The sequence below is a fragment of the Equus quagga genome, chromosome 12 (assembly GCF_021613505.1).
Source record: "Equus quagga isolate Etosha38 chromosome 12, UCLA_HA_Equagga_1.0, whole genome shotgun sequence".
In the NCBI taxonomy this organism is placed as follows: domain Eukaryota; kingdom Metazoa; phylum Chordata; class Mammalia; order Perissodactyla; family Equidae; genus Equus; species Equus quagga.
The window spans coordinates 25,059,361-25,203,539 of record NC_060278.1 but is presented as its reverse complement, the minus strand read 5'-3'; the positions used below and the strand labels follow the sequence as shown (position 1 = coordinate 25,203,539).

At 43.8% G+C, this 144,179-nt stretch overlaps 1 protein-coding gene across 1 annotated transcript; it reads right to left on the bottom strand.

Moving 5' to 3' along the window:
- Positions 1-51,443: 51,443 nt before the first annotated feature.
- Positions 51,444-138,781, bottom strand: ITIH5 (inter-alpha-trypsin inhibitor heavy chain 5). The gene is made up of 14 exons (XM_046678727.1): positions 138,625-138,781; positions 128,298-128,342; positions 115,300-115,463; positions 114,305-114,406; positions 111,302-111,552; positions 95,134-95,303; positions 94,050-94,166; positions 72,617-72,785; positions 68,950-69,259; positions 65,713-66,272; positions 63,380-63,433; positions 61,257-61,373; positions 58,917-59,294; positions 51,444-57,569 (listed from the first exon to the last, which is right to left on the bottom strand). Exons 1-14 carry the CDS (start codon positions 138,712-138,714, stop codon positions 57,268-57,270), a joined length of 2,829 nt encoding a protein of 942 aa, XP_046534683.1. The 5' UTR covers positions 138,715-138,781; the 3' UTR covers positions 51,444-57,267.
- Positions 138,782-144,179: the final 5,398 nt, after the last annotated feature.

The window sequence follows — 144,179 nt, the reverse complement described above, 5'->3', positions numbered from 1 at the left end:
TTTACAGAACTTGTAGCAATTTTTATAAAAATTGTAGAACATTCAGAACAGAACAGAAAAAAATCGCTTATAATTGCTACAAACTGCAGGCTATGGAATATCGGGAAATTTGTGCACATTTCCTTCCGGCCTCCTTTCGAAGTCCATCACTGGCATCACACTTTGTATGTTGCTACTTTGTTCACTTAATATCATATTGGATTTTTTTCCCCACGTCACTAAGAATTATGTGGGGACATTTTTATACCTTTCAATATGGCATGACTTGCCGTAATTTATTGAACTCTCCTCCCTGTAGTTGAACATTTAGGTTCTTTTCTTTTTTTTCTTTAAAGATTTTATTTTTTTCCTTTTTCTCCCCAAAGCTCCCCAGTACATAGTTGTATATTCTTCGTTGTGGGTCCTTCTAGTTGTGGCACGTGGGACGCTGCCTCAGCGTGGTTTGATGAGCAATGCCATGCCCGCGCCCAGGATTCGAACCAAGGAAACACTGGGCCGCCTGCAGCGGAGCACGCGAACTTAACGGCTCGGCCACGGGGTCAGCCCCCACATCGTCAAACTTTTGCAATGTGGTATGATGCCAGCAAATTGTTTGCACAAAGGCTGGCTCAATCTGCACTCAGTGAGGGGGACACTCTCATTGCGGGGTCCCAGGTCTCCCCAACACTTTGGGATTCACCCCTGGATTTCCACCTCTAGGATCATCAGGTCCCTTCCCCTCAGAGAACCTGTGCCTGTCTGAATAGGTGACAGAGCTGGAGAAGGATGCCCCAAATGCCTTTCAGAAATCCGTCAAGATACCCTCTAAGCACAGGTGTGGGTGCCCTTGTGGCCCAGGGGCCACTCCCCATACATCCCCTGGTCCCCACTGTCCTGTCTTCTCCGTGTGTCTGTGCTCTGGGACCCATGGGCCACCCCATCCCCCACACCTGTCTCCCATGCAGGTGGACGGGCAGGGGACATTTCCTGAAACAGCCAACCCTGAGGAACCTCCCCCTGGCTGTGTCCCTCTCCCCATGTGCCTCGGCTATGTCCCCACCCCACGAATGCAACAATAGGGTGCTGTTGGACCCATCTGGGATGACTTTACAAGCCCTTCTGGCTGTGGGTTCCTCCAACACCTTGATGTGTAAATAGGGAGTTTTGGTTTGTCTTCCCCCAATACCTGTCAAACCCCTAAACACCAAAGAAGTGGTCTGTGAGTTTATTAAGAGTTCCGCCTAGACTTGGGCTGTCTGCAAACACGTTCTCAAGCTGTAGGGAGCTCCCTCTCACGTTTGTATTAGGATTGGGGGACGGTGGAGGTGGCATTGGTATAGGCAGTGTTGAGGGTGCTACTAGCAAGTTTCCATTTGATAAATGATGCAGATCGGAGGGCAGAACCGTCTGGGCCTTGGGCCTCTTAGGATTCCAGCAAAGGAACGTGTCAATCTGGAAGCAGGCTCCTTGTCAAGGGTCTTGAATCCACCAGCTGGTCTGTGATGTGAATGGAGAAACTAATGCTCTCGGAAAGTTTACTATCAAGGACCACAGCTTCCCTGTCTCTGGGTCAGTGCTAAAATGAGGAGAATGATTTCCTCCTTGGAGACAAGAGTCTTCCAGTTAGACCGGGATGAATAGATCTGATTACACTTGTTGTGAGCATTCACATCTCTTGTTCTCAGTTGTGTGATTTTCTAGGTCAATAACATTATTTCCCCAATTGTGAATAAAAGCCAACTGTAAAAAAAAAATGAGATTGAATGCCTCCGGCTTAATATACACTGTTCTACTGAATTATGATGATGGAGTTCATCTGAGAGGGTCTCAGAATGAGAAGAGAAAAGTCCAGAAGTAATTGTTGTTCTACAGAGGCTGAATATGGGGCAAATTATTGATCAGATATAACTGAAATCTTTTTATGATTAACTTTGTCATAACGTTTGAAATGGAAAGAAATGGGACAATGACTCAAAGTTAACTCTGTCCTGTTGCTTCTTCAGCGAGAGAGCAAGACCACGCCGGATTCCACGGCACTGAAAGCAGGGCCTGGTGAGGAGCAGAAAGCAGAGGCTATAAATACTTGGGCTGACAGAGCAGCAGATGGTTGAGTTGGGAGAGGATGTCTGGGAGGGAAATGTGCTAAGTGGTACTGGCATATGTTTCCTTAAGTCTTTGACCTGCTTGTTTCTCAAAAGACTTAATTAAATGCATGGAAAAATAGATTGGGAAGTTGTGACAGCAAAAGAAAGTTAGAAAAGAAAAGGGAAAAAAAAAGAAAGAAAGATTCACGGAAGCATGTGCCTCTCTCTCCCTATGGGATCAATTTGTATTATAAGTAATCATTTTATTCATCCTGAAAAATAGCAAAACACCACCTCAAATTTCCCATCCTCCTCCCTCTGACCATCTCTCCCATTGGTACTAGATTGCAAAGCAGAAAACCAAGAGAGCAGTTGGGTGGGAGGTCTGTGGGCAGGCGCAGAGTTGATGTGACCCCATAGAAACTTCCTGTTAGTTCTCCTCTTAGGAACATCTGCATAGGTATTCATTGTGCAGCCCTGTTGGTAAGAACGGCACTATCATTCCGAACTGTTTATCCAATAAAGTAATAGATTTCCAAAGTGTGATACCAGTCTTGCTCATGTTAAACCAAGACTTAGGTTTCTGTTTGGCTCGAATGGATATTTTCTTTGACTGAGAAGTTACCCATTGACCCTATGTATGATTTATCCTTGGTTCACTATATCATAAACTCCCTAAGGGAAAACAGTTGTCTTCCTTCACCCAGCGTGGGGCTTCAAGCTTGAGCAAGAAGATGCTCATTCATTATCCAATAGCATTGTTTGTAAGTGTCTCGCTAGATTATAAATTCTCTGATGGCACCAGTCATGTCTTCTCTTTTAATGTTTTAATGCTCTGGAGCAGCTGACACAGTGTCTTGCACTCGGATTCTCACTAAACGTGGAATCTGATAGTCTGTGGTGGGCGGGATACACTCTCTTCTCTCCTCAATGGAAGAAAGCCTCAAGAATGGAAAATGGGCTGCTGTGGGCCCACCTGTACCTACCGGCTGTACCAGTGAATTGGGGGCACGCGGAGGCTCAGGCTGTGAAGCCAATGTTCCACCTGTCTGGAAGGTGGAGCAGGAGGAACTCTAAGACTTGCATTCATGAAACTGATGTAGGATGGAAATAAGAATTCCACAACTCACAATCAGAATCCTTTGACCTGTCAGGCAAGTCAGGGCCACTAGAGTCCACAGGGGATCAAATTCTGGTCTGAGGAGCTGATCGCAGTGGTAGAGTGGCCCAGTGCGGTGTCAGGATCCCCATCTCTTTCTCAAGGCCCTGCTACCTGCAGCCAGTGGGGACTCCTCACCTGCTCCATGGAAGGGCATCCTACGGAGAGCTGTGCTTGGGACTGGCCAGTGGTGTACTGCTTTCTAAAGCGGAAATGGAAAAAACAATTCTAGAATTCATATGGAACACAAAATATCCTGCGTAGCCAAAACAATCTTGGAAAAGAACAAAGTTGGAGGCATCATACTTCCTGATTTCAAACTATATAACAAAGCTAAAGTATTCGAGACAGTATGGTGCTGGCATAAAAACAGACGCCAATATCAATGGGACAGAATAGAGAATCCAGAAATAAACCCAAGTGTATATGGCCAATTAATTTACGATAAAAGAGCCGAGAATATACAATGGGGAAAGGACGGGCTCTTCAATAAATGGTGTTGGGAGAACCGGTCCAGTCAAAAGAATGAAACTGGGCCACTCCCTTACACCATATGCAGAAATCAACTCAAAATGGATGAAAAACTTGAACCTAAGACCTGAAACCATAAAACCCCTAGAAGAAAACATAGGGGCTAAGTTCTCTGGCATCAGTCTTGACAATAATATTTTTGGATTTGACACCAAAAACCAAGACAACAAAAGCAAAATAAGTAAGCGGAATGAAATCAAACTAAAAGCTTCTGCACAGCAGAGGAAACCTCCACAAAACGAAAAGGCAACCTACAAAATAGGAGAAAATATTTGCAAATCATGTATTTGATGAGAGGTTAATGTCAAGATATATAAATAACCCAAGAGCACAAAAACAATTTGCTTAAAAGTTTGGAAGAGAAACTGAATACACATTTTTACAAGACGACATACAGATGGCCAACAGGTAACTGAAAAGGTGCTCGCCATCAGATCATCAGAGAAATGCAAATCAAAACCACAATGAGATATCACCTCACACTTGTTAGAATGGCTGTCATCAAAATGACAAGAGAGAAGAAGTGTCGGCGAGGATGTGGAGAAAAGAGAACCTTGTGCACTGTTGGTGGGAATGTAAATTGGTGCAGCCACTATGGAAAACAGGACGGAGCTTCCTCAAAAAATTAAAAATAGAACTATCATGTGATCCAGCAATTCTACTTCTGCGTATGTGTCCAAAGGTAATGAAAACTTACTCTTGAAGAGATGTCTGCACCCCCATGTTCATTGCAGCATTATTCACAGTAACCAAAATACGGAAACAACCTTAGTGTTTGTCAATGGATGAATGGATAAAGAAGATGTGGTAAATATGGATACACACACAAGAGTTATATTATATCAGCCGTGAGAAAGAAGGACATCCTGCCATTTGCAACAACATGGATGGACCTTGAGGACATTATGCCAAGTGTAATAGGTCAGACATAAAAAGACAAATAATGTATCCTATCATGTATTTATGAGATCTAAAAATGCCAAACTCACAGAAACAGAGACTCAAATGGTAGTTACCAAAGGCTGGGGGATGGGGGAATGGGGAGATACTGGTCAGAGAGTACAAACTTCTAGCTCGAAGATGAATAAGTTCTGGGGCTCTACTGTACAGCATGGAGATTATAGTTAATAGCACTGCATTAGATACTTGAAAGTTGCTAAAAGAGTAGATCTTAAATATTCTCATCACATTAAAAAATTGTTAATTATATGACGTGATGCAGATATTAGTTAAGCTATGGTGGTAATCAGTTCGTAATATGTAAGTGTATCAAGTCAACAGATTGTCCTTCTGAAACTTATACAGTGTTATGTCAATTATATCTCAATAAAGCTGGAAAAAAAAGAAAGACGGGCGCATTGTATATATAGAGAGAGTGTATATACACGTATACACATGATGTGGACATAGGTGCACATGGAGGCCAGAGGCTCATTTTCAATCACTGTGGGCTCTCAGTGTGTGTGCCAGATTTTTCCCCCCAACTCTGATCCTTACCTATGATAAGTCAAGTGGTATTTATATTGCATTGGAGGAGTGGTTTCAGGAAGAAAAATTTTCCAGGAAGTCATGGATACATAGTTTCTTCCTTCTTCTTTTTTCTTAATGCACTGCCCTGAGAATAGGTTACTCTGCGAAAATGTGTCTAACCTCCCTGGGGCGGACAGGACACTTGGATAGTTGTCTCGTCTTGCGTGGAGAATTGGCTCTCCAATCATTGCTTGGCAGTTGCCGCCTTCTCTTCCTTCCGTGTCTTCCTCCACGTTCCCCTCTCCTGCCTCCCCTCCTTCCTCTCGCCTGCACCAGATGTCCAGCTGACATCACCACGAGACTGTGTTGGTTTGCGAGAAGGGGCATCTCTCCTCTGAATCTTACAAATAAGCTCATCCTTTCCTTGCATTGTTCCTCAAATAACAAAGACCAGTTTAACCCCCAGGAAGGCGAGCCAGTCTGGAGTTTTATCCTTCCGGAACGTGACAGATGGGATATGAAGCATGTGCTTCTGTAAGTGCCCTTATAATGAAACTTCTATTCGGTACCCATTCTATGGTTTCTTGCAATGCATCCTGGAAGAGGAAGTCTTTGCTCGGGAATATCCTGCACCACTAACAAAGGTCTCCATACACACTCTCTACAGAGAGGCGTCTTGGTGTACAATATCTCCATGAGAAAAAAGTACAAGGATCATGAGTGTAAACTCCAAATTTGTTTGGATTTTTTTTGTTGGTTCATTCTATTCTTTTTGTTATGAAATATAACACAGATGCATAAAAGTGCGTAAAACATAAAGGTACAGTTTAATGAAATATTATAAAGCAAATTCCAAGTTAGCCAACGTCTAACACTAGAAATTGCCAACATTCCAGAAGCCCCACCTTCCTGCACACCCCTGCCCTGTTGTGATGCTCTTTGTCTCCTCTAGAGGGAGCTGCTATCCTGACTTCCTTTCCCCATAGTCTCTGGCTTCTATGTGTGCATGGTTTCTGTATCTTTTACAAAGTTTTAGCACTTAAGCATCTCTAAAAAATACAGTTTAGTTTTGCAAATTTTTGACCTTGTATAAACAGAATTGTATAAAATGTATTATTTTGTCTGACTTACCTTGCTCAACATAATGTTTTAAAGATTTAGCCAAGTTCTTCTGTGGACCTATAGCTCGTTCATTTTCTTTGCTCTGTAATATTCCACTGTATGAATATACTACCATTTAGCTGTTGATTTTACTATTGATGGACACTGGAGTGTTTTCAGTTTAGAGCTATTACCAAACATGCTACTAAAAACATTCTTGCCCCTTTCTAAGGGAATGCACAGGCACGTATTTCTCTAAGGCAGTGGTTCTCAAAGCGTGGTTCCAAAAAGCAGCAGCGGCAGCATCTGGGAACTTGTTAGAAAGGCACATTCTTGGGCCCCACCTCAATGTACTGAATCGGAAACTCTGGGGTGGGGCCCAGCCATCTGTGTTTTAACAAGCTCTCCAGGGGATCGTTGAGCACACCAAAACCTGGGAACCACGGCGCTAGGGAACATCCAGCCTAATCCAGGGGTGGAGTTGATAACATAGGAGGATTATAGGATATGCACACATTTCTTCAAGTTTATTGCATGATGCTATTATCCAAAAGACCAGAGATAACAAGTGTTGGTGAGGATGTGGAGAGAAGGGAACATTTGTGCACTGTTGGTGGGAATGTAAATCGGTCAGCTGCTATGGAAAACAGTGTGGAGGTTCCTCAAAAAATTAAAAGCAGGACTGCCATATGATACAGCAATCCCATTTCTGGGTATTTACCAGAAGGAAACAAAAACATTAACTCAATAAGACATCTGCACTCCCAAGTTCATGGCAGCCTTATTCACATCAGCCAAGACATGGAAACAACCTAAGTGCCCATCGACGGACGAATGGATAAAGAAATTGTGGTGTATATAGACAACAGAATATCATTCAGCCATATAAATGAATGAAATCTTGCCATTTGCCACAGTGTGGACCTTGAGGGCATTATTCTAAGTGAAATAAGTCAGACAGAGAAAGACAAATACTATATGATCGATCTTATATGTAGAATCTAAAAAACACCAAAAAACCAAGCTTGTAGATACAGAGAACAGATTAGGGGTTGCCAGAGTGGGGCTGGGGTAGGCAAAATGGGTCAAGGGTGTCAAAAGGTACAAACTTCCAACGATAAAATAAGTCATGAGGATGTAACATACAGCATGGTGGCTGTAGTTAATAATAACGTATTGCATATTTGAAAGTTGCTGAGAGTTAATCTTGCGTCTTCATCACAAGCACCAAAAATTCTCTATATGCGGTGACAGATGTTCACCAGACTTATGGTGGTGATCAATTTGCAATATATGCAAATATCAAATCATTATGTGGTACACCTGAAACTAATACAACATTGTATGTCAGTTGCACCTCAATTAAAAAAAGAGCATTTTAAGCGTATCTTTACCTATTCAGACAGCATAGCCAACTATAAAAAAAAAAAAAAAACACGGTTCCCATCCCAGCGAGGCTGTTCTCCCTTCTTGCCCAGCCTGGCATTGTTGGTTGGTGTTAAGCCGATTGCAGACTGCTCGATACAATGTCTTGTTTCTAGCGTGCAGACAAATGCAGCGCTTTCCAACAACGTGTTGTCGTAGCCTTAGAGATTTCCAGCTTCAACAATGTAAGTTGTTTTTTCCCCCCATGTAACCCGGACCTGGATCAATAAAGTAAAGGCGTAATGACTTTCCCTGCTTTATTTTAGCAGGTCATCTGATGCTATCTGTTTTTCAGTCTTAGTCAATATGGGGTCTCCTGGGAGGCAGAGATTATATCTCTTCCCTAAACCCATTTCTCCACAACCACAAAGAAAAAGCCGGCCGGGACAAGGATACCGACCAGTGCTGGTAATTTTTTAAGTGATTCTCAAATGATAACTCGCCAGTTTCTCTCGTGATAATTTCCTTTGCCTCCGCTGTAAGCAGTGGTGGCCGCATCTTTCACTTAGAGTTCACAGCTGTGTTAACATCAGGGCTGTGTTTTGGAACTGGGCAAGGTGGCCACGTGGCTCGGCTGAGGCCCTGCCACACATCACTGGCAGCTCAGGGATAAGTTTTAACGATCAGGCACAATAAATCGTGCTGCATCATCAAACAGGAGGGAAAAAGGAAATTCTTCCGCTCACACCTGGTTTTCTCAGGCTGTGATAAATTTATGACATGGTGGGGGTGCCATTCCCCATTTCTTTTTTTTTTTCTTTTCTTTTCTTTTTTATTGCAGTAACATTGGATTATAACATTATATAACTTTCAGGTGTACATCGTAATATATTTTGAATACTGTGTAGATTACATCATGTTCACCACCCAAAGACTAATTAACATCCATCCCCACACACGTCTGCCTAATCACCCCTTTCACTCTCTTCCCTACCCCCTTCCCTCTGGTAGCCACCAATCCAATCTCTGTTGCTATGTGATTGTTTCTCATTGTTTTTATCTCGTACCTATGAGTGAGATCATACAGCATTTGACTTTCTCCCTCTGACTTATTTCACTCAGCATTATACCCTCAAGGTCCATCCAGGTTGTCACAAATGGCTGGATTTCATCGTTTCTTATGGCTGAGTAGTATTCCACTGTGTATATGCACCCCATCTTCTTTATCCATTCATCCCTTGATGGGCACCTAGGCTGCTTCCAAGTCTTGGCTATTGTGAATAATGCTGTGATGAACATGGAGGTGCAGGTATCTTTATGCATTTGTGTTTTCACGTTCTTTGGATGAATACCCAGCAGTGAAATAGCTGGATCATATGGTCGATCTATTTTTAATTTTCTGAAGAAACTCCATACTGCTTTCCATAGTGGCTGCACCAGTTTGCACTCCCACCAGCAGTGTACCAGGGTTCCCTTCTCTCCACATCCTCCCCAACACTTGTTTCCTGTCTTGTTAATTATAGCCATTCTGACTGGAGTGAGGTGATGTCTCATTGTAGTTTTGATTTGCATTTCCCTGATAGCTAATGATGTCTCACATGTTTTCATATGCCTGTTGGCCATCCGTATATCTCCTTTGGGGAAATCTCTGTTCAGATCTTTTGCCCATTTTTTAATTGGGTCGTTGGCTTTTTTGTTGTTGAGACGTCTGAGTTCTTTGTATATTTTGGATATTAACCCCTTATCTGATATATGGTTTGCAAATATCTTCTCCCAATTATTAGGTCATTCATCTTTTCATTTTGTCGATGGTTTCCTTTGCTGTGCAGAAGCTTTTTAGTTTGATGTAGTCCCATTTGTTCATTTTTTCTTTTGTTTCCCTTTCCCGGTCAGACATGGTACTTGAAAATATGCTGCTCAGGCCGATGTCAAAGAGCGTACTGCCTATGTTTTCTTCTAGAAGTTTCATGGTTTCAGGTCTTACAGTCAAGTCTTTAATCCATTTTGAGCTAATTTTTGTGGACGGTGTAAGATAATGGTCTACTTTCATTCTTTTGCATGTGGCTGTCCAGTTTTCCCAACACCATTTATTGAAGAAACTCTCCTTTCTCCATTGTATGTTCTTGGCTCCCTTGTCAAAAATTAGCTGTCCATAAATGTGTGGTTATTTCTGGGCTCTCAATTCTGTTCCATTGATCTGTGTGTCTGTTTTTGTGCCAGTACCATGCTGTTTTGGTTACTATGGCTTTGTAGTATATTTTGAAATCAGGGAGTGTGATACCTCCAGCTTTGTTTTTTCCTCAGGATTCCTTTGGCTATCTGGAGTTTTTTGTTGTTCCGTATAAATTTTAGGATTCTTTGTTCTATTCTGTGAAGAATGTTGTTGGAACTTTGATAGGGATTGCGTTGAATCTATAGATTGCTTTAGGGAGTATGGACTTTTTTTAACTATGTTAATTCTTCCAATCCAAGAGCACAGAATATCTTTCCACTTCGCTGTGTCTTCTTCAATTTCTTTCAACAATGTTTTATAGTTTTTGGTGTCCAGATCATTCCTCATTTCTTAAACCTGCCCCTTCCTTCTTTCCCTCCCTCCTCATTTCTTCAACAGCTTATGTCAAGCGATTAAGACCCTTAAGGAAACATTTTGGAGCTGCCCAGTAAGACTGAGAAGATGAGATTCCACATGGCATAATTTCCCACAGATCCTGTTTCCTGGGGCTTTGAAGCTTAATCTGGTTTCAGAAAGTCAGCATTTGTGGGGGCATTTCTTCTTCCTAATTGGACTTTCACATCAACCGTGACAATGGTACCCACGAAAGCTTGTCAAGTGACTTCTCATCAACCCTTAAAAAATTGTTTCTCAGGAAGCATCAGTAGTATTTTCATATGAATTAACCTCATGTGTGACCATGATCATTGTCTGGGTTCTCATTTTGTATATGGGTAGACTGAGGCACAAAGAAATGGACTTTTTGAAAGCCATAAACTTAATATCTGGAATGCATTGCTCCTGGGCTGGGTCCAGCATGGCTGTGAAAACAGTATAGAAAGGGGGGGCTGCTCTGGATTTGCATTCCAGCTCTGACATTAAGTGGCTGTGTGACCTTGAATAGGTCATTTTACCTCAGTTTCCTCATCTATAAAAAGGAAGAGGCTGGATTAGATGCACAGGGCTTTGAGGTGCTAACACTCCCTGATTTCCGGTTTCATTTCCCACAGGGCAAAGGGCGTAAATTTAAACATACTTACAATTTGCAACCTACACGTACGATGGAATAAAATACTTTATTCATAGTGTTAGAATTTGCAACAGGGGAAAAATATATAGGTTGAGTAGATTTATAAGGAAAACTGTGTAGGAGTCATGAATAAAATATAGCTCTTGAAAGCTTTATTGACCAGATCCGCATCTTTCACGGGCTTCCCGTTTGGGAAACGTTGCGCTCCCTTACTTATCTCCTGGAAGTGAAATAAGGGAGAGGAGGGCTGTCTCAGAAGCTCCATTTTTAGCACAGTGCTTCCAGTCTTGCTGCTATTTCCAAAACACTAAGCATAAAGCGTTAAAATTGGAGCAGCCTTCTCTTCTCTTCAGTGTTTATGAGATAGACATGCCACTCATTTGTTCTGCCTCAAAAGTCAGATGACTTTATCCGCCAAAGATGATAATTCAGCACGCAGGTCCTAGAATAAATACATTTGATTCAATTCATTTTGTTTTGAATAAAATCTTACCTCTCCTTATTTGTACTCAACTCCTGGTAAATTTGAAGGAACAGAATAAAATATGGATTCCTTTACTACCTTCTTTCTGGATCTTTCTAGATTAGCATTTCTTAACCTGCGGTTAATGGACCCCGCTTAGGGAGCTCACTATGCATTCTCTCCTGAATGATAGAAAATGGTTTTGAATGCTCTGAATAGAATCAAAAAGACTTCAGGTGTATGTCTGTACCTGTAACTTTTTCTTTTTAACCTGGGAAGAAATTTCAGAGTTTTCATTCTATTTTTAAAGGAGACCATGACCCTCCAAATGATAAGAATCACTGCTCTAGGTACGAACTTACAACTTGACTTGTTGACAATAGAGGAGTTCTTTTTTTCCACTTTCTGAGCCAATGGTAACTAGATGACTTGAATAGAACTAAGGTCGTCATTTGAACTAGTGATTGTCGAGCTTTGAAAAATACCCAATTTCTGAACTGTCAGCTTTGTAGATCAGAGCATCTATCAGTCTGGGGAGATGGGGAACTCCACGCCCTCCAGACTAAGCATCTCTTTGTGCCCCATTTAGTGCAATGTTAACAGGCTACGTTTATTGGTCTTAAGAAAATCCTGTTGTAAAATGAATTTATACAAGATGTGAATATCCTGAGACCTGCAATCTTTTTTAAATTGCCTGTCTTTTGGGAGGATGATTATGTTTCTTCTTTCTCTCTTTACCAAGCAAACAAACAAAAACGCTACAAACTCTCTTTTTCGCTCCACAGCTGAGCTCCCAGCTCAGATCACTTTAGTGCAATATTTATACCTCTGACTTACTTCCCATTTCCTCCTTCCTGTTCACCAGATTTGAATTCTGACTGAGGTCAAGCATATAAAATGTTGTCTCTAGAAAGAAGGTTGGCAGAAATTGAGTAAATACAAAGAATTTTAGTGAAATAATCTGACCTGTATAAAGTAATGCAATTTAGAATCTAGGCCAGGAAGTTTCCTTTTTCTTTTTCCCATATCCACAAAATTAATCATGTTAATAATCTTTTAAATGGGCTGCAAGTGCTTACTGGGATCTAAAGTAAGGAATTCACAAGAAAAAAGTCTATAGAAACTATATTGGTGGAAACTTGAATTCCACTTGGTTCATGCATTTACTGAGGACCTCCTGAATGACAGCACCGTGGGAAATACTGAGGAAGCAATGTTAGAGCTTCCGATCCCGTGATGGGTTCAGTCTCATCGGGTAGATGAAGTTTGCACCAATGAAACAGCAAGCGAACAATATGTGGAACATACAGTTGAGTTTAAAACACACTCTCATTTAATTCCATAGGAAGTTAGAAGAGGTCTGAATTGGAGGCATTGAAACAGTTGAAAGCAGAATTTTAAAAATATACTTGGGTGTGGCCCAAGAGGTGGAGGGAGCGCTCGAAGCTGGGATGACAGCATAGCAGAGGCTCTCCTGGGAGCCGTGAGAGAAGAGGAGGAGTGGAATCGACTTGGAGGAACGTGGGAAAATGTAGGATGAAAGGATAAACCTGGGGTTGATGGTGGCGAGGGCTGAGTATCGCCCTGACTGGTACTACGGCTGCTAAAGAAAGAGGGGATAAAAGGGATGGACTCCAGCGAGAGTGAGGAATCCTCTCAACTTCTGGTACCATTAGGGTCAAGCAGTTATGGCACCAATGACCCACTGAAGGTTTGGACAGGTACAATGTAGAGTGACAAAAAAGAGGAGAGGATTAGGTGATGAGAAAGGGACAAGGAGGAGGAGAAGAAGGAAGAGAGAGAGAGAGAAAGGTGGGAAGAGCCTTATTTAATAGATACCTACTTGTGACCAGGCCTTCATAGGGCCAGCCCAATTTGGTGGTGTTTCTGCTTTATGAAACACTCTGGTGGGTAGGGTAGCTTCTCATGTAACAAGTGCAACTCCTCAGAGGTGTTGCGATGCTCCTAGCCAGTTTCTTTCCTGGAACTGAGAGCTCCTGTCTTAGATGAACACCTTCACTCACCCATAATTATTCAGGAGGTTTCCGATAAATACACGAATTAAGCAGAATTGAAATTTCCATCAATTTCATTTATGAAGGATGACCTTGATTTCTTCCATTCAGATTTCTTAACTTAGATCCCAGTATATGCTTGGAGTCCACTTAAAAGCGTCTGGTCCAACCACCTCACACTCGTTAGGATGGCTACTATCAATAGAACAGAAAACAGCAAGCGTTGGTGAGGATGTGGAGAAGTTGGAACCCTTGTGCACTGTGGGTGGGAATGCAAAATGGTGCAGCCACTATGGAAAACAGTGTGGCAGTTCCTCAAAAAATTAAAAATAGGACTACCACATGGTCCTGCAATTGTATTTCCTGATATAAACTCAAAGGAACTGAAAGCAGGGTCTCAAAGAGATATTTGTGTACCCATGTTCATAGCAGCATTACTCACAATAGGCCAAAGTGGAAGCAACCCAGATGTCCACCAAGAGATGAATGGATGAGCAAAATGTGGTCCATACATACAACGGAAGATTATTCAGCCTTAGAAAGGAAGGAAATTCTGACACGTTACAATATGGATGAACCTTGAGGACATCATGCTAGGTGAAATAAGCCAGTCACACGCACACACACACACACAAAATACTGCATGATTCCACTTATATGAGGTCTCTAAAGTAGTCAAAGTCATAGACACGGAAAGTAGAACTGAGGTTGGCAGGGCTGGGGGGAGGGGGAAATGGGGTCTTATCCTTTAAAGAGGACAGTTGAAGTTTTGCAAGATGAAAAAGTTCTGGAGATGGATGGTGGTGATGGTCGTACAATTACGTGAATGTACTTAATGCCCCTGAACTGAAGACTTAAAAATGGTTCAGATGGTAAATTTTATGTTGTGTGTATTTTACCACAATAAAAAAATTGAAACTAAAAAAATTAACGGTGTGGTCCAAATGACTAACGTTGCCCGAGGCCCCACCCAGTCGAGGGCCCTCTGCAGCCTCTCAGAGTCTGATCCTCGGACCCAGCAGCTCAGCAGTTGCCCTATTAAGCAGTTAATTATTTCCCTTTGATACTGGCTTTTTAATCTTTTAATACAACAGTTTTACTGTCTCTGATAATTACTGTGTCTCGATAACTCTTTTAAATCTAACGAGGCGTGGCAAGCTCTGCTTAACAAGGCAACACTCCATTAGCTTCTTGCCTCTCTGTCATCGTATCGCCCTCGTTTACTGTGTCACCAGCCAGACACTAACCTGCCACTTGCCAATGGCGAAACAGTGTGAAGTGACCTGCTGTCAGGACAGCTGTAGTGGTACTTAATAAACTGCCGGGGCCACTCCCAGTGCCGCCTTTTGTCCTGCCCACAGTCCAGGCTGAGAGGACTTCAGGTGTAAATCAGTTTTCCACTCACCTAAGAATAAGATCTGGAGGCAGGCTCCTCTGCTTTCTCCTCCTCTGCTCCCAGGAATTCTAATGTTTGGTCTCAAGGGTCCCTGATGGAGAAGCAACGAGAATAATGCAATGAGCCCTGGGTTTAGTCCAAAGACGCTGGGTCAGGCTTGCTGAGCTGTTCGCCAGCTGTGTGACTTTGGGAAAACCATTTAACCTCTCTGAGCTTATTTCTTTATCCCAAATACCGTATTTCTGAGCATCATTTTGAAGTTAACTGAGTTCATGGCTATCTAGGTTACCAAGCCACATTAAGCTGGAGGAAAAAGTACGATAGCCCCTTTAGTCTACTTTTGAATGAGTTAGGGTAGAGAGTCAGGATGCCATCAACAATCTGTCTCTTTAGGTCTTCCCTCTCCCCCATACTCTGTATAACCGCCACCAATCTTCTAATATATCCTTCCCAAATCATTTGGGATGTGCTGGGGGTTTATTTACTCATTCAGCATCCAGCTGTGGTCTAGGCAATGTGCACAACGGTCAATGAGACAGCGACAGCCTCTGCCCTGGGGACACTCATCTTCTCCATTAGCGAGAGCTCGATGGAACGATTACAACGGCCGTGACTTCACGCCGAGGATGAGAAGAGCAGAAGGTCAGCCACTTTTCACTTCTCTCTTCCTGCTGCCCAGAGGCCGGCACATCTACAGCAGGTCAAGTTCAAAGTTCTACCTCCGTACACATGGTGGCCTTTGTAGTGAGTGAGTGTCATGAGAAGGTGAGGAGGGTCAGCAGGCAGAGGTTGCGCGTGTGGCGTGGTGGAAAGTGCAGAAGCTCCAGTGCCAAAAAGGATCAAATTCAAGTTCTGCCTCCCTCACCTGTGAGCACGGTGTCCCCCGGGCGAGGCCCGGAACTCTTGACTCATCATTAAACGGAGAGGGTAGTGTCTCCTTACGGGAAGCATAAACGGACTGAAGCATCTGAAAACTGCAGACTGTAAATTACTCTTGGAAATACTATCATTGATTTTGATCATTTCCTTGGGCTGTGGGTCACCAAAACACTTATGATAGAAAGGGGTGTTATTAATTTAAATTTGCTCTAACTGAATCATTAAAATGGCTGCAATTTCGTGCCAAGAACAGTCTGTCCCTCCGCCATTTTTTTATACTCATACTCTTGCTTTGCTTCCAGGTTCATTCTGTTCCCAAAAATGAACTCCAGAGGCAAGATCACAAGGAAGTCTTTCCATCGGATCAGGGTTACTGCCACGATTTTGAAATGCATCTCGAACATGCATCTTTAATAGAAGGTCGGCTCTCAACTGAGCGCACAGATTTCTTTCATTTTGGGAAGGGACAAGGTTAAGTCATTTGTCACCGGTCATTTCCAGGTTATCATCTTGTGAATTTGGTCAGCTTACAATAAACATAACAAACTACATTTCTGTGCTTCCAGATCAGGAGAGACCACTGGACGGTGACCCTCAAAAACCCCTTCCTTCGCCCAAAGCAGAAGACCACGTGGAGTGCGCCTTGTAAATGTTGACAACAGCGGGTGTTCTCCACGTTGCCGTGGGGTCTGCTGGCTCTTGGGAGGCTCAGGAGCCCCCAGGAAAACCACGAGTCTCTGTTTCCCTACTGCCACGTACAGTACCCCAACATTGCCACCAAGATGCTTCCTTCCAGTCTGTTCCAATGACCTAGAAGTTTCTTTTGCCCACAAAGGAGTTAAAGAGGTGGGAGGTTCAGACCCCCATGAGTTAGCATGCCCTGTTCCAGGGTAACAAACTCCCTCTGCTCCGTACTCACAACTTCACTATAATTCTGCAAATTGGTATTTGATTTCCTCTTTATTCCACCCCTCTGTCCCCAGGAGACTCATCCAAAGGAGAGCGGGACAGGCTAAAGCCAAACGGAGGGGTGCTGGCTCAGGATACACCTTCGACTCCTGTCTGCCTTGGACTGTGAGCTCCCGGAGGATGGGGATCACAGCTGCCCAGTTCTCCTGATGTCCACAGCCCTCAGTGCACGACCTTGCACAAAGTAACACCCAGCAAGGATTTCTTGAGTGGATGAACGAATAACGAATGAATGCCGACTCACCTTGACCTTGAGGACCACCCGCACGCAAAGCTGTAGACTCAGACCTGCTCCTATAACCATAAGGTCCTCCCTTAGGGACGCTCTTCAGCACACTGAGTAATGCGTGACTCTCATCCCCCCAGGCTGAGGGAGCTGTTAGTTCCTCTCGTAGCGGGCTACCATGGCGGCCTCAACATGTCTAGTCACTTGTCTTTCTCATCAAAGTCATATGTTCATTCACTAATCCCTGCTTTCTTTCAACACAATTAGCTGAGCATCTGCCATGTGCCAGGCACCATTCTTTTTTCAATACATAATACGTTTACACAGCTCAAAGTTCAAAATTAGATAAAAAGATATAAACTAAGAAGACTCCCCCACTGGTAGCTATTGTTCCTTATTTTTTATTTATAAGCAAATATAAATATATAAATCTCACTTTGTGTGTTAGAAAGCACTCTATGTATATTCTTTGTCCCTGGATCTGTCCATGTCTGCACATAGATATCTTCTGCAATATTTTTAACATCTGTATAGCATTCCATTTCCATATGTACCATAGTTTATTCAACTTATTTTCTCCTGATGGGCGTGGGTTGTTTATAACCTTTTGTTATTATAATACAAACAAAGTCACAGTAAATACTTTTGTGCACATGTTATCGTATACGTGCAATTGAATCTGTAAAGGAAATGCCCAGAAGTCGGGTCGCTGCATCAAAGGATAAACGCATCTGCATTTTGGGGAGATCAGCTTCCCTTCACTAGGAGTTTATCATTCTGTACTGCTGCCGGCCACGTAGGGGATCCAGGCATTGTCCCAAGGATCAGTCGGGATGCAGTCGGGACCGAGATGGACAGGAGCTCAGCTCTTATGGAATGGATGCTCCATAGTGGATATTCCAGTGTGGGCAGCCTGACAACCTTCAAGTGCAAATACAAAGGTAACAGCAAATTGTGATAAAATGCTGTGAAGACGATAAAACACAATACAGTTGTGCATTGCATGATAACATTTTGGTCAACAACAGATCACACATATACGACGATGCTCCCATAAGATTAGTACCATAGAGCCTAGTTGTGCAGGAGGCTATGCCATCTAGGTTTGTGAACATGCACTCTGTGATGTTCACACAATGACAAATCACCTAAGGAGGCATTTCTCACAACAAATCCCCATGGTTTAAGCAATGCACGGCTACTGTGGTGGAGAGTTGTGCAGAGTGGTTGGTGAGGGGTGAGCCATGCTAGATAAGATGGTCAAGGAGGGTCTCTCTGATGAGACAACATTTGATCCAAAACCCAGGTAGTGAGAAGTAGGCAGCCAAGAGATCAGAAGAAGAATGTTCCAGAGCATATGAGGGGATAACATGACAAAGGTATTTAGGTTCCTTCTGGAAAACAGTCTCTGCCAAACTCACCCAGATTTCTCTCAGAAACAGGTGGATCAACGAGACGTATGGCTTAGTTCTGGGATTCCTGTTTTACGTTAATCAAGGGCCATTGAAGTTAGTTGTTCTAGATATTTCCAACCCCAAGAGTACATAGAAGTTGGGTGAGATGGAGAAAAGGCAAGTTCACTTAGTTGCTTAGAAGTGGATCTCTCTGTTGTTTACACATAAGATGTTTTTCCACAATATTTTTAAAATTTCCAGAATCTGGTAGATACACAAATTTTTTTAAATTGTGTTTTTAAAAAAACCTATAACAAAATTTACCACTTTAACCAAGTGTACAGTTCAGTAACGTCAGCTCTATTCACATTGTAGATTCTTAAATCTTTTTAAGATTATTTTATTGAGGTCATATTGGTCTATAACACTGGGTAAATTTTAGGCGTACACGATCATATTTTAGCTTCTGTAGAGACTGCATCGTGTTCACCACCAATATTCTAGCTTTTATCCGTCACCATACATACGTGTCCCTTTACCCCTTTGGCCCTCCCCCCAACCCCTTCCCCTCTGGTAACCACCAATCTGTTCTCTTTATCTATGTATTTGTTTGTTTATCTTCCACATATGAGTGAAATCATATGGTATTTGTCTTTCTCTGTCTAACGTTTCGCTTAGCATAATACCCTCAAGGTCCATCCACGTTGTTGCAAATGGCATGATTTTCTTTGAAAAGATAAATAATATTGACAAACCCTTAGCCAGAGTCACTAACAAAAAAAGAGAGAAGGCTCAAATGAATAAAATCAGAAAGGAAAGAGGAGAAATTACAATGGATACCACAAAAATACAAAGGATGATAAGAGAACACTATGAAAAGCTATGTGCCACCAAACTGGATAACCTAGCAGAAACGGGGGATAAATCCTTAGACTCACACAACCTCCCCAAACTGAATCAAGAAGAAATAGGGAATCTGAATAGACCAGTCAGAAGCAAAGAGATTGAGACAGTCATCAAAAAGCTCCCAAAAACCAAAAGGATGGGACCAGATGCCTTCTCTGGTGAATTCCACCAAACATTCAAAGAAGATTTAGTGCCTATCCTTCTCAAACTATTCCAAAAGATTGAAGAGGAGATGATGTTTCTTAAGTCATTTACGAGGCCAATGTTACCCTGATACCAAAACCAGATAAGGACAACACAAAAAAAGAGAATTACAGACCATATCACTGATGAACACAGACACAAAAATCCTCAACAGACTGTTAGCAAATAGAATACAACAATATATATTAAATGGATCATACACCATGACCAAGTGGAATTTATTCCAGGGATGCAGGGATGGTTCCACATCCACACATCAATCAATGTGATACACTCATTAACAAAGTGAGGAATAAAAACACATGATCATCTCAAAAGATACAGAGAAAGGATTTGACGAGATCCAACAGCCATTTATAATAGAAACTCTCAATTAAATTTTTTTAACTGAAAAATTAGCCTAGGCTGTGAAAAAGATTGAAACAAGATAAAAATAACTAGAACCCGGAGCAGAGTTACATGAGTACCTATGATTCCAGACTTCCAGGGAAATCAGAAGAGGGAGCCGTCAGTTATGGATGAGAATGCAACCGAGGGTCTTCCACATCTGGAAATGTCCTTTCTCTAACAGATTTTGCTTGAAACAATAGGATCAACTCATTCTCACTGACCATTCTCATCTCGGTTATAACATTGTTGCATTTTTTCCACTCTTACAGTGCACTTTCATGCTTGGGAAGGAATCTCATCTTTTACTCAGCAATAGAAAATAAGTAACACCATTTAGCAAATGATTCAATCAAGTCAGATCAACAGCAGGCAGGTCAGACTCTCTCCGGGGCTCACCTGCTAGCCTTTGCACCACCTGCAGGCACAGTCTGACCACCACGGGTCATAACCATCCTTTCAGGTTCCTGCTGAACCAGCGGGTTGCCAGAAGGATTCACTAATTTCCGCTCATGTTAGAATTTTACGCCTTTTATATACTCTCCTATATTGAGTGGTAATTGCCTGGAAAGTGAGAATTGGCTACTTTATAATTTTATAACAGACCGATGAATTTTGAAAATCTTTTAGAGATATACCATGTCATCTTCAGTGACAATGGGCTGCACTCTGAGTCCTCCTTCTCCTTTATGGAGAGAGGATGTCCACATAGATATGCGATAGAAAGTAGCTCTACTATCGAGAAGTGAAATGAGAAATGTATTGATAGTGAAAAAAATACATCCATGAGCGTCATCTTCAGCCCCAAGAGAGAAACTGTTATCGTTTCTTTCTCTTTAAACAGTCGCTTTCCCTTTGATTCAGGTTGCCTTGTGAGAAGAATCCACTAGATGGTGCTATCCAGCCGTTTATCTGCGGCGCGCGCGCCTTCCGCTGGGTGGAACCCAATTTTGAGATTTGAAAGCTAGAGGGCAAGATTTCCTTAGAAATAACTTATCAATTTAAAAAAACACATAAAATAAAGATCCCTTGGAGTACAAAATGCCTAGGAAGGTCCCAGTCATCCCGCTACAAAGCTCAGTACAGCAAGGAAGCCATGGATGTGCCAGGATTTTGTACAAAAGAGAGAATGTGCGATTTCATGGAAAACCCTCAATTTGGAGACGTTTTGCTGTTGCCTGGGGAATACGTCTTTGATCCGTGTGCTGTATTTCTCGTCGATTGCCCACCGTGAAAGGAGGCCTCGGATGTGTCGGGTGCTTCCTCCATCCCCACGTGCGCGATAGCCGCGCAAGGACCCTGCTCCGAGCCTGGGAAGCACCGTCATCTGGAAGTCATCAAGACTCTTTCGGAAACATTTGATGTCACCCTTTGCACCCGCAGCTCATGTTTCAAGGCCTTTCCTTGGGTTTGAGCTCTGCGGGCCGGCGCTGGCTTGAAGCGCTCATTTGCACACGTCGATCTGCAGCTTCGGCCACCAGGGACGCTGGGCCCTTCTGTCCTTCCTCCCCGGGACCCTCGGCCCCGGGCCGCCTGCGCTCTCCATTCCTTTCTTCCCACTCCCTTTGTCTCCTTCCTCTCGCATCAGGCTCTTGCTTTTTTACCCGTTTTGTGACCTCTGAACAGAACAGTCTGCCACTTTCTTTCTTTTATAATTTTCCTTTAAAAAAAAAATTTTTTTTTTTTGGTGGGGCTGCATAGGGACCGATTATTTCCGATTCACAGAGAACTGCGCTTGTCCTTGGTGGGCTATGACTTACCAGGCCTTCCTGCCTATGACCACCTCTCGACCTGGAAGTGCGGGGAGCGAGTCCCAGAGGCTGAGAAAGGGGCGCTCCGTCGCACTAGATCATCAGGCTGATGAGATGCGGGGTGACAGCGCTCCCCAGACCACCCCGTGGCGTGTCCGCTTGCATTAATATCAGCGTTGTGATGGCGGTGCCGCTTAGCTCCTCAGAAGGTGCCTGGTCACACTTAGGAAGGGAATTCTGGCAAACAGGCCACCATTCCATTCTTGTGTGACCTCCACAAATACTGTCTGATGCCAGAGACCTCTCCTCGGGGCGCCCTGCTTTCATCTGCTTGGGGTGCCTCTACAGTACTTGTTACATCATTAGGCAGATTTGGCCCAAGTTGTCTAAAAGCCATCACTTAAAATCCTTTCCAAAACGAACTTCATTTTTTAAGTTGAACAAGAGGGGCGGGTACGGAAGAGTAGGAGTGAGTGTGCACAGCCTGTGCAATTACGGGGTGGGCTTTTGCAGCCTAAGTAGAGTCGTTGGAAGAGTCAACTGATTGACCTTTTGTTTAACCAAAGAGATGAGAGAGAGACGTGATTGGTTGATAGATGGAGGGATGGATGACGGATAATGGATGATAGGTGGGTGGAAGATGGATAGACTTTATCCTCCAGTGTATTTTTCATAACTATAAAGGTAACCCAAAGAAGGGGCAGAAATAATTTACTAGTTTATTCCACAGAGAAATCCCATTGAAAGGTGAGCTGTTCGTCTAGTTTTGGTTAAATGAGCTATAGATTCCCCCTCTGGTTTGAGATGTCTCAGCCGGGTGCTGGGGGAGCATGGACGGGTTGGGATGGCCCTTGGCTCCGTCCATGGAGGTAGCGGGCAGCTATGTGGGGGCAGTGGGGCCTTTCTCTGTAAACAGGAGCCACAAAGCAGAGGAAGCCTTTAGAGGCTGAAAAATAAACGCGGTATTTATTCTGCCTTTAAATGACAGAGGTCTTGGGACCTCCACGAGACACTCTGTATCTCCATTTCAAGGAGGCCTGGAGATGCAAGTCTGATGCCGCTCTGCTTTGACCCAAGAAAGCTCTCCTGGGCACTTGACTTCGGAGGAAGACAGGCTACTTGCATGGGGGGACATAACAGACAGTTTTGGCCCTTTTATTCAGAAATTAAAATATTCAACTTGAAGTCACACCAGAAAACGCTCTTAGCGATTTCTCTAGAGGTCTTAGACAGTTCCAGTGATTTATGCATCCATCAGGTCTGTATACCTGGCTGAAGCAGCCACTTTAAAAATGAAAATGACTAATTAAGACCAGGTCCACCTAACCCTTCTGCTTTTTAAAAAGGAACCCCCTAACAACAGATTTGTTGTTTCAGGGACTGGTTTAGATACAATGGGCTCGCTTGATTACAATGCCACATGCTTCAAATATTTTAACTGAAACTGATCAGGCCCCAGGGAGACCCTCAGTAACGGGGGAGGCTGTGCAAATGCCCCCTGGGGAGAAAATGGAGATTGCTTCAAAGGTTTCAGGCTTGTGATTAATAACAATAAGAAAAAAGACTCTACACAGCTCTGGGCGAGAGGTTCAGGTCTGTCTTTTTTACATCCTTGTCTATGGATTTTCCTACTGCGCAGCTGAAAACATTGTTGTGGAATTCTGATTTTTCTTTTCCATCTCTTCCAGTGGACTGTTTTAAGGAACCAAAGGAAGAAAGGCATCCTTGGAGAATCTGGTCCGATTTGACCACTTTCAATGTGGAACTGAAGAAGATGGAAAAATTTTACCAATTCCCAGACGGTTTTTTTGCCCCAATGATAACTTGTAATCACATTGCTTTTTGCTCCTGAATATTCCAAACATGACCCATTTGGGGGGTAATTTTTCTTAGTTTATCAAATAACCACAAGACAAAATAATTTGTTCTTATTCCTGTTACACACCACACATGAAAGTCAAACGAGATAAATCTAACAGTTACCAAAAAAGCACAAACTATTTCAGAAATACTTATTGACTTTATTTAACTTCAGCTTATGTTAAAAATGCCATCGGTGGGGCTGGTCCCCGTGGCCGAGTGGCTGCGGCTGCCCAGGGTTTCACTGGTTCGAATGCTGGGCGTGGACATGCCACTGCTCATCAGGCCACGTTGAGGCAGCGTCCCACATGCCACAACTAGTAGGACCTGCAACTAAGGTATACAACTATGTACAGGGGGAGATTTGGGGAGAGAAAGCAGAAAAAAAAAAAAGAAGATTGGCAAGAGTGGTTAGCTCAGGTGCCAATCTTAAAAAAAGAAAAAATGCCATTGGTTAGGTATATGGATTTTGTCCAGATTTCTAGTTTATCTGCCGATCTGTTGATTTTTCTGAGGATGTTTCTTAAACTCTCTGTAATTTCTTCCTCTGGGGAAAACAAAATGGCATTAGTACCTATGGTCAGAGCTATTGTGAAAGTAGATGTAATATAAATATTGTAATTTAATTCCTCTATTGAAGTCATTGGGAAAGACATCATAATGTAAAAAGAACTGTAATATATAGTTTATGCCCATCTCATTCATTGCTAAATGTTTTTCCTATGCGAATGGCATAGAATTAAATGCATTTGCAAATGTATGATAGAGAATATAGTACAGTTTCACGTGGAATGGTATAATAAAACTAGGATATTTAAAGAAACCTGTTTCTCGGCTCTATGTTACCTCGAAACAAGTAATGGGAGCCCTTTTCACACACTTGGCTAACATGTCCATATCAGATCTTACAGAATAGGACCCTTTTCTCTCTTTGCAGGCAGATTCTCTCTCTGAAACATGCCATTGTCCTTGCAACAAAAATTAACTGAATTTTGTATATAAATAAATATGTATAATATATTTAATTTGTCACTAATTGCTATGCAGCTGAAAATTGGCTCTGGCTAGCAATTAGCAGTGCTGAATGAATCTATAATTGATTTTCCGTCTTTCTTTGCCACCATGGCGCTTTTTAAGCAGGAAAACCTGATGTCACGGTGATAAGCTTTTCCTTTCCTTCAATCCTTATTTATTTGACTAATAGCATTTAATATTAAATGAACACGTCTTTGGGAAAACAGCTCAATTCATTTTCCCTGGATATGCTGCATTGCATTTTGCTTTTGATCTGCAAAGATGGATTGGTCAATTTCTTTGAAAGCTATTGGGGATATGGTGGTCATCAGAAATGAGACAAGCTGGTACAATGGCATTCGATTCCACAGATAGTGATTGGAACCTACCACTGCATACGAGACGCTGTGCTGGGATTGTGACATACAGAAATTAATTAGTCTCTGCCCTTCGCTTGTGGTTTTGTGAAAAACACAGACATCTGATTCTCCTGCCCTGTTGTATGCACGGTCCCATCCTTTCTGTTTATTCCTATGCATAGTCAATTATTCAGCCCTCTTTCGTCTTTAGATTCATTCATTCATTCGTTTGTTCTTTCAACAAATCTCTACTTAGTACCTACCATGTGCCAGGTACTGCGCCGGGTACCAGAGAGAGACAGAGGTACAAAACCAGCCCTGGTTCCTGTTCACAGAGCTCACACTTCAGCGGGGAGAAAGATGTCAATCAAAGAATCATCAAGACCAAAGGCAAAATTGTACCCATGACAAGAGCTGTGATGGAGAAGGGTGGTGGGTGCTGTGGGTCATGCGACAGTGGCAGGCGGGCCTGGCATCTGAAAGTGGAGGAGGGGCTGAGAAGCGGACATGTGAGCAGAGCAGAGAGCACAGGGTGGGAGAGGAGGCCATAGTTTGGTGAAAGACTAGAAAAGAAACGAGAGCAGAAGTCCACCCATGGCGGGCTGTGTAGGAATTATTCTGAATGGAGTGGTGACATGCTCACACTTGGATTTTTAAAAGATCTCTTGGGCTGCAGTGCAGGGGACACACTGAAGCATGCCTTGCTGGAGGTTATAACTCCAAAGGATTCGTGATACACGCGTGAGAGCAGAAGGATGCTCGTGCGTTGATGCCTAAGTGAAGGGCGCTTTGTTGTTTGCACTTCCTTGCCAATCCTAGTGGACTTGCTGGGCTGGTCTTTATAATATATCCTCCCAAATAGATCAATAGCCTGAGGAATGAAGTTACTCCCAGTGGAACACGAATGAATAACATGGATTTTATTCATTATTTTTCTGTTGTAAGAAGCTCTGAAAACACGGCAGAGTGAGTAAAATGGTAGAAGAAAATAATACCATGACCTCCTAACATCCTCATTACTTTGCAGACTATTCTCTCCACGAGGGCAGAGACCATGGCTTCGTTGTCTAGAAACAATGCCCATCTTCTTTAGCCAAAGAACTACGGGAGAAGATGGGATCATTTAGATAAAATGGGATTGCTGTTACAGAACTGGCTGCCAATATAAAGCCTTGAGTTTTTTCAAGTCAGGAAAAGGGAAGCCACATTTCCTACAGTGGAGACACATTTATAGGTCTTTTTTAATGGACAAAGCCTCTGAGTGTTCGTTTAGCAGCTCCTGTTCCCTTTCCTCTCTTCTTACTTACCCAATGAACTTTGTCTTGGGTGCTACTTTAGGTCTGGAGTGAAATTAGTGTCCTGTAAGTGGGATGTTGAGGTTCCATATTCCTATTGGTATCTGGAGAGTACAGTAAGAGATGAAATCCGGGTTGGGTGAACTTAGTCTTTGCACCATAGAAAGAGACATTGTGTGGAGTTTCTGTTTCCTCAGAGCCTCAGCTTAATTTCCCTCACAGTGTGGGCCTTCATAGAAGGTTCTTTGTGAGATCAGTGCTACTCTTGTGTTCAGGTAACAATGGGAGTTTCGGAGCTAAAATGACCGACGTGCCACATCGGTCAGGGTTCACTTGCAAAGAGCAGAGTCTGCCCTGGTTAGTTTACGCAGAGAAGGATTTATTACGGGGCGTGAAAGGACTCCCAGAGTCATTAGTAAGACTGAAGTCGTTGAAGAAACTCCAGGCTGAGTTTCCAGGAACTATTCCCAAAGCCACATTGCAGAAGTAGGCCACCAAGGAGCTACGATTCGGTCATCACCAGAAAGCCATCTGCCACTGCGGCTGCAGCTCTAGGAGGCCCCAGTGTCTGCCATGTCCACACCAGCACATGCCTCGCACCCTGCCCTGCTCCCCTCTAAATCGGTTTGGAATTCAAGTCCCAAGCGATTGCTTCTGTTTGATGGAACATAAATCTCATTAGGTGCCCTGTATTCATCAGGGCTCTGGGGAGAAACAGAACCAATAGCATGTGTATACATATAGTAGGGGATTTATTTTTTTCAATTAGCTCACGTGATTATGGAGGCTTGGCAAGTCCAAAATCTGCAAAGTGGGTTGGCAGGCTGGAGACCTAGGAAGAAATGAAGATGTTGGAGATGAAGTCTGAAGGCCGACTGTTGGCAGAATTCCCTTTTGCTGGAGGAGCGTCAATCTTTGTCCTATTCAGGCCTTCCACTGACTGGACGAGGCCCACCCAATTTATGAAAGATACCCTGCTTTACTTAAAGTCCACTGATGTGAATGTTAATCCATCCAAAAACACCCTCACATAAACATCCTGAATAATGTTTGACCACATATCTGGGCATCCCCATGGCCCAGTCAAGTTGATGTAAAGTTAACCATCACTTGCCTGGTTGCAAGGGAATCTCATAAACATCTCCCCTCTGGCTCTCTGCAGTATGGGAAGGCACCCCAGAGGGAGGTTGGAATAGATGCGTGGGAGTCAGTCTGCAGAATCTGCTAGATGTCTGCAGAGACATGCCTGTGAAATTAGAACGACACATCTAAGTTTATTTACAGGATCTTCTCGGAGATTAAAGATAAAGTGTCACTGTTGCTATTCTTGGTTTTAATGGAAGGTGAACAATTCGATCAAAGTTCAGTTCTAAATGTGGGGAAAAAATATCTCCATTATAAGCACAACTGTTTAGCTTATTCGAGCAAAAGCAGAGTCCTACGCTAACAAAGAAGCACTTGTCAAAAAGATTGTCCTGGGCCTGTTGCTGGGTGTTCACAGGGGTTTCCTAAAACTAATGATTTTCCTTGTAAATAATGTAGAAGTCTCCTCATTTATGTCCGTTTCCCCAAATTAATGTAAAGTGACCAACTTCCAAGGTCTTTAGCTTCTCTCAAAATTTCAAACAAATGCCTTCTCCTTGAGAGAGCACCTCGGGTCCACCCACCAGAACGTAGCAGATCAACTCTCAAAGCTTCTGTCTTGAACTTTGAATAGCACTTCCGTCACATCAGGCACTAATTAAAACATGCAACATAATAATCATTCACATCTCTATGGTGTTTCATATTTTGAAATATTTTTATGTGTGTTGTATTCTTGGGTCTTCATGACAACTCGAGGTCAGTCTTTTTTTCTCAGATGAAGAAAACGGAAGTTCTGGTACATTAAGTGACTTGCTCCGTGTGGCACAGTGGTTAGTCCTGGAGGCAGCGAACCCATTCTCCTTACTCTACTCCAGTCAAACTTCCTCCAATCCATAGCTTACCTTCGCTAGGTTTTGTTCCAGATACATTACATTACTCCAACACTATCAATAAGACACTAACTCTTAGTCTTGGTTCACGACATCCTATCTGAGCTCCCTCAGGCAGGTTGTGAAATATGCTGAACCTTAATTTTGATTCACTCTCATTGAAATATCTTTGGGGTGTATATTCAGGGTATACTCAAATATACTCTTTCTGTTTTAACGTTTCTCAAACAGTTCCACAAGGGGGCAACAGGAGTTCTTGGGGTGGTCAAAAATTCTAGCACAGTCTTTCTTGTGACAGTTGGTTAGACGTTCTTTATTCATCGCCAAACCAGAAACCTTAATATTTCTGAGTTTTGTGACAAAAGTTCGAAAGAATTTGCTCTAGCGTACTTGGTAAAAGTTCTATTTTAACCCACTAATTTGAACTGTTTTCTTATCAGAAGTACTGGCTAAATTTAAGTTTATTTCCCTCACCCCCGTTTTCTTGTCTCTGCCCTGTTTTAGTTTGTGCTGGTCTTTTCTTATAATTAGGTCCCTCTGAGGTTTATCAGACCATTCCCACCTCTTAACATGCCCCACACGAGCCTCGCGGTATCCGGGCAGAACCACCCTAAGAACTAAGGTCATAATAATGTCAATATAATGGTGTAAGCTCCTCAGAGGCAGGGAGCATGCCATGCACTTCTGTATTCCACAAGTGCAGTGTACGATGGGCCATCTTAGTATCTGTGTGACACTGTGATTTGGCAGATGCCCTCTGCACATAGCAGTCACTCAAACACTTGTTGAATGTGTGGAAGAATGAAAGAGGGAATGAATGAATGAATCAAGAACCGCTCTTCAGGGGAGATGGTACAGGAGGACCACAGACTCTTGAGTCCAGTACCATTTCTGCTAAATGATGTTTCACCCCTGGAAGCAACGCCCGTCCCTCGAAGCCTTGACTTTCCCATTGATAACAGTCACAAACCCTGTTGCCTATCTTGATGCCTCAGTGAAATTGAAAGGCAATATGTATTTAACCAAGATGGCACCGTAACCTTGCTGCATTTTCACATGCTCTGATTTCCTGCTGGAGTTCGGCTTGAAGTAAGGGGTTAATATGAGATCTGCTCCATTTATTGATTACTGTGTAACAAACTACACGAAAAGTTACAGACTTAAAACAACAATCATACCTATTTTTCTCATGAATCTGCAGTTCACGCAAAGCTTACAGGGATAGCTTGTCTCTGCTCTGCTCACTGTCAGCTGGGGCACTTCAAAGGCTGGGGATGGAATCTTCTGAAAGGAGTCTTCATTCACCTGTCTGGTGATTCACGCTGGCCGTTGGCTGGTACCCGAGCTAGGCTTGTCTGCTGGAACTCTACATGAGGCTTCCTTACAACATGGCGGCTGAGTTCCAATGGTGAGTGTTCTGAGAGAGAGTGATGGACGGAAGCCATGTCATATTTATGACCTAACCTCTGAAGTCACCCAGCATCGTTTCCACTGCAGTCTCTTCACTGAGGCCCCCACAAAGGAAGTCCCACTCAAATTCAAGGGAAGGGGAAATAAAATCCACTTCTTGGTTGAGGCAGAGGCAGCGTTCTGGAACAGCATGTGGGACCAGAAATATTGCTGTGTCTATTTTTGGAAAATGCAATCAGTCTCAGAGTCCATTGTGTGGGAGTGCCCAGAGAGCCATATGGTGGCAGTGTCATCCTTTGACGATAGTTGGGACTCTGAAGGGTAGATTACCCTTGTCACCATGGTATGATGTCCTACTACTCTCCAATGCCAACTGGGAAAGGCTATCTTCTCACAGTGGGCATTGAGCATTTCTCTCTCCTCTTGACTCATGCTATCCTAGCATCTTTCAAGTCTCAGCCTTTCCTGGCTGCTCCAATGCCTTTCCTGGCTGCTTAGTTCACAATATTCTCTCCTTTCTCTGAACTTCCACTCTCTATGTCACTGACAGTGCCCTACACACACTTCCTTCCATTATGAGGTAATTCTCTATGTTTATGTTCACCTCTCTAGATAATAACCCCTTGGCATCTCCTACCCTGCCTTTCACAGAGTGGGCATTCAATAAGTGGGTCTTTATTAGATCACACATTCATTACATCACTGTAAAGTTAGTCTCCATGGGTTACATATCAACATGGAAGAAAACTACCGCCCCATGACCTATTTAGAAATGGGACATCCCACTTCAGTGCTGGGTGGCCCTTCAAAGATGAGAAAAGAAGTGTCAGATTTGTCTTTGTGTTTTTCTGGTCTTCATGCAATCGTGGCTTTGTACTGCTGGGGACGGAAAGAACTGGATCATTTCATGATGCCCTAGAATGAAGAATACAAGGCACTGAAGCATTTAGCTCTGGGGGTGGTCCAACAGAAAGAGGCTGGGTCTGGTCAGGATTAATGCAATCTGGTCGGGCCCTCCTCACTTTCTCCCTTTGTGTGGGAGAAGAGCAGCTGGTGGGAGGGTGGAAGAAATGACTATTTCAAGTTGCTCCAAAGCCTGGCAGTGGGTGGGAATAAAGTCACTATCAGGTCAAGTTAATACTAGCTAGAGTTAGGGAAGTAAATGATGGTGAGACTTTCATTTATCTATTTAGAAGGAGTTTAAACGTCCTTCCAACAAAGTAACACAGTTCTACATAATGTAATGCTTATGATTCTTCAGAAGCAATTTCTGCTGACTTCCTGAGCCTCCGTTTTCTCTGTTGCTTGAAGGTTATGTATCTTTCCCAGTGGGGAGAGAATTTGTGCTTGTTCTCCTCCCGTCCTTTTGCTTAATAACCTTACTTGCAGCTGTCTTCAGTAATGTTCTTGGCAGAGGGGGTAGGCAGACCCTCCCTCCCACCCCAAGGACTTGAAGAATGTGCCCTGTTTAGCAGTGAGAAACAGACCACGAGATGCACTCAGCAGTGGTGGGCACCCTGGAGGCCAGAAGGAAAAGTACTGAGGACTCGAGATGAATTATAGCCGTAATGAGTTGTAGAGGAATCGCTTCGCTTCTCCAAGAGTCAATAATCCAAAATTCCGTTCTTTTTGATTAGAATATGATGTGCTGTTTTCAGGTCAAGTTTTACTTTTCAAATTGTGTCCTATTTGTTTAATACTACAGTTTCTCTATATTGCACACCAATCTGTGGCAGTGAACTGTCCCTTGGAAGTTTATTAGGTTCAGGAATGATGCAAGTTTAAACCAGGCATCCGTTCAGAGATAACAGCTGACAAATAATGGCTATGAGATTGATTAAAAGGAGAAAAATTTTTATTCTGGCCTACTAGGTGTACCATTTCACTCCCCTCAAAGACTGAGATTTGAGAAGAAGCCTCATTTTATTTTTTGCACTCTTGATAAACTACTTGACGGCAGAGACAATTGGTCTCTTAGGAGAAAACCCCATGGCATGTCACACACCACCCTGCAAACAGCGAGTGTGTGGGTGCCAGGTGGTGAGAACTCAATAATATCATGTACAAAGAACACGATGAACGTTTGACATTCTCAACGTGGCTGGTCCTTTGCAGCCATGTCTTAGACACACATCTGGCCAGCCGCCGAGGTGTGGGGGATGCTGTTGCCATGGCGCCATGCAGTATTTCCACAACACGGCCTTTCCACATACTGGGCAAGCCAACTTGGATGGTTTGCCCTGCATGATGCTAGTCTGGCTGGAAAGTGATCAAGGACCCTTGGGGATTGATATTCTGATTTTTGTGTTTGAAAGTTTGCTTCTGGCTAAAACCAGGCACATGCATGAACACAGGCTCAAGATCTAAAGGGATGATTCCAGAGGAAGACACGGAGTTACTCAGAAGGTTTGGACACACTCTGCCACGTTTCCTTCCCCTTAGGGTTTTGTGAGTCGCAGGGCGTGCCGAGTGTGTTAGGGAGTCTTGCGTCCGTAGGATGCACGTAGCTGTAGAGAGAAGGAGGAGAGTGAGCACACGGTGGGGAGGAGGCAGAGAGCTAATGAAAAGGACTAACTTTCCTGCTTTCAAGATTTTAACCTTTTCTCCAAAAGAACAAAAGGGAATTCAGGAACTTATTTTGAGCTCGAGATTAAGGAAATCTTTTTGTTTCTTGGCGCGGCAAACCATCCCCCATCTGGGGCTTGTACATGTCATTGAAAAGCGAGTTCTCTCCTGTCATAAGTAGAGCGTGGCAAGCGTCGCTTGGAATCCACATGTGGGCTCAGATCTTTTTAATCAGTGATTTTATTGGAGTGTCAAGTATCCAGGGAACAGAGTTCACTCACTGCATTTACTCAGAACCAGAAAAATCCTTGACTTGAGCTGGTGATTTCTGCTGATGACCCTGCAGCTGACCAAGCGCTTCTCTGAAGAGGGGTCCTGGTACTGCTGGATCGCCATGGCTGCTTCCACCGCCGCTGTAATGCGCATGTTCCCCCTTCTCAGTGTGCAGAGTGACTCCTCCGTTCTCAGTGTTCCCAGGTGACCCCTTCCCCAGGGCGACTCATTGTACCAGTCTCCCTCAGTTCTGGTTACCCCCTCATCCATCCTAGTTGTCAAAATGGAAAAGACATCTGAATTTTTATCTTTCAAAATTTCCCAGCTGGTCAAGCAGGAAATAATTATCTATTTGCTTTTCTTATCTTCTCTACTAAACAGTAAATTCCTTGAGGACAGATATCACTCAAGACCAACATGTTTTGTGTTAACATGGTAAATACATGGTAAATATCTGTTTAAGCAGCATAAGTCAAATATTGTAATGTTTTCCATATCAACCAGAAGGCAATGGTGCCATTTTGGAATCCCTTAACCTACTAGGAATTTTTTGGTGGCCACATAGATGAGTTTTTGCCCCACAATATCCCACTCTTTTCATATAATATATGGGACAATAATTTTGTAGATCTGTAACCAATATTTATTTCTTTTATTTTTCTTAAGAAATGTATTTCTACATGTGACTTTACATAGGATACTCCAGGCACTGCAGCGTGGTGAACACATTCTTCCGCTGAAATGACGCTTGATTCACATAGACAACTAACATTCTTAGAAACATCTAGGGTTTTTTTTGGTGAGAGTGCATAATATGGGATCTACCCTTAACAGATTTTTAAGTGTACAATACAGTATGGTGGGTTTTTTAAATTTATTTTTTATTTTTTTAATTGCAATAACATTGGATTATAACATTATATAGCTTTCGGATGTACATCGTAATATATTTCGAATTCTGTGTAGATTACATCATGTTCCCCACCCAAAAACTAATTATAGTCCATCCCCTCACATGTGAGCCTAATCACCCCTTTTGCCCTCCCCCCTTTCCCCTTCCCCTATGGTAACCACCAATCCAATCTCCAATACTATGTGTTTGTTTGTCATTGTTTTTATCCTTTACTTATGAGTGAGATCATACGGTATTTGACTTTCTCCCTCTGACTTATTTCACATAGCATAATACTCTCAAGGTCCATCCATGTTGTCGCAAGTGGCTGGATTTCATCATTTCTTATGGCTGAATAGTAGTCCATTGTGTATAAATACCACATCTCCTTTATCCATTCGTCCCTTGATGGGCACCCAGGTTGCTTCCAAGTCTTGGCTATACAATATAGTATTGTGAACTATGGGCACAGTGCTACACAGCAGATCTCTAGAACTTATCTTGCATAACTGAAACTTTATATCCATTGATTAGCAACTCCTTATTTCCCCCTCCCACAGGCCCTGGCGACCACCATTCTATTCCCTGCTTCTCTGAGTTTGGCTATTTTAGATTCCTTGTATGAGCGGGATCACGCAGTATTCGTCCTTCTGTAATTGGCTTATTTCACTTAGTATAATGTTCTCAAGGTTTATCCATGTCATCGCATATTGCAGAATTTTTTCTCTTTTAAGGCTGAATAATATTCCATTGTATGTGTATACTATCTTTTCCTGGTCCATTTGTCCACTGATGGGCATTTAGGGTGTTTCCAAGTCGTGGCTATTGTGAATAATGCTGCAATGAACGTGGGAATGCAGACATTTCTCTGAGATCCTGAATTTAATTCCTTTGGGTATGTCCCCGGAAGTGGCATTGCTGGATCATATGGTAGTTCTATTTTTAATATTTTGAGGAACCTCCATGCTGTTTTCCATAGAGGCTACACCATTTTGCGTTCCCACTAACAGTGGACGAGGGTTCCAATTTCTCCACGTCCTCACCAACACTTGTTACTTGTTGCTGTTGTCATTTTATAAAAATAGTCGCTATCCTAACAGGTGCAAGGTGATACCTCATTGCGGTTTTGATTTGCTTTTAATGTTAATAGATTGGGTTAGTGGTTTGATTCTGGCCACGTATTTGCTCAGATGAAATCCACTATTTAAAGAGCCTGACAAAGTCCCCGGCATATGGCAGGGGATCAGTAAATGCTAGTATGTTTCCTTCCAAGCATTGAAGAACTTAGCAACAAGCACTGGCAGCAATTAGAGCCTGGAGCTTTGTACTGGCTCTGACTCTGCCCTTTAGCTTACGGGACCATCAGGAAGTCACGTGTTCATTTCTTTCATCTGTTGAGAGGGATTGATGGTTCTTTTTGAAAAGGAATCAGACATTCTACTTATTTATTTATTTATTTATTTATTTTGTGGAAGATTAGCCCTGAGCTAGCTGCTGCCAATCCTCCTCTTTTTGCTGAGGAAGACTGGCCCTGAGATAACATCATGCCCATCTTCCTCTACTTTATATGTGGGACGCCTACCACAGCATGGCATGCCAAGCGGTGCCATGTCCACACCCGGGATCCAAACCAGCGAACCCTGGGCCGCCAGAAGTGGAACGTGCAAACCTAACTGCTGCACCACCGGGCCAGCCCCATGACATTCTATTTAACGTACTTTGTGATCCTGGAAGAAAAGAGTGCTCAGGACCCCAGATCATTTCCCTACTGTTTTCAACATAATTAATATGTGTCTGGTACAGGGACTCACATTTAGCAGATAACCAGTAAAATGCTTGAGTGAATGAACAAACAAAGCCCCCACCCATCAGTGTAGTGATGCGTCATTCTTTGGCCACCCGGCTCCTTCAGGCGCATGTCCAGCTTTGGGGGAATCCTCCGCCATGGGTCCTACCTCCCAGGTGGAACCTTCGGACGCTTTATTTTTGGGGGCCAAGTTTCAACAGTTTGAACCAGAAAGCTCTGCCCTCTCACCTCGTTTTTCTTTTTGCCCGGGGTGTGCTCCCGAGAGGCGCTTGCCGGGGAAGACAGATTCTTAGGCGAGGACTCCAACCTTTGTCTCCTTTGTTCTTTTTGGTTCCAGTTCTGCAGCCTTGATTTTCATACGGAAATGGAAGCAGGAGGTAGAGCTGATGGAGAGGGAAGACGTTTGGACATTTACACCCCAAAATGTGGTCCAAGGGCATCCACCTGGGCCTCCTCTGGGAACTTGTTAGAAATGGATAACTCAGGTCCATCCTCCTCCTGACTCGAAATCGAGATCGACAGTTTAACAAATTCTTCAGGTGATTCGAAAGCACTTTAATGCCTGAGAAGGCTGGTTTCGAGAAAGGTCAAGCAGACGTCCTGAGAACTGTGAAAGGGAATGTGCCCTTGAGCGAGTCAGAAACAGTCACTCAGTTTTAGCACCAACGAAGACAGAAAAATGCCAGAAGGATCTAGAAATGAGGGTGTAGTTCTAACGCAAGCATTCCATTGTAGAAGCTACTGGGTTCCCTTAGTTGCAAATCTTGGGCAGATTAACAGTCTGATTCGGCCCTGGTAGGGGAGGGTGCCTGAGGGAGGAAGGCGAGGTGGGCAGAAGAAGGAGGAATGGGAGAGAGAGCAAATTATTTTCTTATTAATTTTAAAGTCAGGCATATCCATTATAAAATTTTTAAACATTACATAAGAGCATGAAGCAAAAAGTGGACATTAGAATTGCCTTCCCCCAAGATTATATTAATTATGTAAAACTGATTAAAAGTGCAGACTCTGGAACCAACCTACCAGGGTTTGAACGGCATATCCAGAGCTTACCAGCTGTGTGATCTTAGTCAAATTACTTAACTTCTCTGTGCCTCAGTTTCCTCTGCTGTAAAATGGAGACAATAGCAGAGTTAGTGACATGTGTAAAACTCTTCAAACCCTGCCTGCACATAAATTTTATGTGTTGGCTGTTATGATTCTAATATTTTAGTGATTTTTCACATTTAAAACTTTGATCCCTTTGGTATTTCAGTGTAAGGAGTGGGAAAGGAATTAAGGAATTTATTTTTCTCCCTGAAAGTCAGTTATCCAAACACCGTTTATTGACTAATCACTCTTCTCATGTCTTATGGGTTGAATTGTGTCCCCCCAAAAGATAGGTTGATGTCCTAGCTCCCAGCCCCTCAGAACGTGTCACTGATGATACAATTAGTTAAGATGCAGTCATACTGGAGTAGGGTGTGTCCCTTATCCAATGTGTCTGGTGTCCTTATAGGAAAATGAAAAGACAGAGACACGGAGGGAAGATGGCCATGTGGGGACAGAAGCAGAGACGGGAGTGATGCTACCCCGAGCCAAGGGATGCCTGGGGCTGCCAGAAGCTGGGAGAGGCCAGGAAGGGACCGCCTCTAGAGGCTTCAGAAGGAGTGTGGCCCTGACAACAGTTGGGCTTCAGACTTCCGGCTTCCAGAACCATGAGACAATACATTTCTGTTGTTTCAAGCCACTCAGTTTGTGGTACTTTGTCATGGCAGCTCTAGGAAACTAAGACAACATATAGTGAACGTATTTTTCGTCCTTTTGACTTGGTGGCTTATTCCTATGCCTAATGATATGTTTTAATGATCTGTAAACCCCATTCAGAAGCAAAAGATATTAAAAAATTCCCATTTTTTCCCAACAGATACTTTTTTTTTTTTTTTTTTTTGCTGAGGAAGATTCACCCTGAGCTAACATCCACACCAATGTTCCTCTATTTTTTAGTATGTGGGCCATCAGCACAGCATGGCTGCTAACAGAGCAGTGCAGGTCTGTGCCTGGGAACCAAACTCTGGCCGCCAAAGCAGAGTGCACTGAACTTAACCAATAGGCCACCAGGGCTGGCCCCCCAACAGGCAGTTTTTGAGATAAAATTTGACATCTTGATACTGACAGGGCTGATTCAGTAACTATTATCAGCCACTGTACAAATTCTCACCCTTTTCTGAAAGTCTGAGCCTCCTGTCAGCCCCACTGCCTACCCCAGGGCCCCAGAAACTGAGATTCTTTACACCATGATGCCTCAAATAAAGCGTCTAACATCTCAGCCGCCGTCTCCTTTTATTAATTGGGAGAAGTTTATAAAACATAGCAGGACGCTGCTGCTGCTGAATAAACTCCATCCGTGGATCGCACTGAAGACTGTGTTCGAGCGAAATAAGTCTTCAACCCCTGGTTTACGACAATGTTAATTCTTTTTTAAGGACTGCTGGTGGAGGTGGAGAGAGAAAGCACCAGTGCCAACTTCTATTTGACTGGAGTAAAGAAAATCAGTTTAAAATAACGAATGACACTCCAGGAACTGTGAGGTTTCCTTGGGGAGCCAATGAGCGTCCACTGGATCTTAGCGCGAGAGCCCCTCTGCAGCCTAAATAGGGAAGCATTTCCCAACAGCTAAGCGTCAGGAAATATGCTTTTAATTATCACTTAAGATGTAACCTGTCAGAGGTATTAGTATCACTTGTATTTAATGAGAATTGATTTTCAGACTGTATTACCCAGGAAGCCTAGGATAATGGAAGCCCTGGTTCTTTCCTGAGACCTCTAGCCAGCATATGTTTCCATTTCGGGGCTCGCCCACATGGCAGCCATCAGATATCCGATCTGCCCATATGCGGCCCAGGCAGAGGCCTGCTTATTAGCCTGAATGCGATTTCTGATGAATGAGACCCCGCAAAGCTAAGCCTGGGGGGGTGCCCCAGGGAAAACGAATTCGGTGTGGAATTTTTCACCGTGTTCTGCAGACTGGCCTCGTGAGTGCAAGGACATGGTGCAGAAATAAAATGTGCTGACAGGAGAAGCATCCATTTGAGTGATGCCCACCTCTGGCTAGATCTTCCACTGGTTTCCTAACGCTTTCTGAAAGGGTCAAGCCAGCCCTAGAAAGGAGGCCAGGTGTGCATGTGCAGAAAGGAGGCCAGAAGAAGGAAAAGATGCCTGGTTATTCAAGTGTTCCACAAATTTAAATCATTCCTTTCTCGTATACCACCTTCCTGTTTTTCTTGCCATAAACTTATATTGCCTTTATAATGATTTACTTAGTATTTTCCTTTAAGTTGACTTGGTAAATTTTATACATTGCCTTTGCACAGAAAACTTAAATCGTTACTGTAAACAGATTTGTCTTACTGGTTTGGAAATAAAACTTTTCATTTTTTTTTTTTTTTGAGAAAGATTAGCCCTGAGCTAACATCTGTTGCCAATCCTCCTCTTTTTGCTGAGGAAGACTGGCCCTGAGGTAACATCCGTGCCCATCTTCCTCTACTTTATACGTGGGACGCCTACCACAGCATGGCGTGCCAAGTGGTGCCATGTCTGCACCCGGGATTCGAACCGATGAACCCCGGACTGCTGAACTGGAACCTGCAAACTTAACCACTGTGCCACCAGGCTGGCCCCTCAGTTGTATTGTTTTAATTCACATATAATATTGTGTAAGTTTAAGGTCTACAACATGTCGATTTGATACATTTATAGACTGTAACACGAGGGCTATTGTAGCGTTAGTTAACACTGCTATCTCGTCATGTAATTATTTCTTTCGTTGGGTGGGAATAATTGAACTTTTCAGTTGTAGATGGATATTGTTGCCTGCTGATGGTCTCGCCCGAGATGGCTGCCTGTGATTTCTTTGTTAAAATGGATATTTGAGAGGTGTTAAAGGCATAGTAACACGATCTGGGACCTTCTCTTTTTCCTTGTCAGAATTGGAAGGATTGAAAGAGAATTGGATGGGGAATAACTTTTTCACTGTGAGATCCCATATTATTGCTTTTTACATCTGCGTGAGACCTAAAAGAATGGTGATGCGCATCCCTCTATCTGGGAAACAAAGACATAAGCCGTGCCTAATCTTGTGAGGACCGTGCTGGAAAATTACGTAGGGGGGAGTCAGAGGAAGGTGGAAAAAAGGAGACGGGAAACCAGAGCAAGCATCCCCATTGATCGAAGAACTGCTTCTCTCCATTAAGCAAGAAACGTAATGATCACAGTGGAAATCAGCCCCACCCTGGTCTCTTGGCCCCTCCCTTTAGTCTACTCATCCACTTGGGGATTGTTAATTGCCTCCCACGTGTTAAACACCACGTGACATACTGGAGCCGCAAAGACAAAGAATCCATGTCCTCAGGAGCTTGTCTAGTTTGACAGAAAACAGAGAGGTGTGGAGAGCTGTGGGGTCCACCTGAATCAGATTTGGGGGGACAGGCAGCAGCAAAGGGGACAACGTGGTTTGCGGGCTGTCACCCTAATGGAGGATCCCAATACTGCAGAAAATGGAAAGCAGTCAATGAAGTGGCACATTTGGGAACAGAGTGCACAAAGTCTTGGCTGTTCGGGCCCCTTGACTTTCTGGACAAAAGGGCAAGAAGTGTTCCCAATGTCACTGTGTTTTGCTCACTATGAAAGTGAAATATTGGTGCTCGACACCAGGTGGCACCCAACCTTAAAGTTCCAAAGCCTGGAAGTAGTGGTGTCTCCATTAGAAGTGGAGCTGTCTGAACGCACCAGACAGTTTCACTGAAAGGCCTGATGTGATTCTCGTGGACGGCCCCTAGTGTGGATACTAGTCAGTGGCCCCCATTGGGCTCATCCCGTCCTCCCAGGTGACCTTCCCCAAGCCAAGGCACCGTGGGCAGTTGTTTCCTGAACTTGCTGACCGTGGTGTTTGAGAAAGTGGCCAAGAGCCTTGTTCTGCTCATCCCAGGCTGGACCATGGTAAGAATTTGGGTGACCTTTCTGGCAGCTCGGTGAGTTGATGTTCAAGAGAATGGTGAGGTTTAGAGCCAGAAAGAGGATTAGATCTGGCCAACTCTTGGCTACTCAAGCACTGATTATAGACATCCACCCTGCCACTCATATTTGAACCATTTCTCTGGTCCTCCCGGGGGACGTAAACCAGTCCATTTTACTCACCTTGCAGCAGTGTTGGCAAAACACACATTAGGGCAGAAAATGAAACCTCTGTAGAGTTCCCTGAGGCTGGAAGAAGTTTGTGGATTTCAAGACTTATCTCTGTGCTCCTATGGCCGTGAATAATTGAGAGTTGCCTCTACTAGATTTCAATTCACTGTCCCCAAAGCATCACTCCTTCCCTTTGCCACACAAAATTGTGAGCTATATGCTTAATAATCATTTTCCTCCACATTTCCTGATAACAGGTATAAGCCTAAGGGCATTTTTGCTGTCCAGGGAGAGGGTTACCACAACGTCGATGACTAAGATGGATTGTACTCCATTATTGTGTGGGGTTGTTACTCTCCTCCGTAGCTCCAGAAGGTTTCATGGACCACCGTCCAGACCCTCAGCTGGAGCTGGTCCTAGCAATGCTTGCTGTGTGTTTCAATGTCCATGTGAGTGCGTCTAAAAGCGTTTCTGAGAACAAAATGGAGAAGCAGCCAGGCCGCGGGGCAGGGCAGGAAACTGGCCTTGGATCTCCTCAGCTCAGGATGTGGTGGAGGCCAACAGGATTGTGTGTAGTCTTTGACAAAGGAAGTTCTCTCAAAGATTTGGATCCCCCCAAGGAACCCGTAAAGCCATAAAGCATTGTATCCTTTAAGTTGAGAGTGAAGAACCCCCAAACGTGTCCACAGGGCAGAGTGCACCGCCTGAGGCACATACCTCAGCTACTCCAACTGGAGTTTCGCTTTGCTTGTTCTTCAAAGTATTCTCCTCGGGGCACAATCTATCCTGGTTTTATGTGAATGGCCTGGAAATCTTGGTGACGTGAATGCTTTCCTGATGCTTCCTGTCCTTGAGATCCAGACTCAAAATAAAGGGGGCATTAACGGGAAGTTTAGACTAAGATGGTTTCTGGCTGTCATTGCCTCGGTTCAGTCAAAGGACAGGATATGGAAAATAATCTGTCTTTATTTCAACCCCAAATGCATCACTTATAAGGAATAGAATGACCCCTTAGTCACGTAGAACATTCTGGTATTTTTGGCTTATTCAAATTGCTATGGGTCTACACCATACTCACGATCACCTCCTTCTCCTTAGGTCGTTTTAATTATGAATATTGCTCCCACATTCTTACCTTTCCTTGGCCACTGGGGTCTTCTTTCATCAGACGCACACCATCAGAAGACCAGGAACAAGTGGTCGGGGGGCTGGAGGAGAGAGAACTAGAGACACACAGAGCAAAGAACCCGAAGTCCACTCTGTCCTTGTGTTCCCCCTTTGCTTACCAACATTTTGCAATAGACACACACTTCACCATCTTTCACAATCTAGTTTCAGGGTTTTAGTCCAAATCAATTTCTATCTCAAATAATAATCATGTATGTGTCTTATTTCCTTTTTGAGCCCACATTTTCTGGGTGGTGGACAACTCGCTCATGAGGAAGTGCAAAAAGAAACAAGTAGTAGTGACAATCTTCATTGTAGATGGGAGGCGGGCAGTCTACCAGTCACAAAGCAAGAAGGGTGTCAGGTACAGATCTCTACCCAACTGTGAACACGGTCCCTCGGCTGAGTCAACATGCGTTATGTCAGGCATCTGGGTACAGAAAGGGTGCAATTAGATCTGTAACATTCATTACAACAGATAAATATCTACACACACATATATATTCGCTTATAAAATTTGCCTTTATTGTAGAAACTTTGGATACTACTAAGTATAAAAAAGGAAATAATAATCATGCATCACCCTATCACCCAAAGATAATTACTATTATTATTTTGGCACATTTCTCCCAGTCTTCTTTTCTATGATTTGTATATGGCTTTCTTTTTGATTACTATATGTATGAACATTTTTCCACGTCATTAAGCATTCTTGCGGAAGAAGACACCCTCATGGGATTATACCATGACTAATGTCACCAGTCCTCTTGTGTTAGACTCTGGAGTCATTTCTAGTTTGGCTACATCATTGTCATCGTCCGCGAATCTCTTGCCCACATCTTGAGGATCTTTGCAGATGACATCTCTTGAAGCAGGACACTAAGTCAAGGAGGACACATGTGTTTAAGATGGCACTCAATGCCAAGTTGCCTTTCAGACAGATGGCACCAATTTTTCCTCCCACCATCAGTGTGCAAGTGTGCCCAAGCGCTGGGTATATTTCTGTCTAAGGGGCGCCAGAGTGGGGTTTCCATATGGAGTCCAGGGTGAGCGGGAGAAGGCTCAGCTGTGCTGAGGAAGAAATGATTGCCCATAAAAGAGGAAGATGGTTCTCCAAAAGTAAATGAAGCCTGGACCAGGAGTTGGGAGTCCTGAGTCCAGGTCCTGTCCCAAAAAGCTTGAGCCACTTTATTTCCCTGGACCTCAATTTCCTCTCCTAAAAAAGTGAAGTGGCGAATGAGACAGCCACTACAGACAATAAAAAGCCGTGAAATTAGGCTTCCTGCTGCCAAGTGGCTCGGAATTAGGCTTCCTGCTTCCAATTAGGCGTCCTCCTCCCCATGTTAGGGGGAGCTGCCTGGGCTGCAGTCGTGGCACTGTGTGAGAAGCCAGGTCTCTGTGATGCTCATTCCCCAGGAGAAGGAAGCCCTGTTTGTGGCCAAAGCATGCAGAAAGGCTTCCTCCCCTCTTAACCAACGAGGTCAGATCTTAATAGTGACAACCAGATTGGAGGGCTCTTAAAACATTCCTGGCCACACTAGAAGTCTCCTTCCAGAGTTGAGGAAACCAAGTGGACCCTGTGCTCGGGACCCGCCTGAAGGTTTTGCGGCTTTGGCGGACAAGACAGGAGTGCCAGCCTCCTCATCCCTCACTGAGTGCCTTCCTCCTGTGGTTGGCTGCCTAAAATGCTGTCAGCTTAGTTGTTTCATGAATTACATGGATGTAGGGATGTAATGATTGAGTTATAACCCATATGCTATGGACTGAACAGTGCCCCCCAGAATTCATATTGAAGCCCTAACCCCCCATGTGACTATATGTGCAGAAAAGAAGGAATTAAGGTCAAACAAGGTCATAATGGTGGAGCCCTGATCCAATAGGGTTAGTGTTCTTATAAGAAGAGACACTAAAGGGCTTTCTCTCTCCCTCCCTCCTACGTGTGAGGACACCGCAAGAAGACAGTGGTCTGCAAGCCAGAAAGTGTGTCTTCACCAGGAACCAAATTGTCCAGCACCTTGATCTTGGACTTCCAGCCTCCAGAACTGTGACAAATAAATGTCTGTCATTGAAGCCCCTGCCCCCGAGTCTGTGGTATCTTGTTATGGCAGCCCGGCCGACTAAGACAGCTTACACCTGAATCAGGAAGGCTCGGCACTCCGTATAAGAAATAAGCTGGGCTTTCACGGAGGCATTAAAACTCCAACCATAAGAACAAAGCTGAGACAAGAGCTCAGTGTCTTCACTGATACAATAGAAAGGGTGAGGTTGGGGGGGGGGGGGCCCAAGTCAGGCACAGGTGGCAGAGGTTCAGCCACTGATCATATCCCTCCCACTCTCCTCTATGACAGTGTCAGTCGGGACTGGTTCCCCGCTGCTGATCAGGAGACAAAGGGTCAGCTCAGTCCTATCCCTGACTCTTGTGTTCTCCTGCTGGCAGTAGCAGCATCCAGACCAATGTGGAGGGATAAAGTACGTTCCAGCGAGCTCCACACAGGCGGGCAGCCTTCATTGCCATCCTTGGAGAGGCACATTCTAATTCTCTCTCTGGCAGGTGGTCCAGGGAATCGCACACTTTTGATTTCCAGCAGAACAGAAAGATAGAAACATGATGAGGTTTCCTCCACACCCATGATTCACAACTTCCCCCATTTCCCGAAAGGCTGATGGTGCCAGGCAGGCTCATGGCATCAGAAGCCAAGTCTAAAAAAGGACCATCCTGGAGGGAGCTGGCCACTCCTTGGGTATACTTGAGTCTTTGCTGTCTTATTCAGAAAGGCTAGTTAGGAACCAGTGTTCTGATTCCCTGAGGCATTGGTGATGATTCAAGGGGTATAGCTTAGTAGAGAAAGTTAGTTGCTTGACCATTTATTGAATATGTAGCTAGCTTTTTTGAATACTTAGTATATGCCGGGTGTGGCACGAGACTCTCTCCAGGCATTAGCTCGTTGATTCTTCCCAACCACTGGGGGGCAGTCATTAAGATCTCCATCTTACAGGTGAGGAAATTGATGCTCTAGACACTTTCCCAAGGTCACGGGGTCAGTTATAACCCAGGGAGGACCAGGATCCTTTCCCGTTCACTGACTGCTCTTCATAATTTGCCACGTGGGAGGGTTAGGTAGACATCCACCGGCCAGGGGCAGGATCCCACTCCCTTTGTCACAAGCACCAATAATTAGGACTATTAGGACTCAATCTTTTTCTGAATTTTGGCTAAGTATCCTGAGCCTCACCTCTGAGAATATGTTTCTCACTGTTCACTGGCTTGGCTTACTCGAACTGTCAGAAGAGGTGTTTTCCTCCTTATAGATAATCTCCTGGGAATAGGTCTCTTTAGAAAACATTTTTTTTCTCCCAAAAAAGGACCCAAAGAAGATAAAGAAATCAAGTTAAAAAGAAATTCATTCTTTGTGGTCTTCTGTATTTTCCAAGGTTTTCTTATTTTTTAACAATGAATATGTATTATTTTGCAATCAGATAACAATAGTGCTTTGTGTGTGATTAAAAATGGAGGGCTGTCAGCCCCACTGCCAATGGGAGCACAGAGTGGCATTTTGCATTGTGTCCCCCCTCTCTCTCTCCTTGGGGTGCTTGCTTCATGGAATGTTCTTTCTGCGGCTCTCCTAATGAGAGAGGCCAGTGTGATGTCTTCCAATCAGGGAACAAAGCACTCTCACAGACATCATCTCCTGTCAGCGACTCCTAAGTGAAGCGAAGTCGTTTTCAACAGTTGGTAGTTTATATGCTAGATGAGAAAGCTGAATATATTTGCAATAATTTTAGAAGTAATTCTGGAAGTAGGAGCATCTACTACTCATCTCATAGACCCATGGCAACCTAGGACCTTCCTCTTTCTTTTAAGAAAAGAATATAAAATTGTTGAAAGAATGGTTTTAGCAATGGTCCATTTTGATTATTTTGAATTATGGCAAATATTAGTTATTAAAAAGGTTTTTCTTCTTCAAGGTTGAGCTTCTTACCATGGGAAAGGTCAATCACAGGGCTATGGGTGTAGAGGTGGGAAAGGAGGGTGCCAGGAACGCAGTGTCTTGCTGAGGTCAACACAACCACATGGGAACCTTTGCTGTCACCTGAGCGTGTCAATCCAAGCACCTCTTCAGACCAGATCAGAAAAGTGGAAAAATTTTTTAAAGTATGCTTTATGGTTTATATGCAAGCACTTGGGTGACTTATTAAGAAACATGGGAGCATATCAAAAGGAGACGAAGAGGACAGGAGAAGGAGGAGGAGGGAGGGGGAGGGGGAGGGGATAAAGAGGAAGAGGAAAAGGAGGAAGAGGAGGGGGAGGGGAGGCAGAGGAAAAGAGGTGGGAGTTACCCTATCTCGATATTTCCTTTTAGAATTCAAAACACACTTCTGGTTCTGTAATCCGTTTGGGCTTTTTCTCTTTGCCTCCTGCCACTCAGGAAACTTCTCTTTACACAGCCTTCTTAAGGATCAAGGTCCCTACTCTGAGGGACCTGGGGTCCCTTTCACTAGCAGATGTTCACTACCTATTGGCCAAGCTAAACCGTGAGTCACAAACATCCTAGAGGCCTGTGAAGCTGTGCGTCCCATCACTGACCCTCAGCCCAGCTGCGCCACAGAACAGAGGATCCAGAACATTCTGGCAGCCCTGCCTGGGATTTTCCAGACTGCGGAAGCAGCCCACGGTCATAGATCCGGCCCTCACTGCCTAGCTCCTCTTCCCTCTTCACTTTGGAGCCCCTGAGGGTTTTGCTCCTCAGTTTGAAAAGTAAAGGACTCAGAAGATTTTTTTTAATTGCGGTAAAATATACATAACATAAAATTTACCACTTTAACCATATTTTGTATGTTATTCTATTAATGTAGTTAGATTATCTTAGCTACTATTTAAAATGTTTGCATCCGTGTTCATAAATAAGTTTTGTCTATAATTTTCTCCCATTATGCAATTTGTCAGGTTTTTCTATCTATGTTGCGGTCACTTTTTTTATTGCAGTAAAAAACACACCGGCGAGGCTATGCACGTGTGGGGGCGAGAGTATATGGGAATTCTTTGTACCTTCTGCTCAATTTTGCTGTGAAACTAAAATTGCTCTAAAAAATAGTTTATTTAACAAAACATGCAACAAAATTTGCCATTTTAATGGCTTTTAAGTGTACAATTCGGCGGCATTAAGTACATTCACATGGTTGTGAAGTGGATTTCCAGAACTTTTTCATTTTGCAAATCTGAAGCCCTGGACCCACTAAACAACTTGCCTTTCTCCTCTTTTCCCAGCCCCTGGTAACCACCATTCTACTTTCTCTTCCATGAGTTTGACTGTTTTCCAGACTTCACAGAAGTGGAATCATACAATATTCGGGTTTTTGTAACTAGCTTATTCCACTCAGCATAATGTCCACAAGGTTCATGCATGTTGTACCGTGGGGCAGAACTTCCTTGGCTGTTAAGGCTGAATTTTATTCCATGGCATGGATAGACCAAATTTTGCTCAGCCATTCATCCGCCGACGGACACTTTGGTTGCCTCCATCTCCTGGTTATTGTAACGATGCTGCTATGAACATCAGTGTGCAAATCTCTCTTCCAGATCCTGTTTGACCATATTTTTTTAATACTCAAGTGTTACTCTCTAGCAAATTTCAATTATACAACATGTGTTATCAACTATAGTCACCACCCTGTACATTAGATCCTCAGACTTTATTTGTCTTATAATTGAAAGCTTGTACCCTTTTAGCAAAGAACCTACAAACAGGTTCTTTCCATACCTTGGCTAACGTGAATATTATGAACACGGGGGTGCAATATCCCTTTGAGATAATACTTTCGCTTGCTTTGGATATATACTCAAAAGTGGGATTGCTGGATCACATGGTAGTTCTATTTTTTTATAATTCAGTGGCGTTAGGTGCATTCCCATTGCTGTGCCTGGGCGCTCAGGAATCTGAGATGAAACACGCAAGCTTGGGTTCCATCAAGAAGGAAGGTCACCGGGATCTCCAGGCCTGTGAAGGGTTGTTAGGCTGGCTGTACTCTCCCGGAGGGAAAGGCTTCTCACCAGCCAGTCTAGGAGATGTGGCGAGGGACCCTATCCCAGAAGGGGCCTCCATCCCCAGCCTCTACCGCAGGGGTTTGATGCGAGGCAAGGAGGATGATGGTGATGATGGACGTGGGCCCTCCTGCTGCTCCACTCCTTCCCTCCTCCTCTCACCCCTGCTCTAGTCCCAGCATCGAGGCCCCAACCACTCCCCCTCAACCGTCCCCCCACCCGCACTCCTGCCCCCCACCTTCCTCTGCAGACCCCATTGTGTCACCAGACCAGCAGTTGAATGGCCTGCTCTGAGCAGAGTGGGCCCCTTTCCCATCCCTCCGGAAATGCAGGAAGCCCCCAGGCCGGGGGGGAGGGGGAGGGGGGTGGCCTTCACTCCCCGCATCCCCCCTTAGCCCTCCCCTCTCCGCGGGCGCTAGGGTTTCCGGCCTGGCGGGGCTCAGGCGAGGCGGGGAAAGTGCCTTGGGGTTTATCAGAGTTCATCGGACTGTCTACCAGCAGGCGCCGGCCTGCCAGCATCGCCGCGACTAGAATTTCACCGGTTTTCTCCGCTTAACACCTCGCGCCCGCGCCCCTCCCCGCACGTAATCCGCTCCATTCTTCTTCCCCCGCGAGCCCGCTGCCCCGGCCGCCGGGACCTCCCGCGGGGACACGAAGGGCTTTTCGGAACCTGCCCGATGGTCCCCCCTTTCTTGTCCGTACTACACTGAGCTGTAATCCGAGCAGCCCCAGGCAGAGGGGCGCCGGGCGAGGAGGGAACGAGCCAGCCCGGGAGCTGATAACTCCAGCCCGGCCTGGGCGCACCGTGTGGGCACCAGCGGGTCACTGGGTCTTAGCTGCCGCTGTGACCCTAGAAGCAATCCAGAAGAGGCCTACCCGCGCCTGACCGCGCAGGGAGGTCCTGGTGAGGGCTGCAGTGCCCTGTCAAAGGAATTGAAGAGCTGAAGGGGGAAAACCCAACAATTCTAGGTGCTGTGCCTAGATTCCGCCTCTGCTCCCTAAAAGGGATGGGCAGATGGAGTCACGCTGGGACGTGGGGGTCCCATCCTAGATGAATTAGGCTTGGGTCTCAGCACGAGGCTCTCAGGTCTGACTGTGGTTCGGCTGCCACCTGAATAGACGCAGTAAAAGATCTCGTGATTCGGATAGCTTTAGTAAGCGATTAAACTGGGGTTTAGCTGCTTTTTTTTTTTTAAGAGAGAGAGATTTCCTATTTTAGATTTCCTATTTTACCAAGTGCTCAAAAACATCCATGACTCAAAAGATGTTAAGCATCAAGGTGTTGTCATCTAATAGGACCCTCCCATCCATACTGTTCTGCAACTTGTTTTTAATTTCATGTACGTTAGACAGCTTTCCGTATTAATACACATCCATCGACCTCATTTTAATAGCTGTAACCATTGTATTAACATGCCCATAATGAATGGACACGGCCACCTTCTGACGGCCATTTAGGCTATTTCTTGGTGTCTGTGTGTTTGTTTTTATTATTATTAGAAAGGATCAAGGAACATCCCGTATACATAACTTGGCAAATTTATGTGAGTTTATGAAATACATTCAGGAAAGTAAAGCAAAAGAAAAAAAAATGATGTTATGATCTGTCAAGACCCCTGTTGGCTCCCTAACGATTGGGAACTTGCATCCTTACCTCCCCCACCCTCTTGCCCCCTCCAGACTCTAGGATGAGGTGCCTGGGTTGGAAAGAGCTGGGGGGGGGAGGGCGGGGCGTGGCGTGAGCAAGCAGATCAGACCCAGGGGATGGGACCTGAATTCCCCGTGGCTCTGGGGCTGTGGGGTGAGGGGACCCCAGACAAAGGGCATGACAGAAAGGAGGAGGAGGGATGGAATGTGCACCTGCCCTGCGTGGGAAATAGAAGCAAGGGGCACGCCAGCAGAATCTCAGGGAGACCCCCAGAAACCTGGTCCCTGGTCTAAATACAGGCAGTTCGTATTCCGTTTCGCTTCATTCATCCAGACTGTGAGTATGGAGGATGTGCAAATGAGCTTGGGCAGTGACCCCAGCGACGTTTTTTAAAGTGATTTACCTCGGGGCCATGAGATTCTTCCCACACTTCCCATCCTCCTGTTTTCCAGCCTTGGGAACTAACTCTCACTGGCCTGTGGCCCCAGAGCTCAGTCTTTGTTGGGCTCTTTCCTTTCTCACTCCCTGCCAGACGCATATGCTCTCCTGGAGACTTGCTTATCTCCTCTGTGGAAACGAGGGCACGTCCCACTAGCATGGCAGAGAAACAGAGAAGGTCCTCACGCTTCTGCCTCCTCAGCCTGTCTCTCTCTATGCCAGATGCAGCCCAGAGGCTCATTAATCACGTCAATGGCAACATTGTCAGGGCTTCTCCCAATGAGGACAGGTGACATTTAGAAGACACTGAATACGCACGTGATCTCTGTCTCTCCATTTCTGTGTATTGAACCGGATTGGGGGTTGGGACCCTGCCTCTCCAGCTGGCTCTCCCGGCCCAAGCTCCCCAGATGTGTTTCCATGTCCTCTGAGCAGACAGTGACTTGCTTAATCCTGTGGTCTCTACCTGGCGGAATTCCCTGCCCACTTCGTGCCCAGACCAGAGGCAGAAAGCAGCCCAGCATTCCACAGAGTGGACACCTGCTTTTAGAGGGAAAAGGCAATACTGAATCACTGCACTCGGGGACATGTAAAAGAGCACCCTTCGCCATCCTTTCTTATCTTTGCCCCCGCAATACAGGTGGGATCCTGGACTCAGGGTCCAGCAATCCGCCGCAGTCACTGTTTTCTCCGAGGCATCCCAGTGTTACGAGAGCACACAGGCACCGCGACTGCCGCCCAAGCTCCATGAGCACAAGTCCCTCAATCTCCCTGAAACTTCAGTTCTATGCAATTTATTTTCCTTTCCTTTATAGTGTTTTTATTAAGAACAAATAAGTTCTTATATAAAATACTCCCAGACATTTTCTCCTCTAACCGTTACCAGTTCTGTATGACCTGCATCAAATGCCAGGCGTCCGCCCCCAGGCTCTGAACAGTCTCTTCCTTTTTAAACTCCTGCACATCCTACCTGAACCTTCGTAAGGGCACACTGCTGCTTGTCATCTTTGATAACTAATTACACAAAACAGTATCTCCAGGGTGGCAAAGGGAGGACACTCTCTCCCCTCCACATAGTGCCCAAGAAATATTAGTTGAATGAATAAGTGAATGCATTTGTTTTGAAGCATTCTGGGAAAATTGCATGAAAAATTTAAAATGCTATTGTCCTTTAATCATATGCAAAGTTTTATACTGTCTTCTAAGTTCTCCAAGTGTTCTGTTTTAGTTTTCCGGGCAGGCAGATGAAGGGATTGAAAGGGTAAGTGGTGGTCTACAAGTTGTCGAGGAGAGCTTTTAGTTTCTGGAATATTCCAGGGCTCCAGCCTTCTTCAAAAGCAAATACATTTCACCTTTCAGCCAAGCCTTTAGACTTAGAATGGTTTCTGCCTTCTTCTGGAAAAGTTTGTTTCCTCTGGAACATTCCACATGAACTTTCAGAATAGGAGCTGGACGTCAGCGTTCTAGAACACTTATAGCGCTTACCGATGTGAGGCAGACTTCCAGTAGGAAATTTAATAGGATAAAAGAGTATCCATATTCCACTAAGACATTCACTCACACTCAAATATCTGGAGTATTTTCTACACTGCCCTTAGACACTTCAAATAAAATTTGTTTATTTCAAGAAAGCACACTAAAACGGATTTATAATGAATTTTGTACTTGTAGCACAAGGAAGTGATTTAATCGACATGTCAATAAACTTAGTGCATGGGATTTTCATCTTATAAAACCAGAAATCCCAGTGAGCCATCAGCACTTTGGGCCTTCTCTTACACAAGCACAGCTGTTGTTTTGAGAAAATAATATGATGAACAGAGAATTTTCAGGAAGAACTGTGGGTCAATGAAAACTGATTTTGAGTTGGCCCATGAAATATACCAGTATGTGCGCACGCGCGCAAACACACACACACATTTCCATCTTTATCTGCAACAATCAAAATAGAAAAGGATCCTGCCAGAACTGCTCCCTTTCATCCCAGATCCCAAATCCCAATAATACAGACACTCTGAAGATGGAAAGTTTGCTTTTATTCCCGAGTTTGAGGTGATGCTGGGATAACTAAAGGGAAGTGCCCCCAGTAGGCAACACTGCAGATTTATATTCGGGGCCATCTATGCAGAGCCAGATGTTGAAGCCATGAGTTGGGTGGGATCTCCGAGAGAGAAAATGTAGACTGGAAAGTGCTAAGGACCAAGGATGAAGCTAAGGGTGAGTCCAGAGACTGTAGGAGGACAGACATTCAGCAAAGGAGAATAGGAAAAAACATTTTTAATCACATTAAAGAAGCAAATGGGTCCAGCATTTCAACAAAGAGGAAGAGGCCAGCAGAGTCATGCGTGGAGATGGAAGACGCTATCGCTGGAACTGGACGTTGAGAATGCTAATGTGACGTCTGAGACACAGTTCCATCAACCTGGTGAAGACAGAAGCTTAATCTGATGAGTTAAGGAGCTGACTAGGAGGTGGAAAGAAATGAGAGTTCAAATATCTACTACAAGCATAAGCCTGACACCGAAATAAAAGAAAAGATGGAAGCCTAAGAGCCCGATCAGGGGCACCAGCTTCAGACCAGAGGAGACTTCTGAAGTCAAGAGGGAAGAATTCGATGGGGACTAGGTGTCTGGAGAGTCTAGAAAGAAAGGGAATAATGGAGGCAAATGGCCAGAGGAAGTGAGAAGAAAGGGGATCCAGGCTGAAGGGAGACAATTATACTTGGAAGGAAGGGGGTATGAAGATGATAGAGCCATGTGATGACACAGCCAATTTGATAGGAGATGGTAAACAAGGGAGCTCCTTCTGCAGTTTTCTCAGCAAAATAGGAGGCAAACTGCGGTGGAAGCTGTGGGAGGAGCTGGTCTAGAAAGCTGAAGCAGAATGCAGTAGCCTTTGACGCCAATGCACTTCAGGGAAAACAGATGATGTAAGTTTTGCTGGATGCCAGCAGGAGCCCTGTTGACTGAATGGACCCATGGTAGAGCTCTGTGCCTTTCCCCAGGCATTCTCCGTATCTCGGGAGGGGAGTGAAGGAAGCAGGTGATGTGGATGCAAGGCTGGAGACAGATCTGGGACAAGGTCAAGGCAGTGAGGAACCTGGGGTTCCACCAAGCATTATCCATCATGGGTTCTCCATAACCAACGAATCTACAGTGCGCCGTCTGAAACCAAATGGGGCAAGAAGATGGCTTCAGTTTGAAAAACGTTCCCAGCTGCCTAACATTATAGAAAAAATATTTCATGTGGGTGCCTCCATATATGCTCTTCTTCCTTGCAGCTCAACACTATCCATCTTTAGAATGGTTTCCCAACACCTTCCGACCTTCCTAATTGTGCCTCCTCTGTGCTCAGGTAACAACCCTCTGCAGAGCTGTCTTACAGGATTCCTCACTCTGTTTCAATCTTTGCATTCATTCTATCTTCTGCTTTAAACCATGAACTCCATGGAGGCATGAACTTTGTCTGTTGTCCTGTGAATCCCTGGGCCTGGACCTCGAAATACACTGGAGTCACAAACGAATCCTTTTGCATTTATTCCTTGGAAGATCAGGAAGTTTCTTCATCTGCAGGCAGAAGATAAAGATGATAGGATCTTAGAAATGATCTAGTCAAGTGCCTTCATTCTACAGGTAAAGAAGCCAAACCCAGAGAAGTTGACTTCACGCCCTTGGGTTCAGAATTTGCTTGTTTTCTCTTTAATACAGCGTCCCAGTGAGGTCTCGCTCGTGTTCTGTGTCTGGGTTGGTTCTAATCAGCAGCTGCTCCAGTCAGAATTTAACACTGCTCAGTGGGAATCTAAGTAAGATCAGGCAGGACCACTCATACCTGGAGGTGGGGATGCCCGAACCACAAGCTAGAAATGCTGCTTGACTCAGAGCGAAGTGGAAGAAGCACCGAGCAAGAAGATGGGCAGTGTGCGTAAAAGTTTTGGGATCCCAGGGTCCCCAGAAAATGATGAACTGGGAGGCCTAAGATACTTCTCTGTGTATTTGATGGTTTTATAAAAGGTCAGGAATGGCCGCTGTCCATTTGCTGTTCTATACGGGATTTTATTTTGTTTTAACATTCTTTGGATGTCACTACTTCATCTACATGCCATTTTATGTAATTTAGAAATTCCTACAAACAAGCAGTGCAGTTAGCATCATCAAGTTTTATTTTTTACAGCCCTAATTCCATTTTCAAAACATAAACATATCAATACGTTGTTTGTTTTTACACGTCATTCTCTTACCAATTTTTAAGGAAAATGTCTCCTGGATGTGAACTCTCTTGTACCCTATTTATTATTTTAAAGTGAGTAAAATAAATATTTAAAGACACATTTCTAAGTATTTGCTTAGCTGTATTATTTTATTTGCTGTTTATTTTAGCCAGACCACATTTTTATGGTTTCAAGAGTCCTTCAAATTTTAGTGAGAGCATTGTTTGTAATACATTCTGGATAGCTTGAAGAAAGGAAACAGAATTTATATTTTGAGTGATTCAGTGTCTTAGCTCGGGCTGCTATATCAAGAATACCATCGACTGGGGGCTTAAGCAACAAGCATTTATTTCTCACACTTCTGGAGGCTGGAAGTCCAAGATCAAGTCATCGGTAGATTTGTGTCTAATGAGGGCCCACTTCCTGGTTCTCAGACGCCGTCTTCTTACTGTGTCCACGGGGTGGAGAGGAGAGAGGTCATCTCTCCCGTTTCTTCTTATAAAGGCACTAATCCCATCATGGGGGCTCCACCCTCATGACTTAATTACCTCCCAAAGGCCCCACCTCCTAACACCGTCACACTGGGATTTAGACTTCCATATGTGAATTTTGGTGAAACATTCAGTCCATAGCATTCCGTTTAGCCAAGAGATAAATGTAAAGAAATCAATCCTGTCCCTCAGCCACCTGTGAGGTTACATGTTAATTAAAGATTTAATGTTCCACCTGATAGGAACAAAGAGCTGCCCTTTTCACTTCCCAGTAGCCTGCGTCACAGAAGATGAAGCACCTAGAATGGTAGGTAGAGAATGTCCAGCCCACTTTACTTTGGGAATGTGAAACTTCAAATTAGGAGACCCTAAAGGATGACCATTCAGATGCCTGTCTTTCAGATGTGGGAGGATATGAGAATGCAGAGATGGAGACATTGAAGATCCTAGCTGGCCAATTGTTATGACTCATGAACACTGGCCCTGATGATAACCTGCGCTCTAGCTCCTCTAATTGTGACCTAATTCTCAATCTCATTCAGCTGCTCATTTGGTCCCCCCCCTTGCTATGTATAAATGCTCAAGGAAAATCAGTGCTTGCTCAGATGGTGAAATCATGTCAAAGCCAACAAAATAAGTTCTGGAGGTTCAGCCTGGCCCTGATGTAAGTCTTATATAACGTGGGACATATCAGCCAAGTGCCTCCTGCCTCAGTTTCCCCAAGTGAGAAGAGAATTCCTCCTTTCCTCTGCACTGACTTTAAAAGAGCTTGCTGTTCAAAACTCATATGGCCAACAGAAAACACAATATTTTCAGTCAAATTAAAAGATCCTAAGTCTAACATTGGTGTTTGAATTTCGGGCTCAGAGATATCACAGTTTCTGGCTAAAATAGAAATTTTAATGGTAAATACCTTTTGCAGTAAAAAATGATAGATAACCGAAGAGGAGGAGGAAAAAAAGTGGTATTTGTCTAAAGTAAAAACGGTAAAGTAAAAGTTCAACTTCGATACTAAAAAAAATTTTTTTGGGGGCGTGAGAGTAAATAATGGGTCGCCCACTGGAACATTTTTCTCTGCTCTTGGATAAGTAGCCACAGAAGCAGTAGTAACTGGTAATGACTAGCAATACCCTGCTCTCTGCAGCTTCGAGGCCCACACCTGGATCACAGATCATTGCTCCAAGTGCCAACACAACAGGTTGGCCTCTTGGCTCACAGGATGCCTGCCCAGCTGGGAGTGAGATTTCATAATCAGAAGGTCCCCATGGAGCGGGACCAGGCATGGGCTAGCCTGGGCTCAGGCTTTTCCTCCTGCTCTGAGCTCTAAAATATGGAAGCATCTGCCAGCAGCCTGGGCTGGTGTCTTCACCTCGCTGGCATGAAAACAGGCAGCTGAGTTTGGGAAGATGCGAGTGAAAAATATCACAGCTGGCAGGCCATCGTTGGGTGGGTTCACCAAGTGGACAGAGACTAAGACTCTGAGACAGAACTGAAAACTGCCCCCGCACTAACTTAATCTCCTGAAGCCGCCTGGTCCAACAGGGACATGTGGATGTCATTTTGCTGCTCAGATGTTTCCCATCGGAGAGTAACTATGAGAAACACTGCTCTTGACTCTGATTTCTCTCCAAGTGCTAAGTGTGCATTATGTGGAGTCGCTCCGCCTGGAAGAAACCTCCTGTGAAGCCAGCACAAAAGCCTTTCTTTAATTCAGTCTCACATCAAAATATTCTATTTCTCTGACCCAAAGCTTTCTTTCTTCGCCGTCTGGCTCAAGTGCCCCCTGCATCCATCTACATCCTGACCACACTCCTCACGCCATGAGGATGAGGTTTATTGAAACTGAGTGATCCTGAGATGGCCAAAGAGAGCAAAAAGCAAGAATTGGTGATGAGGATGAGAAAGGGGCACCAATGCCATCAGCAGCCTCACCTCCCCTTGATAACATGAACGAGCTTCACAGAGGGTGTCTGCAAGGAGAAGGGTGACAGTCACGGACTTTTGAAGCCCCCACTGATTTTAACCTTTCCCTATAGGATCAGAATTGTCCATGTTCTGGAACCAAAGCCCCTCACTCATAGGTGATTTCCCGGCTTTGCCTATTTGAGAGGTGGGAAGGCTTCTTAGATTTTGTAAGCATGTTCACCCCACGTGTTGAGGATGTGCAAGTTGGTTCCTGTAGGGAGGCTGATGGACGCGCTCTGGGCTGGCTTCACCTCCCATTCCCGTCCTGCGAGAACCTAATTTACCACCTCTTGGAGGACCGTGAGCAAGTAAGACCTGGAATTACGACAAAGGCGGAAGAGCGCCAAGTGAAAAATTTGTCATTTGGCTGGCTCGCCAGCACCAAGACAGGCCAGTACAAAACATCCACATGGGGCTGTCCTGTTTATTAAAAGCACTTAGCTTCCTGGAATAAATAGGAGACTATCCAACAGCAAAGTCAAGTGGTTGACAAAGCCCATCAGAAAGATAACGACATCTGGGATATAGATTTTCTCTTTTCAATCAATTTTTTTTAAAAGGAAAACTTATTTTCAAGGGCAAGTTACCACAGCAGAAGAAAATCCTCTCCAAAGAAAAGACTTAATTGTTTACAGTGATCAAATCCACATGCTATTTCATGACCCGTGGCCTGGGCCCAGTGAGAGGTTCCCCTGAGGCAGAGGTTGGCCACACATCTGGAGAAGGCCCCAGTACTAAGAGGAGAGGTTCCTAAGCATTAGTATAAGGCAACGAACAGAGTACCCAAACTTGGTCATTTCCACAGAGAAAGAAACTTTGCACAACCTTCCCTCATCAGAGTTACCTCCTGGTAGCCATGAGACAGACAAGCCAGTTGGTACAAGTTAGAGACTTCTTGCTTTAACTAGGCCTTCCCCCTTGATGCCACCATCTTTCTCTATTGTGGATAGGAAGGGGGAGGCAGGAGGAGGAAGGAGAAGGAAATAACATTTTCACTTCAGCTTCCTGACCCTACCCTTTGCTCAAGCAGACGTTGGACCTACACGCCGCCAGGGGTAGGTCATGGGTTGCTGCCAATGGCCAAGAGACGAGGCATGTGCAAGCGACAAGAACTGCACCATGGTGTCCCAGCAGACCATTTCCCTGTCATGGGCTCTTACGTTAAGGCTGCTAGTGTCAGAGTGCCCTGGATGTTCCCAGGCCAAACGCAGTCTCTGAGTCAAACGGATGGGCGGCCAGGTAATCCTTGTACTTCCCATCAATCAGTTTGTCGGCGTTGTTCCTGGCAAACCAGCAGTCTATCTGCTCTTCCCCGTTGTAGATTTTTCTCTGCTTCCAGACCACCGGGACCTGGTGCCCTTTCACCTTTAGGACGGTCTCAGGCCTCTCGCCTGCCTTAGGGAACGGAGGACTAGTAAGGTTCTTGCTGAGCCTGGCAGGCTCCTCTGCGACTCTGGCATCCTGGTTCAGGAACTGACCTGAGAGGACAAAAAAAGCATCAGGTCTGAGTCAAGTGCTGGAGACACTGTTGAAAAATCAAACTTCCATTTAGGCCACCAGTAAACAGCCAATATGCATGTGTTACCCAGAAAAGGGGAATTACTGATAACAGAGGCAGGAAGTTTTTTTTTGAGGAAGATTAGCCCTGAGCTAACATCTGCCGCCAATCCTCTTTTTTTTTTTTTGCTGAGGAAGATTGGCCCTGAGCTAACATCCGTGCCCACCTTCCTCTACTTTATGTGTGGGATGCCTGCCACAGCATGACTTGATAAGCACTGTATAAGTCCGCGCCTGAGATCCGAACTGGCGAACCCCGGGCCGCCAAAGTGGAACGTGGGAACTTAACTGCTACAGCATCGGGCTGACCCCCGAGGCAGGAAGGTTTTTGATTGACTGTGATCCTAGGCTGGACTCTGCCAGAAGGCACATACACCTTTCCCAGTGTCAGTGACAGAACACGAGTTTTACAGGATGTGGAGAGGAGACACCTGAGGTTTTCTTTGTGGCAGCCTCCACTTCTGAAAGCTGCCCAGGTGCTAACACTGGAAAGCTGCCTGACTAACAAATAGAGACAACCAAGGTCTGCTGAGAGGAGGACAAAATGGGGGCAGATAAACAGGGAGGAAGGTCAGGTCTGCCCCGCCCTCCCCAGTCATAGTCCCCGTCCACACTCTGCATTCGTGGGTAGGTACCGAGGGTGTGGGGAGCAGTCGGTTCGGTTAGTTCCTGAGATGCATCATCAGAATTCTCCAGGTCAAGTGAGGGCACGTTTAAGGCTGAAGGAACACACGTCTGCGTCTGTGTGAGGCAGCTCAGGCTCGGCAGCCAGGCGCTCCAGCTCAAGTGCCAGGAAATCCTGCTTTCTAAACTGAGCCCTGGCAGCAGCTCCCTCTTCACTTGTGGGCAAGGGGCCCATGTGAGATTGCACAGTGAATAAAGCCAGCCAGAGCGGCCGCTGCTGCTCGCAGCCATGTGGGGGGCGCCCACAACAGGGACACGCTTCTCTCGCTGCTCCTGGGCTGGGGACGGCCCTTTATTGGTATCTTCTTGCTGAGAGGTAAGGAGCCAGACCTGAGCGGACTACTCCCAATTTCTTTACTCGCTTTCCCAGAAGGCCAGCGATAATTGGTTTATAAAGCCCATTCCTATTCCAGAAAGTCGTCAGCAGGCAAGAAATACAATTTTCATGATCCATATACATGTATACGCACACCACATTCCTACTGAATTTCTCCATCCAGCTAAAGACATTGGCAACGTGAGCTTCGCCTTGGGAAGCTGAACTCGGTCCCCTGCACCCAGCGTCAGGAAGAGCAGCCGCCTACCTAACAGTCCGTGGCAGTTGCCGGAAAGGCCTTTGCTGTTGGAGATATAGAAGCCCAGGTGGTCTCGCTGGTAGGGTGCTGGCTTTTTGTAGAGGTGAATGAGGATGACGAAGGCTATGGTGCCCTGGATGGTGACGGTGACGTTGGCATTGGCGGACACCGACACCTCCAGCCCCCGACTCCCCACCACCACGCTCTGGTTGCAGGGGAGGACCAGCCTGTCCCCACCATCCAGGATGACTCTGCTTGGCGTGATCTCCAGGTAAGACCTCTCGGGCTTATTGACGAGGATGGTGATGGTGCGGAAGTAAGTGCGCTGTTTCTTGTGACCGTTTGGAGGCGCGGGGGCCCCGATTAACTCTCCGTTCACTGTCACACCTCGAAGACGGAGAGGAATAGGACAATGGTTAGAAAAACGATCCCACTTTCACCCTAAAGGTGTCTAATCAGAATTTCCTCCCTCCTCTGGCCCTACCTTGTATCTCTAGCACCATGAACATTGACTCACACATAGCCGCCACTCAGTGCCTACTGAATGAATGAATGAATGCATGCGCGAAGGTAGGAGTGAATTTTTTCCCCATGTTTAACCAGTATCTTGGGGTAGTGGAAGGATGGCGTAGGTTTGGGTCACAATATCATAGAAGGGGGTTTACATGTTTGCTTTCATTCCAGTATCTGGCCATGGTGACATAAAGTCTTGTGTGGCCTTGACACATATTTCGCATCTACCACTTCCTACGGATCCTCATGTGGAGATCCTGTGATGCCACTGAGCGGTGTGGTCTAATGCAAAGATCAGAATGATTTTTAGTCCAAAAACTCAAGTTCTGCCACTTTCTAGGGGTTCATCCCTGGACAAGTCACTTTAAAAAATTGGGCCTCAGTTTCCTCATCTGTAGAATGGGGGTATACAGCCTAACAGAATTGTTATGAGGATCGCAGGAGGTGGCATGTGTGTAAGCCGTCAACTGCCATCAAATAGAACACCTTTCTTTTCTCCTTCATCCTCATTAACACAACTGCAGCTTCTCTAGACTGGAGTAAGGCCTGTGAGCCAGGCCCTTCGGGTTCCATGCTGTCTGGCTGGTTGAATAACACACAGATGGAAGTTCCACAGGAGATGTTTGGGACTGAATCAGGCGACGCATGGAAAATGTGTTTTGCTCTCAGGCAAAGAGGCAATTTGCAATAATAAAAGATTGCTATATAATGAACTCTTGTTTTCTCTGCTTTGGGGGTAATCTTCCCCTGAGTCTTGACTAGCAATGCCTTGGACATTCCAGGAGAACATTGCCTTTCCTGGGGCAAGGGGTCAGGGGAAAGGAGAAATCCCAGCATGAGCAGAGCCCAGGTACTTCAGCCTCAAGGCTCCAAGCATCTTTCACTGAGTTTTCGATCATGGACACCACGCTGAACACAGAAACAATGAGAACGGCTCCTTGGGGGTGGGCACCTCCAGAGATGGGTCCATTTAGGCTCCATCTCAGTCCTGAGCCCTCTGAATTAGAAACAAGTCAAGATTTAGCTTGAAGGGTAGGAAGCCCTGCAAGAGAATGTGGGAAAGGAGCCCAGGATCAAACATTACATAGTTAGATCACACCTGTTACCGGGCCGTGGGATGCTCTGTCACCTAGCCGTCAAGAAATTCATTCTCTCAGAACTGAGAGGTCCCAGAATGTCCACCCCAAAGCTTGTCCTCACAAAGCTGGGCTGTGTGGCCATCCACATGGCCATCCCCGAGGCATTGTTACCTGCATGTAGCTCAAGAAGCTTTTCCTACACTAATCTCTTTTATCCAGTCCCTCTAAAGAACGAAAACGATCAGAGCCCACATCACATGGTGTTCACTGCACATAGAGCCATGTAATTAACATCTGAGCTTCACGTCTAAATCATCGAGGAACTGAGAGATGAGTTTAGGACTCCATCCTGCCCACCATTAGAGTTTTTGAATGGAAAGACATAACAACAGTATATCACGAATTTATATACCACTTGTGCATTCACAAAACAACTTCCTATCCATTATTTAATTTGGTCTTTACAATAGTCTGGTGAGGCCAGCAGAGTAGGAATAACTATCACCATTTTACAAAGGAAACAACAGAAGCTTCAGAATCGAGTGCCCAAGACCACAAAATGAGTTAAGTCAGAGAGCACAGATTCCAACGCATTCTTCCTGAGTCCAGCCCAGCACACAGTCCATTTCCTCTAATTAGTCATCAACAATGCTCACTGAGCATCTATACATGCCCCTTCTGTCCATCTTAGGAAGAGAGGGGGACATGATACTGACCTTGCCCTTGCCCAGAGGCCACGATGGAGGGCAGAACTTACCAGAGTCCATGTGATCAGAGACTAGCCTTAGGATGTCCCCGGGCTCCCCATCAATGTTGAAGCAGACAGTGAGCTGGCTCAAGGGGAAATCCACAACAAAATGAGGATCTCCGTCCACTGCCACAGCAGGAAAAAACAGTGAGAAAAAGAAAGAAAAGACATTCATTGGGTGCTTTCCATGTGTAAGTACCCTGTTCTCATTTCTTGTGAATTATTTATTTAATCCTGTCACCCATCCTCAGTGTCTAAATGAGGAAGATGATGGGGAGGTGAACTGGCTCATCAAAGTTATGCAGTTAGTGTGGGTGAAGTGAGTATTTGAACTCAGGTCCCCTGTATTCAAAGATAACACTCCTTTCACCACACTTCAGTCAAACATAGACAACTAAGCTTTGACAGGTAAGCAGCTCACAGAAAGGAAGAGAAGGATCGCCATACACCCCCCACTATTGCTGAGCCCACTTCTTCGGTTTTCTGTGTGGCCTCCCCCCAGTAATTTCCTTCCTCCTCTGACAACCCGGGTGACGAGACGTGGATGAGAAGACTTCCTCTCCTAGGGCCAGAGGACCACGGCACTTGAGACATTCACAGTGCCAGATGGACGCAATCCTTGCATGACAGTAGCCATGAGCAAGCCCAGTTTAGGGCTGGTGACAAGTGATGCACACAGAGTCACCAGGAGGTTAGGCAGTACAGTGAGCCATGTCACTGGAAAACCCTCCTCTGGGTCAGACTAATTTTATTGCTCTCAAATTTTCGTCCACAGACAAGACCACAACATTTGGCTGGCCCCGTTCCTTGTCCATTCTCCTCATTTTCGCCTCCACTAAAATGAACAACCTTGCTTCTTATGGTACAGACAAAATATTTCCCGAGAGTCCACATCAATTCTCTTCTCTCAAGAGATTGGAGATTTAGTTTCCCTCTAATTTATATGCCAAACACTACATGTTTCTGACCACCTCTTTACCTTACATGCACATGTATGCATACTCGTGTGTATATGGTGGGGGTATGGGCAAGGGGAGTTTCAGTCTTTTCAAGCTGCAAGCAAATTAATGTCCTTGGTGTCACTGCTGAAAAACCCTTTCTGCCCCCAACATGACTCAGAAAGGCCCTTAAAAGAATCTGGTTGATCTCATGCCTCAAGCACCCTGTGAATAGCAACATATAAAGATACACAAGGTACTGGTCTTTTGTAGATGGAAAAAATGAAGCCCAGAGGAGATAAAAGTCCTGGTCCATATTTTTGGCACTCTTTAAGTATGACTATAACTATGTGACAGTTCGAGAGTTTCTTGTGCTCGAACCATATCATTCCTACTTAGGTCCTCCAAATCTCTTTACAAGGAAAAATGTTGCTGGCTTCAAAAAAGAGAGGAGAGATCTGACAGCCATTACTCCATGCAGCATCCAAGAACAAGGTTTTTTTTTTTCTTGCATTCCATAATGCCTGTGGGTGTTCAGAGGAATCACGTGCCATCCACTGGAGACTGTGTGTTTCCGATCCCCATCGCTAATCTCCAAGATGTCCCTGGCTTCATGTATTTGCACGTCCAGCACATCAGCGGCAAGGCAATAATAAAGACTTACAAAGGAGATGTGTGCATCTTCAGAATAAAACCCAGCCCTTGTGTTATTATTCCATCTGGATTTTTATTATAATCCCAGGAAGTTGGCCAAAGGAAATTTTATGGTATTCTTATCTGTTCTTCCCTTTCAAAGCCAAGCATTAAGAAACTAATAAAAGAACAAAAATTTTTTTTAAAAAAATCTGCAAGTTGCAAATATTTGTAACACCAGAAACTGGAGGCATGTAGACTTCAGATCTTTAAAACAAACGCCTTTTAAGCTCAATAAGGATGAAAATGCGCCTCTGCTCTCCATCTAGTCTTCCATCGGGCTCCTCGGCACTGTGTTATTCATGGTGTTTCTACGCAATGGTTTAATGATGATCCTGTTTCTTAGAACAGCCTCCCGCCGCTGGCTTGCACTAAATAAATCTGAGTCATCGTGTCTTGTTCTATGAGCTGGTATTTTAACTGGTTTCTGGGAATCCCTGGTTGTCCACTTTCTAGACATCTAAACTCTCAAATCACACACAACCACATTCTTTCCTTTACCTGATGTTTTGGAGATTTTAATTCTTGGGGTGTACGGTTCCTTGAGAGCAGGTCCTAGAAAGGAGAAGGAAGAGAAGAACCACTCTCATGCACTGAGGAGGAGGAGGTGAGAGGTACAGGGAGAAGAGCGTGGAGATGAGTAAAACACAGCTTTCAGATACATTTGCGGCAATTTAAAAATATCCTCTGTTTTAAAGAAGGAGCTTGGCCTCACGACATACAAGCAAAGGTGTAATATGTGGAGGCTTAATTACTTTATTCTCCTATAAATTAGATAATATTCTTCTCGTCTGTGACTTCTGTGTATATAATAGGGGGAAATATTCTATCATACTCAAAGTACAGTTATGGGGGAGGGGTAAAGTAGAGTTGTTTAATGGCTACAGAGTTTCAGATTTGCAAGGTGAAAATGTTCTGGAGATCTGTTTCACAACAATGTAAATATACTCAACACTACTGAACGCTACCTGACAAATGGTTAAGACGGTAAATTTTGTTATGTATTCTTTTTTTCTCACAATTTAAAAAAAATACCAAAAAAAGTAAAAAAAAAAAAAGATACAGTTATAATCCAGTGTCCACAGCCACGTGTGTAAGTACAACTCATAAAGCAGCAGGCAAAAATAAATATTCAATGAAAGAACAACCTAAAAGTAAATCAATTTCTGTAAAGAAAATGCATATCTTATTTCAAATTGTATGTATTAAGAAGATTATGCTCCTCTTCACTGATTTTTGTCCCTCACGGAAACTAAAGATTAAAGTATCAATGGTTTTTAAGTGGCCCCTTCTCCACACTGGTCTGTGGCCAGCAGGACACCGGCAGAAGTAGGCAGACCACGAAGGAGGAGGGACTTCTCAGTTTGGAGGGCTGCTGTGAGGAGCCTCAGTGAGTGGCTGCTGTCACAGACACTCAAAAAGACTAAAATTAAAATTGCAAAATCATCAGAGCTTTAGGAAAAGAAAGATTGTCTTGAGTCCTCGCTGACGATTCAGGAAAATCCTATTTCAAACAACTCTTTAGAGCAATCGATCGGTTCTTCCCTCGTCTGTGTCCTTGGCTCTCTGAGCCTCCTGTCATTTGAGTTCGATCTCTTCTGAAGCTACTGAGATTTGAGTCACTGACATACAATAAAGGTGTTACTCAAAAAGCCATTTTCCCTGGACGTGGCATGGATCTCGTAGCATGAGCTAACAGCGTCATGCAACTTACTTTTTTCATCACAACTAAAATTGCACAAGTTTTGCCAAGATAAGCTTCCCCCCTTTCTAAAAAGGCACCATATCATTTTAACCTTTACATCAGGGTCAGAACTTTGCAATAAATTTCTAGTTCTGCACTCGTCTTGAGAGAGAGTATCTGACCTACACTCATGATGTACCAAAGACTTCATCCATCTACTCCTTGCAATAGTCCTTTGGGGAAGTCATTATTATCTACAATTTACAGATGAAGGAATAGAAGCTCAGAGAGGTTCAGAAACCCGCCCCGAACCACACACACAGCTGGTTAAGGGAGTCGGCGAGCGGAAGCTCAGCTGTCTGGATCCTAAGCTCATGTTCTCTCTGCCATGGCCTGGTGCTTCTCAGAGTTTAGAGTGGGAGGAATAAACGAAACAGCATTTGCAGGCCCCGGGTTAATGTCAGTTCCTTCTCCTTTGGAGATGTGACCTAGCCAGGAATTTAATAAAAATGTTACGCATCAAAAACACACTGTTTTCCACAAACAGATATTACTGAGCACAATCCTCTCCCTTGACTGAACTACTTCTCCTGTTCTTGTCGCTCCTAACTCCGTCCAACAAAATGGCATTGAGACTGATAAGGACAGTTTCTGTCCAGATTCTGAGTGATAAGCATTAAAGGGTGAATTCTCTCAAGAATCCAGAACTTAGCTCCTCCCATATGTCCTCAGGAAAATAAAATCAAGCCCACACCTAAAAGGACATAACTGGGAAGTCCATAAAAATGCTGAAAGGCACTTAAAATGAACATTTGTTTATTTGTTTGCCCATCTCGGTGCCTCTGGGAATGCCTGGGCATGGTTGGCCTTCAATATTGATGATTTACTGATACTGATATCGATGATTTACTGACTTCACCAGGCACCATTTCTAAGACAAATGCCACCTTTTCTAATTTCTCTACAGAGATCGACAGTTTAAAACAACACAAACACAACAATCGAACACACTCGTTGAAGATAAAAGCTGCATGTAGAGTGACTGTTTATAAAATAAGACAAACTATTGCCAAGGTGACCTTGGCCTGAAAAGCAGTCAGAAAGGATATATTTGGTTCTTGCCATTCTGCCATCACTGGGGTTTCATTACCTGGCTGCAGGGGGGCGCCTCTCAGGCTCTGCATCACGGTTTCCGGCCCTATGGCGGCCGACATGCCATGGGTGTCCTCCAGTTTCTCCGTCGGCTGGGCGGATTTCTTCAGCTTCAGGGATGTGAACGGGATGAGGAAGCTATAGTTCATGGCCAGAGCCAGAGCCTTCTGCCTCAGTTGCTCCTTCTCCCGCTCATCATCACTCTGCAGCCAGGAACTCAGCAGCTCCTTTGTGGTCAGGTGGCTCCAAAGACGCTCCAGATGGTTGGGGTCCTCCTTGCCATCACCCTTGGGCCTGGAGCTTCCCGTAACACCATTCCCAACCTTGTGCGGCCCCACGGGCACGTCTGTCTTCAGTATGACAAATTTCTTACTATTGCTGGCCGTGACTTCCACGTGCAATTGATCCATCTTCCTGTCCACCAGCTTCCCGGCAATGATGATCTCTGAGCCGTTGAAGTAGTTAGGGAACAGGGTTCTGGTGGCATGCTCCACCAAGCTGGGTGGATAATCGATGCGGATGTCAGAGAGGAGAGGGGTCCTGATTTCATCATAGAACCTGGAGTGGAAAGACAGAGAGAGAATCAGGGCCCTGCCCTGGCTGCGGGCAGGTCCTAAAGGATATTATGGACTGTCAGAGGGGTGGATCTGATCGTAGAAGCAATCAAGTCCAGCATTCTGTCCAGCAGAACATGTCTGATAGGAGCCCATGAAGTAGTAGCTTGAACACTCCTGGTGACAGGGAACTCACTACCTCACATGGCTTCCTCGCTTCTGTTCAACTGCTCTGATGAGAAGGAGGAAGCTCCTGTAGTAGATTGAGATCTTCCTCCCTCCAATTTCCACCCACTGGTCTCAGTTTTGCTTCTGGAGCAACACAGCATGAACTAGTCTAACCCATCTTCAACATTTAGATGCTGGGAAAACACTGACATTTAGATGCTGGACAAACACTGCTATGTGCTCCTTGAAGTCTTCTTTTTATGTAGCCTCATCGACCCCCAATTTCATAACCATTCGTTTTTTTTGTGGAAGATTAGCCCTAAGCTAACATCTGCTGCCAATCCTCCTCTTCTTGCTGAGGAAGACTGGCCCTGAGCTAACATCTGTGCCTATCTTCCTCTACTTTATATGTGGGACGCCTACTACAGCATGGCTTGACAAGTGGTGCCATGTCTGCACCCGGGATCCGAACCAGTAAACCCCAGGCCACCAAAGCGGAGCATGCAAATTTAACTGCTGTGCCACCAGGCCAGCCCCTCATAACCATTCTTCATAAGACACAATTTCAGGAAGCCCTAACCACTCTTGGGAACTTTCCTTTGTACACACCCACGTTTCTCAAAGGGCCTCTTACCACATTTTTCTTAGAACCAAACACATGGTCCAGATGCACCTGAACCAGCCCGTTATACTTCGGAAAGCTGACCTTGACTTTGACACCGCACTTTCGTGTAACGCAGCATTTGCTTGCTTTAGCTTTTCTCCTAATTATGTCATACGGTTGGTTTTTGCTGAGTAAGGAGACAATTAAAATCCCCTTTCCAAAGATCTAGAGAGCACGGGCTGTGGAGTTAGACTTCCACCTCAGCCACAACGTTGCTGTGTCTTGGGACATATGACTTAACCTCTCTGAACTTCAGTTTCTTCCTCTGTAAAACTGGACTGTTAAGAGTAACTACTTTGGTAGACTACTAGCTGTCTCCACAAACCCATTCTCCCCTTTTTTTTCCATAATAATTGAGTTTTAACTGGGCACACGCCCATCCAGCTACAAATTACATCTCTTAGCTTCCACCGTGGCCAAATGTGGCCATGTTCTCACCAATGGAGTATGAGTAGAAGTGATACACACAACTTCTGCACGATGCTTGCTTACAACAGAACAGCTTTCTCTGCCTTTCTTTTCTTTCCTCCTTTTTGGGGCTGGAATACAGAACTGGTAGTGACCTAACTACAACCTCACAGTGAAAGATGACACCTAAGGGGTGTAGAGCAATAACATGGATGGAACCTGGGTCTCTGAATGACCTACTGGAGCGGAATCCAGCCTGTCCGGACTATTACAGGGGAGAGTCATCCACACGACAGCTCGTCTTTACTGTGCTACACCCACTCCCAGGATTTCTGCAAGGATCATGTGTAGTACACGTAGAAATGCCTGGCATATTGTAGGTTCTTGATAAATGTTAGGTATGGATAGTGCTTTGACTAGTGTGACAGTGCAGTTGGTCTGTATCAAAGTAATTGCTTTTGCTTATGAACACAGTGAATCTCAATTCTATTATACAGTGCATTCAATTCTCTCTCTTTGAATGTAGTTTTGAATAATTTTGAAAATGTGGAAAGAAAATCTGTATTTTTATTTAAATCTTTGACAAAAATGCTGGGGAAAAATGGTGGCTAGCCCCACACCAAGGACTTATCTTTATTGCCCACCTTACAGACCTCCAGTTAAGATTTCTCATTAATGAATGTTCTTTGATTATGGCTTTTAAATAGCTATAAATCTACTCAAACCTCACTTTTCCTTTTAAGTATATACTATCTGTGCCACAAAGCAGATTAAAGGGCATAATGCTGAACTGGGGGTCGACACCTCCTCAGACCAACGACAAAGGCACACCCAGTATTTGGCACCATGAGGTCTGGGGGGAGACACTAAACTGAGTTAGAAGACCTAAGCTCCAGTTTCTTCTCCACCTCAAAAAATACTATAATCAGTGGCCATTTTTAATTGGTCATTTTGCTTCAAAATAAAAACGTGATCATTTTAACTAGTATGCAAAAAGAAGATAACACTACTTTTCCTACCTACCCCAGAGGGCAGAATTAGAGTAAATAACCTAGAAAGCTCTTTGAAACGTCAAGGAGACAATATAACCACAAGAGCTAAAGAACTCCTTCCACGTGAGCACCATCTCGCCCATACTTTACACAGGTTTTCTCATTAAATTCTGTCAATCAATCATAATCCTCATTTTATAGATGAGGAAACTGAGGCACAGACCGTCTTAAATCTTGCCTGAAGTCACAAAGCAGGACCAGAACTTGAACCCAGATCTGCCTGGTTTCAAAACACAGCATGACGTCTCCTGGTGTCATGAGTTATGATCGTGCCCAGCAGACTTGAGGTTAAGGGGCGGCCAGACATCCTCACTTCTGAGTCTTTCACGGAACCACCCCCTCAACCCCCCTCTGAGCCCCTCCTTGTCCCAAGAGGGCAGACAACGGACCCGATGAGCTGTGAGCCCGCGTCGTCCTCATCGTGGACGCGCCGTGTGAGGCCACAGTTCTCCAGCGACAGCTTCTCCAGCAGCTTGAAGTCCACGTCATCCCCAATGCCGATGGTGAAGATGCAGATTTGGCCTCGCGTGGCCTCCTTGGTGTTGTTCAGAATCTTGAGGGTGTTGGTCTCCCCGACCGTGGGTTTCCCATCCGTCAGGAAGATGATGAGGGACACGCTGCGGTCTTCAATGTCGTTGTGGGCCACGTAGTTGTTGAGCAGCCTGATGGCCCTCTGCAGGGCCCCGTTGATGTCTGTGCCTGTGGGACACCAAAGAGGACAGCTCAAGCCTTTGCATTCGTCTCCTTAACCTGGGAGCACATTCATGGCTGTGGTTTACTCGCAACCATTGAAACACTAGCAGGAGTGACGTGGGGGACAAGAGGAAGCAGTCACTTGCAGATTTGGGGTAATTCCAGATTACATGGCCTGTCTAGAAATTTGGCAAGCATTTGCTAAATGAATAGAAATGGCACGGGATCATCCCCCTGTCTGTAAGCTTCTCCTGAAGGTATCTGCTGGTACCCCGGCTGAGAAGTCTTCACTACCTTAGCATTAATGGTTTCTACATCTTTCTCTGAGAATAGCTTTGAAAAGGGCAGGAGGGTGTTGGGTGCAGGAATTTGGAGGGAGAAAGAGTCACAGAGGGAAAGAAAGGGCACCGAAGGAGGAGGTGGGGCAACTGGAGACAGTCTCAAATGACTTCAATGCGGCGGGGGCTGGAGGGTGCTGACTGAGGATCTGACCAGCTTTTTCCTGCCTCCGTTGCCTTCCTTTCCTCGCTTCCCGCCCCCGGGGGATCCCCTCTGCTCTTCAGAACCTTCACACACACGGAGGAGGCTTTACATTTTACATCTCCCGCCCCCACTAGTTCTGCTTTTGAGGAGCTTGTCCCCAGCAGCTCTGATCAAAGTCAGGGGACAGTGTCTGTGGCAGGTGCTCAACAGGTGTTTGCTTGGGGGATGGAGAGATGGACAGTCAGTTGGCTGAGGTTGAAACTGCCAGCTAATAGGAGCTTTCTGGACTAGCTAAGAATTTCACTCCACTCTGCTGTCGCTGTTCTACCATCACCACGTGAAACCACGAGTTCTTACTGTGACTGTGAACACTACTGCCCTTTCTGACTCTAGTGGGGTTTTTTCCCATGGTTTTATTGACATGAAATTTACATACTAAAAGCTTCACTCACTTTAAGTACACAATAAATAATTTTTAGTAAATTTACGAAGTTGTACACCCATCACCACAATCTATCGCCCTGACTGGAGTGATCTTTATCTACCCGCAAAATGTACCATGTTTGGGGGAACTAAACATTTCCCCTGTTGCTCCACATCCTCAGAATTTCTGGCTGAAAAAACATATATGTCCACGTCTGCACAAACACATGGATAATTCTTTCTAAGATGTACACAGAGTCCGAACGTAAGGGAAAGTTACAGCTGAAACAGTATTTAACATTTCTTTGGGCTCGTTGACTCGCCTTTCTGAACGCCCAGGCTGGTTTCACATTGCCTCTGGATGTGTGGGCATGGACTAAAAGGCAGATGTTTATTTTCTCTTTAATCTAGAACTTAGCAATGGTGCCAGATTGCTCCCTCCACTTTAAAGCCAAGGAGAGCCCAGGCAAACGGATGGACTTAGCCTTCCTAATAGCAGGCACCAAAGGCACAGGTGGGAATCGAACCTATGTTAAGCCAGTGCATCTCCCACACACTTAACAACAGGCAGGCTCTCTCCACAGGGAAAGTCCCAGAGAGCTGTCCCAACCATTCCACAGAGAGCTCACCTGGGGTCATCAAAGGATCCAAGGGCAGCAGCAAGAAGGACTACTTGGGTACAAATGGTCATATCTGACACTTACAGAGGACCTCCTATATGCCGCTTGCTGTTCTAATTACTTTAAATATTTTATCTCATTTCCTCCTAATAACAACTCCATTCACCACCCCATTTTACACATGAGGAAATTGAGGTATAGAGAGGTTAAATGACTCGTGGAGGGTGGAGCTGGATTCAAATCCAGGCAGTCTGGCTCCAGAATCTATGCTTCACCTCTAATGCAAGCCTAATGCAACCCCTCTCCAAGGTGACAGGTTAATTTCTGTTCTCTTGCAGAGGCTGGGGTGATGAAGTGCCAAGGAAAAATAAAGGAAACCAATAAGGTTTCCAAGGTTTAGATTCCAAAAGAACATAATACACATTAACTATTTTCTAAAGCTTTATACCCTCCCCACAAACATCATTCTAATAGTAAGCAGGACTATTAAAATAAATTCAACTTCACAAATATTCATCAAGCATGCACTGTATGTCAGGAGCTATGCCAGGAACTAGGGGCTACAAAGGTGAAGAAGAGCTTCTTTCCTCAAGGACTTTACAGTCTTGTCAACTTCCTGCCATAGATCATCGCTATAATATTAAATGTTATCTTTTATTTCTCCCATCCGCCAGTAAAGCAGTTCCTACATCATGTTGTTGTGGAGACTGGTAGGAAATCCCATTATAAGTCAAAATTCTATCCAAGCAAGATTTGGGAAATCAGACCTTTGTCTTGGCTAGGAAATAATTAATATACGAAAGATGAAAAATCTCAGATGGAAGAAGACTGAACTGGGCCTTTGTATGTTTCCAGATAACCAAAGCAGAATTAACTGAGACAACAGCTCCAGGAGATGGCGTCTCTGGAAAGGGCCTTTAAGAGAAGGGGGAGGAGGTCAGGGTCAGCTCCAATAAACACTCCAAAACCAAGCACCTGCCATGTGTCCACTGAACTAGAGATGGAAATTACAGCAAGGTCCTGAGTTGGAGGAATTTATATTGAGCACACTTGGGTCACCTGTTCTGATTCTCTAATCTGAGAATTCTTTTTTTTCCCCCTCAAAGCCCCAGTACGTAGTTGTATATCCTAGTTGTAGGTCCTTCTAGCTCTTCCATGTTAGCCGCTGCCACAGCATGGCTACTGACACACGAGAGGTATGGTTCTGTGCCCGGGAACCTGGCCCGGGCTGCCAAAGCGGAGTGCACCAAACTTTAATTGCTAGGCCATCAGGGCTGGCTCTCTTAGAATTCTTTATGACCTTTTCCCTCCTCTGCATACTCACCTGGACACCATACCCAAGCCAAGGGTGCAAAGACTCAGAGCCCATCATGCTTTTCAAACACAGCACCTCCCAGGCCATCTGGGATTCATGCTCCACTTACTCTGCGACAGCCCAGCCAAGAGGACTGGTGGATCAGCAGGGCATTCCCACCCGCTGCTTCCTAAGGTGCTAATATTCAAGCACACGGATCATCTAGCTGGCTTTAACTCCACTTCCAAAAACAATTTACAAAAACAGCTTCATTGTTCAGGACCCGTGAGCTAGGCCAGGAAAGCCTCCAAAACCTATCAGGTATTCCCCCATAACTTACTTGACCATCTTCGTTTGGGGCCTGGAAGAGGAGAATTTACAGATTTGGTGTGCAGAGAAACATAAGCGCCTGGGAAAGCTCTCACCTCTTATCTCCTTTCCTGCGATCGGCTTCAGCTTTCAAATCCCCATCTCTTGGCAGAAAAGTAGCTACTCGCTTATTATCACGTTGAAGCTAACGTGAGAAGAAGGACTCATATTTACCTCCCGTGGGCGACATGTGGTGAATGTACACTTTGCCGTCTCTGACGCTGTCGGGAGTAACTGATACCAAATGGTCCTTCCACACTTTGATCCGGTTGGAAAATCCAATGACATTGAAATGGTCCTGGGGTCGGAGGTCATGGAGAATCGTGAAGAGGGCATCTTTGGTCTAGGCAAACAGAAAAAGAAAACCAGAGACTTCCAACCACATCAGTCCACACGTCCCCTGGCTTGGAAACTGCACACCAGCAACAATCCCAGGGTTAAAACTAAGTGCCTACTATGTAAAGGGACTGGATAAATGTCAAAGAGCTTTATCACCTAGCTGGAAAAAAACTGGCATAAACTCGTTACAATTTTATACAAGACGTGAATGGGTGTTTGACACATGAAATGTCATATGCTGTTTCAGGCCTCCGTAGCTTCACCATTGCTCTTCTCTTGACCTAGAATGTTCTTCCCTACTGCCTTATGCCCACTTTTCACCCGACAAGGCCCCAGTCATTCTTCAAACCCAGTTAATGAGCTATCTTCTCTATTCGAAACCTTTTCTAACTCCTCCAAAGAGAGCTGAGCCTCTCTCCTTTAGGCTGTGACTGTCCTCGATATTCTCATATTATAAAGCGCACATGGCCCAGTCATGCTTCTTTGCTTTATATCTCCTTCTCTTACAATACTGGGAGCTCTTTGTAAGCAGGTTCCCTTCATCTTCACGTCACCCGCCATGTAGGAGAACTCCTGACACACAGGAGGCGCTAGAGAGAAGTCTAGCGAATGAATGAATGAATGAATGTATGGGCATTTCATGAATTACAAGATTAAAGGTACAAATGATAAATTCCATAGGAATTTAAGGAGAATGAAAAAACCGTGGGCTGGAGTGACGGGGGCCAGCGTTACAGAGAGGGAGGAATCTGAGGATGAGCCTTAAAGAAACCGGATAACTTGAGAGACTAGAGAGGGCATTCTGAGAAGGAGCAAAGATGATAAACAGGACAGTTCAAGCCAAGCAAAGAGGTGACACAGGTGCGTTCTGGAGACGCTGATGGATAAAAGTGTGCCGTGAAGTCACACATGACTTGTGCAAAGAGGAAAGAGCCATATGAAATTAAAAACAGAAAAACTCTAGGAGCCTGGACAAGAGTTTCTAAAACAATCGACCAGATATCGTAAGAAAGCGCTGTTTTCTCTAAACAGCATCGTTGCTAGACATTTAAAGAGATTCGGCATCTTAGGTAAGGGACACTCATTACCTAATTGCCATCACGATGGCATCTGGAGCTTTTCCAGTGGTGACAAGCCTGGACTTCAGAGCGGGCCATCTGGGTTTGCCCTGGATCTGTCACTTACTATCTGTGTGGCCCCGGGGCTCTGGGTTGTAAGTTCCATCACTTACTATTGGCCGTATCTCACTGTGCCTAAGTTACCCCATCGGTAAAATTAGGACAATAACAGTACCTACCTCATGAGGCTGTGACGAGGATTCAATCAGTTTAGGTACTAAGAACAGGGCAAGGCAGACAGAAGTTACACACGCGTTTGCTAGTGGGTGGGTGGCAGCGGAGTTAGAAAGACGCGCTTAAGTCTGGGGCCGTGATGTCAGAATGAGGCGTGCTGCAGAACTAGACGATTCCTCTGAAAATTCTGTCAGTCTCTTCCCAGATTCTGCGACTCTCTGCCATTGCTTTATAACCCAGATTCAGATGGTATCACCTCTCGCTCTATAATTTCCACCTCTCTGTCTACGCGAGATAGCCACTCCTGCTTTCTCTCTTCCCTTCTGAACTGCCCTCTTCCTCACTCCTTAGTCTTACTCTTCAATTCCATATCCAACTGCTCTCACTCTAACATCCCATTATGGGCCCCCGAATTTCACAGGAACCTCAACATCCACTTTGGAAAACTATTCTGGACGTGTCTGCTTTTAAATCCGTACATTACATTCTTTCCCACATAGTTTAGAAAACTAAGCATTTCTAGCCTGAGGGGACAAATGTTCACCTATCATTCCTCCTGTGGATCCCGACCGAATTAATGACATTCGTGCCTCAACTTCCCCCATCCCTTCATTCTTGGACGGTGAAAGCAGTGGAGTTTCATGATATCACAGGAATACATCGGGAGCCAGTATTTTCTGGGGGCCGTCTACTCCCCAAGTACTATGCCAAGTGTGAGAGCTTTTCAGACGCTGAGGTGACTGACCCATTTAATCCTCACAGCTCACTGGAAGCACAGTGACTACGAATATTCCCATTTCACAGGCGAGGAGACGGAGGCATAGACGGGTGAGCATCATGCCCCACGGGAGCCTGGATTAAAACCCAGGAAGTCAGACTCCAGGGCCAACACCCACACCAGCAGCAGTGAAATCTCAGCCCCGAGACTGCTGGCACGGCAGAGATTCTGAGTTATAACCCTTATAACATGCAGCTTATTTGGGGATTCCTTCCAGGTCCCTGTATGCCGACGGGCTCTGTTTCTTTCACTTCATTTCTGGCAGCAATTAATGGATTCTTCTCCTATAAGATCCTTGCAGAAAGCACTGAATAAATTCTGCATCCACCCAAGGATGAGAACAAGGAATATATTTCATTAAATCCATCTTTTCATACTACAGGAGGTTGTCCTATGCCCCCAACTCGCCCCAGGTCTTCCACGAGAAAAGAATGGCACTGGTGATGCTAATTTTCACGCGGGGCCTAGGAACCCAGCTCTAGTCTCTGTTCTCGCCTTCTGGCACTGGGCCTGTCCTCCCTCCATGCCATCACCTGATTGTTCAGAAGACAGACTTACTAGCAGCAGAATTTCCTGTCCTCTCCTAACCCCGACTCCCATCCCGAGGAAATGTGTCTGAGGATCTTGTGAAAATAAGCAGAACCCACACCGGAAACTTCTGGGCACTTTCTGGAAGCCATTTTAAAGTATCTGTGGGCTATTTACCATGATGGCCGTTCCCTCCTTCTTGAAACTCTGCTTGCCTCTGGCTTCCCTGGCACCACCCTGGATCCCCTCCTCTCTCTGACCAGTCCTCTCCTTGCCTTTGCTGGCTCCTCCTTCTCAGCCACCCTGGAATGCCTACATCCTCAGCCCACCTCTTTCAAGACACACTTCCGCCAGGTGAGTTTATCCACTCCCAATCATTGTATCGCTCACTTCCAGACCAGTCTCCAGAGCTCACCTCTCTCATTAGATCCAAACCAAGCTGCCAAGCATTTCCCCTTGCCCGTCCCACAGGTATCTCAGACTCAACATGTTGAAGATCAGAAGCTTTGCCTTTCCACCCTGCGGTTTCTCCCCTGCGGCTCTCCATCCTGGAGGACGGCACCTCCAGCCACCCAGCGGTCCAGGTGAGAAACCCAGAGATCATGTCCAATCTTCTTCTTGCCCCTCTCCCTAACCCTACGTCCTTCAGTCCCCCAGTCCTGGCAATTCCATCTCCTTTTGCAGCTCTTCTCTTCTCTTCCTAAATATCCTTGTGACCGTAATCTGGGCTTGCACCCCTCTTCCCTAGAATGTCAATAGACTTTTTTCTTCTTTTGTATGTTTTCTTAATGCAAAAAAAAAAAATTCATTAAAAAAGATCAGAAAAAAAATATATGAGACTCACAAAATCCCACTCACCTAGGGGCAGCCACCATTAAAATGCTGGTGTATCACACCTCCTTCAGAAACTTCCCTCTGCGTGTGTGTGTGTGTAATTCAAAGCAAAATACGGTCATATAATATATCACACTAGAAAGTTTTTATTTACTATATCATATGCAGTTTGCACACCCATGTCATTTAATGGTGGCGCTATTTTCTATTGCATGCATATGCCATAATTTAATATTTTTGACTCTTTGAGCAGCACTGCTGGAAGCTCATTACTCACACGTCTTTGTGCTCACCCCTATCTCCGGAGGATAAATTCCCACACATGGAATGGGTGTGACACAGGGCCTGTACCTCCTACAGGCTTTCAGTCTGCCTTACACTGCTGCCAGAGTCAGACTTTCAACCTCTTCTGTGCACGACCTTCGGGGGCTCCTCACGAGCCTCAGCAAACAGCTTAAACTCTCCTCCATAAAACAAATGGCCCCAAACTACCTTTCCAGTTTTGTTTCCTGCTATTCCTGCCCCACTATAAACTCTAAAGTCTACTTTCTCACACACTCAACTTCCCTACCTCACCAAGCTCTTTCGTGACTTCATGCCTCTGTACAAACAGCTCCCTGTCCTGTCCCTCTTTTTTTTTTTTTGTGAGGAAGATTGAGCCTGAGCCAACATCCGTTGCCACTCCTCCTCTTTTTTTTTTGTTTGAGGAAGATTGGCCCTGAGTTAACATCTGTGCCTCCACGGACCCCAGACCACTGAAGCGGAGTGCACAGAACTTTAACCACTCGGCCATGGGGCTGGCCCCTCCTTCCCCTCTTTTCTATCCACTGAACTACAGCTTGTCCTTCAAGACTCACCTCACACATGCCCTCCTTGGTGAAGCCATTCCTAACTCAACTGCGAAGACAAGAATCAGCCCCATCCTTTGAGATGCTCATCGCTCGACGCACATGTCCACTTCGGCACTTACCACATGACATTATCATTACTTCTTCAAAATCTTTCCCACCTGGGGACCTCCGCACTTCCTGTTCCCTTTGCCTGGCATGCTCTTCCTTACAGTCTGCACTACTGCTGGTCCCTTCTCACCCTTTAGTTCTGGGCTTACACACCGCTCCCCTGTTCTTGCAAGCATGGAGCCCTGTTCTTTCCCTTCGCAACGTTTATAGAGCGAATGCAATCATATATTGGTGCATTTACAAATCCGTCCAGCTCAGTGCTATGCTTCTTTTTTAAAATGTGTTTAATTAATTTTTATTGAGGTTACATTGATTTACAACACTATATAAAATTTAGGTCTACATCATTATATTTCGATTTCTGTGTAGACAACATTGTGTTTACCACCCAAAGTCTCATTGACATCCATCGCTGTACACATGTGCCCTTGTGTCTATGCTTCTGAGCACAGGCATGTTTTCTGTTTTACCACTCTGTATTTAATACCCAGCTGTGCCTGGCCACATGGCAGACTCTTGATGCGTGCTTCCTGAATAAGTAAATGGTGAATAAATTGCCTATTTGTCACACTGTGGAGGGAGCTCCTCAAAACAGCTATCCGCTTGTCCTTCCTCATCCTCCCAACGCGATGTTTTGTACATTTTAGGCTCTCAGTAAATATCTGTTGAATGAGTAAATGAGAGAGAGAGGTGGAATTCTACTGTGAATACAAGGAAATAGGAGAAACCCAGCCCCCAGCCTTGGGAACCTAAGACGGAGAATATTGAGAAGGTTGATGTGTAGGAAACGGAGAGCCGACTGACGGATAGTTTAAAGTAAAAATAAATAACTCAGACAATGACGATAAACACATGTGGGTGGAGTGCCCTACGTGTTGACACTGACAGCATTAGCCAGGAAGCTGGCAACTTTGACTCCTCACCCTTCCTTCCTTCCAACACGACCCCAGCATGAGCATCAGAAGGGCCCGGCGTCACTCCCAGTTGAAGTGGCTAGACCTCTGCAAAGTCTGAAGGTCCACAGCTGGACAGGACAGGACAACATCAAGCAGTGGCCATCCGGGACACGACACGGTTGGGAGCCCAGCTCTAAGCCAGGCCCCTGGGACTATTCCCACTGCTCTCTGTCGGAACTCAGAGCTGGCCAGGCCCACAGGGTGCAGGCTCGCACGAGGGGAAACTCGTCAGGACTTGTTTGTTTAGCTGCTGGCATCCTTGGGGCTCCTTAAATAGTGTGTAAAGACCTCCAGAGGGCTGGCCTGGCTCCCTCGCTGGTATTTTTCTCCCATAGTGATGGATAGTCTGCTTTAGGAATAGCTTTCTGAGCCTCTCCACCCTGCTCTCCCTAGTTCAGCAACTACAGGTTTCTTATGACCGTGTAAGGCCACAGCTGCAACTTATCCTCACATGCACCGAGGGCGGGCAGGCCAGCCGGCCCACAGTTGTTGCATTAGGACCTTTTGGATGGCCTCCCACCCCTCATCCCGAGGGGCCTGGGGGCAGAAGCTGCCACTGTTGCCTGCAGTCCCCGCCACCCATTAACCCTCTGGGGGTTCAGATCCTCTCCTCAGATGGGCTGATGTGGACCTGGGAGGTCCACATTCCGTAGAAGGCTTAAAAGGCAAGGCAGGCGAGTGTCCGGACAGAAGAGTCTACGCAAGGGGGCTGAAGCTGATATGCCGGCACAGGGTGTTTATGTGCTGAAGAGTCACAGAAACCTCGTCAGACTTTTTCCAAGGGTACAGTCCAGAGAACAGGCTATGCACATTCCAGAAAGATCAGAGGCAGCCCAGAAAGGCAGGGAATGTACAATCCAAGCTAGTCTGCAGGCCCGAACTACCCTGAAGACTTGAGGGCCTGGACCACATCCCATTCAGGTCCCTCCCAAACCTAAGACTGTGGGATGTCCACTAAGAAGACCTGGAGGTTGTATCAGTGCAGGCGACGGATTAGGCTGGCCACCACCTACCCCTCAATGCCCTCTCCAACCAACTTGACCTGAAGGAGCAGACAGCGGACACCCCAGCATGCCATGCGCCTTGGACTTCTTCCCCCCGCCCCCCACCCCCACAGCTCCACCTGGTGGCCTTCCACTTTGGGAAGAAGCCAGCCTGCTGGAGACGAGGAACCCCCAACACACCACTTGGAGTGATAACGCCCTGAAATTAACTTGCTCATAGGTGGCCACAGGAGTCTGTGGAAATGTCTTCTCTGGAAATCTTTTAAAATAGCCATATACAATTTACGACTGTGCGTATTGCATAGAGTTCCTACGGGGATTAATATAATTGAGGCTACGGGTCTGATTAATGAGGAAGGCCAAATGTCTGACATTATAAAGTTACATTCGCTCTTCAGGGCCAGAAGAATAGCTCCCAGCGAGTCATCATCCTCATTTGCCTTTATATTCGGGGACAAGGACTGGGCTTACTTGCAGAGAGGGGTTTGGGTCACTTCATCCAACGACTAGGTGGTAAGCCTGGCGGGAAGGACTTAATAAATCTTGGGGAGAGAGGGTGGCTGGGAAGAGGCAGGAGAACCATATCTGTGCCTGGAGAAAGAGAAATAAGGAGCACGTGAAGGCCTGGCTGAAGAGGAGTCAGAATTCCTCAAGAGATCAGCTAGCAAGAGGCCCAGTGGGTCTCCTCTGTGCGTCTGTGCCGGGATCTGAAAACACCAAGCCAGAGGTATCCCCCCCTCCCCGCCCCCGCTGATCCAGAGGGCAATCCGCGAACACCGGCGTGTAGATGGAAGCAGAAGGGGCCCTGACAACACTCCAGATTGTTTGGACGGAAGGAAGATAGGATGAAAAGGATGTATTTCTTACTACTCGGGTAGTGAAGAAGTTCCTTGCCTGGAAGCTAGCGACAGACAAGATTCCTTTGAATCCTTGCCATGTGGAATCACAGAGAATAACGATTACTCTCTGCTTGAAACTATTTTACAGCGATGAATTCTTCTTCTATGTACTTTCCTCGGGTTAAAAGGAGGAAAAAGGTATTTCCTTTGAAAACAGTGCCTTAGAAGTTAATTCCAGCTCTGCCTTAGGTTTATTATTAAATCAGTCTTTTAATCTCTGTCCATTGAAATTCCTTCAGAAACAAGGCGGGATACAAATAAATAAAAATAAACTCTCTGTTTCAGATTCTCCATTCGTCCAATATGGTTGGCAATGGTCCTCCTTGTTCTAGTGCATCTTCAGGAAAGAAGATTGCATAGTGTCCTCTGAAGCTCTCTAGAGGAAGGAGCAGAGCTGGGCCCCCAAAGAGGCACTCACGCTGCCCTTGTGTGTGCTACCACCAGGGGAGGGGGGTCCGGGTAGCAGCTCTGTCCTGTGCACTTTGGGCCGTGCATTAAGCTGCACTAGGGTCAAGGGATGGAAGCTCCCTCTCCCCCCAGCTCCGCCCCCCACTCCCTCTCTACGAAACTGAGCCCAAGCAGTTGCAGGCTCTTAGGGCAGCCCTCAAGGGGGTAAGGATTCCGCTGAGCGAACTACCACATCGTGAGTGACTATTGGACATTTCCCAAGTAGAGAAGCATTATCTGATAAGACCCCCAGAGCAAAATGTCAATGGAGCCCATGAAAAACCCAACTGCCTGCCCACTTCTTGCTACCACTTCCAGCAGGGTACCTGCTGAGGCAGCTTTTCTGAGATATTTCTGCATCGGCGCCAAACCACACTCACCACGAACTTACTGACACAAAAGGCTTTTGTACCACAAATCCTGGCTTGTTGGACACAATACAAGGGGAGCCCCTGACATCATAGAAGGAACCCGAGTTTAAGGGTATTAGATGTTGGCCATCCCATGTTTCCCCCAGAATGGTGTGCTGCTCTCCCAGGAAGTCCTATGTCTTGCCTCATTCTAAAATGTTTACCAAGAGCTGACATGTTCTCTTTCATTGGTCCACGCAGTCCTTTTAAATGAACCCAAGAGAAAGATGGTCTATAATGAACAGCCTAAAACAATCCAACAATGAAAGTCTGATCTGAGCCATGAAAGAGAGTCTTGATCCACAGATACACACCATGAAGACAGCCCTGAGTTCCTGAGAGATGATACTGGGAAATGGAATACACCCAACACAAGCTTGGGCTGTGGGTCAGCATCCTCCCTTCCTGGGTGGGTAGAGACAACCAACACCAGCGGGGAGAAGGAGAAAGCATATCTATATTGTCCTTCTGTCGGCCTTGTATCTATATTGTCCTCCTGTCGGCCTCTAGTCCTTCCTGATGCCAGCCGGGGGAGGTCCTCAGTGCCCAGGACGTCCAGCTCCTGTGTGGTCGTATGGCACTACAGACATTCTATTTGAGAGGACAGACAAAAACTAAAAACAGCCTGTGACTCCATCAAAGTTTGCAACATCAGACCCTCCCCACAACTGTAAACACCTGGCTACGCCAGCAATGAGGAGAGTGGACACGTCCACATCCCAGCGTCAGTCCGAACACTCCAAAGCCAGCATCCATGGGGCGCTGTCCCGTGGCAGGAGTCATGGTCGTGGCTAAGACCAGAATAGCCACGACTTGCCAGCAGATGTTGTCAGTCCATGGGTATCAATTACGCTTCAGGGCGGGTATTTCAAGACCAACAAAAACTTGTTCTGTAAAATGTAGCAGAACCTTACAGGTGCATGCTACAAGCCTTTCGATGATTTGACGGAAAGCTTCCTGAATTCTTATCATGCGTGACACACCAAGTAATCAGATTTTTTAAAAGCCCAACTTTAGGAGCGAGGTGATAAATTGAGTGAGAAAGACCATTTCTCCATAATATATTTGTGACTATATCATTGTTATACTTTAAAAAATCGAGCAATGGATTGGTTTCAGAGAAGAAACCAAAGCACAAAAAAATAATGTTACTCCCCTACCTACAGTATAAGTATACTTCAAGAGGTTATGTAAACTCATAAGGGAAATCAATGATGAACACAACGCCTGGTTCCCTCTCGTCACCACTGTGCCACAAATATCTCTGGAAATGAACCACGTTATATAATTCACATTAAAAATAAATGCTTCAAACTACAATTAAGAAACATAAAGTACCCAGAAAAGACGTCTCAGTCAAATTTGAGGAATCCTGTTGAAAGACACTGAAACTATTTTCCTACTGGCCAAAATGTTCCTTTTGGAGAAAGAGCAGAAACTAATAAGCTTTCTTCATACAAATGGAAAATTTGGGACATAAGTCTTCAGATCTTCCAATATTTTAAAACAGTTTAGTAAATGTTAAATACTGACTTGACCTTTCACCTGGAAGTAAATGCAGAAAACACTATTTCTGTGGTCTCTGCATTTTAATGTTCACACTATTATGAAGAGCATGTTTCCTAAATTAAGCAAAAATCACAGGGTTCCCATAATTAAACACATTATTTTAAGCTATTATAATTTCATTTACTGTTTGAATTCTAATTTCGAATGTTCTTTCAATGCAGTATTGTGCTAGATTATATTGCAGCCCTGGTTCTGATTACCTATTTACATACATGTTTACCCAATCTGTGTAAAAAATATAAAATTATTCTCTTTTTTTTCTTCTTTTTCTTCTCCCTAAAGCCCCCCAGTACATAGTGGTAGGTCCTCTGGTTGTGTTATGTGGGATGTCGCCTCAGCGTGGCCCGACGAGTGGTGCCATGCCCATACCAAGGATCCGAACCCTCGAAACCCCGGGTGGCTGAAGCGGAGGGCGCGAACTCAATCACTTGGCCATGGGTTGACCCCTAAAATGATTATTTCTCCAGAGCAAGAGAAAAGCACCTTTTTATAAAGGTTCAGATCTAAATACCAATATTACTTCAGGACTGGTTTTAAAAGAGAATGATTGGTAAAGACTAAATTCTGGTTCAATTCAGCCTTAACTAAAAAAAAAGGTCTGAATAGGTTTAGATATTAGAACATCTTTTGCAATGTAAACATAACTAAATTTCACTAATCTTTGTGTTTGGATAACATTATGCTAACTTGAGAAGCAAACCCTTTCTCGTGTTAAAGCTCTGGCTAATGTTAAGATTCATTATCTAACGTTTTGACTTTGCTTTGACAAATTATCAAACACCCAATAATGTCATCGTACATTTTTTCTATAGAGCTCTTTGCCAATAAAATTTCTTTGGATCATTATGATGTCTTAGGCATATCCATTTTTCATGCTTGATGTGTAAATAGCCCAAGACTCCAAACAGATTATTTTTTCACTACCCTCATTGTCGATCCCATGCCTCTCTGGCCAAGCACATAGCCTTACCGCATCTATCTGTAGGCCCTGGGGGGTCATCCACAGGTATGGCTTCCTGCTCTAACCGGAAGTAAATAAGAGGATGCTGACCAAGAGAAGTTCACTTAAGTTCACGGCCCTCCTTTGTAATTTATGTCCTCCATGCATTGCTCTGACACAACTATTGGCTAACATGAGTGAGTTCTCGGTCCCCAGTGCCTCGTCTAAATTCTGAAGTTTATATTGCCCAATTTCATGTTTGGATTCTGGAGCCTTGACTGTTTCATTCTACAGATTTTTTGGTGTCTGACTCTCTGACTGCCCTTAACCCATTCAACTTTCCCTTGCATATGAGTTCTCATGATTTCTGTTTCCTTGGGTTAGGTCCACGCTGTGCCACTCATGCTACTCTCCCAGGGATGTGCCTTGGCAAACATCAAGAACATAAGAGAAAGATATGCAGAGGCTGTGAAAAAGTCATGCTAAATATGAGATAGTGGACCATTTATGTACAAAGTAAACACAGCATGTCAGCACATGTAGATTGTATATACAAGAAATTCATTAGAGGTAGTGGAGTCACCCTCCCTCAGTGAGGAAGGCATGATATCCCTGTCTCCTTCCATCTTCCCATACTCTTGAAGACGCCATGGACCAGCAGGTGAGATTTTTTTTGTAGGAGGAAAGAGCTTATAAAACCAGGTGAACTCAACTGTTGGGGGTTGGGGAGGGTTCTCGGTTACTTTTTCTTGTCATCTCATTTGCACTAGGAGATTGATTCTGGGAAGCTAGAGGGTCCAGAGTAGAGAAGGCAGGAGTTTTTTTCTGCCCATTATTTCACTAATGGTGAGGTCCTTCAAAAGAACCAGGTTATGCAATGGTCTCAGGCTCACCTCCCCACCTCTGAGGGCGCAGGCTCTCATCCCCCTTCCACATGGGCATTAAACCTCAGGCCCTAGGACACAGATACTGGCAACTCACCTGGAGAAAGCATCATTTAACTCCAGTGCTCACCACTTTGCTCCTCAGTTCTCCTGTCAATCTTAGAATCTTGGGTGTTCTTTGCTTGTTTACGAGCTCAGCTATGCACTTGAAAGACTGGTTACAATTTACCTGCCTCTCTAAATGTTCTTATCAGGACGGTTTTCAAGGGAGCTAATCCAAAATATTGCCAGAATCTTCCAGATACAACATATTAGCTCTTGTTTCATGCCTTTCTCCATGTTTTTCCCCAACCGAGAATGCACTCCCTCCTTTCCTGCCAAGAAACTTGCATCCCATCTTCAAGGACTAAGTCACCTGTATCACTAATCTTTTCTTGACTACCCCACGCTCTTTTCCTTCCCTAAAACTCTTCCCACCATCTACGTGACATGACGGATTTAATTAACATGAGATTGTTCCACGTTTCTTTTCTGCAGCAAAATTCTAAGGTCCTGAATTAAAGTGACTTAAATATGATGCTTCTCTTGTATATACGTTTTCTCTTGCCTCCATGTTTTTCACACACTATCCATCTGTCTCTCTTCTTGGATCCTCTCTCCCTTCTCATCTCACCCACTCAACTAACTACTAAAAGACCTTTAAGACTCACTCAACTATCCCTCCTCTGAGAACCATTCACATCATCCTCTACTCCACCCTTAGAAAGAAGTGATCAGCATCCCCATTGCGCCATGACTGGCCCTTACATATATTTGTGATTTAAGGAGAATGTTGCATACAATTTTCACATGACTTCTCTTTTCCCGTGGACTTCTTGAGAGAGAAGACTCTGTCTTATTTATCCTCATAGCCTTAAGGCCTAGTACCTCTCCCACGGCATATAACCAATATTTATTTTGTTCTTTGAGAATCTGAAGTCTGGAGTCAAAGCCCAGATGGCATCTTTGGGGAGATGAACAAGAGGAGGGAGTGGCTGTGATATCAGCCAGCAGCTCTTAGGAATTTTACCCAGTTGTAGTTTCAATCAGCCAGCCAGGGTTATGCAATCCTGGGAGTAACAAAGCTTCCTGACAGGCTGATAAGCACGTCCTCATTTGTTATCTCATTTAATCCTCTTTGATTTACAGAGTTTATCTCATTGTTACTTGCAGCAAAAGTTTCCTTACGTAGCCATTTCCAGAGAAAGTCTGTCAATCTGGACTGGAGAGACTTGAGTGCAAAATTAGGATGCCATGAAGGGAAGCTAGGCTTTTGGGTTATTCTAGGACCATGCTTTCAGATGCTGACAACAAGGCCGGTAACCTGAACAAATGATGCAGGAGTGTGCGAAGCTCTATATTGTTAATTTACTCTTTGTATGATAGCCACATAGCGCCTTCACTCAGATTCCCAAGACTTTTTAAACACGACTTCATCTGGGTAAATCTTAACTGCCTCAACAAATTTGTTTTTAAATGAGTGCTTCCAATTTATTTAAAATTATGTATATTATCATTGTTGAAGAGCAAATTTTTTTTTTTTGAAACAAAAAACTCCAAATTTTCATTGGTGGCCTGGGGGAAAAAATATTTTGCCCTCTGTCCATCATTTATTTCCTCATATTCTGAACCAGAGTCAAAAAAACCCAGTTTTCTCCACTGCCTTCTGTTCACTGCCCCAAGGCCCAGATCTCTGTTTTGTAACGTATTTCTGAAATGCGCATCTGCTGGTGGCAGAGATTGGACAAGAGCGGCTCAGTAGACGAGAATAAATACCATCAACTGAATGATCTCGAGCCATACGCCAATGAGTCATCGCTCTAGACCAGGGTCAGCAAACTACGGCCTGGGGGCCAAATCCAGACGGCTGCCTGTTTTTAATCGATACAGTTTTGCTGGAAGACAACACGCCCATTTCTTTGCCTATTCCCCATGGCTGCCTTTGTGCTACAACAGCAGACTGGGGTAGCTACGACAGAGACCATCTAGTCTGCGAAACTTAAGATATTTACTATCTGTCCTTTTACTAAGAAAATTTGCTGGACCCTTTTCTAGAAAACCAGAAAGGGAGAAGCTAGACATTTCTGTTATTGTCTGGAGCCATGCTTTCAGCTGCTTACAAGGCCTGTGGGCTGAAAAGGCAATGCACGAGGATCCAAACCTTATATTGTCCATTTTTTTTGTATGATGGCCTACCTCCGGAGGCCCTCCAAATTTCTTAGCCAGGATCTCATTTGGTGTGGCTGCATCCCTCTTCTTCTGAGCGCCTTCATTTCTTCAGGGAGCTCTCGCTTCCTAACAGGGCACAGTTCCCCTGAGGCCCTTCTGGGTTCTGCTGGCCCTGTGGAGCATTCTTCCAGGCTGCTCAGTGAACTTCGGACTGTCTGCCATTGATCCTCATCACTTAAAGCTACTTGCTCCATATCCTGTCTTCCCAGCATCCTCCTTTTCAAAATGTGGCAGATCCACCCATCTTGAAGAGGATGGCTAGAATGAGTGTACCAACAGCCATCATTGGACCTCACAGTCACCCGCCTTTTCCTCGCTCTACCCCTGTGCTGTCTCCATGCTTGCACTCAGCCTGTCTACTCCAAATGGTGAAAGAGAAAGAAGTCTGCATCTCTGTACATGCCCAAGACGTGCTTAAAGTTAAATAAAGTTCTAGTAATTAATTCTATGCATCAGAGTAGAACAACTCCATTAGTATGTCACACACACCATGCTGTTGGCTGAAGCCTCTCAGGGCAGATGACATCTGTGTGCCCTCACTTGAGATGGGCAGCGTTCCACATCACGTCACTTGGCGTAAGAACAGGTAGAGCCCGAAAGCTTAAGAGGTGGTCTGCAGCTACCTTATGGTCTACCTCTAACAGTACAGTGAAGGATGTTAGGGTAAACAGCTCTAGAGTAGGGTAGACGGGGCTTGCCTCCCAACTTCTCTTTTTTATAACTTGTGTATTCGGTGTAGTTATACCATCTTCCTGCCCATCACACTCTGATTTTTAAATGGGCGTAACCATGTCTATTTCATTGGATTGCTGAAAGAGTACATGAAAAAATGTGTGTAAAACACTTAGAATGTTTGGTATGTACTGGTAACTCAACGGTAGCTACTGTGCCTTAAAAATGCATGCTACATTTAATGTTCATGTGCTCCGTACGCTTTTCAGCAAAAATCATTGCCTATCACGTGTCAAGAACTGTGCTGGGACCTAGGAATGTGTACTTTAATGATCGAAAACAACATGATCCGCAAATCCATGGAGCTTACAGACTATTTGCCTATAAGTTTGCACACAAAATGCCCAAATAGTTCCTGGAAGCCGAGTTTTGGCCAGTGAGGAAGAAACTGATGTCCTGGAGCGTGAAGTAAGCCAGTGGATGAAGCACAAGTGACATTCAGATGTCCATTCGCCAATTCATTAGTTCACATTTCCCCACCCTTTAATTTGGCAATTACAGATAAGAAACATCACGCTTGTTCTTTATCCTCTAAAACTGTTGACTGAATTAAATGGATAGGAAATCAACCTTCCAAAAGTTCCATGGGAATCCAGGATGGGCATGGAATGGCACGGATGATGGGAAGGAATTTGTGAAAGTTGTAGCATGAAAAGCATCTGGCAAATGATATGTTAGTACTGCTTGGTTGCCAAAAAGAGTCTCTTGGCCAAGCTCCTAAATATGAAGATGATAGCAGTAGATCTAATTCTAGAGACTAGGGAAAAGAAAGAGAAGAAGGTGTAGACGTTGGTCAAAGGAAAATGTATTTAATAGACACATATTATCCCTAATGTTCTCGAGGACAGGTATGTTCACCAGTGCCAATGCTTTAAGCATGCAACTCACAAAAATAAAAAATGTCTAACCCTGATCATGGGTTTTTGTTGCTCCTCTCAGCTCCCCCTCTCACAGAGAAGTTTTACAAGCTCAAATTGGGAGGCAGAAATCTTGCCCAACCTAGCACCAGAGCCATCACTCGACACATTTGTCAACAAAAGCAGGTGAGAGAGAAAACAGAGCCAAGCCGTGTGCCAGCAACCCGCGGGAGGTTCTGTAGCTGTTTCCAAGCTAGTTAAGTCCTGGCTTCCAGGCTCACATTCCCACTGGGATTAGGACCAGAGCCAGAAAATGCCAGATGCACACAGCTTCAGGAACTCCCAGTACTGACACACACTTTCCTGAGTATACATTTTAAGATTAAATGATCTGTATAAATCAATTGTTCAAGTAATTATTAAATACCAACTATGTGCCCTACATTGTGACAAATACACTGAAGGATCTCAGGCCCATCAAAGATGAAGGGAGCCAAGAACATCCAGCCTAACAGTGAATGATTCTTCACAGAATTTGAGTGGATCAGTGATGAATGTTGGATGTTGCCAAGCCCGTTGACACATCAGGAAAGCCCTGTGCTTGGGGGTGATTTTCCGTTTCACCAGTGGACATGATATTGTGTACAAGACTCTATGAAGAGCCAGCTAAGCTTTTCACTCATGGCTGTGGCCTTAGAGAAGCTGAGAGCTGCTAAAATGATCCGCAGTTTTCAAAACCACTCAAGGCAGCGATGAGCTTTAGAAGTTGCCTAGAGGCTCTGACATGTGTTTGGCTGGTGTAGGGTGGTTCTCTTGGAAAGAGGCCACGCTGTAGCTTGGAAGCCAGCAGAGTGCATGCCAGGCTTTCAATGCCTAGCAAAGAAAGGGGTTTTAATATCCAGTAATGAAGGAAAGGGGGAGAATAACAAGCGGAGTTACCTATCCATCTAGCATTACATTGCTCTTGCCCAATGCAAGGAAATCCCTCCTGAAATGCAGCCTTCTCAATAGGGCCTTGAAATGGCAAACTGCACCCACTTTGCATCCATTCACGTTTCTATCATTGCACACGAGAGCAGGGACCCACAGAGTATCATGGTTGGATCCACGGGCTGCAGAGTCAGACCAGGCTTTGAAGCCTGCCTCTGCCATGTACTAGCTTGTTATCTACCTTTGCAAAGCCTCAGTTTATCCATCAATAAAATGAGTTTGACAACCAAGTTGTCATAAAGATGAAATATCCTCCATCAAATAATTCATGTAGTACCTCTAGCATAATGCCCAGCATGTTGAAAATGTTCCGTGCTATATTTCTAAGAAATGCCCAAATTATTTTATCATCAAAGGTAAGTCTACGAGACCCTGATTTAGTTCATAGGTTTTCCCTGTACAGTTTGGGGCAGAATTTCTCTTTCTGGGGGATATTTGGTAGGAAGAGTCTTGATGGTTCTCCCATCAGAAGTGGAAGAAGACCCTCATCTACTGGAATGGACTGGGTTTGAAGCTAAACCCAGAAGAGACTCAGGCACCTGAAGGTCTGGGTCCTTCACGCTGCTGCAGCCTTTGGGTGACTGAAGGCCTTTGTGTGACGATGCAGTAGAAATGATCATACATTTTACCATTTTGGTGTCTCAATATTTATTGGGAAATAATTTAAAGATTATAATTTTGTTGAGTTCTATAAATGCACACTGTAAAAATGGTCATTATAAGCAAGTTACGTTATTTAAAGTTTGACATGAAGATAAAAATAGCATTTTTCATTTGCATTTCTGTAGTTACTAGTACATTTGACTCTTTTTCTTTTACTCTTATTGAATCTTCTTATTTCTTTGTTGTAAACTGTTTCACATTCTTTGCCCATTTTCTTATACAGGATTAATTTTACTGATCTGGCATAGCTCTTTATAAAGATAGACTCTTGTTGCTCTTTCTATAGCACTTTATATAATAAAGATAAACATCTTTTTGCTACGTAAATTTTTCCCAGTCTTTTGTTTACTTTTATTCTGTTTTATTTAAAGTGAAAGTTTAATAATTTTATAAAACTCAAGTTACTGAGGTTTTTTCCTTTGTAATTACTTTCATTGCTTTTAGGCTTACAAAGTCGTTCCCTAGTTGAAAACTAGTTAAATATGCACCTATATTTTCTTACATGTTTTGGGGTGTGGTTCATTGATTACTTTTAACTGCTTAATCCATTTGGAATTCTTACTCTGGTAACAGTTTTAAATGTTACAATTTGGGACAGTCTTTCTAGAAAATGTGTTTGTAATGTGCATCAAAAACCACAAATCAGTTGGTATTCTGTGCCCCACTTCTAAGAATGTAACTAAAGAAAATGATTGGGCATGTGGTCAAGGATTTCCACATGAAGACTGTCATCCCAATGCTGTTTATAAAGCAAAAAGTGGAAATAAAAATCCCCTATGGGTGGTGGAGGGAGTAAATGTTCTTCAGCTGCACTGTCCAATATGGTAACCACTAGCCACATGGAGTATTTAAATTTAAATTTATTAAGATTAAATAAAATTAAAAATTCAGTTCCTCGGTCACATTAGCCACATCTCAAGCGCTCAACAGCCACGTGACTAGTGGCTACCATATTGGATAGCACAGGTGCAGAACACTCCCATTCTCAAAAAAGTTTTTATCTAATAGAGCTGCTCTGCAGCCCTTAAAATCAAGTTTTTAGAGAATATTTAATAACATTATATATATTCATAATATAATGGTAAGTAAAAATATCAAAATGCAAAATATCTGATGGTAACACAAATTCAGATTGGATGCAGTAACTTTAATCATCAATATCTTCATCAAGTTACAGTTTTTCAGAAGAAACCCAAACCCTGCCCTCATGAAACTTATGTCTTAAAGTAAAAAAGAGAAAATCTGAAGATTCATAGGTACACAGGAATTTAATGACATAACACAGGGAAACCTAGCAAATGGCACCTACTCAGTAATTGTTCATTGATTTGAACTCCAAATGGGAATTATCACACTGTCAGATGCAAGACCTAGTTAACACTGTATTCTGTGGCCAATAGTTGTCTCAAAAGGAGCCATGACATTTTATCTTCTTCCAGATCTTTTTTCTCACTACTTTGTTAACTCTCTGACACTCTCGAGATTTAAGAAAATATGCATTTTGTTTAGCTTTTTCAGTTATTCTCAGTGGGAAGGTTGAGTACACATTACCTGTAGATTTTCCTTATGGGTACCATTTCCCAAAGTTTTATTCACACATAAGTGAAGCATTCTTTTGTGGTGTTGATTATTTGTTGGTCTTTGAGAAGGCTCACTGCCTTTCCTATTTAAATACTCTGTAAAGTTCTTTGCTCTATATACTCCAAGTTCTTAAATTCCATGTGTTGGCTAAGTTGATTTTGTGACTTTGGTGGCTGGATACTAGATGTCAACACTACAAAAATTTAAAGAGGTGGGCTCAGCATTTGGGATCACTTTTGTCTAAGGAATGTGTGTCAAGGCCAAAGACATATCTGAGATGCTGAGCATCACTTTAGTAGCTTAGGGGACTGAAAATTGAAGTTTAGAGCCCACCAAGGATAGGTGCGGTGATAAACCCTCTATACTTTGTGCAAAACAGAAATAAACCAGCTCTTGGAAAAACTGCAATCTAGCTTCAAGCCATCTGAGCTGCCCAGAAAAATCTCAAGCAGTGAAAATGGACTAAAATGATCCCAGATTGTAATTCCCCCAGGTACCTGACAGAAACAAACCAAAACTTTCTCTGGAGGCATATATCATCATCCCAGACCTCAGATTATTTCTACAAACAATTTTTTTTAATATAATGCCCTTCATGTAATCAAAGACAACCAGTCACACAAGGAGAGAAGATAGAAAACAATAAAAACAGCTCCTAAGGGGCTCGAGAGTTTGGAATGATCAAATACTGAGTTTGAAATAGCTATGTTTACTGTGCTAAGATAATAAACAACATTATTAAAAACTTTGTAAAATAACTGAACATTCTAAAAAGTGACAGAGCAGATATGAAAAAGAACTAAATGAAACTCTAGAACTAAAAAATACAACTGAAATAACTCAATAAATGAGTTTAACAGCAGATAAGACCTGAAGAGAGAACTTGTGAATTGGAAGATAGGTTTGGAATGAAGTATAGAAAGGCAAAAGTTGAATAAATAGAAGTGTATATATATATATATATATATATATATATATATATATATATGTAGAGAAAATCTAACATTGGAATCCCAGAAGGAAAACTGAGCTGAAGCAATTTCATAGATAATGCATGAGGATTTTCCCATGAACCCACAAATTCATGAAGTCTTACAAACCTCAGGTAGAAAAAGTAAGAAGAAATCCATACCTAGAACCATCATATTAAAACTAAAGAAAACTGAAGACAAAGAGGAAAATCTTAAAATCACTGGACAGTAACACATTACCTTTAGAGGAACAACAGTTTAAAATATTGTGGACTTATCAACAGCAACAATGGAACCCAGAAGACAATGGAATCTCCCTTCAATGGACTGAGAGAAAATGGCTGCCAACCTAGAATTCCATATCCAGTAAAAATATCCTTAAAGAATGAGAAGGAAATAAATCATTTTCAGACAAACAAAAACTGAGAGAATTCTTTACCAGCAGACCCATAAAAAGATACCAATGAGTGTTCTTCAGGAAAAAAAAATGTCATCCCAGATGGAAGGTCAAGATGTGAAAGGAAGGAAAAGCATTAAAAATGGAGGAGTCAGCAGGCTGAACTCTGTATGGGAATGCGATCCTAAAGAACTACAAGAACTGACCTACAGGGTGAGGTTATCCTCCCCTTGTACTAGTTAAAATTATATTTGGCTATCCTCTGAAAGAAAACAGTTAAACCCAATCCTCACATCACATTTTGAAATATATTCTTTTACTATTTTGGGGTGGAGGAAAATCAGATGCCAGGAAGAAAAGATCAACATGTTACACTACACAATTTTTAAAATATAAATGGCCAAAGAAAGCATTTACAAAGTAATAACTGAGAGAAAATATTTCTAATAGTTTAACCACGAGAATTAGTTTCAAATGCATGTGGAGTGGGATCTAAGAGTGGAACCGGGTGGGACAGAGGGCTCTTACAAGGTTTGAGAGATTATTTAACTCATTAAACCACATATTTAGTATTAATTGACAAAAATGATAATGAAGTAAAAAAGAACAGCTAAGAGATCTAAGTTTTTGAGGAAAGCAGAGCGATCAGTTGGTCTGGCGGCCAGTAGCTCTTTCTTCCTGTTATGTGAGTTGGAAATACATTATAAATGCAAAATTCTGATATTTATAATACCCAAGTAAGATAATGAATAGCTTTTCCAGGAGTTTGTCAAGAAATGTGAATAGTTGTATTTTCAGGATAATTTAATTTTTCAACCTAGACTACATGTCCCCTTAATGTCCCTCTCAGCCCTAGAATTCCAAGATTCATCCTAAATACCGTGAGAATATCACTCCTGAGCTATTGAGATACAAGTCCTTTGTTTTAAGGGAAGGCCAAGGGGGCTGCCGATGATTCTATTTTTTGCTCTCGAAGGACATCATTACTGAACAGAGTTACTCCATCGACAGTTGTGCTGTTGAGTGGCCCTCTCCATGTATTCCTGTCTCACTCACTTTATCCACTCTGACAGTCCCTTTTATTTCAAGCTGTTTCTATAGCATGTCCCTCCGCTCTCTTAAAACCCCCATGTGGAAATGACAGTCTAGTCAATGGCTTAACTGAACCAATTCAGGAATGTTCTCTGTAGGGAGGAACAACTGGATGGTAAAGCAGACCTTCGGCATCAACTGAATTTAACACACAGAGAACATCAGAGTCCCAGGCAAAAGTCAGAGAGGAAGAAATGGGCGGCTGGCACTCACTCACCTGCCGGAGTTTGGTTCCCACCATGGAGGCACTGCTGTCAAGCACAAATACCACGTTCTTGGGTAAAGGAGGAAGGTCTTTCGGGGCAAAGTAGTGCACGAAATAGCCATTCAGAACCTGTTGGAGGGAAAAGAAAGTAAAAACGGCAGCACCCAGAATACAGAGGAAAACTAACTAAAATGGATGTTTATGGAACTTCTAAACGTCAAAGACAGCATGAAACAGATTCTGGGGTCAGATTCCATACTGAGAGCAAAAGTACCCACGGTCCTTATCCCTCCAAGAGAACCAATAGAAACTTAATCTGTATAAGGATAAAATTGTCCCTTAAAAATGTGACTATGGGGGCTGGCCCAGTGGCACAGCAGTTAAGTTTGCATGTTCCACTTTGGCGGGGCAGGGTTCGCCAGTTTGGATGCTGGGTGCGGACCGACATGCTGCTTATCAAGCCATGCTGTGGTGGGCGACCCATAAATAAAGTAGAGGAAGATGGGCACGGATGTTTGCTCAGGGCCAGTCTTCCTCAGCAAAAAGAGGAGGATTGGCAGTAGATGTGAGCTCAGGGCTAATCTTCCTCAAAAAATAAACATTGTGACTACGTTGACTAATCTACCCTGTCTAACCTCTGCCACTTGAGAATCCTGCTTCCTCCATCATCTGGTTTTTACCAAGCATCTCACAAGTTGAGACATCAAGACTGTCTACATTCTGGATGTACACTAATACATTTCAATACTCCCACCCTGTCTCTGAGGCAAGAAAACCCAAAGGGTAATGAGCCATGGACCAGTCTCTCAATCAAAATTGAAGATGTACTAAAATTGTCACTTCATCTAAAACACCACAGGGAAAATTCTATTCTAGATTTCATTTGCTCTCCAGATGACTGAAGCAGGAACTAGACACCCTCAGCCTCCAGCACGGGAACACCACTAGTCTCCATGGAGACATATTTTGGGTTAAAACAAATTTCCTAGGAATCAGGAAGTTCTCTCTCCCATAGGTAAGCATTGGAATCCCTAGTGCGGAGTCTAATGAAAAGAATCAAGCAACTAACATGAAATAGCAACAACAAACCCATTACCTGGATGTCCCCAATGCTCTTGTCCCTATTGACATCATATCTAAGGATGAAATCTCCCAAAATGCCATTCTGGGCAATCTTGGCTTGTTGTACCACAGTAGGCTTAAAAGTGACTTGGGCAAAAGTTTCATTTTGGTTGACAACTGTAGAAGGAGGTGGCCCAGAATCATCTGCAAACAAGACATAAACATGATTAGTAACTGAATATATAAATATCTTTCTGAATAGAAATAAGAACTGTTTTGCATAGACACAGAGCGTTAAATTTTACTTTAGATCAGGTTTGTGTATTCCAGAAGAACTTCCTAGACTTCGTACTGATAATACATCCCAATGCGCGAGATAGGTTATCACATATTTCTCCTTTATGTCTCCTTTTTAAACTTTTGTGAGAATTTTTTTTTTAAAGATTTTACTTTTTTCCTTTTTCTTCCCAAAGCCCCCCAGTACATAGTTGTATATTCTTCGTTGTGGGTCCTTCTAGTTGTGGCATGTGGGACGCTGCCTCAGCGTGGTTTGATGAGCAGTGCCATGTCCGCGCCCAGGATTCGAACCAACGAAACACTGGGCCACCTGCAGCGGAGAGCGCGAACTTAACCACTCGGCCACGGGGCCAGCCCCTAAACTTTTGTGAGAATTTTTCAAACACATAAAAGTCAAGAGAATAGTAAAATGAACCTTATGTACCCACCACCCAAATTTAACAATTATCAAGTTTTACTAATCTTTTGTGTCTGTGTTTATACATGCCCTCATCATTTTTTGCTAGAGGATTTTAAAACAAACCCTAGACATCATATTTCATCCATAAATACTTCAATATACATCTCTGACTATAAGACCCTTTTTTTTAGCATTACCACAAGTAACAAAATTAACGCTCAATGACTTATTATTGTTGAACACTCAATGTGTATTTAAATGTTCCTAATACTTTAGAAGATGTCTTGGAAGAGTTGATTTGTGCGAATCAGGATGAAAATGAAGTCCTCACATTACATCTGGTTTATGTTTCTTTAAGTCTCTTTTAATCTACAAGTGTTATATATGCAGCATATATGTGTTGTAAACACTAGTTATTGGTCCTACAGAGCTCCTCCCATTCTGTATTTCCTGATTGTTTTTTTATCCTGTGTTTTAACTTGCTCCTCTATTCCCCTGGTTTCCAACCTTGGCTTGCACTGTAACATTTGGGGAAGCTGGAAAAAATACCGATGCCCAAGCCAAGAGCTCATTTAATTGGTCTGGGACACAGCCTGTGCATCAGGACTTTTAAAATTCTCCATGGAGTCTAATATCCAGTAAAGGTTGAGAAGCACAGCTCCATCCCCTGCAGCTCATGGTGTTCTGGTAGGTAGAGCTGGAGGCTTGGCTAGATTCTGGTCCAACACTATTGACAAGAACACTTCATAGGTGATGCTGAGTACTCACTACTTTATCACATCAGAAGGTACCTAATAGCTACTAGTCTACTTTCAGTTGTAGTAAGATTGATGGTGGGTTCTGGTATTGTCAATCTGATCACCCATTATAAAGTCCCTCATCGATCTTTCACTTAATAGTTTTATCAATTATTGATAACGTTTGCCCAGATACACTACTCCACTAAAGGCACAAAAGGATGGCTCCTAATTCTATCATTCCTTCCATATGGAATTCCTCCATACAAATCACCTTTCCCCCATCAGTCATTTGGCTGTCCTGACATACTGTTTGTCCAGAAAGTTTATGGCTCTTTTTAAAAAACATTTCCCATAGCTTTCCCCAGCGTGAATCTTAGGATACAAATTAGAATTACAAGAAGATAAACAGACAAATGGATTTTATGTGATTTAAGAAAAATTAGTGAGATGACAGACTAAGCAAAGCACATCCCATTTTTCACTCCTGACCTTCATATCCTGTTAGGACAGAGAATTATTTCACAGACTATCCACCTTTATAAATTCAAACAACATCATTCTTAGCAACAGAAATCCAATTTTTAAGATCTGCATGCACCATGAAGAATATGGAAATAAAATGGAGAATTTGGAAGCATCCGTATATGTGAAGACTTCTTATCCAGATACTGAATCAAAGCCAGGCTTAAAACTGCTTCTAAGCGTCTGATTATCTTTTTAAATCTATTCAAGTTGATAGTATGGAGTAACCTGACCAGCAATTTTCCATTCCTAATTAGCAAAATAAAAAAGGAAATGAGGCTTAATTTGCCCGAGGTAATCTGTAGTTAAGAATAAACTTCCTTCAGTTAAGGGTTTGTTAGACATTAAAGTCAAAGGAAGTTTAGCCAATTCCTTCAACAGAACACACAGTTCTTTTTCAGAGACAATTTAAGCGTCACCTTAACAGGAAGCACAGGGCAGACCTGATTCTTCTATTCTTTGCACTTATCAGGGGCAGGAATTTCAGGAGTGACCAGAAAGCCAGCAAATAAGAAAGTTCATTCTGGTAGCAAGACAGTTGTATGAAAGATAACATGCTCCCCACAGATGTGCTCATCTGAAGAAGGAGCTGGGAGAATCCTGATGGCACGTTGACAAGTGCCAGCCTCTGGTTCGCCAGCATGGTTGATGATGGCTTAGAACCATGAGACAGCAGGAAGGAAAAGAGGCTGGAAACGGAAAGGTCCTCAAAATAGAAGGGAACTGATGTTCTCTGGAGTCACTCTCTCATTGGTGAGTATTGGTAAAGCACCAAGAGGGAGGGGCATGATGAGAGCCACTCACTAGGAACTCAGGATCACGAATGAGTCAGAAGGACCCGCATTCAATCCAGGCTCTACCCCTTATTATCTATAAGGCACTGGGCAAGTTACTGAGTCTTGGTTACCTCATTTGTAAAATGGATTACTGGTCTACCAAAGTCACACTATTGGAAAGACTAAGTGACGTAATATACTTAATGCCATTCTGATTCATGGTAAGCAGGCATGCTAGCTAATATTATTATGAACTTTAAATAGATACAAAATCGAAGAAGGGCCAGGAATTAAATGCTAGATAATACAACATGTCAAACTTGCAATGAAATGCATGCAATACTGTATGCAACGGAAAGGAAAGAACTTCTGCTATCTACAACGTGGTTGACTCTCACAGACATTTTGAGTGAAAACATAAGATGTAAAAGAGTGTATTCTCTAAGCTTCCATTTATACAGAGCTCAAGAGCAAGCACAACTTATCCATGGCAATTGAGGTAGAACAGTGGTTACCTTTGGGGGTGAGCACTGACTTGCAAAGAGTATAAGGGAGTCTTTTGGGGGTGGTGAAAATACCTATGTCTTGACCTGGAAGTAGTTGTATGGGTGTATACATATGGAAAACTTCATCAAGCTGTACACATAAGATTTTCATACTTTATTCTATGTATATTCCAATTTTAACAAAATTTAAACTCATAGGGAGTTGGATAGCAGAATGGATTGAACAAGCATTCCTTGGCAAGGGACATATTATTTGCCGAACGGACCCCTATCTGTTATTTTCCTTAGGCTAAGTCCGTTTGTGTCGGCACTTCTATGGGGATTAGGCGTCTCCGGAGTGATTCCAGCTGGCAGGGTTAGGATGACGGACAGACTTACTGGAAGCACATTCCGTGCAGCATCGGTAAGCTCTAAGAAAGATGTCCTGACGGCGGAGGCAGCTTTCACAATTCACCTCATCAGAGGCGCTCGAGCGAACCCAGGATGAATCAATCTCCTGCACAGATGCTACTGAGCAGTTCTTGCCCCGTGCGCTTGGACCAGCAGCTTCAGCATCACCTGGGAACTTGCTAGAAATACAAACTCTTGGACTCACCCCGGAAACTCTGAGTCAGAAACCCTGGAGGTGGGACCCAGAAATCTGTATTTTAACAAGGCTTCCAGGTGACTCTGGTTCCTGCACAGAGGCAATGGTCACGCGCCTTTGCTGTATGTCACTAGGTGGCACTAGGTTATCTATAACTTTAAAATTCTACATTAGATTTGACTCTCTTCACAGTCAGCACGTACCTACTTTTTCTTGTTTTAAATCTCTCTCATTGAAGCGCTCTTTACAACTACCCTAAATCAATACCATTCATGGTTGAATGAAAGCACTGAGGACTAAAAAGTATAATTTCTCTCTTCATAATTCGTTTGACTAGGCTCTTTGATTTAAGCCATGAGAAAGGATAGTGTATTATTATTTTGGTTTCCTATTGACCTCTGACGTTGCTGGTTCATGATGAAAATTCATGAGATTTCTCTAAAGGGGCTTATTTTATATGCCCAAGAGTGGGTTGATTCCCAACATGGTTACTCACCAAGGGGCCTAGCTCCTGAGGCTGACGTCCACCCATTAAGTACCAGTCAATGTGACCCAGTGAATTTTCCACTACCTATCACACACACAAAAAAGTTTGCCTGGAAAAATTCCAGAGTAATATCTCTAGAAAATAAAATCCTCTATTTATTAGAGGAGGAAAAAAAATCTTTTAATCAATGAGGTTATTATAGGCTGCCACACAGTTACTGACCAACATCCCAAAGCAGAATAATACTATTTAGCTTTTCCTTACTGTGAATTGAGGCTCAGACTGCTGACCTCCACAAAATAGTTCATAAGCACAGTGAGCTTTCCTAGCAGGGCCCTCAGCTGTCCTGGGATGTGTTCAAAAGATCATGAAGAGTGCAAGGAAGACATGGGGAGCAGGTCAAAAGAGTGAGGACCTGACCTCCTTTTCTAAAGAGAACTCACATCTTTTCCTTCTCTTGGTTTTCTTTCCTTCATGCCCACTTGGTTAGGGGTAGGAGTGGGTGCTCCTGGTAAGTGCTCTGAATTGGCAGAAGCAGAGTCATCTAAAGTCACTGTCTTGTTTCAATTTAAGTATCAGTGGTCTTGTGCAAGATGACTTCAGTGACACACAACGGCCTCCAGTGAGGCCTCAGTGGGAGTCACTGATGGCTCTTCCTCTACCCACGGGCTCTTCCCTGTTTCTCACATCACCAATGTCCCTAGGATGCTCTTTCCCTGTCTAAGCCCTGGTTTTTTGAGCAAGAAGGTCTTTAGAAGTCATGTAATACCAAAGAAAGTAGGCTCTAGAGTTTGACAGACTCATAATGACTGACGTAATGTCTCTGAACCTCAGTTCTACATTTGTTAAACTGGAGTAAATCCAAGTCATAGAATCATTGTCAGAATTAAGTAATGTCACACATATAAGGAACCAAGCATGGTGCCTGGCACATAGGAGGCACTCAACACACACCAGCCCCCAGCCTCTTCCCCTTCATCATTAGCTTCTCGTACTCTTTGTCTAGGATGATAGGCAAGTCGTGAGAAAAAGATACTCTGTGATAACACACAGTTGACATTTTGCGATAACAGATTTCTCTATACCACTGAGAGCTCAGTAAAAACAGATAATCATTGTTTGGGGAAAAGAAAAAGCATCTCATAATCAACATTCATAACAGGGAATTCAAGAAGGTTTATATAAAGAACAGTCTTTATAAAGCATAAAGGAGTTGGTAGACTCCCAAAGTCCCCTGAAATTATATTCAGAATTTTGCATGAAAGTGCACATGTACATTATTTTCCTGGAGAGAAGGTCTGTAGCTTTCCACAGTTTCTCCAAGGAGTCTACTTTAGGTCAAGACCCACGCATACAAGTGCTAGTAAATATTCCTGCCTTTGCTTCTATCTTGCAATGGCAAAGCGCTTCACATATCTTGCATGTGGCGTGAAGAGAACAAAAGGTACATCCTTAGTTTTGTCCAGGAACATGGATGTTATTCACAAATAAACATTCTCCTCCTAGACAACCACATGGCTAAAAAAGCAAGCCCACTGCAATGTACAATGTCCAAGGTGAAAAGAATTAGGAGCAAAGAACCACAGTCAAGGACGCAGCTGGAAGCCACGCCCCTTTGGGTCAATGGACGGAGGGATTTCCTGGCCTCTGTTTCCTGTGGGCCTTGGGTTTGCCTACTGTCGGAGAAAAGCAGCCAACACCTGGTGATTCCACAAAAGGATTTCCAAACAAACACGGCCTGCTCTTTTCCTCTTGGAAAAGAGGCTAAATAGTCTGCTTGTTTATGTAACCCGCTCACCTGGGCTCTAATGGGGACATTTCTTAAATACAGGGCAGTCAAAAATACTGTGAATAATTATGCAACTCCCTTTGATGGTAGCAATAAAGACAAAATTCAAGCAAATCGGCAGAGTATTCAAAGAAAAAGTGATGAGGATGTAATGTACAGCACAGCGACTACAGTTAATAACACCGTATTGCATATTTGGAAGTTGCTAAGAGAGTAGATCTTAAAATTATCATCACCAGAAAAAACTTTTTTAACTAGGTACAATAAAGGATGTTAACTAGACTTATTGTGGTGAATATTTTGCAGTATACACAAATATCAAATTATGTCATATACCTGAAACTAATATAATTTAGTATGCCAATTATACTTCAATTAAAAAATACATTGGCTAAGCCTCAGGAAAAAAAAGTGGTAAAGTTGAGGCAATGAAGATGAGAAAGAATTTGGTTGAAAACCTTCATAAGTTCCCTTTTATATATAGTTTTCTTATTGGAAGGGGGTTTTCTCGCCTCTATTGATATTTGGTATTTTGGAAAATAGCATCATACAGAATTTACAGCTGAAAGATTCAAATTCAATTCAATCATTTCATGGTTAAGTGGTGTTTGCCCAGATTCCTTTTAGAAAACTAATTTTCTTCACTGTTTACTCAATGCTTTCTTCCTAAAATAATACATTACTGAGTCTTAGCTTGCCCTATTTGATTGACTTCCCCAGAGAAGCTATGCATGAAAACAAGCACAGCTACTTCAAGAACTACCTCACACATTCTAAAAGCAGGTACCCCGGAAAACACGCATCACCCCTTCCTGATACCATTTTGTGTGTCCACTGGAGACCTCAAATACCAGCTGTTCTAAGTATTCGAAAACGAACCAAATGGAAGCCCACCAAAAACAGCCACAGAGCAGCAAAGGAAGATAAGATTGAGAGATTTCTGTTAAAATAGAACTACCATATGATCCAGTAATCCCACTTTCGGATAAATCCCCAAAAGAACTGAAAGCAAGATCTTTGCAAGATCTTGAACGATATTTGCACACCCATGTGCATGGCAGCACTATTCACAACAGCCAAGAGGTGGAAGCAACCCAAGTGCCCATCACAGATGAAAGGATAAACAAAATGTGGTCTATACATACAATGGAATATTGGTTGTTGTTAGTGCCATCAAGTGGATTCTGACTCCCAGCAACCCTGTGGACAACCGAGTAGAACCCTGCCTGGCCCTTCTGTGCCATCCTTTCACCTTCTGGAGCTGTGTTAGACAATGCTCCGCTGCTGTTCACAGGGTTTTCATGGCCAATTTCTTTGGAAGTGGGTGGCCAGGTCCTTCTTCCTAGTCTGTCTTAGAATGGAAGCTCTGCTGAAACCTGTCCACCATGGGTGACCCTGATGGTATTTGAAATACAAGAGGCAGAGCTTTCAACATCCCAGCAACACCCATTGGTCATGGTATGACAACTGACGGACGAGTGGTGTGGTTCCCTGACCAAGAAACGAACCCAGGCCTCAGCAGTGAGAACACAGAATCTTAACCAGCAGACCACCTTAATAGAATATTATTCAGTCATAAAAAGGAGGGAAATCCTGTCATATACCACAACCTGAACGAACCTGCAGGACACGATGCTAAGTAAAATAAGCCAGTCACAAAAAGACAAATACTGTATGATTCCACTTATAGGAGGTATCTAAAGTAGGCAAATTCATAGAGACAGAAAACATAAGGTTGGTTGCCAGGGGCTGGCGGGCGCGGGGGGAGTTGCTATTGAATGGATGTATTTAGCATGTCAGTTTGGGAAGAGGCAAAAGTTCTGGAGCTCTACCTCACAGCAATGTGAACGAACTCAACACTACTGAGCCATATACCTAGAAATGGTTAAGATGGTAAACTCTACGTAATGTACTTTTCTGCTGTAACTAAAAAAATTTTTTTAAGTTTATAAAAATTGTCAACTCTTAGTTCTTCAAAGGCAGTGAGAATGCCTTAGACATCTTCAGATTTCAGGCATCCCACACAGTGCCAAGAACATGGTGACAACTCAAGCATGTTGGACGTGTAACATGGAAATGACTAAACACTTCAGCACATAGTTGGGGAGATGGAGAGAGGAGCCTTCCACAGAACTAGAGTCTCATCCTGAAAGAATTTTGGTGGGTGTGGCAGATGCTCTTGGTAAGCCATGTCACGTGCCCTGGCCCCACGTCTGGTTTCAGCCTCAGCTATGGTGGACAGTGCCATAACCCTGGGACAACATCCCCCTTTACACACTAAGACAGCAGGAAAAACAAGGAAACAAAGAGGGAAGTCTGAGAGAGAAGAGTACATTGCTAACCAAGGTCAAGTCAAAGTAAGAAGGCCACCCTCCAGGGTCTCTCTGAGCCATCCGGTTCATAGCTGGTCTGACCAAATTACAGCCGATGTCAGAAGAAACAAGATAACGTGAGTTCTCATACAGGCATTAAAAACAAAACCAACTACGGAGCCAAGTGATTCATACCTGAATAATTTCTGCACTGAACAATGCTGGACACCCTCCCGTAACACCAGATTGTTTCCTGGCAAATGTACAGAGGCCACACAGGGCCATGCCCTTCCAGCTGCAGAGTGGAGGCTGGTCAGGGGGAGAACACGCAGCAGCAGGGAACTGGAACTGGGGGTGAATGAGCAGTCACAGAACAGCCTTTTAACAGGGCAAAGCTTCCAGATTTAGCAAATAGAAAGACAGGATGCCCGGTGAAATTTAAATTTCAGATAAACAACAAATAATTTTTTAGTATAAGTACATGGCAGATATTGCATGGGCCATACTGTTTACCAGAAATTCAAATTTAACTGAGCATCCTGTATTTTATTCGACAATCCTGGCAAAGGAATGATCTAGATTTTTGTAACCAAAGTCTGGTGGGACCGAATTCTCTCCCAATTCCTCTTTCACAACAAAACGGGAGCGACACCCGAGATCTGGCAAAAAAAACCAACTTAAACCAGGAAAGTGTTGAAAACCTAATAGCATTTTCATCGCCAACAGTTACTTATTCCTAACTCGTTTAACAAATACTTTGTAGGCGCCCAGTCTATGCCAGGCCCCACACTAGATGCCTAGAATACAATCCTAGGAAAACCTTCCCACCAAAAGGCAGAGTCACAAGGTGAACCGACCAAACAAAGAAAAACTTCAATGAGATTTTTAAACAGATTCAATTAACCCCTTCCTGGACATCTACTGAAATACAAGATGGTGCTAGTCTCAGCTCAGAGGTGACATCTTGCAGAACGTGTGGCTGGTCATTAACCTATTCTCAAAGATCTCTGCAGTGTCAACAACCTCATCTTCCAACACAAAGGGTGATGACACTGTATTTCGAGTGGTTCTCTTCTTTCTAATTAAGCTTCCTCGGTTCTTAAGATTATTTGAAGGTCAAAATTTTATAGGAAGCTCACATAGGAGTGACATGATTAAAAAGCAAGCCATAAATTGAGTTCCACCTCCTCCTGTTGTCTGCTTTCCAGGGCACGTAAAGGACGCATGGCTAACAGCTGGAGAGCACAGCAAGCATCACTTCCAGAGCACTGGGAGGCAGTGGGATTCCAACAACCAAAACTGTAATTTTTTTTCATTTTATGTTTTTGAGATAAAATTCACATAACATAAAATTCACCATTTTAAAGTGTACAATTCAGTGATATTGAGTATATTCATAACGTTATGCAACAACCACCTCTCTCCAGTTCCAAACCACTTTCATCACCCTCCCAAAAAACTCTGTAACCAGTAAGCAGCCACTCCCCACTCCTTCCCTCCCAGGCCCTGGCAATCACCAATCTGCTTTCTGTCTCTATGGACTTAGCAATTCTGGTCATTTCACATGAGTAGAATCATCCAACATGTGACCTTTGGTCTGGCTACTTTCACTTAGCCTACCGTTTTCAAGGTCCACCCATATTGCAGCAAGTATCAATGCTTCATTTCTCTGGGTGGCTGACTAATATTCCATTGTATGGCTATAACCACAGTTTGTTTATCCATTCATCGATTAATGGACATTCGGACCTTTGGGCTATTGTGAATACTGTTATGAACATTCACGTACAAGTATTTGAGTACCTGTTTTTAATTCTTTTGCGTATATACTTAGAGCAATTGCTAGTGATTTCTCTACTATATGGTAATTCTATGTTTAACTTTTTAAGGAACCATCAAACTGTTTTCATCAATGGCTGCACCATTTTACATTCCCACCAGCAACATACAAGTGTCCCAATTTCTCCACATCTTTGCCAAAACTTATTTTCCATTTTTGTTTCTTTTATTGTTGTTGTTATTATTATAGCCACCCCAGTGGGTGTGAAGTGGCACTTCATTGTGGTTCTGATTGTCATTTCCCTAGTGACTAATGGTCTTGAATATCTTTTCATGTGCTTATTAGCCATTTGTCTCTCTGCTTAGGAGAAATGTCTATTCAAGTCCTTTGCCCCTATTTTAATTTTGGGTTGTTTGTCTTTCTGTGGTTGAGTTGTAAGAGTTCTTAATATATTCGGGACACCAGACTCTTACTGGATACTGACTCACTGTAGGCTGTCTTTTTAGAATGTATTTTTTTAAGAGCACAAGCTGATCTTCTTTATCTTGAGGATGGAGCACCCTCAAAGATGAACCAGACACCAGGAGAACATGAAGACAGTTATAAAGGTCTCCTCATTCCTGAAACTAAAATTTCCTTTCAATGTCAGATTGGGGTGACGTCATACGAGCCCGTCAGTTTTGACAGTGACAAGGAGTTGCGATTACTTGGGAACTCCAGCTGGGAGGTTTGGAGACAGAGTCAGCTGCCCAGGAAAAGAGTCGTAGGAACAAAGGGTAGAAACTAAGCCAAATAACACTTGAAAACAAGAAGTCAGGGTCTAGAGCCCAGATCCTGCCACACAATGGAATCACCAGAGGATCGTTAAAAATATGGACGTCTGGTTTCCATCTCCAGCGATTCTGGTCTAATTGGCATGAGTGAGACTTGGACAGTAGACCTGTAAAAGCTTCCTGGGTGATTCTAAAGTGCACCAAAGTTCAGGACCCGCAGAGCCAGGCAATGGAGCTGTGTGAAAGAGCCAAGATGAAGGTGGACACTAAGCCAGGCTTGGAAAAGTGGAGCTTCTCTCACCATGGTGCTGGGAATAGAGAAGAGCAGGAGGGAACAAGTCCCACAGGTCCAGGAAGCTCTGGTGAGAATGAAGGAAGGTAGAGAAGCTCTTTGGACACCAAAAATGCACTCAACGATCTTGTTTGTCTTTTCCAAGATAAGACAGATGCTCAGTTTTATGAGCTTGAGACTATCAGGAAGACTGTACCAGCTCCGTGGGAATGGCCTGTTGGTATTTTTCCATCTCAAGTTTCCATGTTGATGAGCAGAAGGAGCTGGATATGGGAAGAGGTTATTTTCCACCAACTGTGTGAGTCACTCTGTGTTGGCCTGTATCCCATAGTAAAAACGTTTTAGTAGAAAAGAGGAACGATATACACTTGAATAGGGGTCAAAAGTCAGAGTATTCTAAGGGCCCCATGAGATTAAAGGAATAACCTTGTTTAATTTAAAAACTGCTTCTGTAGATGAAGATCCTGATGTAGTTAATGTCCCTAAATTCTGCTGGGGAATCCAGAGTTCCCAGCATTTACCGAGCATCAGAATCACCTGGGGTGTTTGTAAAAATTCAGCTGTCTGTAATCTATAGACAGAAAGTGGATTAGCGGTTGCCTGGGGCTGGGGTGGGAACGGGGAGTGACTGCGAATGTACAAGAATCTTTTTGGGGCGATAGAAATGTTCTAAAATTGGACTGTGATGACGGTTGCGCAACTCTGCAAACGTACTCAAAATCATTGAATTGTACACTTAAAATGAGTAAATATTGTGCCATGTAAACTAAACTTGAATAAAGCTGTTTTTTAAAAAAGCAAAGACTAGAAAGGGTAAACGATGAAAGTCATAGTACCATACCCGTTTAGTGGTAGAAAAAACATTCAGCATTACTATTTAGCTTTACAAATAAACATGTTAAAAGCACTCATAAATTTTTCAGTTTCTCATATAAATTCTTTGAATATCATACCCAGAAAAACAGCTGCGTAGGCCTCACCCGGATAAATTCTAATTCAAGTCCGAGGAAGGACTCAGTCTTTTTACTCTTTTCTTAGTCCCTCTGGGTTACTATTGGGAACAGCCAACCTGAGAGGATATAAAGCAGGAGAAGAAAACAGCAAGGCGTCTTATTTTATCTTTCTCCTAGTCTTTTCATCACAAATGAAAATTTTTGGCCGAAAAAGAACCAAAACAAAACTGGAATCGTGGAAATGATAGTAATTTAGGTGCCATGGAACAAACAGGAAGTTTGAGATTTTCACGGAGAGAGTGAAATAACCAGGCTTGAAGCAATCACAGGGATGGAAAATCTATCTCGGCGTAAGTCTTCAGAAGCTGACACATCCCAAGGACGCTCCAGCAAAGTCTGAAGTTCAAATACTCTGTTCCACTGAGCCCACAAATCATTAAAATCTCTTAGGGGAGAGGAAGCGGGGAGGGGAGGCAGAAGAGAGAGGGAGCCTTGTCTTTCACCGTCTACCAACTTGTAATCTTGTGGATTTTGAGTTGCATGGCCATGAGTCACATGGGTTTTGGATACACGAGTTAACTATTTTAATAATCCAGAAAGTATAATGCTTTGGCTTCCGAATTCCATCTCACGGAATTAGTTCTTACATTGAGAAGGAGTCCATTAATTTATGATTCAATGGCAGCGGGCCCAATCCTGATACAGCAGACAAGTAAATTAGGCAAAGATAGGTTATATTGCTTTTAGCCTTTTTTAAAGTTTTTATACAACTAGGGAGAGACTTGGAATTTGAACTCACACTCTCAGTATTTTACGAAAGCTCCCCAGGATGGTTGCTGTCAAGAATGAACGAGATGATAATATATGCAAGGGTTGAGTCCAGCATCTAGCACAGTCATCCTTATCTAGAATTGCTCCCCTCAAGATGCAAATGGGTCCATTCCTTAGAGAAATTCCAGAAGTCTGACTTCTAACCACCGCCAGTTCTCTCAGAGGAATGTCCTGGCTGGAGTCCACATCCACAGAATTACAGCTCATGTTCTGGTGCAAGCCCGATTCCAGTCTGATCTCTACCCTGGATTTCTTCTGGAAACACGCAATAGTGTTCAGACAAACCGCAACATCCTGGGCCTCTCGCTGCTGAGGCTGCCATTTTGCAGGAACAAGAACAGCTGAGCTCTGACAGATGGGAATGAGGAGGAAAAAGTGAATCCTGGCTCGGCTCGTGAAATCTCCATGCTCTGGAGAGCAAAATATCTGCTCTGGTACGAGAGCTAGGAAAACAATTTTCTTAAAAATAAACAGATCCCAGGAGATCAATGGTCTGGAAAAATTCCTCTGAGATTCTCTCATGTCCTGACTATAAACAGTAAGCAACTTTTCAGCTAATAATTGTAATTCATACCCGGTTCAAACATACATACACCTCAACTCGTACACGTCTCTGAAGAGTCACAGTGGTTCCGAAAATTAGGCAAAACGCACAAACATTTCACTACGGCAGCAAGAATACTGCCGGAACCTCCCACCAAGGGCCTCCACGCAAGCCCTGAGCCCCGTGGATTCATCCCAGACCCACTCGGCCCTCTCTCGATCCTACCAACCCCCAAAGAATCTTCCTTCTGAAAACATACTTCCTTCACACAGTTGTACAGAGGAGAATTTCCCTCTAAATTACGATTACAAAGAAATGAAATTTAAAAATATTCTTCATTATTAGTTTGGGTATGCATTTTTTTCTTTGCTTTTCTTCTCAAATTTGCAGACTTAATTAGCTATCTTTTTTTTTTTAAGATTTTGTTAATGCTTTATGGTGAGGAAGATTGGCCCTGAGCTGACATCTATTGCCAATCTTCCTCTTTTTTTTTTTATTTTCTCCCAAAGCCCCAGTACATAGTTGTATATCCTAGTTGTAGGTCATTCTAGCTCTTCTATGTGGGATGCCGCCACAGCACGGCTTAATGAGCCGTGTGTAGGTCTGCACCCAGGATCCAAACTGGTGAACCCCAGGCCGCTGAAGCAGAGCGTGTAAACTTAACTACTCGGTCCAGGGGCTGGCCCCTTAATTAGCTATCTAATGTTTAAAAGGATGGTGTCAAATAGTGTAAGGAGACAAAGGTTAATCAGACACAGAGCTGCCTTCAAAATCTCTTAGGATCTAACAGGAGAGATAAGTTTGCATAGAGAAAAAGTAAATATAAGGTGATAATGATAATAACAATGCTTAATAATTAAGCTCTTGCTTTGAGCCAGGCACTTCACACACACTAACACTTCCCGATGACCCCAGAGCTCATTATTACCCCTGTTTTGCAGATGTGCAAGCTGAGTCTTACAGAGCCTGGGTAATTTTTTCCAAGGTCGTAGTTAATAACTGAACTAGAATCAGTTCATCATACACACTGCCACCTACATGACATAAGGATGGTGTATGGTAGCTCATGCCATTCCTGAAGGTCAGAGACCATGACAATATTTTAACTTTTCAATTAGACCTGGATTGAGAATGTCAAACTCAGTGTTGGCAGTCAACACACAACAAAAGACCCGAGTCCACCACAGAACCAGGACACGCTCGGTCTTTGAGAGGAAACCACTTCTCACACGAGAGTCATTAACTAAACTGTTCTGGTGCAAGGAAAGCGTGTTTTCCATCCCATTTACTCTTTGTTAAGGAACAACATTCTCTTATTCCACTTGTCAACTCATTTCTCTGCTCTCCTTCCAATCTCATTCCTAAATATTCTCACACAAGAAGCCCTCTTGGCCCCCTCTCCTCACCATCACAGCGGTTGAATTAAGACTCTGCATATTCACTGACCACTTGGCACTCCCCTGACCTCAACGTCACAACTTTCTGCAAGCCTGTCATTCTGATCCTGGTGCAATTTTTCAAGGCATCTGTCTTGTTATCCAACTTGACATTAAGCCTTACAGGTATATTAGGATAAAGGCCAACACCAGTGAATATTTGATATGAACTATTAGTTGAAATGAATATAGTAATTAAAAGTAGGTTATATTGAATTTCTCGTTATCATTTCAACAAACAGAGTGCTATTTTAAAAATCAGAATTTGAGAAACACCTAAACTAAGCGGTCCTGCTAATGAACCAAAACGTCTATGTCTTAAATCAAATTTACAGCGCACGTTTTTCATTATTTAATTTTACAAAGAATCTAACACATTGTTTAAATGTTTATGTTAAGGTTAAATGTTCAATGTTTTAAAACAGATTTTTTGAAAATGACCAGTAATCCCTCACCCCTATAAAATGATTATTTTATATAAATTTCTAGTCTTTTATCATCTTCGTATTTAACAAAGTTAACATATTTAACGTTATTGTGTATGTACAATTGTGTCTTTTTTTCCCCTGTCACATGCTGAATTGTTTTTATAACCATATTTTACTAATCACGTCCATAGGGTTGAATATTTAGGATGACGGAATGTTTTTGCTACTACAAATATTATCGAACAGGTTCATACATAAACATTCCCATTATTCTAGCTGTTTCACTAGGTGAGATTCCCAGAAGCAAGACTCCTGTGTCAAATGATTTCAACATTTTTAAATCTCCTGATAGAGCCTGGCTTTAAAAAACCAAAACTGTACAGGGCACTGTCTTTGTCATGTTGCCTTTTTTTTTTTTTTTTGAGGAAGATTAGCCCTGAGCTCACACCTGGTGCCAATCCTCCTCTTGTTGCTGAGGAAGACTGGCCCTGAGCTAACATCCGTGCCCATCTTCCTCTACTTTACATGTGGGATGCCTACCACAGCACGGCTTGCCAAGTGGTGCCATGTCCACACCCGGGATGCAAACCAGTGAACCCTGGGCCACCGAAGCGGAACACGCACACTTAACTGCTGCGCCACCGAGCCGGCCCCGTGTCGCCATCTTTCAGATTGCTGCAGACACTCAGGGCCTCTTTGGAAGAGGCGCCAGCACCCCAGATCTGAGCGTGCCCAGCCAGCACCACTCACCTTCGCCCCTCCCGCTGCCCTTCTGCCGGCTGTTGTGCAGTGGCAGCACCTCCAGCGACGCGAGGCCCGACCTCTCTAGAACGTTCACTTCCACCGTGAGCCTCCCCACCAGCTGCTGGGGGCGCACGCTGATGATGTGCTCATACTTCCCAAGCCGCCGCTGCAGGAGCTCTTCGTAACTGAGGAGGAACACGGCTTTGTCCTTGCTGGGAATCACTACTGAGGCCCTGAAGGTCTCTGTCCCCTTCTCCCTGGAGGAAGAGAAAGGGAACTCAGCGTTGGAGAAGGCCAGGTCCCCTCAGGTCCCCGGCCAGACTCTCGGTGAGAGTCCTTAGAAAGAAAACATGGAAGTCAGTGTTGGGAGGAGAAGCGAGGGCTGCACTAGAGGAAGGGTAGGAAGGGTCAAAGACGCCGGAGGGTAGAGCACTCAAAGACTAGTGACTGCTCCCTCTCCCGGAGTCAGCCCCGAGGGGCCGAGGGGCCGAGGGGAAAGGGGACCTTGAACTCGGTCAACTGCTGGAAACGAGCGCTTCGGGGTCAAGGCGTGAATTGATTCTCCTCTTTGCAGGGATGGTCAAATGAACCTAACATTTTACGTAACTGTAAAATAGCTAATATATTAAGATTTTACACCTTGGTAGGGCTTGGTCGATGCATTTGGGGGAAAAGTAAGGAATAAAAGATTGCCAAGCATACAGAAATACAAGCCATTCCAAATGCTTTCAGTACATGGAGTGAGGGTTCACTGATTCAAGATGGCAGATCGGCCATTAAAGGAATAAACCCAAGGAATAAGACTGGGAGGGGAACCATCAGTGTGTAGGACATTTCCAAACATTTCTGCAAGACTTGGGGGCTTCAGTAGGGCAAGAAGTCTATAGCTCAGACTATGAAGGAAGGGACTGGAGCAAAGGAGAATGCAGACTCGGAGAGAATGCAGGCCCTGGTTCAGCAGGACACCGCAGATGGGTGTGAGAAGGAGGACCAAACACCAGGAGGAGAACTCCAGGTCCATATGTGAATGAATGACTGAGACGATAGGATTCCTACACGCCTCTCCCCAGAGCTGAAAAGAGACACAAGTACTGAGATGGAAAGTTTCACTGAGAGGTGGACAGAATGAACAAAAGAAGACTGACACCTAAACCCATTATTGTAAAATGTCAGAACATCAGGTAGAGAAAACACATAAAATGAATAGTATTAGACCACATTAGATGCATCGTCAGTAATACTGGATGTTATAAGACCCTGGAGCAGTAGTTTCCAAGCATGGATGGTAAATTATTCTGCATCTTAAGTTCCATACACAGTCAAAACATTAATCAAAGTCTCGGAAATTCTGCCTCTCACACACCCATTCTGAGGAAGTTACTTCAGAATATACTCCGGCAAAGTGAAGGTGAAAACCAAGAAAGTGGAAGATATGGAATACAAGACGTAATGAAACCAATCCAGAAGAAAATGAAAAGAATTCCCAGAGTAAACATTATGTGACAAGGCTGCAAAGCAATGACAGCATTCCATTGATCTGGAGACATCCATTCTTCCACGCTTAAGAGCTCTGAAATCAGAATGAGTCTCCCAGTCAGTGATGCCTTCCAATTGCTGTTGGCAATGACATGGATGACATCACTTGCAGAAACTTGGGCATAGCTGTTCATTTAGTCACCACTTCAAATGAGTTATGCGACTTGCTAGACGTTAATAGTGACAAAATAAAGTTTTACCTCATAAGGAAAAAAGAGACAATTAGAAACTCCAGGAAAAACAGAGAATATGTCACTTTTCTTCAAATGGGCTGGTAGAGAAGGAAACAGAATCTTAGCATACTAGGTGACTCTGCAGTTAATGTTATTTATGTAGTCATTAAAAAAGAAATGTTATTTATTGGTTTTCGAGGTTTCGATTCAGTTTATAGACAAAACAAAGAATACAAACATTGTGACATCAGAATTTAAATGTTGATAAGTCTGACAATGCAAAAGTAGATGATTAGGTAAGAAAAGACAGGTACTGAGAATGGAAACGGAGAGGTGGAGTGAAATGAAGAAGAGGAAATACCATTTAAGATGGTAGGGCTTAGACGCAATCTAGGTGCCCAGCAAGGGACAAATGGATGAAGAAGCTGTGGTATTTATACACAATGGAATACTATTCAGCCATAAGAAACGATGAAATCTGGCCATTTGTGACGACATGGATGGACCTTGAGAGTATTACGCTAAGTGAAGTAAGTCAGAGGGAGAAAGTCAAATACCATATGATCTCACTCATAAGTAGAAGATAAAAACGATGACAAACAACACACAGAAAAAGAGATTGGATGGATGGTTACCAGAGGGGAAGGGGGAGGAGGGCAAAAAGGGTGATTAGGCACATGAGTGTGGTGATGGATGGTCATTAGTCTTCAGGTGGTGAAAATGATGTAATCTACACAGAAATCGAAATCTATAACAATGTACACCTGAAATTTATATAATGTTATAAACCAGTTACCACAATAAAAAAAAATGGTAGGGCTAATCTAAGATGGTGTAACTGCTTAAATTGATGGAAGAAGAAGGAATGATAACATAAAAATTTGGAATACAGAGGGAAAGCGGGCGTGTTATAAATATGCTAACGCCTCTTTCTTCAGAGCAGAGAATCAACAGATAACGTCTGATTTTTATCAAGAAATTGTTAAAAAGCAAGACTATTGCCATATTTAGAGTGAGGGAGGGAACTACAAAATAACTACAGAAATATTAGAAGTGGATGTTTCTAGGAAGTGAGAACTGGGGGAATGGGAGTGGTAAATGTCCCCTTTTATTATAAACCATATTTTATTATCTACTATATTGTTAACCAGGCACATTTAGTTATTTATTATTACGATTAAAATAAAAAGGAGATAAATACTTAAAGGAAGGGAAGAGAACAAGATGGCTAGGGAAAGAGGTAGAAAATGCGACACTTGGCTGAAGTGCCTTTTTAATTCCTTCACTAAGCGGCACTTACCCATTATCTTCTGTGGTTTTATTCCTTTTCTCTTTTACCTTATCACCATTTTTCTTTGCCCTCTCTGTAATTTCTCCCTGATACACCTTGTCTCCAACAAGCCTGAAACACAAGCGACAGCTGTGTTACCAGCTCGCAGTTCCAAGACAAATTCAAACACAGATATCATAACCATGGCAACCCTAGAAAATATTTTTATTTGCCTCTTGGATATGCTGAAAGAATGCACTCCACAACAGGGCACTACCTTTGAGTCACTCATTTCATTCTAGTGCAATTTTCAACAGGTCCAAATGGTGAGACCCAACCCACGGTTCCTCTGTGATACTGCAGGAATAAATCCGAAGGTCTGCTCAAACAAACTTCCATGAGGATTCACCAACTTGAATCTTGCCCACACCCAAAATAAAACCCAAACACCGATTTTGCATATCTTTACCTCTTAGTTCAGAAGAAGAAAATATACTCTATCTAGTATATCCAAGCTTTCATGCTGTCTCATCTTTCAGCTCTCAACTTAAACACTGCCTCCTCTGAGCCGCCTCCCTGGTGTTCCTACCTAAATGAGCCTCTCTCAATCCTACTTGCCATCTTTATAGCATCCGCGACTGTCCGAAGTCATCTCGCTTACTGATTTGTTTACTTATTTAATGTTTCTCCCACTAGAATTTCTAGAGCAGACGAACACTGTCTTTGTCATAGAAGTAGACCAATCATGTGAAGAGTGCCTGGCCCAGAGGGGGTGCTCATTTGTTGGAGGCAACAAAGGGGGAACGGAAGGAAGGAGGGAAGGAGAGAAGAATGGAAGGAAAGAAGAGATAATAGACAGGAGGAAAGAAGAGAGGGAAGGAATCAACCTTCTGACCTGTATACCATCCCCTGGGATATAAATTCTCAGAGCGAAAGGGCTGTGGACCACACATCATCTCAGGCTCACCCGGACCACCCCACACAGAAATCTTCATTCCAGGGTCTCTGACCAGTGTGTCACCTACATAGTGAAGTTGGTGATGAAAGCGGCGGCTGGAATCTGCATCTGAAACACAATTTCCTGGTCCTCAGACGCTCTGTTCAGCATTCTGCAGGAAACCGTAGTGAAGGCATAACGAGAAATAATGGTAGACTTCACTGAGAACTCTGTCATCAAGGGTTTGGCTTTCTGTTGGAAGTAAAACACACAGTATTTTCAGTGATGCAGGAAAGCACGATTCAGCCATCCTGGGGTAGGTGTGAGTCTTTTTTCCCATAACAGAAATGACCTTCAACTCGGGAGCCCTTGGCTCGTGATTCCTTTCTTCTTTCTTGGTCTTGTCCCGATTTTCCCACTTTTTACTCCCTCCACTTGTGAAACAACCATGGTTGAACAATCAGTTCATGACATAGAAGCAGATCCTTAACCCAACTTTAACAAATGGACACAGTGAAGATTTCCAATTTAACAAAAAATATACATTGCTTAAATAGCTTAGCAAATGGTTGGAATTTTAGAAGTAATGGATATAATACTTTTCTGTTATAAACTTTTAGATCACATTTATAAGACCACTGAATTGATCAAAACATCAGAGCACGTCTAAAGAAATTCTCCTATTTCCAAATTAATTTCAATATCCACTTAGAGACTACACTCTGGGGCTTTCCCATTTGGACAACAATCACATAACTGTAAAATGAGAATCAATACTGAGCTCAGGAAAGTTGTCTGGGGAATTAGAACTCAGAAAAAGGAAAATCTATACTAACCAAATTTACCCCAAAACCTTGGATAAGGGCAGTAGCCAGATGGCACAAAGTTAAAAGCGGGTTAAAACTATTCAGTGTTTTTTCTAGCCTTCACAACAGTGTTACATTAATGACAGCTGGTAACAGAAGCTGAAGAAGCAAAGAAACACTAATGAGGAAAGTCTCTGTTAACAGAATGATTCTCCGACTCCAGGAACTGGCTGAGGACTAAGATGCTACAGGGATGTTACAGACTGGATGTTTGTGTCCCCTAAAGGTCATATGTTGAACCCCTAACTGCAAATGTGGTGGCGTTTGGAGGTGGGGCCTCTAGAAGTGATTAGGGGTAGATGAGGTCATGAAGGTGGGGCCTTCCTGATGGGATTAGTGCCCTCATAAGAGGAGACACGAGAGAGCTCACTCTTGCTCTCCATGCATGTTCGCAGAGAAAAGGCCATGTGAGCTAGAACATGGCCACCCACGAGCCAGGAAGAGTCCTCACCAGAAAATGAACCCTGCTGGATCTTGATCTTAGACTTCCCAGCCTCCAGAACAGTGAGAAAGTAAATTTCTGTCTTGTAAGCCACACTGTCTGTAGTGTTCTGTGATGGCAGTCCTAGCTGACTAAGACAAGGTGTTATTGCATTAGCGTCTTGGGACAGACATGTGAAGTAGATGCTTTTATTCCCATTTCATAGATGAAAGTTAGTCAGGTGTAGCAAGGTTCTGTATTGGCCCAGGCCAGCATTAATGGAACGGGAACGGGACATGAACTCACTCCTGTTTGCTCCAAAGTCCACCCTCACCGCCATCAAGCTGGGCTGGCTGGCGGCTCTCTGTGGACATGCCTTCCTTATCTTGATGCACTCGAACCCAGCACAGTCTTTAGCACATAGCAGACTCTCAACAAACGCTGAATAGAACCAGGTTGACCTTATAGGACTCTAGTGTCACCTGTTGGGATCGTCCTACTGTTGATGTTTTATTCAACCTTCATCTGTTTTTTAAGTTCTTTAGAGTTCTAAGATAGTTCTCAAAATAGATAGAAGGTGCTGGCCTGTTGATACCAAGGCTTATTGCTCCCGTGATAGACAAAGGTGATCTTGAACCTTTGGATTTAAGAGTTTTCTAGTTAAACGTTTGAGTCAGATCATGCTGTTCCCAGCAACCAGAAGAAGTTGAAGAGATCTTTTATATGATGTATGAGAGACATGGGACCGAGACTCCTTCACAACAAAGCATTTCTGAGAACACATGCACCACTCACAAGAGAGTGGGCTGCGAAGAGCAGAGCCAAACACACAAGCAGGGCCAGAGAACGGCCGAGTGCTGGGCACAGAGGTCTGGGGATCATTCATAAGTGTGGCTGAACTTCCAGTCTCGGTGACTCGAAGGGATAAAAACAAATGTGAAAAGGTTTAGGAAAAATGTTAAGGGAATGTGTATCTTTCTTAGAATGTCTGAAAGAGACAAGCCTATCGAGCTAGTGAAGTGATGATCAAGTAGAAAAAAAATCTAAAGGTATTTGAAAGACCTTCACCTACAAGAGGAAAAAAAGTTCTCCAATTTGGTCTGAGAAGGAATCATTTCAGAGTAGTGGTTCTCAAAGTGTGGTCCCCGGACCAGCCCAGAAACTTGTTAGAAATGCAGAATCTCAGACTCCATTCCAGACTTACAGAATCAGAAACTCGGGATGGGGCCAGCAATCTACGTTCTAACAGGCCCTCCAACTGATTCTGATGTCTACTCAAGTTTAAGAACCACTGTTTCAAAGAAATATAATGAGGTAGCCCTCTTCGCGGACTTCCTCATCTATGAAATGAAAGGGCTTGAGTAAATCACTAAAATTACATCCACTTCTGAGATCCAAGCATCTAAGGCAAAGCCAAATATAAGCAGTAAAATCCTTGGGTTTTGGGGAATTATTCCTGAATTCAGAAATAAATGATTGGGAGAATATTCATTATGAAAATCTAGTCTCTTTAGGACAGAATCTGTCTCTCTCCCCAGGAGCGATATGGATTAAAAAGAGATTCCAGATGTGGTTTAACCAAAGGCTTCTGTTAAAGGATCTCATTAAAAACATTCAACATGTTTCAGTAAAGACAATGAGGATTAGGCTGGGGACAGTAATGATAATGATCTTAATAGCACAACAAAGTGTTGGAGTTTTTCCTAATTAAAATTGTATCTCATCATCTTTCAAAACAGGAACTCTAAGATGCATAAAAGCATGAATTGAGATGAAGTGTTTTACTTTGACTTAACGTTATTTCTGGACATAGGGTTTCTCCCTAAAATTATCCATGTTTAAACCAATACTTATATCTCAAAATCTGAGCTGCTGGACGTCACATGGCTCACAGCTATACTTATGTGAATTTGTGAAAGTCTAAAATACAATTGCACACAACTCTAATGTCTACAGATGCACTGGGAAATAAAGAGGAATCGATGTTTTTAAAAAATCCTGTGAACCCAGAAAATGCTACCTATCACTCTCTGCTTTATTTAAAATTTACACTAGTTTTTAAAAAATCATCATACGCACATGGTAAAAACTTCAAATTACCCAGAATATAAAATAAAAAGTAAGAGTCTCCCTCCTATTGCCGACCCTCAGTTCCATTTGCCAGAGGGAACACATAACAGTTTGCGGTATATCCTTCCATGAATACGTACTGTATTGATCTGGTTTCATTTCACCTAATGATACAGTGTGTTCATCTTTCTTTATCTGCGCATGTTCCAGTTATCTAGTGCTGCATAACGAATCACTCTAAAACTTAGTGGTTTAAAACAACAGCGATCATGGTATTTTTCTCTCATGAGGTTAGAAATTCTAGAAGAGCTTGGCTGGGGGACCTCGCTCATTTGCAGTCAGAGGGCGCCTGCCACTGGAACAGTGGGTCGCTGAAGCTGCTCAGGGCCGGCTGGCATCTCTCTAGGTCATGTTGTCCCAGGGCCTCTCTGTGTGGTCCTTCCACATGGGCAAGTTCAGGCTAACTCACAGCATGGGCTAGCTCACACACCAGTCCATCGGCCTGATTCCGTGGTAGCTAGAGACTTCCCAAGGTCATATTTCCCCACAGAGAGGTGGAAGCCACAGCCCCTTTTATACCCAACCTTGAAAGTCACATAGCATCACTTCTACCATACTCTACTCATCCAGTGACAAAATCACACTCATTTTCAAAAGCAGAGCACACACACCCTGTGCCAATGGGAGGAGTGGAGTATCAAAGTGCCGCCATCTTTGGAAAATGCAATCTGCCTTTGTACCAACAGATCTAGCTCATTCTTTTTTTAACAGCTGCATAGTGTTTCTTTTCACAAATGAATTAACAAGTCCTCTATCGTCCATCAACTCTTTATAATTATTTTTCATTATTTGAAACTCTCTTCAGATGCCCCTTGTTCTCCAATTCATCTATACAAGGGGTGGGCAAACTATGGTAGGTAGTTTTGTACATAGAGTTTTATTGGAACATAAATTCATTTACATATTGTCTGTGGCTACTTTCCTGCTACAATGCAGAGTAGTTGAGTAGTTATCTAATTGCAACAGAGGCTGTACGGACTGCAAAGCATACAATATTTACTACCTGCTCTTTTAAGAAAAAGTTCGCTGATCCCCAGTCTACGCTATTTAAACAGATAAGGCCCTGAGATCAGTCATTCACATATCTTTACTGATTCCCATGTCACTGAAGAGATCCCAAATTAAACAGCCCACAGACATTTTTATTTGACTTGCACAATCTTTTTAAATTTTTCAAGTTTAGGTGACAACGTTTAAAAATTAGGAGAGTTCCATAAAAATCCATAATGCCCAGTTCTCTTGAAAAACAAAGTGGGCCGAATCTGGCTGCACATTCCCACATGACCATAGGCTGCTGGCACTAATGGTGGCTGCCACTGTGGCTCAGACCCACGTCCCACACCTCCAGTGCCCCAGGCCCTCCCAAGTCCAGTTGTCTCACTGACATTAAGACTGAGAGTACATAGCCATTTTCACTGGAATTTTTCTGATTCCCAGCCTATTCCATTCATTTCATTCCTGTTCTACTAGATTAAAAATGGCCACGATGTGTACACCTAAATTCATAGCAGCATTTTTCACAACAGCTGAAACATGGAAGCAACCCAAGTATCCACAGATGGATGAATGGATAAACAAAATATGGTCTATACATACAAGAGAATATTATTGTCTTAAAAGGGAAGGAAATTCTGACACATGCTCCCACATGGATAACTATGAGGACATTATGCTAAGAAAAATAAACTGATGACAAAAGGAAAAATACTCTATGATTCCACTCATATGAAATACCTAGAATAATCAAATTCATATAGATAGAAAGAATGGTGGTTTCCAGGGTTCGTGGGAGGGAGAAATGGAGAGTTATTGTTTAATGGGGATAGAATTTCAGTTTTGCAAGACAAACAGAGTTCTGGAGATGGATTGATGATGGTGGCAGGACAGTGTGAATGTACTCGATGCCACTGAACTGTACACTTTAAAATGTTAAGAAGGTAAATTTTATGTTATGCATATTTTACTACAAGAACAAAAAGTTGAAAGAAAAAATAATGCATTTTTTTAAATGGCCACAAATTCTTTGCTTCCCCTGCCATTGAAAGGTGGAGTTTAATTCATTTCTCTTTGAATTAGGGCCTTAGTGACCTGCTTCACCTATAGAACCCACTGGAAGTGATGTTCTGGGACTCCAAGGCCAGCTCACCAGAAGCCTCATCACTTCCATCCGGGTCTCTCGGAGCACTCTCTCTGGAGGCCCTCAGTCACCATGTTTGACTGAGACTGTCATGGTGGAGAGGCCATTTGGAGGCATTGTAGGTGGTTGCGGCAGAGAGCTCAGCTGCAGGCATTCCCGCCAAGGACCCAACGCATGAGTGAAGTCATAGTCAGCCCGTCTGCCAGCTGAACACCACTGAGCGACCTCCATCAACACTATGTGGCCAGAAGAATCACTCAGCTGAGCCCTGCCCAAATGCCTGCCCTACAAATGGCATAATAATAAAATACTTCCTGCTTTAAGCCACTGAGTTTGGGGGAAGGATTTTATATGGCAATAGAAGCTGGAACAGCTGCCTAGTCCCTTTAGACATTTGAATTCGCAGTCCGACTTTAGCATAAGTTGCACTGGAGCTGGACTTAGTCATTTTGTTAGTTATTTCAATCTCCATGCTATTTCCGATCTCTATGCATTTTGTTTTGTGAACTAGACTTCTGCATATTAGAAATACCCTTGAAATCCTAGTGGAAGAAGTTACAGTATAAATTGTAAAGACAAGATATAAAGAAGAGACTCTCAAGTGCAATTCCCCGCTTTACCAAGGTAGGTCAAAGCAGTTTTCTTGCCCCAGGTCACACAGGTAGGAAGTAAGTCAATCCAGTGTGGAATCGGGAGTCCCTGACTTCCAGCCCTGCCTCTTTCAAAAAGGATTCCAGAGGCAGCCTGGCCGTTCAAGGCTTTCCACAGCGACGGTTGTGACACAGCCAATAAATCATAGACCTCCAAAAGCACACTTAACATAATTCAGTCTTTGCTGTTGATTCGAAAGTTGCCTGGGAAGCCCAGTTCTCATCCATTAAATTCTAAGTATTCAAGACACAGGACATTAAGCTGAATCCATTCTGCATGGTCGTCATATTCCGACATTTCCAAAAATTCTCCCCATCAACTTATCACTTAAGTCTTTCACATAAAACTTGAGTACTAGTAGGGAAAAAACTTAAGTTTACCTCTTAGATAAATGAAGTGTACAGCTCTCTGGGCATAGCATTCCAAATAAAATTTAGCTCCTTCAGTAGAGGGTCCTTGACTTGGACTATTTTAAAAATCATTAAAAATCTTCTTCAGAGCCTGCCCCAGGGGCCTAGTGGTTAAGTTCGGCACACTCTGCTTCGGCAGCCTGGGTTCGGTTCCTGGGTGCAGACCTACACTGCTCATCTGTCAGTGGCCATGCTGTGGTGGCAGCTCACATACAAAAAGAGGAAGACTGGCGGTGGATGTTAGCTCAGGGAGAATCTTCCTCAGCAAAAAAAAAAAAAATCTTCTTCATTTGATACCCTTGAGACTATTTTCAATGCCATGTTGATTTGTTCTGATTTGTGAGACAATTATCAATTATAATTTTATTGAACTTAAATGAGAAAATTAGACAACATTGACAAAATACTAACCTTAACTACCATGGTATCTTCTTTGGCCTTAAAATAAGGTTAAGGATGCAGCAGAATTTTCCACAACATTACACCAAGAAGAGGAAAAATAGTTTACGGGCCCAAGAGACAGGCTTGTAAAAGTTTTAAGAAACTATTTTAGGGTGCCTGCTTCTGCCCAGTTACTGTTTCCCAGAGGAGCCCCTGATCCACTTATACATCACGGCACTTGCCTTTCTGTTACAGCTCTCTCGGTCCACCATGCACCAAAATCAGTCATGCGCAAATCCATACCCCTCTGCCCAAGGGACCCACCCAGGACCCCTCCCCTACGAGGCTGCCAACACGTGGGGAACAGGGCCCATGGCTTGTTCCCCTTTGTTTGTCACCCACAGCTCTCAGCATAGAGTGAAACTCAAAAACATTTATGGAATTGAATTGAATTTTCTGAATCTTGAACAATTAAAGAAAAATATATATCCCAAAAAAGGAAATGGTAATAAATTAGTATTCATTAAGCACTACAATAGACTAAATTCTATAAAGGATTGGAAAGAAATGTTACACATGGTTCCTTGTTTCAAGGCACTTACGACCACATTGGGGATAAAGTGCAAAAAATATAAAGCAACATAGGAAGATATAGGGGATAGGGGATATATATGTGTGTATCTGTACATACGTACACACACACACGTATATGTGTGTATCTGTACATACGTACACACACATGTATATGTGTGTATATATATATGTGTGTGTGTATATATATATATAGCCAGCCCTGGTGGTCTAGTGATTAAGATTGCCGCCACAGCCCAGGTTCATTTCCCAGGGAACCACACCACCCGTCTGTCAGTTGTCACACTGTGGCAGCTGTGTGTTCCTGTGATGCTGAAAGCTCTGCCACAGGGATTTCAGATACCAGCAGGGTCACCTACGGTGGATAGGTTTCAGCGGAGCTCCAGCACTAGAAAGAAGGACTCAGCCACCCACTTCCCAAAAAGACTGGCTATGAAAACCCTGTGAACAGCAGCAGAGCGTTGGCTGATACAGCACCAGAAGATGAGAGGATGGTGCAAAAAGATCGGGCAGGGTTCTGCTCTGCTGTCCACGGGGTGGCTAGGAGTCAGAATCCACTTCACAGCACTAACAGCATAGACATATATTTCTTTTTTTTACTTACTGACTATAAGACTTTTCAGTTTTCCAAAGAAAGGGAAATCAGTGAGGTCTAAAGGTCAGAAATAGTTTTTAAATAGATGTAGAATTTGTATGTGGTGAAAGAGAACAAAAGGGACATGCTAAAAACACAAAAGACATGGAAGCTGGAAGGAACCATATCACACACCTGGAACAAGGAATAGAGCAAGCAGTTTAATTAGAAAGACCGTGCGTTGTGAGAAGACTATTGGACAGGTACCCAAAATTGTCAGGAAATGAACAAGCCCAAAAGCCAAGCACAGAGCTTGCGATGGCAGAGCTCCATGAAAATGTGTCATAGAAGGAAGGATATAAAAGGTTGCCTCAATTTTTCCCAGTGTACACTTCTTAAAAATCCAACATGCTTTCTATATTTATATTTAATTCATTATGTTGTTTGGGGATGTCAACTGGAAAACAGGGGCAAAGATCAAGTCTTCTGTGACAATAAATTCTTCATTATTTTTCCTACAAAGGCTCAGCAGATGGAGAAGCAGTTTGAGGCGGGGAGTGTCTTAATTAGCTGCTCAAGGGACCAGAGGTTTCTCTGTGACTCATCTGAGTCATTTAAAATCAAGCCACCCAGAGGATGTCCTGAATTACCCAAGATGCCATCTGGAAATGTAATGAAGAATGTTTGCGATGAAATGTAACTGAGAAATGTTTGCAACGGCATTTGCCAGAACCCAGGCCTCTTCCCAGAAGATTAACCTTTTGCTGTTTTATTCTGGTCTATTAGAAGAATAATGTGGTGACCGTTAGAAGAAGTAATTTTGGAGATGACGGAGAACCTTAGAAATCATCGAACTTGGCTCCCCATCACTTTATAAAGGACAATGATGTTGCTTGGCAGTTGGCTGACTCTGGGTCCAGAGATCTCTGCTAAACCTTATTGCGTCTCCTTTCTGAGAAAAACAACATGGCCCATGTTGTTATCACAGGAAGAGAAGACCTCCAGACAAGGCACATCCTGAGTACTGTGTTCACCTCCTTGAGGAAATAATCTTACCCCTCCACAGATGGAAGGGTGGCATCAGCTCTGAATCCCCCATTTGCGCTAGTATGTTCCACTTAGCAATATTTCACTACATTTAGAAGACAGGAAACATAAAATGCAATGATCACCTAGGAGTAGGAAAAAACTCTACTCTACACACCTCCTAAAAAGGACAAACCATGATGGTCAGAGTTGGGAGTAGGGAGATATGTGCATATATAACCCTGCCTGCTGTACTGACTATATTTTCTTTCTCTCTCTTTTCTGGATGCTCTGGCATTTGAGGCCTTGATCCTGCAGAGACTGCCCCTCCGGGGGCTGGCTGTTTCTAGAGATAGCAAACAAACCAGCAAGCACACTTGTGCTACACAGTCAACCAGCCCAGAGCCCGCACTCTCAAATTGCCACACACCTGGTCAATGTTCCCCCATCCTAAATCATACCGGGGCCAGGTACCAAACAACCAGGGACCACTATTACAGCCCAGAGCCTGCCAAAATCATTCAAGCTATCCAATCCTAAGCTCACTCAGCAAACCTAAACTGACTCGCCAGTTCCTTCCACTAAAGCCCAATAAAGGCTCTGGGCTGTGCCTTCCTCTCTGCTCATTCTGCCTCCTCACCAACCCAGGTGCTTCCCCAAGAGGCCCTGCATGGTGAGCCATGCACCCCATCCCTAGGGATCTGTGAGTATAAACTTCTTCCTTCATGAAGCTCATTTCCACATCTACGTGGCCTACCACATCTGCTTAAAACAAATCCTGCCTATAAATTTTATATATTTATTTATTAAAGATTGGCACCTGAGCTAACATCTGTTGCCAATCTTTTTTTTCCTTCTTCTTCTTCTCCCAAAGCCCCCCAGTACACAGTTGCATATTCTTGTTGCAGGTCCCTCTGGTTCTACCATGTGGGATGCATCCACAGCAAGGCTTGATGAGCGGTGCTAGGCCCGTGCCCAGGATCCGAAGTGGCGAAACCCTGGGCCGCTGAAGCAGAGTGTACAAACTTAACCACTTGGCCATAGGACTGGCCCCTATAAATTTTAGAATAGCTGTTACAATTCTGAATTAATTACATGCTCTTTTTATGAAGCTCTCTGGTGTCACATATACAAAAATGTTATATTTTGAACAGCAAGGTTATCTTTGTGTCTGAGTCTCCATAGTGCTTAACAGATGCTGGCTTGGTTTTCCTAAAACAATTGCCTGTCATCATCTCACCTCCCGAGGGCAGGGGCTGTGTCTTGGAGTTAATCCTACAGATGATATGAGTCATTGAAGACATTTGCAAAAGAAAGCAAAGCACAGGCCTACTGCTGGAAAGAGCATTCTGGTACCAGTTGGATGGCTAAACAAAGTTCATGTTAAAAAAGCCTAATACATGTAAAAGTAAGACTTTTAAAATTCAAAGAGATTTCTAAGAAAATCTAAGTAATCACATAAACAGTATAAGCCAAAGGGTCAAGAAAATCTTTGTAACCAAGAATGAAAACTCAGAGGCTGTAAAGAAAAGATACATTTTTTAATTTATTTACTTATTTATTTATTACTTAGGAACTTAAAACTTTTTTTTTTTTTGAGGAAGATTAGCCCTGAGCTAATTGCTGCCAATCCTCCTCTTTTAGCTGAGGAAGCGTGGCCCTGAGCTAACATCCGTGCCCATCTTCCTCTACTTCATACGTGGGACTCCTACCACAGCATGGCTCAGCAAGCGGTGCCATGTCCGCACCCGGGATCCGAACTGGTGAACCCCGGGCTGCCAAAGCAGAATGTGCACACTTAACTGCTGCACCACCGGGCCGGCCCCAGGCACTTGAAACTTTTATACGGCAAATACACCATAAACAAAGTAAGTAGACAAACAACAGATTTAGGAGCAAACTCTTCCAATTCAGAAGACAGAATATCTATAACACACAAAGATCTCTGACCCATTGACAATTAGGTGATAAAAAACACAACAGAAAAATGGGCACCAGACCTTAAAAAACAATAATTCACAGAAGAACTACTCTGAATGGCCGATAAATATATAAAAAAAAGTCCAAACTCATACATAGTCAAGGAAATGCAAGTTAAAGGAACAACAAAATGTACTTTATATCTAAGAGACTGACAAATCAAAAAGAGTAATTATATCCTTCCTGGCAGAAATGTGCATATTCATCACTGCTGACAGACATGGAATATACACAGATAGTATTAGGAGTAACAGCATTCAAAAGGAGTCTGACAACATCTATCAAAATGTAAAATGTCTATGCACTTGGATCCAGCAATCCTGCTACTGAAAATCTAGGCCACAGAATCAAAAGCACCCATATGATGGAATAAACAAAATGTTTTTTGCAGCATTATTTACAGGGGCAAAAAAGAAATGGAAACAAATTGAAAGCTCATCAATAGTAGAATGCTTAATAAATTATGGTGTGCCAACAACACGGAATACTTTTCATGACCTAAAAGAATGGATAGAGCAAGGCCAGGTGACGTATGGCTGAGCTAAAATAATAAGAAATAGAAATAGAATTGAGAAGGCAGTTTGGTGTATTCGTTAAGAGCACAGACTCAGAATCAGAGAGTTGGGACTCAGATCTTGGTTCTACCGCCTCTTACCAATTCTAACCAAGCAGAAATGACAGGAACGCAAAGTCTTGGTCCAAACAAAGATGGTCATGATTGTGACACTGGTCATGATAAAGCTAGAATTGACTCAAACACCCACCAGGTGTAAGGAGGCCTTGGATAAACCCGTCACCCTTGAGGAAGTGCTTGGGAAGCCACACCCCAGAGCCTGAAGGCATGTCCCCACATTCTGATATGTCATTGTACACACAGTAGTAAGGAAGAACTGAGATGGTTTCACGTCAGCTCTCAGAGTTCCAGAACGTTTGCCCAAGCTCCATCTGTTAGCCTCCTACATGCATTGAGAGCTTTGTCCAACGTGCCTCCCACGAAGCTTTAATTTACAAATGTGAATTCTTTGCTTGCTTTAGTTGTTCACTTCACAACAAAAAAAAAGTCTTTATTTCTTGTGTAAGCATGTCATAAAACAGTAAAAGTTAATTTAGATTTTTTGGTTTTTTTAAAGAAGGACTTTGAAACTCCATACTTTGTCCTTGTATTCCTACTAAAATAATGAGGTCTTTTCCCAGAAAGAAAAATCCACTTAAAGAAGTCTTATCAAAGCTATGCTGTTTCATATTAGAATTCTTCTACAAGCAACTTCATAAGCTTTGGGGGAGTCGCAAGCAAAACTAGCGCCTGGTTCCAAGATACACAGAATAAGTGAAGTGTGGAAATTAATAAAAGAAACTTTAGCTAAATCAGAGTTAGGAGGGCTTCTAGAGGGAGCTCTCAGGTCCGATCACACATTGTTAATTACACCAAACAGGAGGAGAGGGAGGCTGGCATCTTTGACAGGAAGCACAACTACTTTACTACTGAAGGAAGATTTCTCTCCCTTGCCTGCAACAGCCCAGCCAACGAGAAATGCTGCAGCTCAGCCAATGAGAAATGCAGCAGTCCAGCCAATGAGAAACGCAGCAGCTCAGCCAATGAGAGACACCACAGCTCAGCCAATGAGAAACATCACAGTTCAGCCAATGAGAAGCCGTTGCCACCCTGAACTGTTACTCTTCCCCCAACGGACTTTCCTTTAGAGCAGCCCCTCCCTATTCCCCCTTTTTCTCTGTAAAAGCAGCTCCCCTCCTTTGTTTGCTGGGTTTGCTTATGGTTCCCCACAGCATGCATGTCCCAAACTGCCATTCTTTTGACTATTCCCAAATAATTTCATTTGGAGGAAAAAATAACAGGCAAATGTGGTTTTTAAGTTGACAGAGGGAACAGACTTTTAAGAGGTAACCATGAATATACATACCAGTCTTTGCAACAGCCTGAGTTGCCTCGGGACCCTGACTCCAACCTATAGAAAAGAGAAGAGTCATGAAAAATGATTGTGAGGTCATTCTTAAAGGAGTTACATGAGGGGGTTAAAATAAATTCAGATTCACAAAAAGGGCTATCCAGCCAGAAAAGCAGTTTTGACCTTGAATCAGGAAGCTTGCAGGCCAGAATCAGAATTCATCCCTCCTGGACCTGGCTGACTTCTTAACCCACAATGGCACACTACCTCATGATCTGAGTGTTCTTAAATCTGTTAGAGGGGCCTGGGTGCAATAAGAAGAACAAAGAGTTCATGACAATATTTGTATTCTGTTTTTCATTTTATTTTGGGCTTGAAAATCAACTCTTTGCTATTGTGTCTATTACAATGATAAACACGTTCAGCCTTATTCTGATGGGCTGAATTATTCAACTCAAAACTCCAGAAAACTCTGGAAGCAAAATAACTTACCTTGAATTTTACTACTGTATTTTTTCTGACGATATGCTACATGCTATACTTTCCCATGTGCAGAGGAGGTGAAGGGAAGGTGATAAAATCCTCATTTTGAAAAATCATGTCGATCAACCAGGCAGTGTGGACTAAAAGTCCCAGCTGGCTGTTGAACATTACTCACGGTAAGTCACTGTTTAAATAAGAGGAATGTTAACTGCTATTGTTGTGAGGAAAAAAATCATCCTTTCTGGGAAAGGCTCTTCAATAAATGGTGTTGGGAAAACGGGACAGCCACATGCAAAAAAGTGAAAGTAGACCATTATCATTCGCCATACACAAAGATAAACTCAAAATGGATCAAAGACTTGAAAGTAAGACCTGAAACCATAAAACTTCTAGAAGAAAATATAGGTGGTACACTCTCTGACATCCATCTCAAAAGGATCTATTTGAATACCATGTCTACTCAGACAAGGGAAACAAAAGAAAAAATAAACAAGTGGGACTTCATCACACTAAAGAGCTTCTGCAAGGCAAAGGAAACCAGGAACAAAATGAAAAGACAACTTCGAGAAAATATTTGCAAATCATATATCCAACAAGGGGTTAATTTCCATAATATATAAAGAACTCAGAAAACTCAACAACAACAAAAAACAACCCAATCAAAAAACGGCCAGAGGATATGAACAGATATTTTTCCAAAGAAGATATACAGATGACCAATAGGCACATGAAAAGATGCTCAACATCACTGATCATCAGGGAAATGCAAATCAAAACAACACTAACATATCACCTTACACCCATTAGAATGGCTACAATCAACAAGACAAAAAATAAGAAGTGTTGGAGAGGTTATGGAGAAAAGGGAACCCCCATTCACTGCCGGTGGGAATGCAAACTGGAGTGGCCACTATGGAAAACAGTATAGAGATTTATCAAAAAATTAAATGTAGAAATACCATACAATCCAGCTATCCCACTACTGGATATTTATCCAAAGAACTTGAAATCAACATTTCAAGGAGACTTAGGCACCCCTATGTTCATGGCAGCATTATTCACTATAGCCAAGACGTGAAAGCAACCCAAGTGCCCACTGACTGATGAATGAAGATGTCGTATATATATATACAATGGCATACCACTCAGCCATAAAAAAATGACAAAATCGTCCCATTCATAACAACATGGATGGACCTTGAGGTTATTATGTTAAGTGAAATAAGCCAAACAGAGAAAAACAAACACCATATGATTTCACTCACATGTGGAAGATAAACAAACACATGGACAAAGACAACAGTTTAGTGGTTACTGGGGGAAGGGGATTGTGGGATGGGCACAAGGCGTGAAGGGGCACATTCATATCATGACTGACAAATAATAATGTGCAACTGAAATTTCACAGTTATGAGCCGTTATGACCTCAATGAAAAAAAATTAAAACGTTTAAGAATTTAAAAAATTGTCCAGGGTTGGGCCTGGTGGCGCAGCAGTTAAGTTTGCATGTTCTGCTTCTCAGCAGCCCAGGGTTTGCCAGTTCAGATCCCAGGTGCAGACATGGCATTGCTTGGCAAAAGCCATGCTGTGGTAGGCGTCCCATATATAAAGTAGAGGAAGATGGGCATGGATGTTAGCTCAGGGCCAGTCTTCCTCAGCAAAAAGAGGAGGATTGGCAGCAGTTAGCTCAGGGCTAATCTTCCTCAAAAAAAAAAAAGTCCTTTCTGGAGGGCAATTTGACAATGTGGATCAAAAACTTGAAAAATATGCCTGGATTTTATGCATATCTTTTTTAAACAGCTTTATGAGGTATAATTTACAAACAATAAAATTCATTCAATTAAAGTGCACAATTCAATGTTTTTTAGTATATTCACAGGGTGGTGCAACCATCACCACAATCAATTTAGAACATTTTATCATCCTAGAAGAAGCCTTGTGCCCCTGAGCTCTCACCTCCCAACCCCGGCCTTTCCCCCAGCCCTAGGCAACCACTAATTCAATTTGTCTCTACGGATTTGCTCATTCTGGACATTTCATATAAATGGCGTCAATCTTTCGTGACTGGCTTTTTCCACTTACTACTCTCTTTTCAAGATTCATCCATGTTGTGGCACATATCAGGACTTCATTCCTTTTCATGTCTGAATAATAGTCCATTGTATGGATAGACTACACTTTGTTGATCCGTTCATCAGTTGAAGGATGTTTTGGTCTTTTGGCTTTTTGGCTATTTTTCACAATGTGGAACTTGCATTAAACATCACATGCAAGTCTTTGTGTTGGACACATGTTTTTACTTCCCACAGGTAGAAAAACCCAGGAGTGGAATTCCTGGGTTGTATGGTAAATTTAACTTTTAAGAAATTGCCAAACTGTTTTCCAAAGTGGCTGCAACATTTTACATTCCCACTAGTACGCATGTCTTTTGGAAATTCTACTCACAGAAAAGTATCATAAGGGGAAAAAAATTCATAGAAAACAATGAATGTGAAGAAAATTCTTTGCAACTTTTAAAACAATTGATAAGAATTGGGAATAGCCTAAAATATCCTTTAAAAGTGGTTTGGTTAAATATATTATGATACACAGATTAATTAGAATACAATGATCTCTATTTAGGATCTATATTTATTGGCACCAATAAATGTTCATTTTATTGGACTTCTGTGCTGTTCACCAAATGCTTCTCCAGCTCTCTGCCAGAAGTATTGCATTTCCTGGCCCCCTTGTGGACGGCAGGGCCATGAGACTAGCTCAGGCGAGTAAGTTACGAATGTAAGTAGCATTTGTCACTTCTGGGCCAAGTATTTAATTACAGATGTGTGCTCCTCCAGAACTGCCTTTTCTCTGGCACGGGGATGAGCAACACTTGAGATGGCAGCTGCTCCATGTAGCCCAAGTTCCTGAGTGACCACAGTGTGCATACTTGCTCCACTGCCAACGCAAGACGGACAAGTTGTATGAGCAAGAAAAAAACGTCTGGTATGTAACACGTTGAGATTGGGGGGTTGTTACCACGGCGTAGCATAGCCTATCCTGACTGATAGATTCATGATGCATTTTTAAGTAATTGAATCAGGTAACAAAACACTATCTAACACAACCTCACTTTTGTAAGTATAAGTGTTTGCGTGTGTAGAATGTCCCCCAAATGCTAATGGCTATTGAATTCTTTCTCTTTAAACTTTTGTGTATTACCTCAATTTTTGACAAATTAGCACGTACTACTTTCATATAGGAAAAAAATAAAGATATTCCCACTTTGCAAACTGAAGGTATAACAGAAACTGTTTCAACCCCTGTTCTCTCCCTGATCCCGCCCCCAAAATATACACAGATTCTAAACGACCCTCAGACGCCCTCACAGAGCCTCCTGTTCTCCAGAACGTGGGCTAGAAAGAAATAGCGCAGGATTTAGGTTGGGATCCACCACCTTGACTCCAGATGAGAACCAATCACTGGGAGGACACTGGTTTCTCTTTCTGAAATGAGGTGGGACATACGAGACGGTCCGAGGAAAGCCGTAACAAGCACCGCGGGAACGTCCTGACCAGATCTGCAGGTTCATCTCAGGCCCTTCCCTTCCTAAAATTGTGGAATAGGCTGGGGACCACTTAAAATAGTTATGGTCAGAAGGAAGGCCCAGCCCCTCTCAGGTATTATGTTCTTTGATTGATCTAAAGTATTTTCTTTGAAGCTTCCTCCTTTGCAAAGTAGGCTTTTTGAGAAAATAAACAAGGCTTGAGGAGAACAAGAGAAGTTGGTTTTTCATTTTTGAGATGACTATCTGACGTCTCAGGGGACCACGATGGCTCCACTTCAGTCCACATTTAAACTCAGACTGAACCAGAAGCAAAACTTCCTGGTACACACGGATTCCTGGAGCCAGCTAGGACTGGAAGTGGAAAGGACACCAATGTCATCATCGTTGTTTTTAGTTAGGAATTCCTGATCCCTTTACGGTTTGAGAGTTTTCTCATCGCCTTTAAGAATCTGGGAGTGGGGCTTCAGGATAGATAAGTAACCACTTCCAGCTTAATGTCGAGGATTGCCATGAATGCCTGTGAGCACGGGGCGCCAAATCAAAGACGTAAGAGACGGCTCAAATAGGATTCTTTGCTTCTACAGAGCTGAGCTGATTTCTCCAGCGTCAGAACAGAAGATGTCCAGACCACAAAATTAATTGAGAAATACAAGCCACGATCCTTGCCATCAAGGACCATACTACCTAACTTGAAAGAAATATACTCATGAAAACTTAAGAGACAAGGTAATTTTTATAAGTTTCAAAGGAAATGGAAAAAAGCAGAGTGCACTATGTTTTTGAGTGACCATGAGGGGCTTCATGATGGAGGCATGGCTAGAACTAGCTGTGTAGGATGTTTGTTGGAGTGGCATGAAAGGCCAGGAGAAATTTAAAGACAATCAGTCAATACAGGAACCATGCTGAGAAGCAGCTTCATAGCTCTGCCACCCCCTCTTTCACTCGCACGGACCAAGCAGCATTCACCACCAGGAGGCAGAAGGGTGGCTGAAGATTTCCCTTGCACAAAGAATGCACCAACAATACTAACGGGGCTGTGGAGTTTAGAATCTCCCCATCATCAGTTAGTCCAACTATAGGTAAAAAACCACAGGCACTGCTTAGGTGTACATAATTTGAGTGACAGGGAATATATTTTTCCCCCAGGGTCAATCACAATGTTGGCTGTGATTGGAAGAAAACAGAAATATCCTGAAAGCATTCTAAAAAGTCCATAAATGAGAAAGAGCCTGGGAAGAGATGAGAGCAGCGAAACTTAATTCCGCCCATGGTAGAAGATACTCTGAACATGCAGAGCATATACGTACTTTCCCTTCTGGTACAGATGCTTTAATGACCCATGGGGACTGAGAGAGACATACAGGCGGGGACATGCCCTCTACCCTTCCTCTTGAGCCCTATCACTGGGTCTGTGACCCTACGTCCCACGAACGAGCCAAGAGACGCTGCACCGGGCCAGCCTCAGCCACACACCATCAACTGACTGGAGGCAGGAGTTCCTGGGGGCTCTGAACTCGGAACTTATCCGCCAGGTGGCCCCACCTTCTGAGGGCCTTCTGAGATCCTGAAACCAAGACCCAGCAACTCAGGAATCAGTTGTCTCCGAGATCTGCTATAAGGCCCAACGCAAAACCAAGGGCTACAGCTTGGAAAGCCACTGGGGCTGCCATCTATCACCTGAGCTGAGAATGGTTAGTCTGGGAAGAGTAGTTGGGTCATTCTTTATCACCCGCACAAGAGTTTCCTTCCTTTGGAGTAATGTTGCTACTTTAGAAGGCTGTTCAGCTAGTCACCTTTTGCAATTTGGGGCACCCATAACCTCGGTAATGGGTGAAGAAAGCTCATTTTGGAGCTAAAATTCCAATTTCCAGGCAGCTGAAAGAAAACAAAAAGCAACTGGCCTTAGGCAGGTCACCCTCTCTTCACCTGTGAAAAACAAGGGAAATGGCTCTGACTTGTGGAAAAATAACGAGGAGGTTCAGGATCCCCCACCACCCCAAAAAAGCTCAGGTCTCCATCCCGTGGCCCCATCTTCCCAGATAGACCCCGCTATTCCTTAGATTCAGAAAGCTTGCTGGGACCTCCCACAAGAACTCCCCCAGCATGGCAGGCAAGATCGCTTTACGTTGGAGCATCCATCCAAGGCTTTGGGAAGATGTTAGTGAGAAGTCACGTACAGCTCACTGCCCGATTCTCAGGACTTCCTCACCCTTGCCCCCTCCCCACACCCCCAAAGAAACAAGATATGGCTGGTGTGAGAGTGAGCAGATCTCTAGCATCTCTCCCACAAGATCCTCCTCCTCCATTTCAACCATCACACCCATGCACATAAAGGAGACAGTATGAGTGGCCTGGAGCTCACAAAATCTTCTACTGACTTGACTTTTGAAAGAGTTAAAACAACAACAACAACAACAACAACAAATAGTTGCCTGGATTCTCTGTGTTTTCTCAAATGCAAAAATTTGCTTCTGAGTGAGATTATAAAAAATTAAAACGCCGGGAAAATTCTCGATTCAGACAGTATCACCACAATCGATGTGGTACCACAAGTATATACTGAACAGTCTCTATGTGCCAGGAGCTACAAATAAAAGTCACATTGAAACAAATGGCATTATATTATAAATAGGAAAGTGGCCTGGTCTTCGGAGGAGTCCCTCATATCCTCGCTTTGGCACCCAGCACACCTGGGTTCCAATCCAGGTTCTGCACACAGGACTCTGGGGACGTCCCTTCCCCGGGGGGACTTCCATTGCATGCTTAGACTGTCCTTGCAGCGGCAGTCAGAGATTTAACCAGACTGCACATAAATAATAAAAAGAGCTAGTATGACCTTAGTGCTTACCACACGCAAGGGCTTTGCCTGAATTAACTCATTTCATCCTCACCACAACCATAAGAGTAGAAGTGGTTTATGATTTTTCATTTAATACGTTATTATCATGCAGAAGCAAACAAAATGTAAGCTTCAAGATCCCTGACCTTGTGCAGTCCCTTAACAATGGGTGATATTTGTGGTGTTTGACACATATTTGTGTCATTTGCTGTGATTTATTTATCCTGCTAAATCAATGTTCACTTTATGGTTTGCTTTTTATTTTTGCAGGCTTTTTAGGTGAGGAAGATTGGCCCTGAGCTAATATCTGTTGCCAATCTTCCTTTTTTTCTCCCAAAGCCCCAGCACACAGTTGCATATCCTAGTTGTTTGTCCTTCTAGTTCTTCTATGAGGGACGCCACCACAGCACAACATGGCTTAAGGAGCGGAGCTGGGTCTGCGCCCAGGGTCCGGACTGGTGAATCCTGGGCTGCCAAAGTGGAGTGTGTGAACTTTAACCACTCAGCCTCGGGGCCAGCCCCTGAATGTTCACTGTAGCACCTAATTTTGTAGTCATCATTTGATATTCTTTTTCTTCAAGAGGGCCCTGCAAATTGTATAAACTTTACTCTCCTCTCAAAATCTAAATCCACCCCTGCCTATAAGGTAGGAGCATTAACAACTCTATCCTGCCGATGAGGAAACCAAGACCCAGAGAGGCTAAGTTACTGGCACAAGTACACACAGCCAGTTAGTGGCAGGATTCAGGTTGGAACCTGGACAGTCTGGCTCCACTTGGAGTGGTTTTAACTATATACTTTATTGCTGCTTATTATTTTGACCTAGAGCACCTAGCAAACTCTCTGGGACATTACGGACACTTAATAATTGGTGGCTATTATTATTTTGTAAATTAAAAGTTGATTTTGTAATAACAGAAATACGACCCTATCCTTACTGAAAGAAACCATATCAGTTTGAAACTCACAAATCAGATAAATCTGTAGCAAGCTGATTTCATACACGAGACTACTTTTTAAACACTAATTTCCTGAAAGATTCTTTGAAAGCAGTATTATTCTAAATGTGGTCCATGGATCACCTGCATCCAAATTATCTGGACTCCACCCCAAACCTAACGGATCTGTATTGACGGCAGTGGGGGGTCAGGAATACGAATGGTTAATGTGCTCCCCGACTGTCCTTTTGCAGACAAAAGTCGGAAAACTACTGCTTATAAGTGTTCTCACTATGGGTAATATTGTTTACAGATGAGGGGGAGACAGAGGGAACAGCAAGGAACCCGAATCTAAGATATAATTAGTCATATTTCCAATTAAAGATAAAGGACAAATAAGACAACATCTCTGAACTCTCAAAGCAAATTAATAGGCATGTTCAGTCACATAAGACAAATTAAGTTTATATGTAATTTTGAAGACCATAATTATGGAGAATAGAACACTGACTACATTGTCAGGTACAGTTCTAACCTTTAAGGACATCAATTTGTTTATTCTTCAAAATCCTTTGAATTAAGTCACCTCATCATTTCCATTCTAGAGATGGGTAAATAGAGGGTCATAGACGGTAAGGAACGCTCCAGTGAGTGCAGAGCCGGGATTTGAACCCAGGAAGTCTGGTTCTGGAGCGTGGGGCCTTAAACCCTACATCACACGCACATACATTTTTTTAATAAAGTAGGGATAAAAAGGCTAAATTGCAAATCTTCACAGAACTTGCTATGTTGGAGTTTTTGTCTGGTTTAGTCATTTTCAAGATGAATAAATAGTGCCGTGGGTTGAAGACGGCATGAAATCACCGAAATGGGCCAGACCCATGTTTTTCCAGGCAGGCAAACTGAGAGCGTTAATCCCACTTGCACAGACAGATGTTAGAGCTTTCATCCCCCCTCCTACTTCACAAACAGAATCTTTGTTTCAGTTCTTCCCACACTCTCCTCCCAGCAACCCTCAAAAAGTTTTAAGATCTTTCCCCTAAATTCCTTCTCTCAGCACTTCCACTGCCCAAGTGCTGACACGGTTCCAAGCACTTTAGGTGTATTAACTGCTCAGTCCTCACCCAATTATTTCCCACCTTTCATAGAATTGGACATCGAGGCTTCCAGTAACTTGCCCAGGGCCACATTGCTGCTAAGTGACAGAATCAGGAATCCAACCCAGGCAGCCTGGCACCAAGCCCACGCCCTTAACCGCGTACTAAAACACCTGCCATTTATTGAGCGCCCACTGTATACCAGGCCTCTACACAGACCAGCAGCTGAGTCCTTACAAGCATGCCCCAAAGGAGGTGGATTCCGTGCTGTGACCAACCAGAAAGGAAGGCTCACAGAGACGCAGCTTGTCCAGACCACACAACTGTAAAGGGCAGAGTAAAGACCACCAGTGTCTCTGGATCCAAAGCCTGCACCACCCCAGCCACGCACAGCCTCTTGGAATTTTTATGGGTGTTCCTCCTGACAACCCTACAAGAGAAGGGCCATTTCTTCCCTTTTGCAGATAAGCATATCCATGAAGCTGAGTCAACAGGAGTAACCAGCTGATGTTTATTTAGGGGGATTCTAGTCTTCACACCAAGATGCTAGAAACGTGGCGGAAGCCCATGCCTGCTTATTTCTTCCTCCCACCGCATGAAAACACGTCTTAAGCTAAACAATTTAAATATAATTTAAATGATATGTGTGTAAACAGCACCAGGGGATGTAGAGACGCACTAGTTACTGATTGGGACACGGCCATTTCTCTCTATAAGGTCTTTACATAGATATTTGTGTGAACTCGTTTCACATTTTTTAAAAAGCTTTTCCATTCTTCAGACATCATAGTAAGATTTCATACTTGCAGGTTTTATCCACCTGTGAGGTTAAGCCATTTAAAGCACAAACTCTGGCAGATGCGCAGAATATTAACTAGGGGAAGTGAGTCCCTGGTCCCTGGTCCTCCGCCCACCATCGGAGGACCACTGATAAGAACCCGATGAGGAGTCAGACGGTTCCAGGAGCCTGGAGCTTTTCCTAGATGGTGCTTTCTCTCCGGAACTACTAGCAAAGACAGTAACACAAAACTACCCCACACGTGTGCCTTAAAGAAGAACGTTGTGATTAACTAGGGGCTCTGGCTCAGAAAAGAGCGACAACAACAACAAACTAGCAGAAATCTGTACAGATAACAGAAGCCAAGAAGATTTGGGTCTGCAGGACACTGAAGTCCCAGGTGCAATTCTGCAGGAAACTTCACCAGCCAGACTCTCTCGCCACGAGGGACCAACAGATGGGGAAGCTCCCGAGCAGAAGGTTGGGGAGCCGAGAGAAAGGGGGATGCTGTGACAGGAGATGGGGTGTGACCCCTCCCTTCCTCACGTCCAGGACTGTTCAAAGGGGGCCTGTCCAGCCGCCAGGCGCCCGAGAAGGCCATGGGAAGGGACGGCAGCCCCCGCCCGGGGCCTCCCTGGCTCCCCCCACATCTCCACTTACGGGCTCCGAAGTGTCACCCCAGCTCCGCGCCTCTCCCAGAGACCCCGCGCAGAGCGGCAGCCCCAAGCACAGTCCGAGCAGCAGGAGCATGGCGCGGCGACAGGGTGGCGGCCGGCACTGGACGCGGCGGGACGCGCGCGGGGACACCGCTCCGGGATCGGCGGGGCGCGCACGGCCCCGCCTCCCCGCGCCCCCGGGGTCCCGCCCCCTGCGGGCCCCGCCCCGCGCCGCCCCGCGCCGCCCCAGGTCCCCGCTGCCCCGCCGCAGCTCGCCCCGCGGTCCCCTCCCGCCCGCCCTGCAGCCCCGCCCTCCTCGCCGGGATTCCCGCGGTCGCCTTCTTGGCCGCTGCCTTCTCCATCCAGCGCCTGTGACCCCTGCCAACCCCACCCCAAACCTTCCTCCCTCTCCTGCAAGGTGTGAAATGCTTCTTCATGGACTCGCTTCATTCCTCTCTCAGGAGGACATGGGAATAGCCAGTGACCCTCAGTACCCAGCCCACCCTCCTCACCTGCTATGTATACCGTGCCCCCCAGCTGCTATATACACCCGCCCCTGACACACACCTGCTAGATGTACCCCTGACGCCTGCTAGCCTAGAGCCAACAAGAGGCCTTCTTCATTCTGCCCAGAGAACCGCACATTCCTCTTGGCATCTGTCACTGATGCTCAGAAGCCAAATTAAGGGATGCTAATTAGCAGTCTAATGCAGAAAGTGCTAGCAATGTTGGCCCCTTTTATGCAATTCTGGCATAAGAAGACAGAAAAGAGGAAGCTACAATTGGCACCATGTAGTAGTACTTCTAATTTTTTGGTAATTAATCATGAGAATGAATGTCATTGTGTGTGTCAGTTACAAACTATTTGTGATAGTTCTGTTCTGACATAGGAAAAATTGCTGTCTGCCAACCATCCACACAGGGCCCTTTATAGTCTGGGCGCCATCTTTTTAATCTGGTAGATACACAATGTAGCTGGAGCTGCGTATTTCATCCTCCAGAAGACAATCGCCTCAAAGGCATTCTTTATGTCTCTGTAACAATTGACTCTTAATGGATGAGCTCAATAACAGTGAGAGGTTGGCGACAATCTCAACGTCCAGAAAGAGGGAAATGGCTAACTCAAATAATGGAGCGTCCATCCTGTGGAATATTATACAGCCGTTAAATAATAATCGTGACGTCTGTGGAAACACAAAAAATGTTCACAGTGTAATCTAAAGGAAAAAATCAGATTACATTACTGTATCAACAGTATGATTTTAATTAGGTAAAAATCCATAAGCATGGACACAAGAAAGAGGAAAAAAACATGAAAAATGAAAACAGTGGGTGGTGGGTGTGTTCATTTGTGGTGATATCTCTTCTTAAAATACTTTATTTACTCTTGTTGAAATGCTGTTTGTTCAACAAAGACATTAGGAGAGGGGGGAAAAATCATGCTGCTACTGTGAAATAAAGGAAAGAGAATCCTTGTCAGTACAGCTAGTCACTGAATAGCCTAATCACTGATTAATTAAAAAAACATGCAACCGACAAGAAGGAAGCGTAGCCGGTCCAGCAAGGTTTCTAAACAAAACCACTGGTAAAGGAGAGCTTTGAAGAAAATCAAAGGATTTTTATTTTTTGTTCTCTAACACAATCCAGCCGTGAGTTTACAAGTGTGTCCTGTGCTCTGGGCCGACTGAGAAACTTTGCAGTGTACAACCACGTGCACACACTCTCATTTTTAACTAAGCATAGTCCCAAATCTTCTTGAGTTAAGGTTTGCCTATCTCCCCTCCCAAAAGAAACGCCTACTTGTGAAAAATCACACTGTTGATACTGTTACGTAATCTGATCTTTTCCTTTAGATTCACTGTGAACATTTCTCATGTGAATGTTTAATTTGGACAAAGGCAGGTCATGTGAAAGGGGATAATAACAGCTACTATTATTTCAATCCTCCAACAGAACTGGGACCACATCATTGTCCTCCCCTTCTACCTAGCCCCTCTCCTGCTCAACTCTGGTTTTGGCCTTCTGTCTGCTCTTTTTCCTAATGTGTCCTAAGGAGTTTCGGCAGAGGCCCAATGGTAGGAAAAGTGAGTTTTCTTTTCTTCGTCTTGTAGGACTCGTCAGCTCTACCCTGGACCATGGTTCATGCTAGTGCATTGTGAACATTTATTTTATTCTCCAGTTGGAACAGAAGTTCCCTGAGGACAAGCTTCTTCCACAACCTCTAGTACTGTGCAAAATATATGGCTCGCACTTCGTGAACATTTGATGATGGAAGTAGGAGAGGGGAGGCCTGAGCTGGCCCTGCTGGGGAAGCGGAGGGCTGGCTATAGTCCAGACTTGGCCGCTCTCCAGCTACATGGCTGTAGAGAGTTTCTGAACTTCCCAGGATTTGCCAACTGTAGTAGCCTAGGCTTCTATGTGACATCTGAGCATGTCTAGGACCCAACAGATGTGGTCTTGGAAAACCAGGTAGGTCTGATAAAAATAAGACCCAGTGCAGGTTTTCTGAAACTGTTCACAAGCATAGGCAATGATTTATACTGGCCTTATAAATAAGGATGAAAAAAATTATCTCCCCCAAAAAGGGCTGAGGCGTCCCCACATGTTTGTCCTTTGGCGCCATGTTTCTGATCTCACCTCCAGGAGGAGCTGATTTTCCAGTTTGAGACTATTGAACTCCTAGCACCTCAAAGCTGCAAAAGACCCTAGAGGACATCTAACCCAATCCTGGTGTTTCCAACAAGACTCCCCAAGGGGCTGGCGCAGGACCACATGCCAGTGGTGAATCTGGGCAAGGACCCGGGTGTTCACTGACAGACTCTGAGTCCATGGCTCTGTAGCATGGGCTCCAGGGTACAAGACTGAGCAGGGGCTGTGCAGCCCGGGCTGGAGAGGCCCTCTGTGAGAGCTCTTGCTGGGAAATGGCTCCCTGAGTAACTGAAGGATGGGCCAAGCGTCCCGAAATCTTAGAAGCAGACTCATTAGAGACAGGGGCTTTATCCTGGTCTCCCACTTGAAACTGCCAGTTGATGGGCAGAAAGCCACGGCCGAGCTAGCCAAGGCTGAGACTGAAGAGGAAAAGGCGAGCTGTCCTTCTGTTTTCTTCTCCTCTTCTTTGGCCCCCTGCTTCCTCTGCCCAGCTGCTCTGAGGTTCCAGCCCTCCCCAAGTGCTCTGAGCTCCTGCTTCGGTCCCTCCCTCAGCCAAGCTCCTTCCCGAGTGTCCGTGAGATCATTGTTCCACTCAGAGCCAGCTCTTCTCCCCTCCTTGGTCTCACCTTTTTTATCTACTTACGTGGCCTTGTGTTTTTCTTGGACCGCTGGCAGCTTTGCACAATGGCTACAGTTTCTTACCAACTTGTCTTCTTTTTCTTCTTAATCAAAGGGACCGGGGAGGAAATGGATTCCCTTTGGCCTTGGCTCCGCGATTTCTCAGGGGCCCAGGATAACTTGGGAGTCTAGTTATAGCCACTTTTCACCTATTTTACCAACCCTTGAGTTTTATCCAGAGAGAAGATTTGCGAAAGAGGAAATAAAGAATGCAGCTTTCTAACTTCTTCTGATGGATCATTTGCTGAATTTGTGAACTCTTCACAAGGTGTAACACTTATTGGATTTTATTTTAATTATCCGTTTCCAGATTTGAGACCCAAATTGACTCTGACTCCTCCTGGGGAAGGACTGTCTCAAGCTCAGACACGTGGCCTGGAATCTAGGAGACATGCCGTGTGTTTGGTGGATGATTGAAAGAGTGCATATCTGCTATTGTGTGGCCCTGTGCCAGCTATGTGCCAGAAGTTTTAGACATGCCCATGACCTGGAAGAATTTGCCATTTAGATATGAAGGTGGAACCAACAAACTGAACACAATTTGAGCTCAGTCATGAGATGCCAAGTGGAGAGAAGGGCGAGACTGCGATCGTGGACTAGAATAATGAGAGAAGGCTTCATGGAGGAAGAGGAAATTATTCTGTTATTCAGATTGTGAAATTCAGATGGAGAAGAGAGAACATTAGGGAGGCAGCGGAAGGAGAGGGTACCAGGGTGGAAAATGGCATCGGGGAAATAACACAAAAACCTGGGGAAAACGTTCCAGTTTGGGGAATTACCTGTAGAATTTTCTTGAGTCGAAAGATGGGAGAGGAGAATGCAGTGGTCCCCAGTTGCAAATCTGCTGACCGGTGAGACTCATGACAACATTTTCTCCAGCTTTTTGCAAAAGGAGAAAAGTGGAGGCATTGTGGTACATTTTTTTCATAAAGCTGATTTTTTTTTTAACTTTAAGGAACTATCCTTTGCTCTAAGGGTTTTATCACTCCCATCAATGACAGCGTCTCACTGTGGGCCCTTGGGTGGGAGAGTGAAAAGAGTATGTCCCCAGAGGAGGTGTGTATGTTGGGGTCAGGGGGTGGGGGGTGGAGGAGAATGGTGAACCAGAACCCTAGGAAGGTGTTGAAGGGGAAACATGCTGTTTGAAAAACCTTCCAGATGATTCAGAAAGCCTTCCCACACACCCCGGGAACATTGTACCATATACCTAGAAATTATAAAAATTGTTACTATTTCTGTTACCCATGCTTGCTCCCATTATGAATCGTATAATGTGAGGAGCTGAACACAAGTACTTTTTAATGACATCAGTGCTGTGGACTCCAGGCTTTCGTATCTAGGATGCTGAAGATGAACGGGGTGGTCCCGGAGGGGCTGAACACACATTACCACCATGTTGGTGAGACCAAGGATTACTGGGGAACCATGATGCCCAGCGAAGCACCCTTGCTCCCCCGCCAGGTTAAATTTGTGGATCCTGTGGACAGGAAACCCACTGAGGTGGAATGGAGACCCACTGAGGCAGGAGAGCAGATACGAGTCTCCACAAGATCAGGAAGCATTGTCCCCAAACCTGAATTTTCCAGAGCTGACAGTATTGTCCCTGGAACATGGACTGATGGCCCCAAAGACACATCAGTGGAAGATGCTCTAGAAAGAACCTGTGCACCCCATCTGAAGACACTGGAGGAGGAGACGATGGAGGTGATGGGGCTCTGGAGACTCAGAAACAGAGGAGAGTCTCTTGGTATTGAGGCTGGGGAGAGCAGCCTCTCCCCTCCTTGTCTTAGCCTTGAAGGCTGCGGCCACCTCTTCTTCAGACACCAATAAAGAGCCATGAGTCCTCCTCTGTGGAAAAAAGAAAAAAGTCCATCTGGGCTAAGCGACCATGTGCCCAGTCTACAGCTATATGTGTAGAAAGCTCTGTAGACTTATGTGAAACGCCTAATAATTAAAAGCCGAAAGAATGTAAGCTTCTGGCAGCAATTTCTATCAAATCTGCACATCTGTTGACACTTTGACCCATCAAACCCACTTTGGGGAATTTGTCATAAAATAATCCTGCTCACATACAAAATGATGTAGGTATAAGGTTATTCATTACAGCATGGTTTGTAATTCCCAGAGATCGGAAACAACCCAGAAGTTCCTTAATAGGAGTCTGGTTAAGTATTATGTGATGCTATGAGCTGGAAGAAAGGATGAGGAAGCTTTCTATATACTGATATAGAA

Excerpts from the sequence above, each read along its gene's own strand:
- ITIH5 (XM_046678727.1), bottom strand. The coding sequence starts at position 138,714 with ATGCTCCTGCTGCTCGGACTGTGCTTGGGGCTGCCGCTCTGCGCGGGG. Across the intron at positions 69,260-72,616 it reads CCACATGTCGCCCACGGGAG|GCACAGACATCAACGGGGCC; the intron begins GTAAATATGAGT and ends GGTGTCCCACAG. Across the intron at positions 61,374-63,379 it reads TAAAATCTCCAAAACATCAG|TGGACGGAGATCCTCATTTT; the intron begins GTAAAGGAAAGA and ends CTGCTGTGGCAG.